Source organism: Hyla sarda, chromosome 7, assembly GCF_029499605.1.
Source record: "Hyla sarda isolate aHylSar1 chromosome 7, aHylSar1.hap1, whole genome shotgun sequence".
NCBI lineage: Eukaryota > Metazoa > Chordata > Amphibia > Anura > Hylidae > Hyla > Hyla sarda.
The window spans coordinates 25462850-25607028 of record NC_079195.1 but is presented as its reverse complement, the minus strand read 5'-3'; the positions used below and the strand labels follow the sequence as shown (position 1 = coordinate 25607028).

The following is a 144179-nucleotide window of genomic DNA, read 5'->3' as shown; positions in this document are numbered from 1 at the left end:
TTAAAAAATCTCTTTAATTGTGACGCTTTGCGGCAGTGATCCTAATAGCGATGCCTGTAATCTGCATGTCATACTGAATAACAGTATTATTTCATTAACAAAGCACACTCCCTATGCATGTTACGACAAGGCAAAGTGTTCTACACCCCTATAGAGGCTCTCTGTAGCCCATAAATAGCCAGCTAGCACCTGTTCAGCCAGCACCACCGTGTCACCCCAGTAGTGATATAATTACATGAGGAGGAGGTTTGTTACAGTGTGTCACCCCAGTAGTAAGATAATTACATGAGGACGAGGTTTGTTACAGTGTGTCATCCCAATAGTAAGGTGATTACATGAGGAGGATGTTTGTTACAGTGTGTCACCCCCAGTGGTAATATAATTACATGAGGAGGAGGATTGTTACAGTGTGTCACCCCAGTAGTAAGGAGATTACATGAGGAGGAGGTTTGTTACAGTGTGTCACCCCAGTAGTAAGGAGATTACATGAGGAGGAGATTTGTTACAGTGTGTCACCCCAGTAGTAAGGAGATTACATGAGGAGGAGTTTGTTACAGTGTGTCACCCCAGTAGTAAGGAGATTACATGAGGAGGAGGTTTGTTACAGTGTGTCACCCCATTAATAAAGTGATTACATGAGGAGGAGGTTTGTTACAGTGTGTCACCCCATTAATAAAGTGATTACATGAGGAGGAGGTTTGTTACAGTGTGTCACCCCAGCAGTAAGGTGATTACAGGAGGAGGAGGTTTGTTACAGTGTGTCACCCCAGTATTAAGATAATTACATGAGGAGGAGGTTTGTTACAGTGTGTCACCCCAATAATAAAGTGATTACATGAGGAGGAGGTTTGTTATAGTTTGTCACCCAAGTAGTAAGGTGATTACATGAGGAGGAGGTTTGTTACAGTGTGCACCCCCAGTAGTAAGATAATTACATGAGGAGGAGGTTTGTTACAGTGTGTCATTCCAGTAGTAAGGTGATTACATGATGAGGAGGTTTGTTACAGTGTGTCACCCCAGTAGTAAAGTGATAACATGAGGAGGAGGTTTGTTGCAGTGTGTCACCCCAGTAGTAAGGAGATTACATGAGGAGGAGGTTTGTTACAGTGTGTCATCCCAATAGTAAGATTACATGAGGAGGAGGTTTGTTACAGTGTGTCATCCCAGTAGTAAGATTACATGAGGAGGAGGTTTGTTAAAGTGTGTCACCCAATAGTAAGGAGATTACATGAGGAGGTTTGTTACAGTGTGTCACCCCAGTAGTAAGGTGATTACATGAGGAGGAGGTTTGTTACAGTGTGTCACCCAATAGTAAGGAGATTACATGAGGAGAAGGTTTTTTACAGTGTGTCACCCAATAGTAAGGAGATTACATGGGGAAGAGGTTTGTTACAGTGTGTCACCCCAGTAGTAAGGAGATTATATGAGGAGGAGGTTTGTTACAGTGCGTCACCCAATAGTAAGGAGATTACATGGGGAAGAGGTTTGTTACAGTGTGTCACCCCAGTAGTAAGGAGATTACATGAGGAGGAGGTTTGTTACAGTGTGTCACCCAATAGTAAGGAGATTACATGAAAAGGAGGTTTGTTACAGTGTGTCACCCAATAGTAAAAAAGATTACATGAGGAGGGGGTTTGTTACAGTGTGTCACCCCAGTAGTAAGGAGATTACACGAGGAGGAGGTTTGTTACAGTGTATCAAGGGGCGGACCAATAGGCAGGGTCAAGGGGCGGACCCCCGACAATTTAAAACTTAGATACGTTTTTTTGAATGGGACTACTCCTTTAACTCTCTGTAATAATCGTATCATATTCATTCATATACAGGACGCTCATACAGAAGGGGAATGGCCACCGGTGAAGGACAAGTCACAGGACTATGTACTGCTCGACCTCAGCCGCAATGATACTCACTCCATTATGAGGGTCTGGAGAAAATGGTTCACATGTGATCGTCGCGATCAGGAAATTGAGGTGAGTTTCTTATGAGATACTGTAGACCTGAAAGGGGATTGAATCAGCCTATAGTTTATTCTTATATTAAAATTTTGAACATAAACAGTACAGTCTGAGCCAGTGTTTTCCCAACCAGTGTGTCTCCAGCTGTTGAAAAACTACAACTCCCAGCATGCCCGGCCCTGATCCTGAGTTATATCCTGTATTATACTCCAGAGCTGTACTCACTATTCTGCTGGTGAGGTCACTGTGTACATACATTTAATTACTTATCCTGTACTGATCCTGAGTTATATCCTGTAAATCTTTTATTAGAAAAATATAAATCATAGCAAACATAGAACCAGCACAACTTTGCCATAATGGAAAACAACAAAATGAAATAACATAAACCCATACTTTTCAAGAACAAAAATCCTGCCTAAACAGCCAGCCCAGCTTTTCCTAAAAATACTAATACTACACCAAACATAACCAAACACACTCACATGCATGCATACCTAATGTGCAAAAACCAAAAATAAAATAGCATATTTAGCTTTAACTAAAAAAGACACCCAATCTTGGGAGAATCACACATTACAAAAACACAACAAGCTCTTCCATGGCACACAATTTTTCCTTTTTTTTTTTTCCTTTTTTTTTTTTCCTTTTTTTTTTTAATCCACACAGTACAAACATGCATACACATAACCATTCCTTTACAACATAAAAAAAGAAAAAAGAAATAAAAAATATACACATATTCATATAGACACACATATATATATATATATATATATATATATATATATATATACATATATATATATATATTGCAAACAGAAAACAACCCAAAAAAGTCCACAACAGATACAAAAAAAAAAATACAAAAAAAAAAAACAAATGGTTCGACTGCCATCTATCACTACTATAAACACTATATAATACACAAACCAAGATATAAAACAAACAAAATTATAATATTTACTATATATATTATATACATACTATATATATAACCTATATACACCTATAAATATACAGAAAACACACCTACAAATATAATAAAACAACCTACTCTAAACTGTCCCTTCACCCAAACCACCCGCCCTCCTGTACATGGGTCAGAGTCCATAGAGTTCATAGTCCTCAATGTTCAGTCCATATCTGACCCATGCCACCACCACCCACAAAAACATCCTCCCAACCTAGAACTCCTCCCAACCAACTTTACCATAACCAGCTTTATAATATACAAAAACAAACAATACAAACCACCTTAGGCCCAAGTTCGGTGCCTGTAAGCCCTTCATAACCTTAGCGTCTGAAAACAAAACAAAAAGCTATGATGCACATGCATTAGCCCACCACCAGGAAGAAGGATGGCAATCCTGATACATACAAAAATTTACATTCTTTCCCCAACTCCACCCTGCCTCTCTCCCTACCATTATCCCTAAAAATAAACTGACCCTACTATCACCCTAACCCTGTCCCTACATCACTGTCCCTAACCAAAACCAGGGTACTCTACCCAAAAGGTCTAGTACCTAGGGCACATCAAAACAAAACCCTCTCCATAGGAGAGAAGCCCTACTGGTACCAAGACTGCCATACTCCAAAGACCTGATCTTCCCAAGGTCACCGGTGATGTTCCTACAGACCTCCACCTCGGAGAGGACTTTCCGCTGTGTAGATACTAAACACCGTGCGTTCCACGTGTAGTACCTAACCACTAAACTGACTAAGAATAAAGTGCCCCGATCACAGCCACCCAGGGTCCTGAATGCCCCATAAGCCCATTCCGGATAGGTAAGGCCGGCAAGTTGACTCCAACCGATGGAAGCGCCCACCCGGTTGTAGACCCCAATATTAAAGGGACAATGAAGCAGGAAAAGGTCCATGCTTTCCAGCATGTCCCCGCAATCTTCTCGGGGACACCCCCGGTCATCAGATCTCCTACACTTCAAATTGTCCCTCACATATAGCTTCCCCTGAAAGCAGCGCCAGGCCAAGTCCCAAAACTTCTGGGGGATCCTTTTCATGTTTAAAAGATACAACCCCACCCTCAGATCCCGACCTGGGCAGTCCCTGAGCGCCAGAGGCTTCTGGAAGTGGGTCAACAGAACCCGTTTGTCAAGGAACTGCCTTGACTGGGTCCTGATCTCCCACACTCCCAGACCCCACCGACGTATTGCCTTCAGAGTCGGGGTAGCGTAAGCCGGAAGATATCCATGGGGCGTACGGAGGTCCTTCACTTGCCCTCCTGTCTCCCATTCCTGGAAGAAAGGCCGAAACCACTCCCTGCAGGAGAGTACCCACGGAGGAGCCCTCTCTGACCAGAGGTTTGAGATGTTGGCTTTCAAGAAGGTGTTCGTTAAGAACACCACGGGGTTTACCATAGATAAACCCCCTAGTCTCCTCGTGCGGTACGTAATCTCCCTCTTGACTAGGTTCATCCTGTTCCCCCATAACAGTTGGAAAAACAGGCTGTAGATCCTAGTATAGTAAGCCTCTGGCAAGATACATACACTGCCCAGATAGATAAACAAGGGGAGCAGGTACGATTTGATCAGGTGTACCCTTTCCCTGAGGGTCATAGACCAACCCTTCCACTGGTCCACCTTCTGAGTGGCACCCTGAAGCTTACCATCCCAGTTTTTGGTGGGATAATCATCCTGGCCGAATGTGATGCCCAGAAGTTTTGCTGACTCTTGGGGCCCTGGAAGGGTGTCCGGGAGATCAAACGTGGGATCTCCCCCTCCCAGCCAGAGACTTTCACACTTATCCTGGTTGATCTTAGACCCAGATGCCTCCGAGTAGCGGTCCACTTCCGACATCACCACATCGACCTCCTCTCTCTCGAGAGACACGAAAATGGTGACATCATCAGCGTACGCCACCACTCTCTGGGCGACATCCAGCTCCGCCAGACTCATCCCGACTCCCGCCAACGGCCCACAATCTACCCTCCGGACGAAGGGATCAATTGCGAACACGTATAAAAGCGGGCTCAAGGGACAACCCTGATGGACTCCGGACCCCACCACAAAAGAGCGGCCAGACCAACCGTTCACCAGTGGGAAACTCTTTGCCCCTGCATACAAGATCTTAAGCCAATTAACAAAAGTACTCGGTAAGCCATATCTCAGGAGGACGGACCAGAGGTACTCGTGGTTCACCCGATCAAATGCTTTGGCCTGATCCAGGGACAGCAAGTACCCCTTCCAGAGACCTGCACTACTCCGCTCCACTGCCTCCCTGACACTGAGGACAGCACTTAAGGTGCTGCGGCCTGGAACCGAGCAATGCTGGGCCCCCGAAAGGAGCCGGGGTGCAAACTTCACCAGCCGATTAAACAGTATCTTGGCGGGAAGCTTCCTGTCCGTATTGAGAAGAGCTATGGGTCTCCAATTCTCAATACGGCTGGGATCTTTACCCTTTGAGAGAAGAATCAGGGCTGACCTCCTCATTGACTTCGGCAGAGTGCCCGAGGAGAGACACTCATTGAATACCTCAGTCAAGAGGGGAGCTAAAGACTCCTTAAAGGTCCTGTACCACTCGGATGTTAAGCCATCCGGACCTGGCGACTTCTTGGGGGCGAGCCCCTCGATCGCCAGTCTCACTTCCTCTTCCCTGATTTCTTCTGCCAAAACATCAAGAGAGGGGTCTACCCCTGGCTCAGGAATGGTTTCAGCCAGGAAAGCCGACATCCTGTCTCGATCTAGATCCTTCCTTCCCAAGAGGTGTGAGTAGAAGGATCTGACGACCTCCAAGATCCCTGATCTGGACCGATTCAGAGATCCCGTACTATCAATCAGTCCTGAAATGATTTTACTACTCACTGACATCTTACAGTTTCTGTAAGGGTCGGGCGAGCGATACTTCCCGAAATCCCTCTCAAAAACCAAAGATGCGTGCCTATCGTACTGACACCTCATTAGCAAGGACTTCACTCTGGAGATATCCTCACGGCTACCTCCAGTCGAGACGAGAAGCTCGAGTTTCCTCCTCAGACCCTGATACAGGCGATACCTGTTTAGGGACCTGAGGCTCGAGAGCTGGCGGAAGAACCCCGCAACCCGCTTCTTGAATATCTCCCACCACTCTGACTTACTACTACATAGGTCCAGTAAAGGTACCTGACTCTGAAGAAAATCCTCAAAGGACTGTCTTACCTCCGCTTCCTCCAGGAGGGACGAATTCAGTTTCCAATAACCTTTTCCCATCCGGGGGGTCTCTGAAACATTCAAGGAAAAAGAAATCATACAGTGGTCGGAGAACTCCACCTCAACCACGGACACTGCGGAAGAGACGGCTTCCTCCTTTAAATAAAACCTGTCTATTCTAGACCTGCAGCTACCTCCATGATAGGTGAAACCCACATGGCCTGAGGGGCTCCGGATGTGGGCATCCTCTAGGCGAGCTTCCCTAACTATACTATTGAGAGCTATGCTATCATAAGCCAACCGATCATTGGAGCCTCTCCTATCTTGGGACCTCGTGACAGTATTGAAATCCCCTCCAAAGATCACCTGTCGGCTTGTAAAAAGAAAGGGCTTAATCCTCATAAAGAGATCTTTTCGTCCCCACTTTGTTTGTGGGGCGTAGATGTTAATAAGCCGAAGCTCTTGCCCCTTCATGAGGACATCTAAGATCAGGCACCTCCCCATTTCTAACTCAATAACCCGTCTGCATTCAACAGGAGCGGTAAAAAGGACCGCCACCCCACTATACGGCTCAGCCGCAAGAGACCAGTGGGAGGGGCCACGCCTCCACTCCCTCCTGGCTTTTACCAGGGAGGCTAGATCTAACAACCTGGTCTCCTGTAAAAAGAAAATGTCGGCATCAACACGGCCGAGAAAATCAAAGGCTGCGAATCTAGCCATATCAGACTTTATGCTGGCACAGTTAATAGATGCCAGCGTCAATGGGGTGAGTGCCGCCATCATGGGTGATTGAGTTAGACGGCCCTAACCCCCTCATTTCTGTTTTTTCTTCACCCCCTCATCCCCAGACGAGGAGGCTTCTTTCTCTTTGGACCGTTTTTGGATTCCGATTGGTCCATTTTTGAATCCCCATTTCCACCTGGCTCCGGTTTGGCCCCATCCCCTGAGGAAATTGCCCCATCAGGACAGGGACCAGTTCCCCCTGGAGGCTCCCCCACTTCAGGCACCCCATCCTCGACCCCCCCCTCCATGGAGGGGGAGGAGATGTCATCAAGGACAGAGTACCGGTTTGACAGATCAATCAGAGGGGGGGCAGGTAAGCTTCCGCTTGGGACCTGGTCCATAGCACGAGGACTAGAGGGCTCCGACCTCTTCTTTCTCCCTTTACTGCCCTTTCTTTTTTTGGTCTCTCTTCACCTTCCTCATCCACACTTTCACAGTGGGAGGAATCGGAAAGATCGGCCTTGCTGCCCTCTTCTTTACAGATTCTCCCCATTTCCTCATCCAGCACATTCTCCCCCAGGGCCTCAGCAGTTTCAGGACTAACCTCTGGAGCAGGGCCACAAGCTACCCCTGCCACATGGGAACTCTCCAGTTCCCTGCTTCTTCTCAGCTTGGCGGGACTTTTCCTCTTCACTGACCCTGTTGCACCTTCTCCCGCACTCGTGCCCTCCCCAGCTGAGGCAACATTACTGCTCTCCCCAGCCAAGGTGACTGGTCGCACGGGCAAAGGCGCTAGGACAACGGCTGAAAGGGTGTCCTAAGACACCACACAGATGACACCTGATCTGCCTACAGGATGCGGCAAGATGACCTACCCCACCACACAGAGCACAGACCTGCACGGTACAGGCTGCGCTAAAGTGAGTGGGGCTGCCACACCTGTGACAGACCTTGGGCTGCCCCTGGTAGAAAATTTGGATTCTGTCTCTCCCAAGAAAAGCAGCTGATGGGATGTGGGCAACAGTGCTCCCTGAACGCTTAAGTTTGACGGAAAACGTCCAGGCCCCAGACCAGATCCCATGTTCGTCATAGTTCTTTTTCGGCATGTCCGTCACATCACCATATCTGCTGAGCCACGTCATGATGTCATAGCAAGAGAGTGATTCGTTACGTGTCAAAACGGTCACTTTCTTCGCCAAATTCTGACGGGATATCGCCTTTACGGCGAAATCCCGCCAGCCGGGCTCGCTTTTCACCACCTCATAGTTTGACCAGAAAAGTTCCAAACCCTCCGGTCGAACGAAGCTGATGTCAAACTCGGAAGTACCGTAGGGGTGGATCAGGGCAAAGATGTCACTTGCCCTGAATTCCATCTGGAGGAGGAGCTCAACCACCCTTCCCCGAGGGGGACACACATCTTCGCCCCTCCACACCAAACGGACCACATTCCTACGGCCACTTTCCTGCACGGATGCTGGGAGGGACCAGACCACCTCCCCGTTTTGTTCTCAGAAGGCGCCTAAGCCATGTCTTTCTATCCAAAAAGACAGGTCAACCTCACCCCTCCCCTCTACATGGATTGACCTGTCTCCCCTACGTAGAGCCTCCAGGAGGCGCTGTTGCAAGTGACCCCCAGAGCCAGATGGAGATGGAGATCCCCCTGATCCCCCGGCAGTGACGCTGGCATAGCTTCTGGGAGAAGCAGCCACTACCGGGGGGGGCAGTCGAACCAGACCCCAAACCAGGACCCTTGTTCCTAATGTAAGCCTCAGCCATAACACCTCTCTTTTGCATACCACTACCACTCCTCACCTGTATTTCACAAGCACCCCTCTCTTGCACCCCACTTGCACCCATCTCTTGCACCCCGCTTGCACCCCTCTCTTGCACCCCGCTTGCACCCCTCTCTTGCACCCCGCTTGCACCCCTCTCTTGCATTTCGCTCCCTTCATCCATACTGCTACTACAACTCCTCCCATGCACACTACCATAACTCACATCCTGCACATTACCATTTTTATTCACATTTTTGCTCTCACTTTCACTCTTGCGTACACTCTCCCTTGATGTGTTACAGGCCGGGCTGGCTGGGTCTGTTACTCCAGGTATAAGGGTTGCTGGCTTAATGATTGGAGCTGCACGGCTCTTCTGTCCAGTGTCTTGGGGCACAGACACCGGCTCCGCCCCCATCATAGGTGGCCCCGCCCCCTCGCACGCCGCCACAGATTTTGATTGGAGCTGTCTCTCCGGATGCACTCCGGCCCCGCCTACTGCGGCTGACGCGCAGGGAACCTCCTCCTTCTCAGTGCCAGGATCGATACCGACTGCATCACCTAGGGGACCGCCCCCTGAACCAACAAGGTCCGGTGCCCGAACACTCCCCCCCCTCACAGGGGAGTGCCCTGCAGTGCCAGGACCTGTACCGCCCCCCGAACAAGGGAATCTGCCACCATTTTCTGGTGCCTGGGCACCCGCCCCCCTCACAGGAGGGTGCCCTTTTTTTCTATAGCACCCGCGGCCATTTTGGGTGCACTACTGTATCCCCCATGCTGGCCCCGCTCCACTACAGAAACGGGGTCTGGCAGGTTGGGGGACCCAGCACCCTGAATCGGCTTCTCAGCTGACTCAGACTGCTGGAAAGAAGAAAAGACAAACTTAACTTGTCCTTGCGCTTTCTTCCTCTTCCTGCCCTTCGCTTTTTTATTCTTCCTCTCCTCCTCTGGGCCTAAATCCTCTCCAAAAGAGAAGTTTTCCAGACTGGTGGGGGACTCTGCATTACAATCGCCCGCAGGAGACCCCCATCAGCCAAGCCGCTGCCTTGACTGCAGTCACTGCCATCATCATTATCATCATCATCCTCACTGGAGGTAGGTAAGGCCACCTGAGCCGGGTTCACACGGTCTTCACTCAGGGTAAGTGGGGGGTCAGGGGTAGCAGTGGTGGCACACACAGAATTAGTATCCATATCCCCCTCACTCACATTGCTCTCCTCACCTCCTTCACCTTCCTCCATCTCCTCCTCCTCACTCTGGCAATCATCATCATCATCTCTGGAGACCGGCATACCAGAGAAACGAGCACCATGGACAAATTTCTCACGGAAAATGCCGGCACCTTCCACAATGTCAGACCTCATCCGCACAATCTCCTCCAATTTTATCTTTAATGTTTTTACCTTAGCGGCAAATGCTGCCTTCTTGGCCCTGAATGACTGATCCACTTGGTAGCGGGCAAATTTTAAATCCGCTCTCATTCCTCTGAGCTGCTTCCCAAGCTCCTCATATTGAGCCATCTTGGCCTGCATTATGGATGCGAATATTGCCAGGGATTCCCTTGGCCCCTTTACCCCCCATTGCTGGGGTTCTGGGGAAACTGATGTAGATGCCTTTACTCCATTCCTCTGCCTGGATGAGCTTCTTGGCCTGGATGAACTTTTGCTAGAAGCTTTGCAGCTCCCAGCTGGGGATGGGGGAGGGGGCCCCACATTGCTGTGGGCCCTGGTCGATCTTCTGACCCCATCCTGGCTACTGGCCGTTGCATGTTCGCGCACACACCCCTCCGGCCTAGAACGGAGAGCGCTAAATGAAGTCCTGGATTCCCGGGGCTCCATAGCAGAGACCCCTACCCAGGAGTCTGCCACACACCTGGGGAGGGGCGGAAAAAAAGTCTGCTTCTCTGGAAGTTTGCTGGAAGTCACAGGAGCACAGACACACCCAACCTTACTCCAGAGCTGAACTCACTATTCTGCTGGTGGGGTCACTGTGTACATATATTACATTACTTATCCTGTACTGATCCTGAGTTATATCCTGTATTATACCCCAGAGCTGTACTCACTATTCTGCTGGTGAGGTCACTGTGTACATACATTACATTACTTATCCTGTACTGATCCTGAGTTATATCCTGTATTATACTCCAGAGCTGTACTCACTATTCTGCTGGTGGGGTCACTGTGTACATACATTACATTACAGAGCTGCACTAGTCATAGCAACTAATGTCGTCATTACCTAATAACTTACAATCTGGTCGTATTTTGTCTAGAATGATACGGTGAGGGTGATGGTTGTTATTGGAGACAGAGAACAATTGGAGCTGACAGATGAACACACGTTCCGAAAATCTATTTTTTTCCTGGAAGTTCTGGACCTCATGGTGCTTCCTGATAAAACGTTAACCCACGATTTCAAAATGAATGATGTAAGGACTGAAAACATTGGTATCCCATATTTACTGCCTGTATGAAGTCTACTTACTTTATTGATGACATCTTAAAGGGGTACTCCACTGCTCACCATTTAGAACAAACTGCTCCAAACGTTGAAGCTGGCGCCAAGAGCTCGTGATGTCATAGCCCTGCCTCCTCATGATGTCATGCCCCGCCCCTTCAATGTAAGTCTATGGGAGGGGGCGTAACAGTTAATTCATCGCCAGGAGCTAGGAACATAATAGCCCCCGCCCCCTCATGACTTCACGCCCTGCCCCCTCAATGCAAGTCTATAGGAGGGGGCATGACAGCTGTCACGCCCCCTCACATAGACTTGCATTGAGGGGGCGGGGGCGTGACGTCATAAGGGGGTGGGTGTATGACATATCAAGCTCTCAGCGCCAGCTCCAACTTTCGGAATAGTTTGTTCCAAATGCTGAGCAGCGGAGTACCCCTTTAAAATTTAAAGAAAAATAATCCATAGGTGCATGATGGCTACAGGTGAAGTAGGAGGTGGAGGGAGAAAACAAACGCGTTTTAAGCTGATCTAGCTGCAGAAGGATTGGACATTTTTGGTTTCCACTGCCCTATTCTATTGTTCTCAGGTAGTCCCCAGCGGTGAGACCCCTGGGATATGATGTATAAAGCCGGAATATCCCTTTAATTTTTTCAGTATAATCCCCTTAGATATGTATGGCCTTCTATGGGGATGGCACATGTCTGAGCGGTCCTAGTGCCGACTGATTCACCTGCCGCACACAGAATGTCCGCCCCCAATTTTTTTTCCGGCACATATCCTGCCATGTGAATGAGCCCTGAGGGTAGGATTTTCTGGTTTACCTGTGCGGGTCTAGGTGTGGTCGATTTTCGCAGTGCAAGTTCCTCTGCCTACAATGTACTACGGATTTAGTTGCTAACCATTGACTACAATAGGATCTGCTGCAAATTTTCTGCTGTGGAAAATCCACCACAAATTTTTCTTTTATTTTAAGAGCCGAGGAACGTGCTCTCGAATCACCCAAAGTGCAAGAAAAAGTGCAAACGTGTTACACTAAAAAAACGTGCACAGAGGATGCGGTCCATCACAAGCCCTTCTCCGATAGGAGAGAAGCCCACGAACAAACCCTACCCTTCGCCTCCGGACCAAAAGGTACCTGCAACGTTCCAGGTTCAATGTCCCTTTTTGCCAAGGCTACTAAGGGACCACAAATGCTCCCAGCATCCCCCTTGGCGTTAGCCAAGGTATCTGCCCGCAGAGCCGATAACGGTAGGTACCCTGCCAATGCAGGAGTACCCGGGGTGTTTGCAGGGAGGTGAGGAACCTAATGGCCACACACACCTCCCCTAGACCGCCAGGAGGGATACCCAGAAGGGCTACCGCATCCTGACAAATCCTGTGAACACACAACACGCAAAAAGTGACACAATGAGACAAAAAAAAGAAATAAATAAGTGAATGTGTGCAGATATACTGCCCGGACATCCGGCCGGAGCTATAAAAATGTCTGATCCTAGCCAGAAGGCCGGGAATCAAGAGGTGAGTGCCACAAGGTGAAGAGGTTATGGTGCCCGTGCTTCAACTCAGTGAGTCAGTACACCAAGTGAATTTCGGCATCTCGGGGTCACCACTCCCCGAGGCACTAAAGTATCTCAGCTCTAGACCCTCTCACCCTCATGGTGAGACCGGGAGGGAACAGGTCACATTGGGGCAGCCGTCGAGCTGATTCCTCAGAACCAGCCCCGGAATGCCCTGGTACACCCGTCCCCTCCATGCAGCCCCATACCGGCATTCCTGCCAACCGTCATGAAAAACTAAGAACAGATACTACACTTGATCTTAGCCAAAAGGCCGAGAAGTGATCCACCGCAAAATATCGGCCAGTATAAACGTACTTTAGGGGTTGGGTCACATGTGACACATTTTGCTGCACATTTGCTGCTACATGTTTTCTTACCTCTTTAAGTCAACAGGAAGAAAAATCAGCTGCAGAAAATATGCAGCAAATTACGGCACATGTGACCCTACCCTAAGGGTCTATGTACACATACAGTATCCGGTGCATATTTGTTGCTGCGGGCTTGAAACTGCTTACATTTAAAACTGCAGCAAATGTGAAGCTTCAAATCGGCAGCTTCAAATATGCGCAGGCTACTTTACATGTAAATAGACTTTATGGGGATGTTCACGTGGAAAAATTTCTGATTCTGTTGTTGTATCAGAGTCCCGTTGTTCTAGCATGGTTGAATTGATTTACTGAAGTAATGCTACTCAATGCAGCATAGCCACGCCCCCTGGAAACCATGTGACTTATGACATATTGTCTCTGGCCACATGGAATGCTGAGAAAGGTCAGAGACAACAGTAAAATAAAAATACTTGCACTATGGCACTTCCGGTTGTGGTTCCTGTGCATGACAAGTGGAAAAAGCTGTGTACAGAGATAATAGAAGCTACACAGAAGTTACACAGTATTATAACTTGGCATCATGGGCTAAAAGGAGAAAGAAAAAAAGTCTTGGAATAAACCTTTAATATTTGCAGATAAGCCAGGAAGACTTATTTCAGATCAGACAGTGGCTGAAAGTTAAACAGGTTTGGAAATTACTTGTATAAAAAAAATCTTAATCCTTCCAGTACTTATCAGCTGCTGTATGCTGCAGAGGAAGTTGTGTAGTTCTCTTCTGTCTGACCACAGTGCTCTCTGCTGACACCTCTGTCCATGTCAGGAACTGTCCAGAGCAGGAGAGGTTTGCTATGGGGATTTGCTACCGCTCTGGACAGTTCCTGACATGGACAGAGGTGTCAGCAGAGAGCACTGTGGGTAGACTGGAAATAAGTACACAGTTTCCCATGAAACAGCAGATAAGCAGCTGATAAGTACTGGAAGGATTAAGATTTTTTTTATAGAAGTAATTCACAAATCTGTTTGACTTTCTGGAGCCAGTTGATTTAATTCTGTTTTTCCACTCTAGTACCCCCTTAAAGGGGTACTCCGTCCCTAGACATCTTATCCCCTATCCAAAGGATAGGGGATGAGATGTCTGATTGCGGGGGTCCTTCCGCTGGGACCAGCACGATCTCTGTGCCGTACCCAACTTTCGTTTAGAATGCTTGGAGGGGCAGTGGGGGTCGTGAAGTCACTGTCACGCCCCTCGTAACATTACACCACGCCCCCTCAATGCAAGTCTATGGGGGGGCCACAATGCCCCCTCCCATAGACTTGCATTGAGGGGGCATGGTGTGATGTCATGAGGGGCGTGGCAGTGATGTCATGACCCCCGCCTCCTGCTACAAGCATTCCGAACAAAATGTTCTGAACGCTCGGGCAGTGGAGTACCCCTTTAAGGGAGAGTTATGTAAAAGTCTTCAGTGAAATAAATTAAAGTTTAAGTGGATTCCCAAATCTTACTGGAGACCCATGTGTATGATTTCAGTATGAATCTGTCTTTTTGCTAAATGCTTTGTTTTTTTTCTTCTTCCTACTAGTACGCTCTATCAGATCAGGAAACGTCTTATGCATGTACGTTCTTTCCAATGCCCAGACTGTCCAAGAAGCATCACATTATAAGGGTAAGTCCATGTTATGTCCTTTGCTTGAGAAGGTCTGAAAGACCTCTCTGTCCTACATAAGAAAGCCAGTAGTGTAAATGCTTGGTGCCATATTGCAGATTATTGGATCTTATGGTAATGCATTAACCATTAAAGCATACCTGTCACATCACAAATCCCTCTGTTCTGCTGCTCACTCATTCTGACATCTATTCCTCGAGAAGGGGCACGTCAGAAGCAATCACTATGCCCGCCCTCACTCACCATGCATTCACTTCCTCCCTGAGTCTGCTGTGCTGTGTCTTTTCATCTAATCACTGCAGGCTGCTCTGTAACCCCCTCCTCTCTGTTTTCATGCTGCAGTCTGCAGTATATTAGAAAGATAAATGTTTTGCCAAGATGTAAAGCATATACTGTCAGCACTACCGGTAGAGCAAGTCGACTAGAGGAATTGCGCAGGGTGCACAAAACAGCTGACCCGAGTACCTCTGTTGTCTTTGTGTCTCCCCGCTACTCATGCTGTCTAGCTGTCATGGCTGAATAAAGAAGTTTTCCTGCCACCGGTAGTGCCAAAAGTGCCGTGCCTATATTTCTAAACCTAAAGATTTGTGCCATCTACACCTACACTGAGCACCCCCATTATAGCTGGTAAGACAGGATTCCATACAGTGGTATTTATGGACTTCCCGCTGGCAGAGCCCTCCCCTGTTTGTAGTGCCGGATTACAGTTCTTCTTCAGTGCTGCAATTAAGAAAAAAATATTGACCTATTTTCCTAGAGTTCGCTTTATGGTGCACAGCTATTTCCAGGGCTAAGCTGCTTGCCTGTAGTACACACACAGACACTTCCTCTCTTAGTTGCCTAGCACAGCACAACATAGCACAAATCCTTACTGTTATGCCATGACATAATGCTGAAGTGGATGACTTAATTGTCACGATTCGGCAGGCTGGAGGTGGATCCTCTATGCCAGAGAGGGATTGGCGTGGACCGTGTCGGTGGACCGGTTCTAAGTTGCTACTGGTATTCACCAGAGCCCGCCGCAAAGCGGCGGTAGCAACCAGGTCGTATCCACTGGCAATGGCTCAACCTCTCTGACTGCTGAGATAAGCGCGGTACAAGGGAGTAGGCAAGAGCAAGGTCAGACGTAGCAGAAGGTCGAGACAGGCGGCAAGGTTCGTAGTCAAAGGTGGGATAGCAGGAGGTCTGGAACACAGTATGGGTAACACAGTAAAGCTTTCTCAAGGCACAAGGCAACAAGATCCGGCAAGGGAGTGCAGGGGAAGTGAGGTATAAGTAGGCAAGGAACAGGTGCAAGCTAATCAGGGTGATTGGGCCAGGCACCATCATTGGTGCACTGGCCCTTTAAATCTCAGAGAGCTGGCGCGCGCGCGCCCTAGAGAGCGGAGCCGCGCGCGCCAGAGCATGACAGTCGGGGACCGGGACAGGTAAGTGACTTGGGATGCGATTCGCGGGCGGGCGCGTCCCGCTATGCGAATCGCATCCCCGCCGGCAATGTCAGTGCAGCGCTCCCGGTCAGCGGGTCTGACCGGGGCGCTGCAGGGAGAGAAACATCGCGAGCGCTTCGGGGAGGAGCAGGGACCCGGAGCGCTCGGCGTAACATTAATGCTAGGTGATGGTTTACACAGTACAGTACTATAGAAAGAGAGAACATGTAGAGGGGGTTTCTGGTGCACTTGCACTTATGAAATAATTTTGTAAAAACATTTAATTAAAAAATATATTCTATTTCCTATGTTCTTTTCTATCACTACTCTATAGCACATGCTCTTTTTTTTCTACCTGATACAGTACGAGCCAATTGAAGACCCAGATACCATCGGCATAGTGCATCACATCCTGATATACCTTTGTGGGAACAACTCCATCCCCGTATCGGATATTGGAGATTGCTATGGCAGTGATTCCAGATTTTCCCAGTGCATGAGCGCTACGTTTGGTTGGGCTGTAGGTGGAGAGGTGAGAAGACACCAGGAATTGAATAAACCCTGTCTTATGGTCTGTAAAAAATGACAGACATTATGTGTTATGTATGTACTGAAAATAGCTTCTTATACACAATACTTGATGGAATCTGTATGGCAATACACAGAGGACCTATGACTCTATATTAAGGACCTAACTGACCCTTGTGTTCTGCCATATGGATTCTGCCCAGTGGAAGTGAATAAGGTACCTTAGCAATGTCCGTAATGTCCAAATGTAGTCTACTGAATGCTCCATAGCACTTGTATCCTTTCTCTTTCTTTGCAGCCCTTTGATTATCCCATAGATGCCGGCTTTTCTATAGGTGCACCTGATGATCCGTCATATGTCAGACTCGAAATCCATTACAGTAACTTTGAAAATAAAGAAGGTAACAAAGTTAAAGCGAACCTGTCAAAAAAACAAACAAAAAAAAAACAGTATGTTACTCAGTACCTAATCCTGATCATGTATATATAATTTATATGTGTCTAGGACCTATATATCCATATCAAATAGCATTTATATGTTGCTCACTTGCTCTTTGTTCTTGCCTTGTGGAGGGGGCGTGTCCATCTCTCTCCCTCACTGTGATGACTCATCTGCTCTAAGTCTGGGAGCAGCCTGGCAGTCTGCCGATCACTGCACATTAGTTTTTATGCATACATTTTCTATCTGTTCCTAGTAAAGCTGGATGCAAATCAACATAGCTGTCACTATATGTGTCATTCAGCTTTCACAGACTCCTGAATGTCTGATCAACTTCTTTGTCATTCAGGAGTCAGAGAAAGCTTTGGCTGTTCAAGCATCTGGAGCCTCCGTTTTTGTAAAGCACTGTGTTAGAGCCGTGTTGCCTTTAGCTGTTCCAAAACAACAACTCCCAGCATGCCCACACATCCTTTGTCTGTAGTTTTGCAAGAGCTGGAGGCACACAGTTGGAGAATACACAGATTGTACCCCCAGCTGTTGCAAAACTACTACTCCCATCATGTGAGTTGTAGTTTAGGAACAGCTGAAGGCTGTAATGATGCATTGGTGATCTCCTATACTGGATTCCAGCACAATTTATGGCCAGTATCCAGTATGCTGCAAAATACAGAGTAGTCTGTCTGCATAAAGACAGATGACCCCTAGTGGTGGCTATATTCATTTTTTAGTAAAAAAAAAAAATTGTAATAATAAATATTTATTTAAAAAAGTCATCTTATCAGAAGTACTAGAAAATATAAAACATTTTTCATAATGACAGTGCCTCTTTAAATTACTCTCAAGTATAGTCTCCTGTGACACTAGTGAGATGTCTGGTCATCCAAGGTGATAAAGTAATGTCGGCTAGAAGAATCATCCATCTCTCCATTCGCAAGTATATTTTGCTCAGAACAACATTCAAAGAAAGACTCAGTGCAAATAAGTGTATTCAGTGATGTCTCTGAGGGGCACAAAAGGTGCAAAGAACATCAAAAGAAAGAATCATTGTGTCAAGCCGTCATAAGAGGGGTTAGAACAGTCATACGAGGAGATAGAACAGTCATAAGAGGGATTAAATGGGGGGGGGGGGGGGGTTACATAGATTGGGACTTTGTCCTCAGTTATAAAAGCACACAAGCTAAATGGGACATTTTAAGAGCATCCTGAATACTGAATAGATCTTGTGAATGACATATACCCTGCCGGAAGTGATAAATGGTAAGCGTTCAGACTACTAAAACAAAAAGGTAATGAGGAAACATTAAAGTGGTATTCCGGGCAAAAACATCTTATCCCCTATCCAAAGGACCCCCCGCGATCTCCCTGCAGCACCCGCATTCTATGCGGGCTGCGTCTCCAGTTTCAGGAACATCCCTTTAAAGGAGAAGGAAAAGAATACATTCTGTAAAAAAGAAATAAAAGCAGCACAAATTGCAACAGAGAGAACAATGGCCATAGAAAGTAAAAAAATAAAAAAACAGTTTCTTCATCCTTTTTGATCGGGGTTATGATGTCTAAGGCTGGAATACCCCTTTAAGACACAAATCACCGGGCCCAGATGACATCCCAGGGTTTTGCAGAATTAAGTGCCATACTAGACAGACTCTGATTCCTTATATTTAAAGATTCTACAGTATAATGACAGGGATTGTCCCACAAGACTGGTGCTTAGCAAATGTGGTACCAATAATCAAAAATGGGACAAAAAGGGATCCTGGGAACTAAAGGCCTGTAAGTTTAACATCTGTTTTGGGTAAAATATTTGAAGGTTTTCTGAGAGATGCTATTCTGGAGTATATATTGATAATAACCTTCTGACTTAGCATCAACATAGGAGTATATGGGATCGGTCCTGTCAGACTAATCTGATCAGTGTTATGAGTAGCGCTGCAGCCAGATGCGCTGGCGCGGGCACACTTCTGCCCCGTCCTCTTGTGCTGGCTATGCTGCAGTCCACTCCGCGTCTGAATCCCCGGCAGGCCAAGTGGTCTCTTTTCTTCTCCAGATTCAACTTCCTAATCCATTTTTGGCCCACAGATAAGAATGTCAAGGCCGATGCTCTCTCCAGGGCTTCTGATGTGGTGTATCTGGACTCCTCCCCAAGGCACATAGTGCCTCCCGAATGTTTGGTCTCTGTCGCACCTCTTGACCTACAGCAAGTTCCACCTGGAAAGTCTTTTGTACCATCCCGCCTTAGAATTAAGGTATTAAATTGGGGGCATTCGAAAGTCTACTCAGCTCATCTCTCTTTATTATTGGTGGCCGAACTTGAAACGTGATATTTCTGATTTTTTCTGTTCCTGCACTACTTGTGCCAGAGACAAGACTCCACGTCTTAAGCCTGCAGGCCTTCTTCAACCTTTGCCCATTCCAGAGAGCCCTTGGACACAAATCGCGATGGACTTCATCACATTGTCTCAGACTGAGGAGTACATTGTCTCTGACCGAGGGGTACATTTTCTCTCCAAATTCTGGCAGGTGCTCTGTTCACTCCTCAAAGTCAAGTTGGACTTTTCTTCTGCTTATCACTCGCAGACCAATGGCCAGGTAGAGAGAGTGAACCAAATTCTGGGTGACTACCTCCGTCACTTTGTCTCCGCACATCAGGACAATTGAGCCAATTTGTTGCCGTGGGCTGAGTTTTCTTATAATCATCGGGACTCTGAGGCTACTAAAAGATCTCCATTCTTCTTTGTCTATGGCCGCCATCCTCTTCCTCTACCCGCTTCTTCTGGGGTACTTGCTGTGCATTACCAGATCCAGGATTTCATGACTATTTGGCAGGGAACTCGACGGTCCGTGGTACACGCCTTTACCCTTATGAAGTCTCATGCAGACAAGAGAAGAAGACCACCTCCAGTCTACTCTTCTGGAGATAAAGGTTGGCTGTCTGTCAAATACGTACAACTGAAGATTCCCAGGTACAAACTTGGTCCTTGGTTCCTTGGTCCTTTTAGGATCTTACGTCAAATCAATCCGGTCTCCTATAAGCTCTGCCTGCCTCCTTTCTTACGTATTCCAAATACCTTCCACGTCTCTCTCTTCAAGCCACTGGTCCTCAACCGTTTCTCCCACTTTTCTCCCCATGTCCGGCGCTGCCGATGTTTTTGAGGTTAAGGAGATCTTAGATCTGGATCTTGTGCTGAGGTTCCTGCAGCCCAAAAAGAGGGGGGAGGGGGGGCTAAAGGGGATGGGGTACTGTTATGAGTAGGGCTGCAGCCAGATGCGCTGGCTGCAAGTGCACTTCTGCCCCGTCATCCCCTGATGGCCGTCACTCGCCTTCCTGTGTCTCTGTCCCCTCCGCTGTCCCTGGCCTCTGAAGCATGTGTCCCCACATCCTAGGGCACGTGCGCTCTGGCTCCCTGTGATTTAAAGGGCCAGCGCACCATTGATTGGTGCTTGTCTGATCCTTACCTTATTTAACCCTGCACTTCCTTTTGACCCCTGCTGGATCTTTGTGCAATGACAGCCTAAGAGAAAGTGATCTGTTTGTGTCTTTCCTTGCCGCGTATCTGACCCCATTCCTGCGTATCCTGACCTTGCTCTGTGCCACCTGGCCTCTGACCTCTTGCTATGTGACCTGATCTTGCTACAGTGCCGCCAGTCCTGACCTCCTGCCAGTTCCTCACTACGACTCTGTCTCATTCCTTCTGTGCCACACATCTCCCCAGCAGCCTTTGTGGACAAGATGTTCCAGGGGTAGCGACCTGGGAGCCTCCTGCCACAGCCAGTCAATTCTGCTTTGCGGCGGGCTCTGGTGAAAACCAGCGGCTCCTTAGACTCCGCTCCCTGGTACGGCACGTGCCATCGTCCACAACAGGTATAGTGGATTCAAACCCCCTGTCGTTACAATCAGCTTCTATGAGGAGGTCGGTTATAGACTGGATCGGGGTGAAGCTGTGGATGTTATATATCTGGACCTTTCTAAGGCATTTGATACAGTGCCACATAAAAGATTAGTATATAAAAATGGGTTAGCAACTGGCTCAGAGATAAGAAGCAGAGGGTGGCTCGCGAGGGTCCTGCCGCTAGACATCTTATCCCCTATCCTTTGAATAAAGGATAAGATGTTTTCAGTGGTGTAATCCTTTAAGGCTTTTCAAGCCCAAACTAACCAACTTTCAAATTTTAAAGGCACAGACTTGCGAACTGGACTACAAACAGGCAGGGTTTATGTACACTGTACTCAAAAGTGGGAATTTGGAGAATTCCAGGGAATTTTGGTGTTCATTAAGGTAGAGTTTAAAGTGTCCCCTTTTGCTCAGGACAGGATACATTTAAACTTTCAAAATTTGCTCCGAGACTCACTTGATCAGATGTGTATGGGACCTCCAGCATTTGACTTTCGGAAAATCTGTCTAGGAGCAATACTCGGGCTGCCTGGGAAGAGTACATGTATCCTGCTGCCTGAGGGAAATGGAAGTAATACTTTAAACGGATACTCCGGTGGAAAACATTATTTTTTAAATCAACTGGTGCCAGAAAGTTAAACAGATTTGTAAATGACTTCTATTAAAAAATCTTTACCCTTCTTTTTGAAATTCTTTTTTGTCTTGCTCTCTGCTGACACCCGATGCCCGTTTAAGGAACTGTCAAGAGCAGGAGAAAATCCCCATTGCAACCTATGCTGCTCTGGACAGTTCCTGAAACAGACAGAGGTGTCAGCAGAGAGCACTGTGGACAAGACAGAAGAAATTCAAAAAGAAAAGAAATTCAAAAAGAAAATAATTTCCTCTGTAGCATACAGCTGCTAAAAAGTACTGGAAGGGTAAATATATTTTAAAAGAAATCATTTGCAAATCTGTTTAACTGTTTTTTTTATTAAAAAAAAAAAATGTTTCCATCGCAGTACCCCTTTAAATATATAGATTTTAGCTATTTACATTTTGGTAAGTATGCAAACCCAGGAACAGAGTAGACATTGGAACCTTTTTGACTAAGGATCAGCATATAACTGGAGCCAGCGCTTGTTCTTTTACACCAGGGCTCTCAAATTCCCGGCCCGCAGAATGACATTTTTCGGCCCGGGCGAAAAACTTTACACACGTCGGCACACACTGCTACTTTACCTATATCTCCCTGCTGCAGCCTATAACGAGCCTTCCTGGAGGAATGCGCGCGATTGGTGACTTCATCGCAACCGCATCACAGGACGCCGGGACGATGAAGTCCTGCGCGGTGCATGTGATGATGTCACATAACGCGTGCATCCCCGCAAAGATGGCTAAGTAAAACTTGACTTTTTTTTTCTTTTTAAATCAACTGGTGCCAGAAAGTTAAACAGATGTGTAAATTACTTCTATTAAAAAATCGTAAGACTTCTAGTACTTATCAGCTGGTTCTGATCCACAGAAAGTTCTTTTCTTTTTGAATTTTCTTTTCTGTCTGACCACAGTGCTCTCTGCTGACACCTCAGTCCATTTTAGGAACTGTCCGGAGCAGGATAGGTTTGCTATGGGGATTTGCTCCTGCTCTGGACAGTTCCTAAAATGGACAGAGGTGTCAGCAGAGAGCACTGTGGTCAGATAGAAAGGACATTCAAAAAGAAAAGAACTTCCTGTGGATCAAAACCAGCTGATAAGTACTGGAAAGATTAAGATTGCTTAATAGAAGTAATTTATAAATCTGTTTAACTTCTGGCACCAGTTGACTTAAAAAAAAAAAAAGGTTGTTCAGTGGAGTACCCCTTTAACTTGCCTAATTACTTGCCTAATAACAGGAGGACCTGCTGATCACCAGGGGCTAACCTATCTTCTTGGGGGGCATAATTGTTTAAATAGGAGCCCTACCTGCCGGGGGTAATATCTATCTGGGGGCCTGTCCACCTATTAGGAACCCCTACCTGATCATCACCAGTAGGTAGACAGGCCCCCAGATAGATATTACCCCATCAGTGATGGGGATCATATCTATCTGGGGCATACCTACTGGGGAGCCCTATCTGATGGGGTCATATCTATCTGGGGGCCTCACATTATATGTGAGGGGTACATGATGGGGGCATTATATGTGAGGGGTGCATGATGGGGGCATTATATGTGAGGGGCGCATGATGGGGGCCATTATATGTGAGGGGCGCATGATGGAGGCATTATATGTGAGGGGCGCATGATGGGGGCATTATATGTGAGGGGCACATGATGGGGGCATTATATGTGAGGGGCGCATGATGGGGGCCATTATATGTGAGGGGTGCATGATGGGGGCCATTATATGTGAGGGGCGCATGATGGAGGCATTATATGTGAGGGGCACATGATGGGGGCATTATATGTGAGGGGCGCATGATGGGGGCCATTATATGTGAGGGGTGAATGATGGGGGCATTATATGTGAGGGGCACATGATGGGGGCATTATATGTGAGGGGCGCATGATGGGGACATTATATGTGAGGGGCGCATAATGGGAGCATTATATGCGAGGGGCACATGATGGGGACATTATATGTGAGGGGCGCATGATGTGAGCCTCACCCAGCCACTAGTGGCCACCAGATAATTTTAGTTTGAGCCCCCTGTTTAACACGGATAAGTAATTTGTTTTTTAAAGCATTTTTTACTTTCAGGAATAAAAGACAGTTCTGGAATAAGGATTTATTACACCCCCGAGCTGCGTCCTTATGACTCTGGTACCTTGATGGCTGCAATATTTATATTTCCCATACATTTTATTCCTCCTGGAGCTAAAGAATTTAGAAGTTATGGATTGTGCGACACTCATTTGATGAAGGATGTAAGTGACCCAAGAGCAGAACTTCTTGATGTCATTGTTCTACCCGTAAAAGTCATCTTTCTTGTTCAACGTCATCTATTCTGTAAATAGAACTCAAACAGCAACTCACTAATTTTATCCAAGAAGAGATAAGAAAGAGGAACTCACCGATCCAGGGTCTTCACTGGTATTTTATTCCATAGCTATATTCATTCAAATAAAGCAGGTGTAGATGCTGGTGCAATTAACAGGTAACAGCAGTTTCACGCTCTCAGTGCATCATCAGACGGCTATTACCTGTTATCGCACCAGCTTCTACACCCCTGTTATTTGCCTTAATATAATAAAATACCAGTAAAGAATAGTGTTGAGCGCAAATATTCGAAATGCAAATTTTTTATGCAAATATCGTCACTCTGCAATTTCGCAAATATTTAGAATATAATGATATATATATACATAATGATGAATATTAATTTCTTTTATGTTTTTTTTATGCAACTATATGCGAATATATGTGAATATGCAAATATTTGCGAATATCGACACTTCCAGTCAGAGGATACTGATCCCTCCCTTCTTTTAGGTGAAAAATATAATAGCACTATGCAAATCTCATTATGAACTTTTGCTTGAAAAAAAAAAAGAGAACGAACATAGCGAATATGCGAATTTCACGTATATACAACGAATATTCGTCCATATATTTGCGAAATATTGTAAATTCAAATATTGCTTATGCCGCTCATCCCTAGTAAAGAACATGGATTGACGAGTGCAGCTTTTGTATCTCTTTTTGGATAACATTTTTAATTTGGGGACAGCGGCCCCCAGCCCAGTCCTTAAGGCCTTGTCTTTATTTACTCCATTGAAATAGAACAGGGACAAGTTTAAGAAGAAAGAAGATCCAGCTTACAAGGAAATAGTCCAAAAATGTGTAAACATTTATTGAATCAAACAAGTCTATAAATTTTTTTTTTTTTAAAGCAATACAATAGTCCTTAAAAAATGACTGACGTGTTTCGGACGATGTGTCCTTAGTCGTAGTCATAGTTAGGGAAAAATATCAATCCTGGACTGTTGGTAGCCTTTAGAACTAGGTTGTTTGCGATTTGAGCATCCAATTGCTTTTTTGCTTGTACAATAGACTTTAATATTTCTGTATTGCAGTTGTATGTGATTTTACTGATAACCTATAACCTTGGATCCATCAACAGTCTTGGGGGGGATGTGCAAAAAAAAAAATCAGATGGCACTCATTCTTTGTGCAAAAGATTCTTTATTGTTACATGATGGGTACAGATGCAGGTAAGGCCAATGGGCCATTTAACACTAATTGTGCTTCCTCATCACATCAAGAGTTCATGAGGAAGCACAATTAGCGTGAAACGGCCCGTGGACCTTACCTGCATCTGAACCTATCATGTTGAAATAAAGTAGGTCAACTGAGGAAGACCCTTTTTCTGTTCAACCACTCAGACACCATGGCTACTACTGACCAAGGCATATAAGGGGTGAAAAGGTCAAGATTAGAGTAATACACCTCAACAAACAAAAGAAAACGAAGAGCACCACTACGATAACATAAGAATCCCAGTCTGCGAGGACAAACTGCAACTGACCCGGTTCCCGGTGTGGGGGGCGGAAGGGAGACTGGATGAGACATCAACATGTAGAGAAGGAAAGATAACGCATTCACCGGTCCAGGAAACCAAATGGCAGCTTTATTCAGGAACTAGCACTGCAGCGTACACAATGCAGGTAACGTTCCAATACAGCCTAGGGTCAGGAAAATGGCCTCCGGCCGGATCACTGTGGATCACAAGTGTGGGGCATGTGCAGTAGGGCAACAAATTGTTTCACCTCATGGGTGAAGCTTCATCCAGCCTCCAGCCGGATCACTGTGGATCACAGGTGTGGGGCGTGTGCAGTAGGGCAACAAATCGTTGCACGTCATGGGTGACGCTTCATCCAGCCTCCGGCCGGATCACTGTGGATCACAGGTGTGGGGCATGTGCAGTAGGGCAACAAATTGTTTCTCGTCATGGGTGATGCTTCATCCGGCCTCCAGCAGGATCACTGTGCATCACAGGTGTGGGGCGTGTGTAGTAGGGCAAGGAATCGTTTCACGTCATGGGTGACGCTTCACCCGGCCTCCAGCCGGATCACTGTGGATCACAGGTGTGGGGCATGTCCAGTAGGGCAACGAATCATTTCGCATCATGGGTGACGCTTCATCCAGCCTCCGGCCGGATCACTGTGGATCACAGGTGTGGGGCATGTGCAGTAGGGCCACAAATCGTTTCACGTCTTGGTTGATACTTCAACCAGCCTCCAGCCGGATCACTGTGGATCACAGGTGTGGGGCGTGTGCAGTAGGGCAACGAATCGTTTCACGTCTTGGTTGACGCTTCATCCGGCCGGAGGCAGGATGAAGCGTCACCCATTATGTGAAGCGATTCATTGCCCTACTGCACACGCCCCACACCTGTGATCCACTCGCCCATTTTCCTGACCCTAGGCTGTATTGGAACGTTACCTGCATTGTATATGCTGCCATGCTAGTTCCTGAATAAAGCTGCCGTTTGGTTTCCTTGACCGGTGAGTGCCTTATCTTTCCTTCTCTACGTGTTGATGTAATGCAGCTGACACCTTCCACATGTGACATGGCTCAGCTAATGTTCCACATTTACCTCGTACAGTGGTTGTTGCTAGGGGTTAAACACAATCAAAATGTATCATAGATAGTAACAGAAGAATAGCTAGGAATGAGCATACGTCTAGGTGTTGGGTGGCAAGGAGGATGCCAACAAGTCATGGCCTTGCCCAGGGTACTTAGCTAAACAATAAGGGTTGGAAACTGAGTCTATGCCTTGGGTAAAGGGAATCCTGTCTGTGGCTCTGGTTAGCAGGTCCATTTGTCTAACATAGACCAGACTCAACAAGGTCTTCTCTCTTTTGAAGGAGTAACTGGATTAATTTATTGACTATGTCTCCTGTTCTTTTTTAGGTATTAGATGGGCCCATTCCTGACTTTACTGTCAAAGCTTATCTATTGCATGGACATCTCGCTGCTCATGGGGTGCGGTTAATGCATTACAGGTAGGAGAAGAGCAATGGACGCTCCCGCTTATCTTCACCATATATATTTTTTTTAATCCATTTCTCTGGGAAATAGAAGGCACAAGTAACTATAAATCCGACCTTAGTCGTTACATTGGGAAAACTAGGGGACAACCAATATGGCTGCCATTACATCTCCCATTAGGAGGCCCATCCTGTCCTTAAAGGGGTACTCTGCCCCTAGACATCTAATCCCCTATTTAAAGGATAGGGGATAAGATGTCTGATCGTGGGGGTCCCGCCACTGGGGACCTCTGCGATCTCCCTGCTGCACCCAACGTTAGAGTGTGGGGTGCAGAGCCGGAGGCTTGTGACGTCACAGTCACGCCCCACTCATCACGTCACGGCCACGTCCTCTCCATTCAAGTCTGTGGGAGGGGCGTCACACCCCCTCCCATAAACTTGCATTGAGGGGGGTGGCCGTGACATCATGAGCGAGGCGTGCCTGTGACGTCACAAGCCTCCGCCCCGCATTGCCAGTCATCTGGCACAGAGCAAAGTTCGCTCCGTGCACCGGATGTCTGTGGTGCCACAGCCGAGATAGCGGGGGTCCCCAGCGGTGGGATCCCCTCGGGATCAGACATGTTATCCCCTATCCTTTGGATAGGGGATAAGATGTCTAGAGGCAGAGTAGCCCCTTTAAGATTGCAGGAGTCCAGCAGCCAAAGACTTACAGATGGGTTCTGGAGGGGAAAAAACTATTGTTATCTGGTTTATCTAGTAAAAGAATTCTAATTGGAATGATCTAATCTCTCTATAGAAATGGCACTTTAATAGGAAGCCTTGGGGAAGACAAGAAATATGATTTCAACTTTCAGCAAGTCCGACATCTTCCAAAAGATATTACAATAAAAATGGTAAATATATATTAAATAATAAAATTATAAAATATTTAAAGAGTTCCGCTCATGATCTTGTTAAATTCTATAATCCTCCCAGTTCACTGCCCCCATCATTATAAACCACCCCCTGCCATTATTTTTTATTATTTTTTAGTTTTCCACCTTGATATTGCTCTGTATTTTCTGTTCAGTCAGATTCACAGACTTGGAAGGGGTGTTCCCCAGCAGGCGTGACATCATCTGAAGCCATACAGGGGAGTACTTCCTCCCTCACTCTGCTATACATAGCCCAGAGCAGTTCAGTGTGAGATGAGCTATGATTGGCTAAAACTGCACACACACCCTCAGCACTCCAGACTGCATTTCCTGATTTTTGCCAGCAGGAGTCCAAAGTCTGTGAAAAAGATTGGGGGGGGGGAAAGTGCTCTGGACAAGTAGGGAGACACCTAGTGGAAGATTTTATTAAACACAAACCATAGAAAACTTCTTTTGTTTTTTTAAACAAAGTACATTCAAAAGATTTTTATTCACCATAAGGAGTGCAATAGAAAACATTTGTTTTAATGATAGTTCCTATTTAAGTAATAGGTAATAGACTTGTCTCATATTACGTCTCGTGAGGAGAGGCATATACACTTTGCAGTCACACAATGAACAAGCTCCAGTCTCTTGTACCGACACACATATGTTCCATACAGAACACTGAGGGCTGCCAGAGGGCTTCACATCATAGACCCTCTGTGGGTATTCCCTGCCCTCGGGGCGAGGTGTTTTATCAGAGTGCGGCTGCAGGCTAGCCTTAGGCCAGGTTACTTATAGTTCACAGACTACAGTTCTGAGCCACCTTTTGCAGAGCTCAACACACAATCTGTACCCACTCAAGACAGATATCTTGGGTCTGACCAATTTTGTGTTGCCTGTGCCCAGAGGTCTCAGTTTATTCAGTGTTCTGAGTTTGGATGTTCAGGGATGGAGGAACCCCAACCTTACTATTGCTTAGATTCGGGTCAGTCGGACTCTCACAGTTGGTTCCTCTCTGCAGTCCTTCTAGTTTTTAAGATTCTGCCTCCACTTCTAATTTCTACTTAGATGGCATGAAAACTATTTGGGGCATATGTCCTGCTACAAACCTAGTAACACTTTAGTTGCCAACTCTCCCTCGGCACAGCGGCCTAGATCAAATCCTTCAGCAGGTCACCCACCTTGAGTGCCAGGGTATACACACACTTCACGTAACGCACTTCATGCTACTACGATCAGTGATGTCAATGATATTGCTAATACCTCAAAATGGCGCTAAAGCAAGGACCATGTTGACCACTATGACACAAGAACAAAGCAACCAGCACCTACCCCAAAAAGGAACAGTGAAAAGGACAAACAGGAGAACAACTCCCATCTTAACTGGAAAAGAGAGATATAGATAGATAGATAGATAGATAGATAGATAGATAATACAACCAAAGAATAAGTTGGCCAGCACTATTGATTCCAAACTATTGTGAAAACCTGGCTTACAGGTGCAGGCTGCTGGGCTAAATATACAGCAACAGGAGAATACAGCAGCACACTGCTAGCACAAAGAAAGAGATGAAACATGAGTATATAGATGAAACATGAGTATATAGATAGAACATGAAAAGCTATACAGCTGTAGTGCAATAAATGAAAATATGAAACTATGAAATTATGAGGTACTTAGCTTGCAAATTTGGCGCCAAATAGCGTGGACCGTCCCACCATGGTAAGGTGACCTCATTCTGGGACGGACCCTACACTGTGTATATGCCTCTGTGTGAACAGTACAGCAGGCATTGCAAGGTCTGAAACATCCAAAGCAACTTATATACACCTAATAGAGGTGAGTGGGGTGCAGGAGCCAACATGGAGGTAGCCAGTCCCCCATATGTATAATACAACCAAAGGATAAGTTATATTACACATATGGGGGACTGGCTACCTCCATGTTGGCTCCTGCACCCCACCCACCTCTATCAGGTGTATATAAGGTGCCTTGGATGTTTCAGACCTTGCATGCCTGCTGTACTGTCCACACAGAGGCTTATTCATAGTGTAGGGTCCGTCCCAGAATGAGGTCACCTTACCGTGGTGGGACGGTCCACGCTATTTGGCGGCAAATTTGCAAGCTAAGTACCTCATAATTTCATAGTTTCATATTTTCATTTATTGCACTACAGCTGTATAGCTTTTCATGTTCTATCTATATATTCATGTTTCATCTATATACTCATGTTTCATCTATATCTCTGTGCTAGCAGTGTGCTGCTGTATTCTCCTGTTGCTAGATAGATAGATAGATATGAGATAGATAGATATGAGATAGATAGATAGACAGATAGATATGAGATAGATAGATATGAGATAAATAGATATGAGATAGATAGATAGATAGATAGATATGAGATAGATAGAATATGTGATAGATAGATATGTGATAGATAGATAGATAGATAGATATGAGATAGATAGAGGCACGCTGGTTGGAATACACTGGGCTATAACATAACCTTGGATTTGTTTCCTCTCCTCAGGGGGACCAGATAGTGGTTGAATGTACATCCAGCACAATGGACAGAGAAGGTGTCACTTATGTAAGTTTATTTTTCTACTTAGTAATAGTGATGAGCGGCAGCGGCCACATTCAAATTCACAATATTTTGTGAATATATGGACGAATATTTGTCCTATGTTTGCAAAATTCTCATATTCACTATGTTTGTTTTTTTTTTTTTCCATGTCTAAGTCGTAACGAAATTCGTATAGTGCGCATGTCCGATTATATAGTGAAGGGGGGGGCAACTTTCCTATTGGTTATTAGGGATATTTCTAACCTCTGACAACTGGATTTGAATCCTTCTCATTGGCCCTCGAGCTAAAATAAAGGAGGGACCAGTGTCCTCTGGAAGTGCCGATATTCCTGAATATTTGCATATTGGCATATACAAAATATTCGCGCTCCACACCGACTCACACAGTAAATAATATTGGTGCCTTCTTTGTACCCCAAGCTGGGAGCAGGGAGGGATGATCACCTTATTTTACACTGTGTACATCATTGTTGTGATCTGTGCTGTGAAGGAAAAACAAACGAATATTGGTCATTACGTATATATAGCGCTATATTCTATATGACTATTTTGCTTACCAATACTTTATCGCTTTAATCTGCAATATTTGCATTGAAGAGGTTGTTGTATCTATGTAAACAATGAGGGGGATCGATAACTGTGCTGATTGGCTGAGGTCCCAGAGGCCACACCCCATGGATCAAACCGAGGGTCGGCCATTTTTTTCTATGGAAGGACACCTAAAGTTTACAAGGCTTAAAGGGGTATTCCAGGAAAAAACTTTTTTATTTATATCAACTGGCTCCAGAAAGTTAAACAGATTTGTAAATTACTTCTATTAAAAAAATCTTAATCCTTTCAGTACTTATGAGCTTCTGAAGTTAAGGTTGTTCTTTTCTGTCTAAGTTCTCTCTGATGACACCTGTCTCGGAAAACGCCCAGTTTAGAAGCAAATTCCCACAGCAAACCTCTTCTAAACTGGGTGCTTCCCGAGACAGGTGTCATCAGAGAGCACTTAGACAGAAAATTACAACCTTAACTTCAGAAGCTCATAAGTACTGAAAGGATTAAGATTTTTTAATAGAAGTAATTTACAAATCTGTTTAACTTTCTGGAGACAGTTGATATATATATATATATATATATATATATATATATATATAAATATATATATACATATATATATATATATATAGAAAACAATGGCGCAGCACTCCAAAATTGCAAAAAAGTGTAAAAATTTATTCCTTCATGTCAAAATTCAAAGCGACGTTTCAGCTCCCCACTGGAGCTTTTTTCAAGCATGCTTGAAAAAAGCTCCAGTGGGGAGCTGAAAAGTCGCTTTGAATTTTGACATGAAGGAATACATTTTTACACTTTTTTGCAATTTTGGAGTGCTGCGCCATTGTTTTCTATTACATGGACTTTGATCGAGTCAGGGCGCTGGCACCGGGAATCTAATGGTGAAGTAGTGCTGCATTGTTTTTGAATATATATATATATATGAGGTTTTTCTTGGATAACCCCTTTAACTGCAAGTCTAGATATAGTCTGTGGGCAAAAGTGATAATGTTTTTGGAAAGGATACATATTTTTCGTCTTACAAAATTCATATATATATATATATATATATATATATATATATATATATATATATATATATTTTTTTTTTTAATGAGTAGTTAAAAGGGTAAAAAAAAAATTCTAATCAACTTTTACTAGAAAGTTATACAAATTTGTAAATGACTTCTATGTAAAAATCTTAATCCTTTCAGTACTTATCAGCTGCTGTATGCTCCAGAGGACGTTGTGTAGTTATTTTCTGTCTGACCACAGTGCTCTCTGCTGACACCTCTGTCCATATCAGGAACTGTCCACAGCGGGATAGGTTTCCTATGATTTTCTCCTACTCTGGTCAGTTCCTAAAATGGACAGAGGTGTCAGCAGAGAGCCCAGTGGTCAGACTGGAAAGAACTACTCAACTTCTTATGGAGCATACAGCAGCTGATAAGTACTGGAAGGATTAAAATCTTTACATATAAGTAATTTAAAAATCTGTATAACTTTCTGGAACTAATTGATTTGAAATGTTTTTTTTTTTTTTTTTTGCCCACCGGAGTACCCCTTTATATGAAATCATGCCAGCAGAACAGTTACCAAACAACATAGCTGCATAATAATCTGATCACCATTTCTTGCAAATAAAAAACATTTCTCTACAGGGAGGTCCCGGTACTAAAAATGAAATGTGTGCTGGATTCATGTTCTACTATCCTGTTGTCCCAATTGCTACCTGCTGGAGTTACATGGATATTCACTACATCACCGATGCCTTGGGATTGGAAAGGGCAGACAGGTGAGTTCTACCTGATTTATACGCTTTTATTAATATATATATATATATATATATATATATATATATATATATGTATATATATCCAAAGAATAAGTTAGCCAGCACTATTGATTCCAAACTATTGTAAAGACCTGGCTTACAGGTGCAGGCTGATGGGCTAAATATACAACAACAGGAGAATACAGCAGCACACTGCTAGCACAAAGATATAGATGAAACATGAGTATATAGATAAAACATGAGTATATAGATAAAACATGAGTATATAGATAAAACACGAGTATATAGATAGAACATGAAAAGCTATACAGCTGTAGTGCAATAAATGAAAATATGAAACTATGAAATTATGAGGTACTTAGCTTGCAAATTTGGTGGCCAAATAGCATGGACCGCCCCACCGCGGTAAGGTGACCTCATTCTGGGACGGACCCTACACTATGAATATGCCTCTGTGTGAACAGTACAACAGGAATTGCAAGGTCTGAAACATCCAAGGCACCTTATATACACCTAATAGAGGTTGGTGGAGTGCAGGAGCCAACATGGAGGTAGCCAGTCCCCCGTATGTGTAATACAAGTTATTCTTTGGTTGTATTACACATACGGGGGACTGGCTACCTCCATGTTGGCTCCTGCACCCCACCCACCTCTATTAGGTGTATATAAGGTGCCTTGGATGTTTCAGACCTTGCAATGCCTGCTGTACTGTTCACACAGAGGCATATTCATAGTGTAGGGTCCGTCCCAGAATGAGGTCACCTTACCATGGTGGGACGGTCCATGCTATTTGGCGCCAAATTTGCAAGCTAAGTACCTCATAATTTCATAGTTTCATATTTTCATTTATTGCACTACAGCTGTATAGCTTTTCATGTTCTATCTATATACTCGTGTTTTATCTATATACTCATGTTTTATCTATATACTCATGTTTTATCTATATACTCATGTTTCATCTATATCTTTGTACTAGCAGTGTGCTGCTGTATTCTCCTGTTGCTGTATATATATATATATATATATATATATATATTTATATATATAGAGTGAGATTTCTGTCAGGGATCGTTCTTTACTGTAGTCAAAATTACACGTTTTCACTTCATTAAAGGGGTACTCCAGTGGAAAACTTTTTTTTTTTTATCAACTGGTGCCAGAAAGTTAAACAGATTTTTATATAACTTCTATTAAAAAATCTTAATCCTTCCAGCACTTATTAGCTGCTGAATACTACAGAGGAATTTTTTTTTCTTTTTGGAGCACAGAGCTCTCTGCTGACATCATTAGCATAGTGCTCTCTGCTGACACCTCTGCCCATTTTAAGAACTGTCTAGAGTAGGAGAAAATCCCCATAGCAAACATGTGCTGCTCTGGACAGTTCCTAAAATGGACAGATATGTCAGCAGAGAGCACTGTGGTCATGATGTCAGCAGAGAGCTCAGTGTTCATGATGTCAGCAGAGAGCTCTGTGTTCTATAAAGAACTGTATTATTCAGCAGCTAATAAGTACTGGAAGGATTAAGATTTTTCAATAGAAGTAATCTGAAAATCTGTTTAACTTTCTGGCACCAGTTGATAAAAAAAAAAAAGTTTTCCACCGGAGTACCCCTTTAAGGCAGGTCCACACCGATTCAGCATGCTGTCTGACCCTCGGTCAGGTTTATTGAACAGGTTGCAGGACAAAACAAAACATAATTCAGGGACCAAAATAAATAAAAAAAATGTTATCAACTGGTGCCAGAAAGTTGAGCAGATTTGTAAATTACTTCTATATAAAAATCTTAATCATTCCAGTACTTATCAGCTGCTGTATGCTCCAGAGGAAGTTCTCTTCAATCTGAATTTCTTTCCAGTCTGACCACAGTGCCCTCTGCTGACACCTCTGTCCATTTGAGGAACTGTCCAGAGCAGGAGCACATCCCCATAGCAAACCTCTCCTGCTCTGGACAGTTCCTGACTAGTGTTGAGCGTGAATATTCGAAATGCAAATTTTTACCGCGAATATCAGCACTTCGCAAATTCTTGAATATTTAGAATATAGTGACATATAGTCGTAATGATGAATATTTGTTTTTTTATGCAAAAGTATGCGAATATCGGCCCTTCCAGACTGGATACTGATCCCTCCCGTCTTTTAGGTGAAAGATATAATTGCTATGCAAATTTCATTACGAATTTTCGCATGAAAGAAAAAGAGAACGAACATGCGAATTTCGCGAACCTAGGATGAATATTCGTTCATATATTCACGAAATATCGCTAATTCGAATATGGCCCCTGCCGCTCATCACTATTCCTGACATGGACAGAGGTGTCAGCAGAGAGCACTGTGCTCAGACTGGAAAGTATTACACAACTTCCTCTGGAGTATACAGCAGCTGATAAGTATTGGAAGGATTAAGATTTTTTTAACAGAACTATTGTACAAATCTGTTTAACTTTCTGGCACCAGTTGATTTAAAATTAAAATAAAATGTTTGCCACCGGAGTACCCTTTTAAAACACATGGCAACATGGCAACATGGCAACCTTTACTCACTCTTCATACTTGTCTTAGTCCCAGCCACTTGCTGTGTGCTCCACAGCCGGCCATCTGTCTCCTAGACCAGACCCTTTAATCCGGCCCCAGGGTCAATATATATAAAAAATTTGAGTAGCCATATTAGTCCAGTGATGCAGATGCAAATCAAAAAATGTTGCAGTATCTTGTAATAACTTTTTTAATGGACTACGAGAAGATACAAGATGTGCAGCACCTGAAACTACAGATACTGGAAGCCTGTGCTAGCATTTCTCCTGCGGTGTATATAGTAGTATATAGCAGTGTATATGGATACTGGAATCCTGTGCTAGCATTTCTCCTGCGGTGTATATAGTAGTATAAAGCAGTGTATATGGATACTGGAATCCTGTGCTAGCATTTCTCCTGCGGTGTATATAGTAGTATATAGCAGTGTATACGGATACTGGAAGCCTGTGCTAGCATTTCTCCTGCAGTGTATATAGTAGTATATAGCAGTGCATACGGATACTGGAAGCCTGTGCTAGCATTTCTCCTGCGGTGTATATAGTAGTATATAGTAGTGTATACGGATACTGGAAGCCTGTGCTAGCATTTCTCCTGCGGTGTATATAGTAGTATATAGCAGTGTATACGAATACTGGAAGCCTGTGCTAGCATTTCTCCTGCGGTGTATATAGTAGTAAAAAGCAGTGTATACGGATACCGGAAGCCTGTGCTAGCATTTCTCCTGCGGTGCATATAGTAGTATATAGCAGTGTATACGGATACAGGAAGCCTGTGCTAGCATTTCCCCTGCGGTGTATATAGTAGTATATAGCAGTGTATACGGATACTGGAAGCCTGTGCTAGCATTTCTCCTGCGGTGTATATAGTAGTATATAGCAGTGTATACAGATACTGGAAGCCTGTGCTAGCATTTCTCCTGTGGTGTATATAATAGTATATAGTAGTGTATACGGATACTGGAAGTCTGTGCTAGCATTTCTCCTGCGGTGTATATAATAGTATATAGCAGTGTATACAGATACTGGAAGCCTGTGCTAGCATTTCTCCTGCGGTGTATATAGTAGTATATAGCAGTGTATACAGATACTGGAAGCCTGTGCTAGCATTTCTCCTGCAGTGAATATAGTAGTATATAGCAATGTATACGGATACTGGAAGCCTGTGCTAGCATTTCTCCTGCGGTGTATATAGTAGTATATAGCAGTGTATACGGATACTGGAAGCCTGTGCTAGCATTTCTCCTGCGGTGTATATAGTAGTATATAGCAGTGTATACAGATACTGGAAGCCTGTGCTAGCATTTCTCCTGCAGTGAATATAGTAATATATAGCAATGTATACGGATACTGGAAGCCTGTGCTAGCATTTCTCCTGCGGTGTTGCTATCAGTGTGTGAAGAGTGGGAGAAGAGGGTTGCAATCCAACACAATGGGCAGCACATTGAACACATTTTATAAGTGGTCAGAAACTTGTAAATAACTCATGAAAGAATAACGATACATTAAAACCAAGCACATCATTGTTTTTCTTGTGAAATTCCCAATAAGTTTGATGTGTCACATGACCCTCTTCCTATTGAAAAAACAAAAGTTGGATTCAAAATGGCCGACTTCAAAATGGCCGCCATGGTTACCACCCATCTTGAAAAGTTTCCCCCCTCACATATACTAATGTGCCACAAACAGTAAGTTAATATCACCAACCATTCCCATTTTATTAAAGGGGTTATCCAGGAAAAAATTGTAAATTACTTCTATTAAAAAAGAGTAATCCTTTCAGTACTTATGAGCTTCTGAAGTTAAGTTTGTTATTTTCTGTCTAAATCCTCTCTGACGACACCTGTCTCGGGAACCGCCCAGTTTAGAAGAGGATTGCTATGGGGATTTGCTTCTAAACTGGACGTTTCCCAAGACAGGTGTCATCAGAGAGGATTTAGACAGAAAAGAAGAACCTTAACTTCAGAAGCTCATAAGTACTGAAAGGATTAAGATTTTTTTAATAGAAGTAATTTACGAATTTGTTTAACTTTCTGGAGCCAGTTGATATATATAAAAAAGTTTTTTTCCTGGAATACCCCTTTAAGGTGTATCCATATAAATGGCCCACCCTGTATTTGAGTAGGTATTTTGTTTGGTTAATTTTGTGCAGTTCCGAGCAATGTTCAACGCTAAGGTTGGTTTTGCCAAAAGAATTACTTGAAGCTCCGGGGCCTTACTAAAAGTACTGAGCATTGGCCTCCCATTATGGAGCGGAGGACTTTTTCAGTCCTGATTATACGCTAGTGCCCAAAGCAACTGCAGTCTTTCCACCCGCTGTAGTTATGCTTACAGTTATATCCTGTATTACACTCCAGAGATGCACTCACTATTCTGCTGGTGAGGTCACTATGCACATACTTTACATTACTTATCCTGTACTGATCCTGAGTTATATCCTGTATTATACTCCAGAACTGTACTCACTATTCTGCTGGTGAGGTCACTGTGTACATACTTTACATTACTTATCCTGTACTGATCCTGAGTTACATCTAGTATTATACTCCAGAGCTGTACTCACTATTCTGCTGGTGGGGTCACTGTGTACATACATTACATTACTTATCCTGTCCTGATCCTGAGTTATATCCTGTATTATACTCCAGAGCTGTACTCACTATTCTGCTGGTGAGGTCACTGTGTATATACATTACATTACTTATCCTGCACTGATCCTGAGTTATACCCTGTAGATCTTTTATTAAAATTTCAAACATAACAATAAAAAAATTACAAAACATAAACATATCATATCCGACAGAACATATCAATATAACGAATCATAAAACCAACACCATAGCATAAAATACAACACCGGTCCACCACACACTCATTCCTGCACACAAACAAATATATACAATATTTACAAAAGACATATTCCTATAATACCCATAATACCCATACCATACTAATAAACTATATACACTAATACTAAATGTGAATTTCCTGGCCCAGTTGCAATACCAAAAACCCAATACCAGTAATATACCAAAAAGAATAACAACAACAACAATAATAATATATACAAAATAATAAAAACCAACACAAACAAAATAACACCACTTTTACCCTGTTATACCCTGTATTATACTCCAGAGCTGTACTCACTATTCTGCTGGTGGGGTCACTGTGTACATACATTACATTACTTATCCTGTACTGATCCTGAGTTATATCCTGTAGATCTTTTATTAAAAAATATAAAACATTACAAAAAGAATAAACATCACCATAACAATAATACAAACAACATACACCTGTATAATATATACAAAAATGAGTCCATATTAGTCCAAAAATGTCCAACCAAGTATCTTCTGGTCCAGCCTCATTCTCACCAAACACACCGCTATAATAACAACAACTACTAAACACTCTACAATAATAATAATACTTACAGTAATAATAATAACAATAATAACTAAAAACTGGTCCGGTTGCATTTCCCCACCCAAAATAATAAATATGTGTCAAACCACCAACAAACACCGCAAACAGAAAAACCGAATATACAATGTTTTTTTTATATTTTTTATATATTATTATTATTATTATTTTTTTTTATTTTTTTTTTTTATTTTTTATTTTTTTTTTATTTTTTTTTTATTTTTTTATTTTGTCCCTGAGCTGGTCCCGCATCCCATGCCCCAGTACATGATAACAGACGTCCATGAACCAGTCCAGGATTTTTTTTTTTTTTAAACAAAAAGTCCCACACAGAATCCCCCCTCCCCCCATCTACCCACCACCCAACCTAGCACTAAACCCCAACACAACACAACCCCTAGAAAAAAATACAATATATATACATATATACACATATACATAAATGTACAAACAAAACAAATATATACAAAATAATACAAACCAAACAACAAACATCAATAAGGCTTTTCAATCACACAAACCCCTAAAGCTCAAGTTCAGTGCCTGCAAGCCCTATATCACCATATATCTACAGCACAAAACAAAAGACTAATGTGCCAGCATCAGCCCACCACCAGGGGGAGACAACAGGCTAAGGCACTTTAAAGGCAGAGCCCCTCCACAGACGAGAGGCCCTGCCAGCACCCAGCCTCTCGTACTCCAGAGAACGCACCTTCACCAGGTCACCCAGTATGTTCCTAACCACCTCACCCACAGGGAGGATTTTACGCTGCGTCGACACTAAACACCGTGCGTTCCACGTGTAATACCTGACCACTGAGCTGACTAGGAATAAAGTGCACCGGTCCCAGCCTCCAAGGTTTCTGAATGCCCCATAGGCCCATTCCGCATAGGAGAGACTGGCCAGCCGAGGCCAACCAATGGAAGCGCCCACCCTGGTGTAAACCTCTGTGTTAAAGGGACAATGAAGCAGAAAATGCTCCATGCTTTCCAGCATGCCTCCACACTCTTCGCGGGGACATCCCCGGTCATCAGAGCTCCTGCACTTCAGATTGTCCCTCACACACAGTTTCCCATGGAAGCAGCGCCAAGTCAAGTCCCAAAACTTCAAGGGGATCCTGATAGAATTCAAAAGCTCTAAACCCACCTCCAGATCCCGACTTGGGCAGTCCTTGAGTGCCAATGGCCTCTGGAAATGAGAAGACAGGACCCTCTTGTCAAGGAATTTCCTCGACAGAGTCCTAATCTCCCACATCCCCAGACCCCACCTACGAATAACCTTCAGAACCGGGGTAGCATAAGCCGGGAGATGCCCGTGTGGTGTGCGAAGATCCTTCACTTGCCCTCCTGTCTCCCATTCCTGGAAGAAAGGCCGAAACCATCCCCTACAGGAGGATACCCACGGAGGAGCCCTCTCTGACCAGAGGTTTGCTATATTGGTCTTAAGAAAGGTATTCACTAGGAACACCACAGGGTTGACCATACACAACCCCCCTAGTCTCCTCGTACGGTAAGTAACCTCCCTCTTCACTAGGTTCAGTCTATTCCCCCATAACATTTGGAAGAACACACTGTAGACCCGGGTCCAAAGAGGTTCTGGCAACATGCATACACTGCCCAGATATATCAGCAAAGGGAGCAGGAAAGTTTTCATCAGGTTAACCCTTTCCCGGAGGGTCAAAGACCAACCCTTCCACTGATCTACCTTCTGAGCGGCGATCTTAAGCCTGCTGTCCCAGTTTTGTGTGGGGTAATCCCCTTGGCCAAATTCGATGCCGAGGACTTTTGCGGATTCCTGGGGCTCTGGAAGGGCGTCCGGGAGATCAAAATCAGGATCTCCCCCTCCCAGCCAGAGACTCTCACACTTATCCTGATTGATCTTGGACCCGGATGCCTCCGAGTAGCGGTCCACCTCTGACATCACCCATCTGCCCTCCTCTTGTGAGGAGACAAACACGGTGACATCATCAGCGTACGCTACCGCCCTCAGAGCCGAATCCGGCACCGCCAGGTCCATTCTCACCCCTGCCAACGGTCCACAATCAATCCCTCTAAGGAAAGGATCGACTGCAAACACGTACAGCAAAGGGCTCAAAGGACAACCCTGACGGACACCAGACCCAACCTCAAAAGAGCGGCCAATCCAACCATTCACAAGCGGGAAACTCTCTGCCCCTACATACAAGGTCTTAAGCCAATCAACAAACCCCCCTGGCAGGCCATATCTCAGAAGGACAGACCAGAGGTACTCATGGTTAACCCGATCAAACGCTTTTGCCTGATCCAAGGAAAGCAAGTACCCCTTCCAGTGGCCAGCCCTACCCTGCTCCACAGCCTCTCGGACACTGAGCACAGCACTGAATGTACTGCGGCCCGGAACAGAGCAATGCTGAGCCCCCGAAAGGAGCCGGGGTGCAAATTCCACCAGCCGGTTAAACAGCACTTTTGCCAGAATCTTTCTGTCCGCATTGAGAAGTGCTATGGGACGCCAATTCTCAATGTGGGACGGGTCTTTACCCTTTGACAGGATGATCAGCGCTGACCTCCTCATTGACTTTGGCAGAGTGCCCGAGGATAGACACTCATTAAAAACCGCAGTCAAGAGGGGAACCAAAGTGTCCTTAAAGGTCTTATAGAACTCAGATGTTAAGCCATCCGGACCGGGTGACTTCTTGAGGGCAAGCCCATCAATAGCCATCCTGACTTCCTCTTCCCGGATCATCTCTGTCAAAACATCAAGAGAGGGGTCTACTCCTGGTTCAGGGACGGTTTCAGCCAAGAAAGCTGATACCTTATCTCGATATAGATCCTTCCTTCCCAAGAGGTGCGAGTAGAAGGATCTGATGACCTCCAGGATCCCTGATCTGGACCTTTTCAAGGATCCCGTACTATCAATCAGTCCTGAGACTACTTTACTATTCACTGACATCTTGCAGTTTCTGTAAGGGTCGGGCGAGCGGTACTTCCCGTAATCCCTCTCAAAAACCAAAGATGCGTACCTATCGTACTGGCACTTCATCAGCAAGGACTTCACTCTGGAGACATCATCACGACTACCTCCAGTCGAGACAAGGTTCTCAAGTTTCTTCCTCAGGCCCTGGTACAAGCGGTACCTGTTTAGGCTTCTGAGGCCCGAGAGCTGGCGGAAGAATCTCGCAACCCTTTCCTTGAAGATCTCCCACCACTCTGACTTACTGCTACAAAGGCCCAGCAATGGTACCTGGCTCTGAAGAAAATCCTCAAAGGACTGTCTTATCTCCGCTTCTTCCAAGAGAGACGAATTCAGCTTCCAATAGCCTCTGCCCATCCGGGGGGTCTCTGTGACATTCAGAGAAAACAAAATTAAACAGTGATCGGAGAACTCCACCTCAACAACAGACACTGCTGAAGAGACGGCTTCCTCCTTTAAATAAAACCTGTCTATCCTAGACCTACAACTACCCCTATGATAGGTGAATCCCGCGTGGCCTGGGGTGTGCCGGATGTGGACATCCACCAGGCGAGCCTCACTCGCTATGCTATTAAGGGCGACGCTATCATAAGTCAGCTTGTCTCTGGCACCTCCCCTGTCTTGGGGCCTCGTGACAGCATTAAAGTCCCCTCCAAAGACCACCTGCCGACTTGTAAAAAGATAGGGCTTGATCCTCATAAAGAGGCACTTCCGGTCCCACTTAGACTGTGGGCCGTAGATGTTAATAAGGCGAAGTTCTTGTCCCCTCATGAGGACATCTAAGATCAGGCACCTCCCCATTTCTAACTCGATAACCCGTCGGCATTCTACCGCTGCGGTAAAAAGGACCGCCACTCCGCTATACGGCTCGGCCCCAAGAGACCAGTAGGAGGGCCCATTCCTCCACTCTCTTTTAGCCTTGTAGATAGATGACATGTCTGTTAGCCTGGTCTCCTGCAAAAATAAAATATCAGCATTAATATGGGCAAAAAAATCATAGGCAGCAAATCGAGCCGTATCTGACTTAATGCTGGCGACATTAATGGACGCCAGCGTCAACGGAGAGGGTGCCGCCATCAAGGGTGATTGAGTTAAACAGCTTTCTTTTTCCCACTCCCCTTCTCACCCTCCACATCAGAAGAACTCTTCACCCTCTTTAGAGAAATTGAAGTGTCCATCTCACCAGACGTCGTTTTACTTTCCTCGTCTCCGGATTCAAGGCCAGTCCCTTCCCCCGAGGACATAACCTCCCCAGGGGAAGAGGACTCGGCGCCCCCTGGAAGCCCCTCTGCCACCTCCCCCTCATCCTCCCCCTCCGAAGAAGAGGAGGAGACGTCCCTGAGGGGTCGGAATCGATTGGAAAGGCCAACCAGAGGGGAGTCAGTTTTGCCTTCCTGTGGCACCTGGACCAGGGTGGGAGAAGATCTCAAATCTCCCTTTTTTTTTTTACTTGTACCCCGCTTTCGTGTCTCCTTCTGCCATCCCACATCATCCTCCTCCACGCTATCTGAGGAGATGGCACCTTCCTCATTCTGGATCCTCCTGACCTCCTCATTCAGCTCGCCATCCCTCGGGGTCTCAGCAGCAAGGTTGGCCTCTGGGACAGAATGAGAGGTCGTCCCAGTAACCCGGGCTTTCCCCATCACCCTATCCCTTTGGCGTTTATCAAGATGTCTTAGTTGGGCTGGTGTCTTTCTCTTGCTGTTCCTCACTGACCCCTCAGTTCCTCCACCCCTGCTAGTCCCCTCCCCAGCAGATTCCGGCTCGTGATCTTCACCCGCTGGGGACAAGACTGCATTAGCGAAAGAACGAGGACAACGACTGAATGGGTGACCTAAGTCACCACACAGGTGACACCTAATCTCCGCACAAGATGCGGCAAGATGGCCTACACCCCCACACAAGGCACATTTCTGCACCGTACAGTTTGCACTGAAGTGTGTGGGGTCACCACATCTGTGACAGAGCTTCGGCTGACCCCGGTAGAAAATCTGGATACGATCCCTACCGAGAAAGGCAGAGGATGGAATATGGGTAACTGTATTTCCTGAACGTTTAAGTTTTACCAAAAACTTCCAGGCTCCTGACCAGATGCCAAACTCGTCCCTGTTCTTCTGCGGGACCCCCATTACCTCGCCATACCGTCCTAACCAGGTGATGATGTCAACACAAGAGAGTGATTCGTTACGGGTCAAAACGGTCACTCTCTTGATTTCGTTTTGGCGAGACAATGCCTGTATGGCAAAGTCTCGCCAGCCGGGCTCATTCTTTACCAATTCATAATTCGACCAGAAAAGCTCAAGCCCCTCTGGCCGAACAAAACTGATATCGAATTCAGGAGCACCGTAGGGATGTATCAAGGCAAAGATATCAACTGCCTTGAAGCCCATCTTTAGCAAGAGCTCAACCACTTTCGTCCTTGAAGGACACATATCTTCGCCCTGCCACCGAAGACGGACTACATTCCTACGGTTACTACCTGCCCCGGCTGTTGGGAGGGACCACACAGTATCGCCCCCTCTTTCCTCTCGGAAGGCAGAGAGACCGTGTCTCTCTATCCAGAAGGACAGATCAACTGCTCTACCCTCTACATTAATCGACCTTTCCCCCTTTTTCAGAGCCTCCAGGAGACGTCGCTGCAATAAACCGTCCCTAGAGTCAGGAGACGAGGAAAGTATTCTACTTCCCCCAGCAGTGACATTGGCATAACTCCTATGGTCTGTCACCACTGGGGGGGCAACCGGACCAGACCCTGCACCTACACCACTGCCGATGACAACATCCCCACCACCCCCAATGACAACATTAGCACCAACTCCAATAACATGGTCACCACCTCCCCCAAAAACACCTTCCCCAGTAACATCAATCTCCATCCTCTCCCCAGTCATACATCCCCCAACCCCATTTACCCCATCACTCACACTGGCTGGACCAGCAACAGGTAAACCGGCAAATGATGATGATGATGGTGATGTTGATGAAGATACATTTTCAGTCCGTTGTGCCTCGGCATCACGGGGCACTAGAGCTGGGACAACCTCCGCTGGCCCTTTAAGGGACCGGGCAGCATGCTTACCCAGTCTAGAGGAGGCCCCAGCCCTGTTCTTATTAGTGCCCTCCGCCTCATCAGCAATTTCTCCAGTCTTATCAGGGCGCCGCTGATCAATGGGATCAGCAGCGCCAATACAAAATAAGATTTGTTCTTTTCTTTTGGGAGCATCTGCTACATCTGTAGTCACCGCGACTACCTCCGGCACTGAGTCACCCCCCCCTCCCACAGGGGAGCGAACTACAGCACCGGAGTCTGCCTCTCTGCCCACCGCTGGGCCGCCCTCACTGTCCGGCCTTGCAGCCAGTGCCTTCTCTGCTCCATCCCTGCTACTGCAAACAGGCATGGAGCTCTGCGCCCTTTTAGTATCTGTACTCTCCCCGCACCTTTGCACCGAGTCCACCACAGAACACGGGCTGGGCTGGGTAATGGGGCTTGCACAATGAGCTGACCCTGCGGCCGACTCAGGGTTTACAGGGAGGGGGGTGTAGATGTAACTCACCACTTCTTGCCGCTTTGGCTTGGTCTTCTTTTTCTTCTTACCCCCAGGTGCCTCATTTGGGAACTCATCTCCGAACACCAGATTCTGAGGACACACTGGGGATTCCAGCATACGTATCTGGGCCATTAGCGCCCCTCCCTGGTAGCTGCTGTCACTGTCCTCCCCTGAGTCGGCAGGTGATACTGCTGGTTGCTGTGCAGGGGGCCCACTGTACGGGGCCTGCTGCTGTTGCCGCAGGCCACCAGGTGGATCTGGCTGTTGTTCTCCCTCTATCTCCTCCTCATCATCCACCTGGCTCTCAGGTTGCAGCCCCATCAACCTTCTCTGTTTCTTTTCATCCATATCTCTGAAACGCTCTTGATTTTTCAGCTTTTCTTTAAATGGACCACTCATCTCCAGCAATTCCTCCTTTCTTTCCTCCAAAGCATTTATTTCAGCCATCAGACCTTTTATCTGTGCCTGGACTTCAGGCTTCTTCTTCTTTGGGGTAACCTCCAGCCTAGAACGGACATGGCGAAGTTCCTCCTGAAGCCTCCTCACAGCTTTCCTGGCGTCTTCATACTCACGGAGGTGACTTACGACCCGGGTAGTATAGGTGGAAATAGACTCCCGGGTCCTCAGCACTCCCCAGCCTTCCTCACTGAGGTCGGCTTCACCTCCGTGAGTACTCTGCCTTCCTCCAGATGACCTTGGCTTTCTGCTGGCAGCACCCAGCTTTCCCAAATTGGGATCCTCGTTTCCAGAAACCTTTCGGCCTCTTGCCTCTGTGGGGGGTGTTGGAGTGACATTGCTGCGACTCCGGGTGGATCGCCTAACCCCCAGATCTTCTGATGTACAGGCCGCTTGCTGGCCTCTCCTGCCTCCCTGCGGCCTACTCCGGGAGGCAGAAGCCTGGGCCTCGCCTCCCTCACTCATCCCTGGAAACCCACTCCCTCCCTGGGGAGGAGAAAGCAGGTCCCAGGTGGAACAGGTGGTAATTCCCTGGAGCTCAGGAGGCACAGCAGACACCACCACACAGCTGAACTGAAGCAGAACCACACCCACAACTGATTGGCTCCCACTCCAGAGCTGAACTCACTATTCTGCTGGTGAGATCACTGTGTACATACATTACATTACTTATCCTGTACTGATCCTGAGTTTTATCCTGTATTATACTCCAGAGCTGCGCTCACTATTCTGCTGGTGGGGTCACTGTATACATACATTACATTACTTATCCTGTACTGATCCTGAGTTATATCCTGTATTATACTCCAGAGCTGTACTCACTATTCTGCTGGTGGGGTCACTCTGTACATACATTACATTACTTATCCTGTACTGATCCTGAGTTTTATCCTGTATTATACTCCAGAGCTGCGCTCACTATTCTGCTGGTGGGGTCACTGTATACATACATTACATTACTTATCCTGTACTGATCCTGAGTTATATCCTGTATTATACTCCAGAGCTGTACTCACTATTCTGCTGGTGGGGTCACTCTGTACATACATTACATTACTTATCCTGTACTGATCCTGAGTTTTATCCTGTATTATACTCCAGAGCTGCGCTCACTATTCTGCTGGTGGGGTCACTGTATACATACATTACATTACTTATCCTGTACTGATCCTGAGTTATATCCTGTATTATACTCCAGAGCTGTACTCACTATTCTGCTGGTGAGGTCACTGTGTACAGACATTACATTACTTATCCTGTACTGATCCTGAGTTATATCCTGTAAGAAGAATCCTGTAATGATTATTGTACACTGATGTCTCCCACCCATCCCCTGCTATTGTCTTTTCCAGTATAATGGACGCCATATTGAACATTGATACTGTAGAATGGGATGATGAAACTAGAGCGATTGCCCAGAAGGCCGTCATTGAGGCGCCTCACCTCGCAATGGTTGAGAACCGACAGGTTAGTAAAGTTGTAGACATGTCTTTGTTGTATATTACACTTTGTTGTATATGTTTCTACTAATCGTCAACAGATTTTTTTAAAATATTTTATTTTGAGTTTTAAATACATAATACATATTGCACATCCGCATAGTAATATAGCATTAAAGTAGTATATAAACAGTAGCACTCCCCATCCCTGCCCACCCATCGGAGTCTGCCTGCCAGAATAATTTTTTTTGTTATCCTGGAGTACTACATGGACTTTTTCAAATATTATACTGAATGTTAATTTCCATAACCCCAGGACTTTTCAAGAATTTTCAATAGTTTTTTTTGATCCTCTGCTTCCCCATTTCTCATATTCTTTCACCCTGGAAGTTAAATGTAGCCAGTTTTGAACATTAGGTATCTCTTTCGCAAATCACCTTCTCAAAATTAACAGATTGGCAAGGAAAAAAAGATTATAAAATAAATAATTAAATTTCCCAAAATCATCTCCAGCCCCAATGATCACATTAAGATGTTCCCTTCACTTTAATATCAAATTTCTTTTCTAGATATTCAAAAATTTCAGACCAAAATTTAGCAATTTTAGTACAGTCCCAAATCAAATGTATGTAAGTTGCTCCCTCATGTTCACATTTGGGACATTTGAATTCTTCACGGCCCCCCATCTTCCACAACTGCATCGGTGAATAATGCAACCTGTAAAACACCCTCCACCAGGGGTGGACACCGCAGAAAGCCCCTGTGCAAAGAATGTGCCTACCCCCCCTTCATATGCCACTTACTCAGGTGGACCCCCATATGTAACTTGCTTAGGAGGCCCCCTAATATCAGTTGTTAATTGTTATTGCCACCCATATGCCGCAGCTCATTCAGCCCCCGCCCCCCCTATTAGGCAGCATAGTTTCCCTACTTTAGGTAGCATAGTTTCCTTACATTGGGTAGCATAGTTTCCCCACATTAGGTAGCATAGTTTCCCCATATTAGGTAGCATAGTTTCCCCATATTAGGTAGGCAGCAGTTTCCCCACATTAGGTAGCATAGTTTCCCAACATTAGGTAGCGTAGTTTCCCCACATTAGGTAGCACAATTTCCCCACATTAGGTAGCATAGTTTCCCCACATTTGGTAACATCATTTCCCCACACTAGGTAGGAATTTACCAACATTAGGTAGGCAGCAGTTTCCCCACATTAGGTAGCATAGTTTCCTCACTTTAGGTAGCATTGTTTCCCCACATTAGGTAGCAAAGTTTCCTCCAATTAGGTAGCATAGTTTCCCCACATTAGGTAGGAGTTCCCCCATATTGGGCAGGCAGCAGTTTCCCCACATTAGGTAGGAGTTTCCCCACAATAGGTAGGAGTGTCCCCACAATAGGTAGGCAGCAGTTTCCCCACATTAGGTAGCGTAGTTTCCTCACATTTTGTAGCATAGTTTCCATACATTAGGTAGCACAGTTTCCTCACATTAGGTAGCATAGTTTCCCCACATTAGGTAACATAGTTTCCCCACATTAGGTAGCAGTTTCCCCACATTAGGTAGGCAGCAGTTCCCCACATTAGGTAGCATAGTTTCCCCACATTAGGTAGCATAGTTTCCCCACATTAGGTAACATAGTTTCCCCACACTAGGTAGGAGTTTCCAAACATTAGGTAGGCAGCAGATTCCCCACATTGGGTAGCAAAGTTTCCTCCCATTAGGTAGCATAGTTTCCCCACATTAGGTAAAATAGTTTCCCCACATTAGGTAGGAGTTCCCCCATATTAGTTAGGCAGCAGTTTCCCCACATTAGGTAACATAGTTTCCATACATTAGGTAGGAGTTCCCCCACATTAGGTAGGCAGCAGCTTCCGCACATTAGGTAGGAGTTTCCCCACATTAGGTAGGCAGCAGTTTCCCCACATTAGGTACCATAGTTTCCTCACATTAGGTAGCATAGCTTTCCCACATTAGGTAGCATAGTTTCCTCACATTAGGTAGCATAGTTTCCCCACATTAGGTAGCATATTTCCCCCACATTAGGTAGCATAGTTTCCCCACATTAGGTAGGCAGCAGTTTCCCCACATTAGGTAGGCAGCAGTTTCCCCACATTAGGTAACATAGTTTCCTCACATTAGGCAGGATAGTTTCCCCACATTAGGTAGCATAGGTTCCCCACATTAGGTAGCATAGTTTATCCACATTAGGTAGGAGTTTCCCCACATTAGGTAGGACTTCCCCCACATTAGATAGACAACAGTTTCCCCACATAAGGTAGTGTAGTTTCCTCACATTAGGTAGCGTAGTTTCCCCACATTAGGTAGCATAGTTTCCTCACATTAGGTAGCATAGTTTCCCCACATTAAGTAGTATAGTTTCCCCACATTAGGTAGCAGTTTCCCGACATTAGGTAACATAGTTTCCTCACATTAGGTAGCATAGTTTCCCCACATTGGATAGCATAGTTTCCCCACATTAGGTAGCACAGTTTTCCCCCATTAGGTAGCATAGTTTATTCACATTAGTTAGGAGTTTCCCCACATTAGGTAGCATAGTTTGCTCACATTAGGTAGCATAGTTTCCACACATTAGGTAGCATAGATTTCCTATATTTGGTAGCATAGATTGCCCAAATTAGGTAATATAGTTCCCCCACATTAGGTAGCAGAGATTCCCCATATTAGGTAGCATAGCCCCCCCCCCCCCCCCCCAACACACAGACAGACACACACACATAGATAGACACACATAGGCACACTTACCTGGCCTGTGCAGCGCTTCTCTTCTCCGGCGGTGGCCTGACGAGTGATGTCAATGACATCCTCCTGCACGGGGCTGCGGAGGGACATCACTTGTGTGACATTGCTCTCCAGACTCGGGTCAGCTGGCTGTACTATTTTGCACCACGGCCGCTTCAGGACAGTGAACAGCGGCAGCGCATCGCCGCTGCTCACTGTTTGTCATGTGAGGGGCCCACCGCCCTTTCAAAATCAAACAACTGATTTACATACTTGACCCCTTTCCTTATTCGAAAATCTTTATCCAACCCCTCATCCAGCCCCTCATTGAAGTGTTCAAATTTACTGTTGTCCCAGAGTCGTATGAATGTGTGAATTTTCTTAATTTTCTTAATCTCATTCCAAACTTTAATATATAGACTTAACATTTTACACTGCTCCTGTGATCGTGTGAGCACGTGCCCTAATTTCACCATCTCCAGCACATCTGCAAAATTTTCCATCTGTTGACCCAGTATATTCCAAAAAATCCAATTTCTCCATCCCTGTTTCAGCTTTTTTACTAAAATTTTTTTTTTTATCTGAAACCATCCTCCTTCCCCTTCAAGTGCAACTAACTTACTGTACTTCATAGAGTACGTATACCCTACTCTTCCCCCAAAGCAACCTATCCAACCTTGCTTCCAATCCAAAAAACAACTTCCCAGGTATCCAAACTGGTGAAGCAGCCAAAGCATAAAAAACTTGCGTGATTACAACCATTTTGATCAATGAGGCTTCATCAGCTAGGGACAATGGAAGTTTCTCCTACACCTCTGTTCTTTTTTTAATTTTACTAAATAATGGATTTAAAGGAGTACTCCCGTGGCCAAACTTTTTTATTTTTTTCTTTAAATCAACTGGTGCCAGAAAGTTAAACAGATTTGTAAATTACTTCTATTAAAAAAAAAATATTAATCCTTCCAGCACTTTTTAGGGGCTGTATACTACAGCTTGTTTTCCACGGGAGTACCCCTTTAAAATTGATTCACAACATTTTTGAATTTTCCCAGCCAATACGAATCCCAAGATATTCCATGGTTTCCCCTTTTTTCAATACCTTAATCTCTTGTACCTCCATATCATTACTGGGGTCTCCAGGTAGCAAAAATAAATTGGGAAAAATCTATTTTTTCCCCATTTAGAGTCAATAGATCAGTAGTTCCTTCGGGAGACCTTGTAGGACATGTCAAGAACCACGTCTCCCATGATTCATGGCTCCATCTACCACCTACTCACAGTGGTCTCCAAACGGTGGCCCTTCAGCTGTTGCAAAACTACAACTCCCAGCATGCCCGGACAGCCGTTGGCTGTCCGGGCATGCTGGGAATTGTAGTTTTGCTACGTTTGCAGGTCCACAGTATGGAGACCACTGTCCGAGAGGTCCACTTCAGTGGCAATGGGGTGGAATCAGAAGACTTAGGTATTGAAAGAGCTTTATTGAACATTCAGTTGTCCTTACAAGTCATAAAATAAATTACAGTCATACAAAACATGGCAGTAGAATATACAGCACAGGTTCACTAAGCTATACATTATGTGGTATGGGGTGTGATGCAGGGCAAATGGAATTACCCTAGGGGCAGATGGCATTAACCCCTTGTATTCGTGATGCCAGGGCATGGTTTATCCTCCTGACGGTATACCACTGGATCCTGGGCTAGTCACGGGGGCAGGGCCGGCGTTAGGGCGGGGCAACCTGGGCAGTTGCCCAGGGCCCACATTCAAAAGAGAGCCCCCTGAACACATTTACATCCATACTCACAATACTGTATTTGGCTAGATTTGCGCAAAATAATGGTAAAATCGACACAGTTTTACCATGATTTTGCGCAAATTGCAGCAAAATCCAGTCAGGGCCGGATTTGTCATTTTTCAGGCATTTTACAACCCTGACAGGCAGCATCTATGGGTTCCATGGCTGCACTTACATCCCTATGCTCTACGGCCACAGACTGGTTTAGACTAGTGATTCGCGGCATTGCCCATATTCGAATTTGCGATATTTCGCAAATATATAGATGCAAATTTCGTGTATTCGTTATATTCACATTTTTTGCATATTCGAGGAAGAAAACAGTGAGGGGGTGGGCAACTTTACTATTGGTTGCTAGGGATGTTGTTGATAACCTCTGACAAGTGTATTTGCATCATTCTAATTGGCCCACAAGTGAAAAGAAGGAATATGTGCATATGCGGAAAAAAAGTGAATATTCCGAATTTCGAATATATATCAAATATATAGCGAATATATTTGCGAATTTGCGATCTTCGCGATAAAAATTTGAATATTCACGCCCAACACTAGTTTAGACCTGCAGGAGCACGTTGATGACATCACAGGTCTCAGAGGCCACCAGCATGTTTCCCCTGTCTCATAGACTGCAGGTCTAAACCCGCCTGTGCAGTCTGTGGGGAGACACGAAGAAGGGAGGAGTGCTGAGGAGAGGGGGTGACAACTCTTCTCCCACTGCTCTTTACAAGTTACCCAGTGCTATCACCCTTGTGGGCACCGCTGAGGAGGAAGTAAGTCTGAGGACTGCCCCCCACACCGAGGAGCCAGACTGCAGGCACTGACAGTGATGGGTTGTCTTCATGGGGAGGGGAGAACACACTGACTGCCCTTCTAGTACTACTACTCCCAGCAGCCTGCTGCATGAGGCTGAATCTATTAGTCCAACAGGAGCTACAGTACAGCAGAGCCTTATGTTAATGTTTCTTGTCGGACTGTAAATGTACAATATAAACTGGCCTATGTAATTACTCACCACATCCCTTTAAAGGGGTACTCTGGTGGAAACAGAGGGGGTCTCAGCAGCGGGCCCCCCATGATCAGACATCTTATCCCCTATCCTTTGGATAGGGGATAAAATGTTTATGCCTGGAAAACCCCTTTAATCATAGTCACCATGACTAAGGACTTGTTGTCCGAAACACGTCAAGCATTTATTTATTTTTTAATCTGTATAATTTTTCATCTCTGTATGCCATAAATAAGTAAAGACTATTTCCTCTTGAGCTGGACCTTCTTTCTTTTGGATTTTGAATTCAGTGCGCTCCGGCTTTCTGACTTCCGAGTTGGGGTTACTCAGGATTATATGCCACAGGTTGTATAGGGAAATACCTGATCACTTTGTGATGCCAGGGCACCGTTATCCTATACACGGTCCGAGGTTGGAGACAGCTTCTCCTGGGCCAGACACGGGGAGTAAAGGAACACACCGACATCAGGTTATGGATAACTGTCTTTACTGAGCAGGGTGCAGATGGAATTACACAGACAGTCTGGTTCAGAGTGAGAGGATGCAAATTTACCCCTTGGGAGCCCTGTTGCCTTGCTGGTACTAGTGGTACTTCCACCAAATGAATTGATACTGACTTGTGAGAGTAGATGATTGATCCTGGTAGCTAGGGTTCTGTCAAGGTCTTGTAGCTTCCTCTGCCAGGGTATGAACTTCCACCGTCCGGGTGATTCTTGCAGAATGACTGGATAAAGTAGATTTGATCTGGGCCTTCCCTCAGAGCTTCTCCACACACCTTTACCCCACTGACGCTCAGCTTACACCACAGTGACTAGCACTGGACTCCGAACTGGGGCAACTCCTCCCCCACTACACTATAAAGCTAAGAATTTAGGGGTTCCCATTGGCAGGCAGGGTCACATGGGGTCCACACTGCTCTCTCTTAAGGGTACACTAACACATAAATAACATAATGTGAATTCAAATAGAGAAAACAGACATGGTCGCACATTCACAACATACACAATGATCTAAGGTTTCCCAGCAACATTTATTAAACTAAGAGGTCATTAGTGTACTTTATGATCATGAAGTGCAAGCCCGCTAGCTACGTCATGGCCACCTGTAAGTAACGGGTCTCCAAAATCACCACCGCCGCGACACCAGTGCCCACAGGGGGAATGACCCACTGGCAGAGCAGCCCCAATGCCACTCAAACCAGTCCCAGAGCCACGCCTCCCCACAGACACAGCGCCATGGCAGCAATGGACGCCGCACAGCATCACAACAGTGTGAACAAGGTGTAAAAGCTCACTCACCATGTGCTCCCAGTTAGAGACTGGGAGACTGCCAAAAATAATGGGGCCTTATGCAGCTCTCTGACAATTTATATAGGCCTGGGCATATATAAATTAGCATAAAGCTGCATAGGCCCCTTTCTTTCTGGCAGCCTTCCAGTCTCTAACTGGGAGGACATGGTTAGTGAGCTTCGCCATGGCGCCGTGTCTGTTGGGAGGCTCTGGAACTGGTTTGAGTGGCATTGGGGCTGCTCTGCCAGTGGGTCATTCCCCCTGTGGGCACTGGTGTTGCGGTGGTGGTGGTCGCCGCTCAGTGCTATGCCATTTTATGCTAGGGACATTAGGGACCCGCTACTTACAGGTGGCCATGACGTAGCTAGCGGGCTTGCACTTCATGATCATAAAGTACACTAATGACCTGTTAGTTTAATAAATGTTGCTGGGAATCATTAAATCATTGTGCGACCATGTCTGATTTCTCTGTTTGAATTCACATAAATAACATACATAGGCACAAGAGCAACAAAAGACTTATATGTTAATGTAGCAATAAATCCTTCAGTGGGCCCAATACTGGTGCTGCTGGTCTGTCTGAAGCAGTCTGGAGCCACAGGACATCCTATGGTGCTGGGACACCACAGCTTTGCTTTTCTTTTGTGTATTTTGGAGCTTGATGTACAAATATATTTGACTGTTCTTTGTGTTTTCTTGTTCTTCAGGGGAAGAAGGTGAATAAAACGACTTCATTACCCCCCATCTCTCTGCCTCCCCCATACAACTGTGAGGACGATTCTTTGGAGTAAAATAGATGGACATTCCAGTAGGATTCCAACTATCTCCTGTTTTCATAGAGATCTTACAGAGACTTTCAATTTTTGTAAACATTTCGGCTTTTTATGAGAAGAATTGAGATACAAGAGAAAACATGGATACATTAACTACAGTAATGTTCTTCTAGATGGACTTTTAGATGTTTCTAGACATCTCGAACAGCAATCGTGCAAAATGACAACTAACGGCTTACATGACATGTTGGGAGTTGTAGTTTACCAATGGAGAACTAAAAATGTAGTTACCATGGGAGAATACTGTCTATTGATGTACACACGCTTCTACTGACCAAAATGAAAACCAAAGCCATGAGGTTCTCAATGCTCTATCTTAGTGTTTCTCAACCAAGGTGCCTCCAGCTGATGCAAACCTACAACTCCCAGCATGCCCAGACTGACCAGGAACTTGACAAGGCACTTGAAAACACAAAGAGACTGCTGAAAACAACCGCACAAAGCATACACTATAATCCGCACCATACTGCAAAAGTCAACAATCTATAAAGCAGCATTTGCTAACCAGTGTATCTCCAGCTGATGCAAAACTACAACTTCCAGCATGCCCAGACTGACTAGAAATTTAACACAACACTGGGAGACACACAGAAAATTCTGAAAACAAAAAATTCTGAAAACAATTCTGCATGCTGGGAGTTGTATGTGCATCAGCTGGAGGCACCCTGGATGAGAAACACTAAGATAGAGCACAAAATCCTACTTCAACGTATTAAGCAAAATACACGTGTGACTTATTGGAATTTCTCTTAATCTGATTTATGGCTCCTGTGCAATCCTATCTGACATGGTGCATTAAATTTCTATACCGAAAAAATTGCTTTCCTTGGCTTTATTAAGAGTCTTTGTAACCTACAATGTCCCAAGGAGATATATTTTTTATTTTTGTTTGGCTTACCCCTTTAAAGTAAAACTGAACCCAACACTTCCGATTCATTTTGCGTTCTAAAATGAGAAAATGGTCCACAGATGCCTGATAACAGAGATACAGTGGGGCAAAACAGTATTTAGTCAGCCACCAATTGTGCAAGTTCTCCCACTTAAAAAGATGAGAGGCTGTAATTATCATCATAGGAATACCTCAACTATGAGAGACAGAATGAAAAAAGAAATCCATAAAATCATATTGTCTGATTTTTTTAAAATAATTTATTTGCAAATTACGGTGGAAAAGAAGTACAGTGGTCCCTCAACATACGATGGTAGTCCGTTCCAAATGGACCATCGTTTGTAGAAACCATCGTATGTTGAGGGATCCGTGCAAAGTAAAGTATAGGACAGTGGTCTACAACCTGCGAACCTTCAGATGTTGCAAAACTACAACACCCAGCATGCCCGGACAGCCAACGGCTGTCCGGGCATGCTAGGAGTTGTAGTTTTGCAACATCTGGAGGTCCGCAGGTTGAAGACCACTGGTAGAGGAAGTTGTACTCACGTGTCCCCGCCGCTCCGGACCGTCACCGCTGCCCTGGATGTCGCCCTCCATCGCTGTCGCCGCGACCCCGAGGTGTCCCCGACACTCTGGCAAGGCCTCTGCTTCCCTGGCATCTTCACTCTCCGTCGCCGCCATCACGTTGTTACGCACACCTCTCCTATTGGATGACCGGACGGCGTGCGCAGTGACATGATGACGACGATGGAGAGCGCCAAAGATGCAGGGGATCTCGAAGAGGACGCGCCAGAGCCCCGAGGACAGGTAAGTGATCGTCAGCGGACCACAAGGGGCACCGTAAACAGCTATCCGGTGGCAGATGAAGCAGTCTGCGCTGCCAGATAGCCGTTTATGCGATGGCCCCGACATACAAAAGCATCGTATGTTGATGCTGCCTTCAACATGCGATGGCCTCTGCGAGGCCATCGTATGTTGAAATGATCATATGTCGGGGCCATCGTAGGTCGGGGGGGGGTCACTGTATTTGGCCATCTACAAATAAGCAAGATTCCTGGCTCTCACAGACCTGTAACTTCTTCTTTAAGAGTCTCCTCTGTCCTCCACTTGTTACCTGTATTAATGGCTCCTGTTTGAAATTATCAGTATAAAAGACACCTGTCAACAACCTCAAACAGTCACACTCCAAACTCCACTATGGCCAAGACCAAAGAGCTGTCGAAGGACACCAGAAACAAAATTGTAGACCTGCACCAGGCTGGGAAGACTGAATCTGAAATAGACAAGCAGCTTGGTGTGAAGAAATCCACTGTGGGAGCAATTATTAGAATATGGAAGTCATACAAGACCACTGATAATCTCCCTCGATCTGGGGCAAGTTCTCTCCCTGTGGTGTCAAAATGATTACAAGGACGGGGAGCAAAAATCCTAGAACTACACAGGGGACCTAATGAATGACCCGCAGAGAGCTGGAGCCAAAGTATCAAAGGCTACCATCAGTAACACACTACGCCTCCAGGGACTTAAATCATGCAGTGCCAGACGTGTCCCCCTGCTTAAGCCAGTACATGTCTGAGCCTGTCTGAAGTTTGCTAGAGAGCATTTGGATGATCCAGAAGAGGATTTGGAGATTGTCATATGGTCAGATGAAACTAAAGTAGAATTTTTTGGTAAAAACTCAACTCGTCATGTTTGGAAGAGAAAGAATGCTGAGTTTCATCCAAAGAACACCATACTTACTGTGACGCATGGGGGTGGAAACATCATGCTTTGGGGCTGCTTTTCTGCTAAGGGACCAGGACGACTGATCCGTGTAAAGGAAAGAATGAATGGGGCCATGTATTTTGAGTGAAAACCTCCTTCCATCAGCAAGGGTATTGAAGATGAAAAGTGGGTCTTTCAGCATGACAATGATCCCAAACACACGGCCAGGGCAACGAAGGAGTGGCTTTGTAAGAAGCATTTCAAGGTCCTAGAGTGGCCTAGCCATTCCCCAGATCTCAACCCCATAGAAAACCTTTGGAGGGAGTTGAAAGTCTGTGTTGCCCAGTGACAGCCCCAAAACATCACTGCTCTAGAGGAGATCTGCATGGAGGAATGGGCCAAAATACCAGCAACAGTGTGTGAAAACCTTGTGAAGACTTACAGAATACGTGTGACCTCTGTCATTACCAACAAAGGGTATATAACAAAGTATTGAGATGAACTTTTGTTATTGACAAAATACTTATTTTCCACCATAATTTGTAAATAAATACTTTAAAAATCAGACAATGGGATTTTATGGATTTTTTTCTCATTCTGTCTCTCATAGTTGAGGTTATAACCTATGATGAAAATTACAGGCGCCTCTCATCTTTATAAGTGGGAGAACTAGCACAATTGGTGGCTGACTAAATACTTTTTTGCCCCACTGTATTACCCTGAGATGGCTACATGTGTCCTTACAAAGAGTGTTTGGTTTTCCTTGAAATTGAAAGAGCGGTGGCTATTTAACAAAGGTAAAGGTATTTTCAAATTTTGTAGGTAGGGTTCCCAACAGCAACAGTACTGCATGAAACACGCCGAACAAGGCGGGAGATGACAGACAGCACCAGAGATGTGCGCCTGCATAGGGCTAGAAGTAGAAGAGAATGTTCTCACATATTTATGAATCGTTCCTGGTGCCGGTTACACCTATAGGCAAATGTGGCAGCTGCTTAGAGTGCCCTCCTGATGGGGGAACAGCTCTGCCCGGCTCCCACCGCAAGTTACTGCTCACTGTCTCTCTGCCCACACTAAACCTGATCGCACATCCGAGTGTCAACCCAAGTAGTAAGGAGATTACATGAAAGGAGGTGTGTTACCGTGTGTCACCCTGTAGTAAGGTGGGGCATGCCAATAAGTGGGATAAAGGGGCAACAAAATTTGCTTTTGCCTAGGGTGGCAAAATCCTTGCACCAGCCCTGATTATTTCCACACTTTTTGTGAGCTTGGGTGTCACAATGCCAGTTTCCACCTGCTGCACTGATGGAGTGTGGACACAACAGTACACCTACGGCAAACTGGGTCAGTTCTGGCCATTGGTCCGGTGTGTTGACCCAGAAGTCCATGGGGGTGAGATCTCTGAGTATATGCCAAAAAAAAAAAAAATGTCACAGTCCAGGAATAACTGGACCTGGTTGTAAAGGTGCAGACGTGCGTTTGCTTGTTGCCGTGGTTGGAAAAACTCTTTCATCATGGCCATTAAGCTGTAACTGCTGCTTTTCCGACTTGTAGCAGCAGGGGCAGTAAAGCGTTGACTTATCTGAGCGCAGTGGACAAGACCTGTTCAGACATAGCTAACAGGAGTACACTTTACAAAAGCAGCTATGAGCTGGGTACACAACTGGCCTAAGTATGCTGGTGGTTCTTGCTGCAAAGGTTGGTTATGGCGTCATCATGTCCGTCATTATAATCATCATTGTCACACCATCATCATGTTGTCTGTCAAAAAGAGTGTCAGCCTACTCCCTAGCTGTGCTTGAGAAAAGTCCATGTCCTCCCCCATGCTCCTCATCCCCTTCCACATACTCTTGTTAAATGTGAAAGTCTGTTCCGGCATACTAAGTGGTATTGGGGACTCTAGCATCTCCACCATTTTTACCAGAGTCCCTATTATCAGATTTTCCCACACAGGGCTCCTAGTTTCATGCTTACTGCCAGGGTGAACGGACAGGAGTTGCTTCCTCTCACTTAAACCTTTGGTTGCTATGGGACCCAACGGCTCTTTGGCACTTTTCTCCAAAGCTGACTTGGACTTGACAGACGGAAGACCTGGTCGGCAGGATCCATGAGTGGGCGGATAAACACTCTTGAAAAGGTAGACTAAGGCTGGGTTCACATATGTTCAGAATCCGGCATAGGTGAACTCAGCCTATATCTCGACGCAACTGATGCCGCAACTGATGACGAGTTGTCATCAGTTGTATGGCATCTGGTGTCCATTGTTTCTGGACAGCAGACAGGGGAACACAGTAAGCTGCGTTTCCCTGTCCGGTGCCCTCCCGTGTTTCCAACCATCCAACATCAAAATTGAAATGCTGGATGATTGTGAACTGTCCCATTCAAATGAATGGGATCCGTTCTAGCATCAATTTCCCTCCCGTGCCCGCGGGAGGGAAACTGTGCCGGACAACTGATATATGTGAACCCAGCCTTAGAAGACAGACATGGAACCTGTCCCTATTAGAGTTATGGGGCAGGTAAATTACAGACTCTATCGATCCGATAATTCACTAACTAACTCACCAGACCTGGTTGAAGCAAGGCAGAAGGCCCTGGTTGGCCAAAGGGCACATTTGATTCCCCCTGCGTCCTCCGACAAAGATACTGTTATCCCTTGACAAGACAGATAAAATACAAGTGCATTAATCAATGGGAAATGCATTGGCATAAATCACAAAATAAATATAATTTGAACTTGGAGCTGTGGGACAGAACAGACACAGCAAAGTAATATCTACCTGACAGGGCAGGTGGACAAGTGTGTTGCGCATCAGGACACCACAAAAAGTGTCCTCCCCCATGCTCCTTATCTTCTTCCATATCCTCCTGTGGTGAGCTAAATATGGAAGCTTGTTCCATCCTATAGAGTGCTGGGGCTCTAGTATTCCCACCATGGCTCTCTCTCTTACCAATACCAGTACCTCTGGTGTCCAGGAATAGATAGGCATGGTGCCCCTTAACCAAAATGTCTGCCTTATGCTGTTTTTTGAACTACATGGTGCAGTACATACTGTACATCTTAAGCCATCTTTACTACCCTATTGTTGTTCTACATGATACATAACATATACAAGGTGATATAATCCTCCTGCCCTTTACTAAAGATGCCAGCACCGGGACAAGATGTCCTTGTGAGAATTTAGCTTTTGGCTACAAACTTTTTCCAGTGTTGACATTTAATTTGTCTTTGGATGATACTTCTGTCGTGTTCATAGATGTCACGGTTGTGCCCTATTCATAGTTAATTTCTCGATCATTTTCTGCTTTGTCAACACTGCTTAAATACTTAATGTTTAGTTTCTTCTATAGCAATGTTTGCATAACGCGCAGATCATCTCTGGAGGAACGGATTATGGGCACCGTGAGCGGCCAACGGCACCAACATAATAGTGTCTTTTTATGTGATGATAACAATGAGCAGTGTAAACTTTTTGGAGGAGATCATCACTACGGGTGGGCAGTTCCAGATTAAGGCTGCCAGGAAGACAGAGCACTTCATTATGTTGGGCCTGTCCCCCGACAGTTCCCCCATATTAGGTGCAGTATAGTTCCCCCACATTAGGTGCAGTATAGTCCCCCACATTAGGTGCAGTACAGTTCCCCCACATTAGGTGCAGTATTGTTCCCCCACATTAGGTGCAGCATAATTCCCCACATTAGGTGCAGTATAGTTCCCCACATTAGGTGCAGTATAGTCCCCCACTTTAGGTGCAGTATAGTTCCCCACATTAGGTACAGTATAGTTCCCCCACATTAGGTGCAGTATAGTTCCCCACATTAGGTGCAGTATAGTTCCCCCATATTAGGTGCAGTATAGTTCCCCACATTAGGTGCAGTATAGTTCCCCCACATTAGGTGCAGTATAGTTCCCCACATTAGGTGGAGCACAGTTCCCCCACATTAGGTGCAGTATTGTTCCCCCACATTAGGTGCAATATAGTTCCCCCACATTAGGTGCAGTATAGTTCCCTACATTAGGTGCAGTATAGTCCCCTACATTAGGTGCAGTATAGTTCCCCCACATTAGGTGCAGTATAGTTCCCCACATTAGGTGCAGTATAGTTCCCCCACATCAGGTGCAGTATAGTTCCCTACATTAGGTGCAGTATAGTCCCCCACATTAGGTGCAGTATAGTTCCCCCACATTAGGTGCAACATAGTTCCCCCACATTAGGTGCAGTATAGTTCCCCCACATTAGGTGCAGTATAGTTCCCCCACATTAGGTTGGCAGTATGTTCCCCTACATTAGGTGCAGTATAGTTCCCCCATATAAGGTGAAGTATAGTTCCCCACATTAGGTGCAGTACAGTTCCCCCACAGACATACAGCCTCCAGCCATATACAGTGTATGGCTGGAGGCTGTATGCCTGTTTACTGCCCCACTTCAGTGTTCCGACTACCGCTCCTCGGGTCCGGGGACCGGGGTTACGATCCACTGCTATGGCCTATGGGCCATAGCAGTAGGTCCTGGGAGCGGAGGTCAGAACACTGAAGATGACGTGCCACTGGAAACTTTCCATGTGCCCGCGTCCTCCTCGATGCTCTGCTCTGCTTTTCTTCTATGGGCGCACGCACGGGATGTCAGTGATGTCCCTGCATGCGCTACCTCCCGGCGGCCCCTACGTTTTTAAAGTTAACGCGGGGGCCATAGCATAGAGGTAACCACCGGGACATCCTTGTGTCCTGAAAAGATTTTTCGGGACACAGGGATGTCCCGAGTGTGACGGGGGCCCCCTGCAGGCACGGGGCCCGGAGCAGGTGCTCCCTAGCGCCAATGATGATCCGGCCCTTTAGGTGGGGGGAGCAAATCGGACGGTCAAAACTTTGCTTTTATTTATGAAAACAAATTACAAATATTTCCCATCCAAGGTATCCTCCATAATAGGCTACAATCTTATTTATTGTGTTCCGTCATGGCGTCTATCATTTTACTTTAGAAAATAGGGCTGAATGCTGTATTAGGGACTATTCACACAGAAAATGTCCACATACGGAATTCCGCCTCAAATGAAATCCTAATAGACTTCTATGAGATTCCGCACTCCCATTCACACTTCTGAATTTCCGCTTGCATCACGTCCCCTCCCTTAGATTTGCATTGAGGGGGCAGGGTGTGACATCATGAGGGGGCAGGGCTATGACATCACAAGCTCCCGGTGCCGGCTCCAGCGTTCGGAACAGTTGGTTCCAAACGCTGAGCAGCGGAGTACCCATTTAAACCTCTGGTAAGCCAGCTGAAGAAATTGATGGGGATTTGGGAGAGAATGCCCTTTTCAATGGCCGACCGTGTGGTGCTTATTAAAATGATTATGTCTTACCTCAGGTATTGTTTATCCTGAACACCCCCCGTATGGATTACAGAAGCCTGGTTTAACCATTTTCACGGAATGCTAAATAAATTTATATGGGGAAGGAAGTGTCCCCGATTGAAATATGAGTGCATTTCAGAGGTTTGCGGGACTGCAGGACCCGCTGTATGTTCTGTGACCGCCTGCAACAACTTCATTCCAGCCCGCAAGGATTTTTTTAGGTTCCGCAGGATCTGCGGGCTCCCAATCCCGATGCAGGGCTCTACGTTGGACATTAAAACCACTGGGCATCTGGTACTATCTGACTGGTACTATCTCAATAAACAAGCAATAAACTACTGGACATCAGGGACTATCTGGGACACTAAACTGCTGGAAATTTGGTGTCAATTTCACAATGATTCAGTGTGGAAAGGAGGAGAAAAAACAATGGGGCGCTCCCTGTGTGGTATTTTATGGAAAAGTGAAAAATGAAAATACCCGCCACCGACACCTATGGTGGCGTACTGACCTTGAGTCGATAGTACACAATGGTGGTGAGAAGGAATGGCGACAGTCTGCTGCTCTCCCCCCTTATTATTCCGTCTTCCCAAGGTGGACGTACAAAAATGCAAAGTAGGAGGAGTAAAAATGGGGGGTATGTTGAGAGCGCTACTGTCAGATGGCGATGGTTGAAGTCAAGAAACGGTATGAGCCAGCACTTATGCAGGACTAACTTTTATTGAAAAAAGAAGTCAAGAAAGTAAAAACAGGACAACACGTTTCGGCGCTCGCTGGCGCCTTCCTCAGGTCCACAATCATAAATTTGTGTAGTCCTAGCCGGAGTTCCTGCGGGCGAGCCCGCCCGCAGGAACTCCGGCTAGGACCACACAAATTTATGATTGTGGACCTGAGGAATGCGCCAGCGAGCACCGAAACGCGTTGTCCTGTTTTTACTTTCTTGACTTCTTTTTTTAATAAAAGTTAGTCCTGCATAAGTGCTGGCTCATACCGTTTCTTGACTTCAACCATCGCCATCTGACAGTAGCGCTCTCAACATACCCCCCATTTTTACTCCTCCTACTTTACAATGATTCAGTAGGTTCCATGGAATGGACATTAAATCGCTCTACATCAGGGCCAGAGACATGGAGCCACTTGATATCTGTGACTGAGGCAATAATCTAATGGCTATAAGGGACTCTCTAGGATACTAAACCATTGCCATAAAGGACGGTCCCTGACACAAAATCACTAGACAAATAGAGCTGTAAGCAACTGTTCAGCAGGGACTTTCTATGGCTCTAAGTCCGGTAGAAGATGTCTTCAGAGATCTACCGGAACATTATGCAAGACAATGAAGGTTAAGGAGCTTACAAGCGTCTTCTATTGAGATGTATTGTAGAAATACGGTATTAGAGATAAAAGCTATAAATCCTGAGCATTTCCTCCATATATTTATATATTTTTTTTTTATTTCCCATAGTTTCATTCTAAGATGATTCCCTTATCATAAACACAAAACATATTTCCTTATAAATTGAAATATTAACCTGATCTATAAGGATGTGGTCACATAATCTGAACATCTGTTACCAGAGAGAACTCGATCCTTTCTTATACAAAGACATCTTCTACAATGGAAAAGGATAAGAGCCAATAAAGAGGCAAGCACTGGTGTTGGTAAAATGTTGCTGCAGAGCATAGGCGTGCGCAGCCTATTGCATTAGTGTGTGCACCCTAAAGCACAAACTCACGCCGTGCGCGTGCATATATATTCGCACACATACACACAGTTAGTATAGTTCCCCCACATTAGGTGCAATATAAGTCCCCCACATTAGGTGCAGTATAAGTCCCCCTACATTAGGTGCAGTATAAGTCCCGCCACATTAGGTGCAGTAGAAGTCCCACCACATTAGGTTGGCAGTATAAGTCCCCGCACATTAGGTTGACAGTACAGTTCCCCCACATTAGGTGCAGTATAGTTCCCCCACATTAGGTGCAGTACAGTTCCCCCACATTAGGTGCAGTATAGTTCCCCCACATTAGGTGCAGTATAGTTCCCCACATTAGGTGCAGTATAGTTGCCCACATTAGGTGCAGTATAGTTTCCCCACATTAGGTGCAGTACAGTCCCCCCACATTAGGTGAAGTATAGTTCCCCCACATCAGGTGCAGTACAGTTCCCCACATTAGGTGCAGTATAGTTCCCCCACATTAGGTGCAGTATAGTTCCCCCACATTAGGTGCAGTATAGTCCCCCACATTAGGTGCAGTATAGTCCCCCACATTAGGTGCAGTATAGCTCCCCACATTAGGTGCAGTATAGTTTTCTCCACATTAGGTGCAGTATATCTTTCCACATTAGGTGCAGTACAGTTCCCCCACATTAGGTGCAGTATAGTTCCCCCACATTAGGTGCAGTATATTTCCCCCACAATAGGTGCAGTATAGCTCCCCACATTAGGTGCAGTATAGTTCCCCACATTAGGTGCAGTACAGTTTCCCCACAGACATACAGCCTTCAGCCATATACAGTGTATGGCTGGAGGCTGTATGTCTGTGTACTGCCCCACTTCAGTGTTCCGACCACCGGTCCTCCGGTCCGGGGTCACGATCTACAGCTATGGCATATAGACCATAGCAGTAGGTCCCGGGACTGGAGGACCGGTGGTCGGAAAACTGAAGACGACGATTCCTTGAATCTCCACTCCTTCGTTGCTATGGGCGCACGCACGGGACGTCAATGACGTCCCTGCGTGCGCTACTTCCCGGCGGCCCCTGTGTTTTTAAAGTTAACACGGGGGCCGCTGTAGAAAGGTAACCGGGACATCCTTGTGTCCCGAAAAGATCTTTCGGGACACAGGGATGTCCCGAATGTGACGGGGGGGGGGGGCTTGATTAGGGTGTGCCTGTGCGCTTATGCTGCAGAGCTTTTACAGTATATATCTACTATGCAGCAATGTCACTCTCCAGCTCTATCTGTATACTGCTGCTGCTATCTCTATGAGATCAGGATATATAGTAGTTATATACCTACCCCCCAGCTCTATCTGTATACTACTGCTGCTATCTCTATGAGATCAGGATATATAGTAGTTATACACCTACCCCCAGCTATATCTGTATACTGCTTCTACTTTCTCTATGGGATCAGGATATTTAGTAGTTATACACATCCTTCCAGATCTATCTGTATACTGCTGCTGCTATCTCTATGGGATCAGGATATATAGTAGTTATACACATCCCTTCAGCTCTATCTGTATACTGCTGCTATCTCTATGGGATCAGGATATATAGAAGTTATACACCTACCCTCCAGCTCTATCTGTATACTGCTGCTGCTATCTCTATGGGATCGGGATACGTAGTAGTTATACACATCCCTCCAGCTCTATCTGTATACTGCTGCTATCTCTATGGGATCAGGATATATAGTAGTTATACACATCCCTCCAGCTCTATCTGTATACTGCTGCTACTATCTCTATGGGATAGAAACATAGAATGTGTCGGCAGATAAGAACCATTTGGCCCATCTAGTCTGCCCAATAATCTGAATCCTATCAATAGTCCCTGGCCCTATCTTATATGAAGGATAGCCTTATGCTTATACCATGCATGTTTAAAGGGGTACTCCGGTGGTCAACATGTTTTTCCGTTTTTGACTTACCCTATTTGTTTTGTATAATATCTATTCTTGTTGTTTAGGCTACTCTCTTTCAGTTCTTTGTTGTCTTCTTATCCCCCACTTGTTTTCCTATCTTTGCTTCTATTTCCTGTTTCTTGTTGTGCTGAAAACTACAAATCCCAGCATGCCACATGCCTTGCTGGTTTGGGGCGGCTCCTTTTTTTTGTTTGTTCCGCCTTTTACCCACCCTACTATTTTCCAGGGTCGGCCCCCTTATACACAGCACACTAATATAATCAGCCCTGGTTGGGATATACTGTCATACACACACAAAAGGGACTACAACTCCCAGCATGTGTCATTCAGGAGTCTTCAGTCTGTGGTATAACACCAGCATGCTGCCTCTGTAGTCTCCTGGGGGTTGTAGTTCATCACACCTCTATAGGGCATACACCAGTGTTTCCCAACCAGTGTGGCTGCAGGTGTTGTAAAACTACTACTACCAGCATGCCCGGACAGCCAAAAGCTGACCGGGCATGCTGGGAGTTGTAGTTTTGATACAGCTGAAGACACCGTGGTTGTGAAACAATGCACTTTGTTTGTAATATACTGAATAGGCTAGAACAGTGTTTCCCAACCAGTGTGCCTCCAGCTGTTGCAAAACTACAACTCCCAGCATGCCCAAAGGCATACACACACACATAACAGGGACTACAACTCCCAGCATGTGTCATTCAGGAGCCCCCCCCCCCTTCACACATAGAAATCATCCCTAGTCCGAGATTTATACCCCTGCCCGTGCACCTTGTTACCCTCCCCTTCAAATAACACTCTTCTCTTCTCTGTCTTCTTTCAGTGCAGACCTGTGTCCTCAGAAGACAGAGCAGGGGGAGGGGAGATGAGGAGCTGTGTACGTCCTCTCTCTCCACCTGCTCTGGCTTCTTTCTCTCATGCAGACCTGGGTCCTCCAGGAGGGGGAGATGAGGGGTGTGGTTTCTTTCTCTCATGCAGACCCGGGTCCTCCGGGAGGGGGAGATGAGGGGGCATGGCTTCTTTCTCTTATGCAGACCTGGGTCCTCCGGGAGGGGGAGATGAGGGGTGTGGTTTCTTTCTCTCATGCAGACCTGGGTCCTCCGGGAGGGAGAGATGAGGGGGAATGGCTTATTTCTCTCATGCAGACCTGGGTCCTCCGGGAGGGGGAGATGAGGGGTGAGGTTTCTTTCTCTCATGCAGACCTGGGTCCTCCGGGAGGGGGAGATGAGGGGTGTGGTTTCTTTCTCTCATGCAGACCTGCGTCCTCCGGGCTCTGAAATAACAGAAAGAAAAAAAAGCCCTGACGCGTTGTCCACAGCCTAATCCTAACATGGCCGACAGTAAGAGATCCAACACAGAACTACAGAACTTCCTGGCCCACAAACAGGTAAGAAAAAAAGACACATGCTACACAAATATATAATACATGTCAATTGCAAAAAACATGAACATTAAAAGAAGATGCAATATAGCCAAAAATCGTAACCACCGGAGTACCCCTTTAAACTCCTTCACTGTATTTGCAACTACCACTTCTGCAGGAAGGCCATTCCATGCATCCACTACTCTTCACAGTAAAGTAATACTTCCTCATATTACATTTAATCAGGATATATAGTATTTATACACATCCCTTCAGCTCTAGCTGTATACTGTTGGTATCTCTATGGAATCAGGATATATAGGAGTTATTCACCTACCCTTCAGCTCTATCTGAATACTGCTGCTGCTATCTCTATGGGATCAGGATATTTAGTAGTTATACACCTCTAGCTCTATCTGTATACTGCTGCTATATCTATGGGATCAGGATATATAGTAGTTATACACCTCTCCTGAGGCTGTATTAACACATTTGCTACATTTTTGGTACGTTTAAAAATTATTTTTACATGATTTTCCATAATTTGTATGAAAAAAAAGTGCTGTTTTTTTCCCCACAATTGTGCAAATCATGGTACAAAATGTGTAATTTTTACAGTGATTCTCGAAAACCAGTTAAGCCAAAATGCTGTAAAAATGGGTAAAAATGCAATAAAGATTTAATGTGTGAACTCAGCCTACAGACTTCAAATCTTCTTAAAACACCTATATTGTGAACTGACCTTAACCCACTTAAGCCTCCTTCAACATTAGGAGCCTTATTAGATGACTAGGTGCGGTAATCAAACACTATACCCTCAACCAGAGGATTCATGAAAAATAGAGGCTGCATTACAGAACTGCATCAGTAAGGGATTTACAACAAAAATTGAGACTATTTCATGCCTGCTACATCAGCTCAAACAGGTAAGCACAAGGCATACATTGAAAATATTGTAGAGGTTCCTAATAACAGCCTATGTTTTACTATATATACAAATAAACCCCTAAATGCTTCTTTGAAGAAACAAATTGTTGTTATTTAGGTCTCTCTGACCAAAATGCAAGGAGAAACCAGAGGTCAACCCAAAGTTGATAACTTCAAGTAAGACATAGGAAAAAAAACATTGTACCGTGTTTCTCTGAAAATAAGATCGGGTCTTATATAAATTTTAGTCACAAAAAACACACTAGGGCTTATTTTCAGGGTAGGGCTTATTTATTTACGGTATGTACCTTGAACAACATTGGGGGCTGTAGCAGTGTGGAGTATGGGGGGCTGTAGCAGTGTGGAGGATGCAGCACCCCCCCCCCCATCTTCCACACTGCTACAGCCCCCCATCCTCCACACTCCTGCAGCCCCCCCATCCTCCACACTCCTGCAGCCCCCCCATCCTCCGCACTCCTACAGCTCCCATCCTCCACACTGCTACAGCCCCCCATCCTCCCCTTCCCCCGTCGTCCTCCACACTCCTACAGTGACCCCCACCCCTCTGCCATAATAAACTATGGTACACATTTCATCCCCAGCGGAGACCAGCACTTCCCTACCTTCATACGGTAGCGTCCACAACTTGTACTGTACGGAAGCTGCAGTTGTCGGCGGTGGCGGGATCTCCTTCTGTTGCTTAGCAGCCGGGGGTAGGGACACGTCCGTGACGTTTTAAAGCGACAGAGTCCCTGCCCCGGCTCAATTACGGTAACTTGCAGTGGGACCAGCCAAGGGGAGGGGGGGATGGGTTTGGGAAGTCAGCGGGCATTACTGGCGGCCGCGGTCCAGATCTGGACCGTTGTCTGCCAGTTGATTACCCCTGGCCTAGGTCTTATTTTCGGGGTAGGGCTTATATTGCAGCCCACCCTGATAATCCTGCTAGGGCTTACTTTCGGGGTAGGGTTTATTTTAGGGGAAACAGGGTAGGAAGAAGAAAGACGGCATTGTTTATTGAAGAATACAAAACAAATATAATTCACTTCCAATATTACTGATATTACAGTAGTGTGACTGCTTATACTGGGTAAAAACTCTTAGGGTAGAGAACCACAATAAAGGCTACTGTAACCATAGCCAAATTTCAATGTAAAAGTTTTTGTCCCAGTTTACTGAAAAGGCTAAGAAAAAGTGAACATCTTTCAAGCGCAGACTTCCATGAAAATTCCACAGTGTAGAACCTGGTTAGGTCTGAACTTTGCTAAAAGTTTGGTTTGGTTTATTTTTGCCAGGCCTGCCAAATCAGTGTTAGTCCCATGGCAAAAAAAGGAGGAAGGAGCACTTGACCTTAGGGTAGCCCATAAGGCCTTTGAAATAGCTCTCTCAGTAAATTAGGAGGCAGTATAAGAGAAAATTTCAAAAAAAAAAAGCCTATACACATAGCTTCAGCAGTCATTTTAGAGATAACAGGTGTTAGATGAAGATCTCTGTGATGGACAGTGAGCAGCGACCAACACAGATAGAAGTAGGAGGCACATATATAATAAATTCAGAGAATGTTCTGCATTTTTACTGTCACCGTAAAATCAGTCACACAGTAAATTAAGTGTGACAATTATTTGTTTTTGTCTCAATAATAGTTGTAAAAAAGCCACATAGAGGGTGTTGTGCCACATTTGTGCATTTTATAGAATGCCAATCCTGTTGCTATTCCCCAAGAGCCAATAATTTTATAACACTTAAAAGTTAAAAGTCACTACCTTTTCACTTTCCAGGTGCAAAACCTGTTGTTACACCAGAAAAGGAACATTTACTTCAAAACAGCTTAAAAGTCCATAGATAAACTCCTCTGTGACTAAATAGTGTTATATGTGGCTTTTGGGGCGCTTAGACAGTGTTATATTTGAATTTTGGTGAAGTTCGGGTTTAGGTTGAACCAGTTACAGTATATACTCGAGTATAAGCCGAGTTTTTTATCACAATTTTTCATGCTGGAAATGCCCCCCTCGGCTTAAACTCGAGTGAACTCTCCACCTGTTAATCACTTCTCAGTGGTCTTCAACCTACGGACCTCCAGATGTTGCAAAACTACAACTCCAAGGATGCCTGGACAGCCATGCCGGGAGTTTTGAAACATCTGGAGGTCCAGAGATTGAAGACCACTGCGGCCTTCGTCATCATCCATACCCCCCTTTTGTTTTCTACTCACCTCCCCTCGGTGGGAAGGAAGGGTGAGCTGGTCCGGGCCATCTATGCTGCAGGGACCGTCCGGTGGGGAGGGTTAGTCGTTACGGGCTGTCCATCTTCACCGGGAGGCCCTCTTTTCCGCTCCAGGCCGGCCCCGGACTAGTGACGTTGCCTTGACGACACGCAGGGACGTCCATGCACGGCAGACGTCCGTGAAGTCAATGCAGCATCATAGTTTGGGGCAGGCCCGGAGTGGAGAAGAGGGCCTCCCGGTGAAGATGGACAGCCCGGAACGACTTACCCTCCCCACCGGACGGTCCCTGCAGCATAGAGGTACATAACAGGTACATAACCAAATAGAAATGTATATATTTTGTTATGTACCTATTGGCAGCGTAGCAGGACCAGGTCATGTGATCAGGTGGAAAACTCTATGGTTTTGCTTTAGGACCTTTGGAGGTTCCCGTGATGTATGCACCCACCATGCATTGTAACGGTGAGTGACAGCTGACACGGACCAATCCAAAACGGCCCTGCCCCTGCCCATATAAGGGAGCGGTGGCCATTAATCGCTCTCTTGTTCCTGTACTGCCAAGCAAGCAGCATCGCTTTTTCCTCGTGGGCTGCTGATGAAGGAGGATCTGCGTAGCTACCTTCCGCAGTGACTAGGCCTAAGCCTTGTGCCATCATTCCAAAGCTGTGAGTTATCTAAATCCCTGTTGACTCTGCAAGATCACTGGACCTAAACAGACCCCTAAATCCGGACGGATCTCTGCACAAATCCTAATTCTATTAATCCTTGGATAAGTCGATGGTCCGCAGCATCTGTCAATCATTGCTGAGCTGTATAGAGACTGTATTACTAAGACTGTTGCTGTTAATTGGATGTACCCCAAGTACTTCAGTAAAGTTTATTCAAGTTCAAGTTCATCCCTATTGTGGACCTTCATTCATTTAAGTACGCACCTATTGTTTCTGGGAAGGGTGGCGATAGGCCGAAGATTTACCTCAGCGTATGAACCCTCACCCTGGCCTCATGAGCGACAGGGGTTAAATTAACCCCTCATATACTGAAGCAACACCCCCACGGTATTATATCCCCCCAAGGGCTACCACATAATGTCCTGATGAGCCACCAATAACGGGTGTGAGGACATTGGTAGCATCTCATCGTACCTACACACAGCACAACCCGACCTCATGACCATTTTAGTATTTCTCCCTTGTTACGCCGAGCGCTCCGGGTCCCTGCTCCTCCCCGGAGCGCTCGCAGCGTTTCTCTCTCTGCAGCGCCCCGGTCAGACCCGCTGACCGGGAGCGCTGCACTGACACTGTCGGCGGGGATGCGATTCGCATAGCGGGACGCGCCCGCTCGCGAATCGCATCCCAAGTCACTTACCTGTCCCGGCCCCCGGCTGTCATGTCCTGGCGCGCGCGGCTCCGCTTCTTAGGGTGCGCGCGCGCCAGCTCTCTAAGATTTAAAGGGCCAGTGCACCAATGATTGGTGCCTGGCCCAATCAGCCTAATTAGCTTCCACCTGCTCCCTGGCTATATTACCTCACTTCCCCTGCACTCCCCTGCCGGATCTTGTTGCCTTGTGCCAGTGAAAGCGTTTTAGTGTTGTCCAAAGCCTGTGTTCCAGATCTCCTGCTATCCTCCTTGACTACGAACCTTGCCGCCTGCCCCGACCTTCTGCTATGTCTGACCTTGCCTCTGCCTAGTCCTTCTGTCCCACGCCTTTTCAGCAGTCAGCGAGATTGAGCCGTTGCCGGTGGATAAGACCTGGTTGCTACCGCCGCAGAAAGACCATCCCGCTTTGCGGCGGGCTCTGGTGAAAACCAGTAGCAACCCTAGAACCGGTCCACCAACACGGTCCACGCCAATCCCTCGCTGACACAGAGGATCCACATCCAGCCAGCCGAATCGTGACATCCCTTCTTATGTCTCAGCGAATTTTAACTATATTTTCTATAAAGCGCGTCTCTCCTTGTGTTTTGTCTCTTTTTAGTTGGTTTCATGTCAGAATTTTTCCCAGCCTTAACCATGACCACCTTTTAAGGTGATACAGAGGTCTACTATGTTATAAACAATTAACAGTAAACAATTTATTTCTTAAGTAATTCTTGGCAAGGATTGATCAATCATATCAAAACCTGTAAGACAATACTTCAGCCTTGATAAGATTACACCAAACAGGAAAGATTAATGAAATATAAACCTCTAAAGAAATCCTACAAAACGTCACTGCCCCTTATTAATGAATGGACTCCTTTAGGTGTGGTCACCATGACCGGCATCAATCCATCCAGACCTCCCCACCATGAAGATGAGGAAAGGTTCCATGTGGAGGGACGTTCTTCTGCTCCTGGCCGGGGTTCTTCCTGTCCTAGGCTCACGGGGACCTCTTGATTTACCAAATTCCAGGGAGATAACATCTAAGGAGCGGGACGACTTTGTTCTTATGGAATGGGGATACGACAGAGAAGTCCAGGAGATTGTCATCGAGTTACAGACACCGATCGCCTCCTCTATAGCTCTGGGTTTAGGCTCCGATGTATCTCTGAATAAGACGGACTTTGTGGTGGCCGGATGGAACAAACACAATGAGACATATTTCTATGTAAGTCTAATAATAAGATGTGCTATAGGGTTATACACCAGGAAAAATACAAAAAGAATTTCCAGCTCCCAAGCTGGAAATTCGTTTTGTATTTTTCCTTATGCACCGGGGTAACGGCTCGGCTTCATCCTGGCATCCGATTCAACATCCAAGAGTGTAAAACAACTATAAACGGTGAACTGGCTACATTTTTCTTTGACTACATTCAGTGTTATACACCAGTATGATACAAATTGCTGTCATTTATCTGTATAAGGTGCAGTATTAAAATAATTATAGTCTTGTACATAGAGGGCAGTATTATAGTAGTTATATTCTTGTATATAGGAGCAGTATTATAGTAGTTATATTCTTGTACAAGGAAGGCAGTATTATAGTAGTTATATTCTTGTATATAGGAGGCAGTATTATAGTAGTTGTATTCTTGTATGTAGGAGCAGTATTATAGTAGTTATATTCTTATATATAGGAGGCAGTATTATAGTAGTTATATTCTTGTATATAGGAGTAGTGTTATAGTAGTTATATTCTTGTATATAGGAGTAGTGTTATAGTAGTTATATTCTTGTATATAGGAGCAGTATTATAGTAGTTATGTTCTTGTATATAGGAGCAGTATTATAGTAGTTATATTCTTGTATATAGGAGTAGTATTATAGTAGTTATATTCTTGTATATAGGAGCAGTATTATAGTAGTTATATTCTTGTATATAGGAGCAGTATCCTAGCAGTTATATTCTTGTATATAGGAGCAGTATTATAGTAGTTGTATTCTTGTATGTAGGAGCAGTATTATAGTAGTTATATTCTTGTATATAGGAGCAGTATTATAGTAGTTATATCCTTGTATATAGGAGCAGTATTATAGTGGTTATATTCTTGTATATAGGAGCAGTATTATAGTAGTTATATTCTTGTATATAGGATGCAGTGGTATAGTAGTTATATTCTTGTATATAGGAGCAGTATTATAGTAGTTATATTCTTGTATATAGGAGGCAGTATTATACTAGTTATATTCTTGTATATAGGAGCAGTATTATAGTAGTTATACTCTTGTACAGAGGGATGGTATTGCAGAAGTTATATTCTTGTATATAGGAGCAGTATTATAGTAGTTATATTCTTGTATATAGGAGTAGTATTATAGTAGTTATATTCTTGTATATGGGAGCAGTATTATAGTAGTTATATTCTTGTATATAGGAGGCAGTATTATACTAGTTATATTCTTGTATATAGGAGCAGTATTATAGTAGTTATACTCTTGTACATAGGGATGGTAGTATTATACTAGTTATATTCTTGTATATAGGAGCAGTATTATAGTAGTTATATTCTTGTATTTAGGAGTAGTATTATAGTAGTTATATTCTTGTATATAGGAGCAGTATTATAGTAGTTATATTCTTGTATATAGGAGCATTATTATAGTAGTTATATTCTTGTATATAGGAGCAGTATTATAGTAGTTATATTCTTGTATATAGGAGCAGTATTATAGTAGTTGTATTCTTGTATATAGGAGGCAGTATTATACTAGTTATATTCTTGTATATAGGAGCAGTATTATAGTAGTTATACTCTTGTACATAGGGATGGTATTGTAGTAGTTATATTCTTGTATATAGGAGCAGTATTATAGTAGATATATTCTTGTATATAGGAGCAGTATTATAGTAGTTATATTCTTGTATATAGGAGCAGTATTATAGTAGTTAGATTCTTGTACATAGGAGCAGTTTTATATTAGTTATATTCTGACATATTGTAGGTAGTATTATAGTAGTTATTCTCTTGTGCACAGTAGTGACACACTTAGTGGCCCTGATTTACTAAGAGTGTTGTGTAATTTTCTTTGTGGTTTTTAATTCCCTACAATTTTTTCCACTGTATTTACTAATGTTTCCCTACATTTTGCTTTTTTTTTTACACATGCTCTGATCTGTAGGGTTTTCCTCAGCTCAAATCTATATTTCCTGGGGAAACCTTAGTAAATATGTTGGGCTTTTGTGAAAATGTCAGGGACACGCCCCCTTTTCAGTTTTCCGGGCTCTCAGTAAAATGGGGAGTTGGCTGGGTTCTTTCAATTCGGTGCAAATTGTAGCGCAGACAGAATTTCTTGCGCAATGCGCCAGAATCTAGCACACAACCTGACAAAACATGTCAGGTTTACAATAGTAAATCTGGGCCAGTGTGTTTTATCCCCTTAAGGATGCCAGGCATACCCATACGCCTCCGTTTTAAAGTCCTTAAGGACTGAAGGTGTATGAATACGCCCGTGGGAATTCCAGTCCTCGCCACTCTCCGGGCAGGGACCGGACCGGGGTGACTGCTGATATCTATTAGCAGGCACCCCTGCAAACCCCTGGGGGGGGGGGTCCCCAGACCCCCCATGTCGCAAATCATCGGTTAATTCAGACCAACGATTTGCGGCTTTTCGGGGTCAATCGGGTCTTTGGTGACCTGGAAAAAAAGGGTAAATGGGGCTGTCCAAGACAGCCCCATTCATCCTTACCCAGCAGGAGTGAGGTGGCAAATGTGCCGCATCACGATCACGTGATTGATCGGTCGGAAAAACCGACCAATCACGACCCTGCTGGGCGTCGATTGGGACGGCGAAGATGGCGGAGATCGGCGCCGGCGGGGGTCTCCCACCTTGCCCTCGTCCGGCAGGGGTCCCCTCGGGATCGGTGGTGGAGACAGGAGCAGCAGAATCGGCGGCGGTCCCGGCGGCAGGATACAGCAGGAGGTGAGACCTGTTCACCTCCTGCTGTTGCTTAGCAACAACTCGCAGCATGCACAACCAAAGGACATGCTGGGAATTGTAGTTTTGCAACAGCTGGAGTTCCAACTACAACTCCCAGCATGCCCTTTGGTAGTCTGTGCATGCTGGGGGTTGTATTTTTGCAACAGCTGGAGACACAGCTGTTGCAAAACTACAACTCCCAATATGCCCTTCGACTGTCAATTCATGCTGATTGTTGCAGTTTTGCAACAGCTGGAGACACATGGGTTGTGAAACCGAGTTTGTTACCTAACCAGTGTGCCTCCAGCTGTTGCAAAAATGCAACTCCCAGCATGCACTGAGAGACTGTACGTGCTGGGAGTTCTAGTTTTGAAACAGCTGGAGGCACACTGGTTTTGAAACACTGAGTTAAGTAGCAAACTCTCTGTTTTGCAACCAATGTGCCTCCAGCTGTTGCATAACTACAACTCCCAGGATGTATGGTCTGTCAGTGCATGCTGGGTGTTGTAGTTTTGCAACAGCTGGAGGTTTGCCCCCCCCATGTGAATGGGCAGGGTACATTCACATGGGCGGGTTTACAGCGAGTTCTGCTACAAGTTTGAGCTCAGACTCCCAGCGAGAAACTCATTGTAAACCTCCGCCCGTGTGGATGTACCCTAAAAACATTACACTAAACCTACACCAAATAAAAAGTAAAACACTACATATACACATACCAATACACAGTCCCCCCCCCCCCAATAAATACATTTAAAAAAACGTATGGTACGGCAGTGTTTCCAAAAGGGAGCCTCCAGCTGTTGAAAAACTACAACTCACAGTATTGCCAGACAGCCACTGACTGTCAAGGCATGCAACAGCTGAAGACACTCTGTTTGGGAAACACTGCCATAGGGTATTTTTGTGGCGGATTCAAATCCCCAATTTAGTCCTCAAATGTGCATGGTGCTCTCTCACTTCGGAGCCCTGTTGTATTTCAAGGAAACAGTTTAGGGCCACATATGGGGTATCTCCGTGCTCGTAAGATTACAAATTTTGGGGGGCTTTTTCTCCTTTTACCCCTTATGAAAAGGTAAAGTTGGGGTCTACAACAGCATGTTAGTGTAAAAAAAAAATATTTTTACACTAACATGTTGGTGTTGCCCTTTACTTTTAGTTTTCACAGGCAGTAAAAGGAAAAAAAGACCACCAAAATTTTTAACGCAATTGCTCCTGAGTACAGAGCTACCCCATAAGTGGGTGTAAAGTGCTCTGCGGGCGCACAACATGGCTCAGAATGGAGAGCGTGCCATGTACATTTGAGGTCTAAATTGCTGATTTGCACAGGGGTGGCTGATTTTACAGCGGTTCTGAAATAAACTCAAAACAATAAATACCCAGATGTGACCCCATTTTAGAAACGACATACCTTCACGGAATGTAACAAGGGGTAAAGTGAGCCTTAACACCCCACAAGTGTTTGACAAATTTCCGTTAAATTTGGATGTGAAAATGAAAAAATATTTTTTTCACTTAAATGCTGGTGTTACCCTAAATTTTTCAATTTCACAAGGGAGAATAGGAAAAAAGCCCCCCAAAATTTGTAACCCCATTTCTTCTGAGTAAGAACATACCCCATATTTGGATGTAAAGTGTTCTGCGGGCAAACTACATTGCTCAGAAGAGAAGGAGCACCATTGGGCTTCTGGAGAGAGAATGTGTCCGAAATTGAAGGCCATGTGTGATTTTAAAGCCCCCATAGTGCCAGGACAGTGGACCCCCCCACATGTGACATTTTGGAAACTACACCCCTCACATATTGTAATAAGGGGTACAGTGAGCATTTACACCCCACAGGTGTCTGACAGATTTATGGAACAGTGGTCCGTGAAAATGACAAATTTTATTTTTCATTTGCACAGCCCACCGCTCCAAAGCTCTGTCAAACGCCAGTGGGGTGTAAATGTTCACTGCACCCCTTATTAAATTCTGTGAGGGGTGTAGTTTCCAAAATAGGGTCACATGTGTGTGTGGGGGGGGGGGGGGTTCACTGTTTTGGCACCACGGGGGGCTTTGTAAATGCACATGGCCTCCCACTTCTATTCCAACCAAATTTGCTCATCAAAAGCTCAATGGCGCTCCTTCTCTTCTGAGCATTGTAGTTCGAACGCAGAACACTTTACATCCATATATGGGGTATTTCCATACTCAGAAGAAATGGGGTTACACATTTTGGGAGGCTTTTTCTTAATTACCCCTTGTGAAAATGAAAAAATCTGGGGTATAACCAGCCTTTTAGTGAAAAAAAATAAAAATGTTCATGTCCAACTTTAGCGGAAATTTGTCTAACACCTGTGGGGTGTTAAGGCTCACTGTACCCCTTGTTACGTTCCTTGAGGGGTGTAGTTTCCAAAATAGTATGCCATGTATTTTTTTTTTTATTTTTTTTGCTGTTTTGGCACCATAGGGGCTTCTTAAATGCGACATGCCCCCCAAAAACCATTTCAGCAAAATTTTGCTTTCCAAAAGCCAAATGTGACTCCTTCTCTTCTGAGCATTGTAATGCACCAACAGAGCACTTGACGTCCACACATGGGGTATTTCCTCAAATTTTGGGGGTCTTTTTCTCCTTTTACCTCTTGTAAAATTTCAAAAACTGGGTCTACAAGAAAATGCGAGTGTAAAAAATGAAGATTTTGAATTTTCTCCTTTTACGTTGCTGCTATTCCTTTGAAACAACTAAGGGGTTAACACACTTTCTTTCTGAATATCATTTAGAATACTTGGGGGGGGTGCAGTTTTTATAATGGGGTCATTTATGGGGTATTTCTAATATAAAGGCCCCTCAAATCCACTTCAAGACTGAACTGGTCACTGAAAAATACTGATTTTGAAAATTTTGTGAAAAATTGGGAAATGTCTGCTGAACTTTGAAGCCCTCTGATGTTTTCCAAAAGTAAAAACATGTCAACTTTATGATACAAATATAAAGTAGACATATTGGATATGTGAATCAATATATAATTTATTTGGGATGCCCCTTTTCCTTACAAGCAGAGAGTTTCAAAGTTAGAAAAATGCTAAACGTTCAAAATTTTCATGAAATTTGGGGATTTTTCACCAAGAAAGGATGCAAGTAACGACGAAAATTTACCACTGTGTTAAAGTAGAATATGTCACGAAAATAACTATCTCGGAATCAGAATAATCGGTAAAAGCATCCCAGAGTTATTAATGCATAAAGGGACAGTGGTCAGATGTGCAAAAAAGAGCTCAGTCCTTAAGGTGAAAAAGGGCTCAGTCCTTAAGGGGTTAAATGATGCATTTAAAGTAATATCATTTGCTTTCTATGACTTTTATTACCATTTTCTAGTACTTTTAATATTTATGATCTGTGGGTTTTTGCACTTTTACATCTGCCAGCTTTAGAGTTTCTTACTAGTTTCTTTTTATTTATTTTTTTGTTGCATGTGTTGTTCTTGGAGTTAACATGCCCCAATGTTTTATATGGCTTAAAGGGGTACTCTGGTGGAAAACTTTTTTTTTTTTTTTTAATCAACTGGTGCCAGAAAGTTAAACAGATTTGTAAATTACTTCTATTAAAATCTTAATCCTTCCAGTACTTATTAGCTGCTGAATACTACAGAGGATTTTTTTTTCTTTTTGGAACACAGAGCTCTCTGCTGACATCATGACCACAGTGCTCTCTGCTGACATCTCTGTCCATTTTAGGAACTGTCCAGAGCAGCATATTTTTTCTATGGGAATTTTCTCCCACTCTGGACAGTTCGTAAAATGGACAGAGGTGTCACCAGAGAGCACTGTGGTCATGATGTCAGCAGAGAGCTCTGTTTTCCAAAATGAAAATAATTTCCTCTGTAGTATTCAGAAGCTAATAAGTACTGGAAGGATTAAGATTTTTTAATAGAAGTCATTAACAAACCGGTTTAACTTTCTGGCACCAAAAAGTTTTCCACCGGAGTACCCCTTTAAAGGGGGTGCTGGGAGCTGTAGTTTTGCAACAGCTGGAGGCACACTAGTTGGAAAACACTGCACTAAAGAGTTTACACATAGCAGTGACTGTTCACACATGAAGGAATAAAATTTGCATGTTGCCTGAGTAAGGATAACATGACCCACTTACATCAGTCAGTTTGAATTGATACACCTGAGCTAGAATTCAACACATTTTACAGCAGAAATATTGCTGTTTTCTTCCAAAAACACCACCACACCTGTCCTCAGGTTGTGTGTGGTATTACAATTTGGCTCCATTCAATTAAAATGGACTGAGCTGCAATACCACACACAACCTGAGGACAAGAGTGGGGCTGTTTCTGGAAGAAATCAGCAATTTTTTGGGGAGGTTTTCTATGGTAGAGTTTAAAGTGAATGCAGAAAAAATATTATGGATATTCTAAAGAAAAACCTGCTGCAGTCCACATGAGAGATGTGAAAGGAATTGTCTCCTAAGTTACAAAGTCTGGGGGCGATTTCTCAAAACCTGCGCCGAGGAAGAGTGGTGCAGTTGCCCATAGCAACCAATCAGATCCCACAGCACCCGGCTTTCCAAACAGACGCCAGGTTCCCGCGGCAGTGGCCGTGACATCACACCACTCCCTCATTAAGACACGCCCCCTCTATTCATGTCTATGGGAGGGGGCGTGGCCGAGATGTCACGACTATGGCCTCCAGCTCTAAGTGTTCTGAACAAAATGTTCAGAACCCTGCAGCATTGGAGTACCCCTTTAAATGTTTATATTAAGTTAACAAGGAATGTTTAATGTAGATAATAACATTCAGGGACATTTATCATTGTTCCTTTGGTAAGCAAGTTCTGTAGTCATTTTTTTCTTGCTATTTTTTTGCTTATGTATGACATATTTATCATACTATCACAGGGGGTTGATAAATTTGGCTTACATGAGCAAAAGCCAAGAAATCACTTTTAAATACAAATTTTTTTTAGCACACATAAGCAAAAACCAAATAATGATTACAGAACACCACTTTGCAGCTTTGAAAAAAAATGTGCATGTATATATATAATGTGTGTGTGTTTATTACATTTTTTTAACACGGTTTTTTCTCCCTAAATGTACTTACTCATTTTTTATATTTTTTTTGTTACTTCTTCTACAGATCTGTGTATCCTGTGAACTCCTTCGGATTCGGTGGACTACTTCGACGACCAGCGTTTTTCTTTGCTTGATGTTAATAAAATGGTTAACGAGGGCTTGTGGGGGAGTGTTTTTTTTGTAATAATTTTTTTTACACCGGTTGTGTTTTTTTTTTAACTTACTGGACAGGCTTAGTAGTGGAAGCTGTCTTACAGACGGAGTCCATTACTAAGCTGGGCTTAGCGTTAGCCACAAAAACAGCTAGCACTAACCCCCTATTATTACCCCGGTACCCAACGCCACAGGGTTGCTGGGAAGAGCCAATACCAACAGGCCCGGAGCATCAAAAATGGCGCTCCTGGGCCTAGGCGGTAACAGGCTGAAGTTATTTAGGCTGGGGAGGGCCAGTAACAATGGTCCTCGCCCATCCTGGTAATGTCAGGCTGTTACTGTTCGGTTGGTATTTGGCTGAGAATAAAAATAGGGGGACCCTATGTGTTTTTTTTTTTAAATATTTAATTATTATTTTTTTTTTAAAAACACATAGGGTCCGCCCTATTTTTATTCTCAGCCAAATACCAACCAAACAGCAACAGCCTGACGTTACCAGGGTGGGTGAGGACCATTGTTACTTGCCCTCCCCAGCCTAAATAACGCCAGCCTGTTACCGCCTAGGCCCAGGAGTGCCATTTTTGACGCTCCGGGCCTGTTGGTATTGGCTCTTCCCAGCAACCCTGTGGCGTTGGATACCGGGGTAATAATAGGGGATTAGCGCTAGCTGTTTTTGTGGCTAACGCTAAGCCCAGCTCAGTAGTGGATTCTGTCTATAAGACAGCTTCCACTACTAAGCCTATCAAGTAAAGTAAGGAAAAAACACAACAGGTTTTAAAAAAAAAAATATTACAAAAAAAACACTCCCCCACAAGCCCTTGTTAAACATTTTATTAAAATCAAACAAAGAAAAACGCTGGTCATCGAAGTAGTCCACCGAATCCGAAGGAGTCCACAGGATACACGGATCAGAAATGAGAAAAAGAAAATGGGTTAGTATATTTATTATCACCTGCTCGCACATCTCCCGCCCCGCACGACTACAACTCCCAGCATGCCCTTACAGTAAGGACATGCTGGGAGTTGTAGTTGTGTGATGAGGGAGATGTGTCGGCAAGTGACAAGCTTTTCCCCTGCCCCCAGCTGCAGGACTACAACTCCCAGCATGCCCTTACAGTAAGGACATGCTGGGAGTTGTAGTCCTGCAGCTGGGGGCAGGGGGCAAGCTTGTCATTCGCCTGCACTGCACAACTACAACTCCGAGCATGTCCTTACAGTAAGGGCATGCTGGAAGTTGTAGTCCTGCAAAGGGAGCCCAGGCACACACACACAGAGAGTCACACACAGTCACACACACACAGACAGTCACACACAGACAGTCACACACAGACAGTCACACACAGACAGAGACACACAGACAGAGACACACAGACAGAGATAGAGACAGACACACACACTCACCCATCCAGCACAGCGATCCTTCTCTTCGGGCGCCCTGCGAATGACGTCACTGACGGAGGGATGTCAGGCCGGCGCAACCGAAGACATGGGAGTGGAGGCCGGGAACAGTGCAGGTGAAGGCCAGTGGGGGGGGGGGGGGGTGATTGGGGGTGAGGGGGGTGAGAGGGGTGCTGGTGGGGGCGGAGGCCGGGAACAGTGCAGGTGAAGGCCGGGGGGGGGGGGTGAGAGGGGTGCTGGTGGGGGCGGCGGCCGGAGGCCGGGAACAGTGCAGGGTGGGGGGTAACGGACGGGCATAGCGCAGGTGAAGGCCGGTGGGGGGGGGGGGTGGGTGCTGGGGCGGGTGCGGGGGGGGGTGCTGACGGACCCCCCCTGACAGACTCCTATATCCCCTAATCATGTCACTGTTCCAGTCGGGTCCTGTGATTGGCTGCTGGTCCTGGCCAATCACCGGACCCAGCGGGAAATGTGAAATGACAGCAGGGGATTTAGGAGTCTGCGGCGCCGGAATATGTTATAAGGAGCCCGGGCTGACATTACAGTGCAGCCGCCCGGGCTCCTCATACTGCCTCCCCGCTACCCTCACTTAATAATGATGGGGACACTGATATCCCCCCCCCTTATCTCCCGCCCGCGCCGCTCAGCTCCCGCTGCTACAAGACTACAACTCCCAGCGTGTCCTCACTGTAAGGGCATGCTGGGACTTGTAGTCTTGCAACAGTTAGCAGACAGATGGGAGTTGTGTGGCGCTGGCAGGTGAGAGGGGGGGATGTAAATCACTGCAGTGTCAGGGTAGCGCAGTGAGGGTAGCGGGGAGAAAGTATGTCGGAGCCTGGGCGGCAGTAGCTTTTCCTGCTCCATGTTGGAGCTGGAGTAAATTTAGTAAATTTGTACGGCCGTTGCAACATTTTATTGTGCAGCTGCGACTGTCACATTTAATAAATACCTGACTAAAGCAAATCCATTTTGAAAAATTAACTACGTAAGCAAGTTTGAATTTTCTTGCTTTTCTTGTTCTTCACGCAAATTGTCGCACGAAAACACACGTAGTTGCAGTTGCGACAATTTTGCGACAATTATAGTAAAGAAAACCTGACTAAACCCCTTGATAAATATCTGTCATTATGTGTAAAATTGTAATATACATTGGTTAAAAAAAAAAATGTGTATATTTTTGGGGTATTAAAAGGCTGCATTGTACGTGCAGCTATTGTCTGTTTGTATTTTCGATCTTACTGATACACACTACAAAATAGTCGGCAGTAACCGAACTTTAGGGCAGTGTTTAAAGAGTACCTGTCATTATCTTGTAAAATGTTATAATCCTCCCAGGTCACTGCCCCCATCATGATAAACGACCCCCTGCCTTTATTTTTTTTATATTTTTTCGTTTTCTACCTTGATATTGCTCTGTATATTCTGCTCTGTCTCAGTCAGATTCATAGACTGGAAAAGGGCGTTCCCCTGTAGGCGTGACATCATCTGAAGCCATACAGGGGGAGAACTTCCTCCCTCACTCTGCTACACACAGCCTAGCGCAGATTAGTGAGAGATGAGCTATGATTGGCTATGGCTGCACATACCACCTCAGCATTTCCTGATTTTGGACTTCTGCCAGGCCGGCAGGAGAGATTGATAAAATGTGCTCTGGACAAGTAGGGAGACACCTAGTGGCAGCTTTTTTAAACACAAATAAAACATAGAAAACTTAATTTTTTGAAAACAAAGTACATTAGAGAGGTTTTTTTATTTACCATAAGGAGTGCAAAAGCAAAAATTTGTTTTCATGACAGTGCCCATTTAACCCAATTTCTCTAAATCTGTTCCCCAGTATTAACCCTCTGAAATAATATTATGCTATATATCATTCATACACAGGACGCTCATACAGAAGGGGAATGGCCACCGGTGAAGGACAAGTCACAGGACTATGTACTGCTCGACCTCAGCCGCAATGATACTCACTCCATTATGAGGGTCTGGAGAAAATGGTTCACATGTGATCGTCGCGATCAGGAAATTGAGGTCAGTACACGGTCCAGAATCCTTACCGCATTAATGCAGTATATTAAGGTTATAAAAGCACATAGGATCCTTTATGTATATTTTGAGACAAATTAAGTTGAGCTTCTGTGTCAAAAATTATATCACTTGTCCTGTACTGATCCTAACTTACATCCTGTACTGTACTCCAGAGCTGTACTCACTATTCTGCTGGTGGGGTCACTGTGGGCTGGGGTCACATTACATTACTTATCCTGTATTGATCCTGAGTTATATCCTGTAAATCTTTTATACTGTAAATATATATATATATATATATATATATATATATATATATATATATATTAATACACACATATACATACACATATATATATATATATATATATATATATATATATATAGTAAGGATTCCTCCTTGGGGATTAGCTCCGGGATCGTCCTGGACACTGCCACGGGACACGTTTCCACTCAATAAACCCACAGACAAAGGTAATTCATGCAAGCCTGGCACCTTGCCAGCTTTATTTAGACAGGTTGCAGGTAAAACAAAACATAACTCAGGAACAAACCAAAGTCCTAGACCGTCTGGTCACTGACTACACATATCAGCATGCCCTGACTACTGTCTGGTGAGCTACCCTCAGCCAGCATAAAACATGTGCCCCTGCAACCTGTTACTCACAGTTCACACCACTTCTTCACTTCTTGGACCGCTCACAGTTCGCTGTGTGTTTCCTCAACAGGGTCCGTGTGTCTCCCCCTACAGCGACATGCTGTTACCCAGGGAGAGCCCCTACTATTCTGTTTCTTTTACTTTTAAACACACTTTCCCTTCCTGATACCTCATTAATCAGGCCACAGGTGCAACATTCTGCAGAGATAGCAAGGGAAATACACCCTTTCCTTGCCACACTGCCACAATATATATATATATATATATATATATATATATATATATATATATACTCTCGCCAAAGGAAACAGCAACAATCGCCAGGTCCAGTATAGTAGCAAACTGATATTTATTGCATCAATAACAGCAACGTTTCGGCTAAAAGTGAGCCTTTCTCAAGCATGCTTGAGAAAGGCTCACTTTTAGCCGAAACGTTGCTGTTATTGATGCAATAAATATCAGTTTGCTACTATACTGGACCTGGCGATTGTTGCTGTTTCCTTTGGAGAGAGTGTGAAGTGTACCCGCCTTTGGCGTTCGGGTGGATTACGGGCACATCCCCAGTGGTCATCCAGTGCTGGCTCCCTTTGTGTTATTATATATATGTGTGTATATATATATAATATAGCATATATTATACATACTATATACATAACTAGCTATATACACTACTATATGCAATACTATACACAAATCATATACACTAAATACACACCTATAAATATACAGAAATCACACCTACAAATATAATAGAACATTCTACACTAAACTGTCCCTTCACCCACACCACCTGTCCTCCTGTACATTGGTCAGAGTCCATATAGTTCATAGTCCTCAATGTCCAGTCCACAACTGACCCATGCCAGGTCCACCAAAAGAAACAACCACCACCACCCACAAATATACCCTCCCAACCTAGAACTCCTCCCAACCAACTTAACCATTACCAGCTTTAACATACATAAACAAACAATACAACCCACTTTAGGCCCAAGTTCGGTGCCTGTAAGCCCTTCATAACCTTAACATCTGAAAACAAAACAAAAAGCTATGGTGCACATGCATTAGCCCACCACCAGGAAGAAGGATGGCAATCCTGATACATACAAAATTTACATTCTTTTCCTAACTGCACCCTACCTCTCACCCTACCATTATCCCTAAAAATAAACTGACCCTACTATCACCCTAACCCTGTCCCTACATCACTGTCCCTAACAAAAACAAGGTACTCTACCCAAAAGGTCTAGTACCTAGGGCACATCAAAAGAAAACCCTCTCCATAGGAGAGAAGCCCTACTGGTACCAAGACTGCCATACTCCAAAGACCTGATCTTCCCGAGGTCACCAGTGATGTTCCTACAGACCTCCACCTCGGAGAGGACTTTCCACTGTGTAGACACTAAACACCGTGCATTCCACGTGTAGTACCTAACCACTAAGTTGACTAAAAGGCCCGGGTCTCGGCCACCCAGGTTCCTGAATGCACCATAAGCCCACTCCGGATAGGTAAGGCCGGCAAGTTGACTCCAGCCGATGGAAGCGCCCACCCGGTTGTAAACCCCTATATTAAAGGGACAATGAAGCAGAAAGTGGTCCATGCTTTCCAGCATGTCCATGCACTCTTCTCGGGGACATCCCCGGTCATCAGATCTCCTACACTTCAAATTGTCCCTCACATATAGCTTCCCCTGAAAGCAGCGCCCGGCCAAGTCCCAAAACTTCTGGGGGATCCTTTTCATGTTTAAAAGATACAACCCCACCCTCAGTCCCTGAGCGCCAGAGGCTTCTGGAAGTGGGTCAACAGAACCCGTTTGTCAAGGAACTGCCTTGACTGGGTCCTAATCTCCCACACTCCCAGACCCCACCGACGTATCGCCTTCAGAGTCGGGGTAGCATAAGCCGGAAGATGCCCATGGGTCATACGGAGGTCCTTCACTTGCCCTCCTGTCTCCCATTCCTGGAAGAAAGGACGAAACCATTCCCTGCAGGAGAGTACCCAGGGAGGAGCCCTCTCTGACCAGAGGTTTGAGATGTTGGCTTTCAAGAGGTGTTCGTTAAGAACACCACAGGGTTTACCATAGATAAACCCCCTAGTCTCCTCGTGCGGTACGTAACCTCCCTCTTGACTAGGTTCATCCTGTTCCCCCATAACCGTTGGAAAAACAGGCTGTAGACCCTAGTGTAGTAAGCCTCTGGCAAGATACAGACGCTGCCCAGATAGATAAACAAGGGGAGCAGGTACGATTTGATCAGGTGTACCCTTTCCCTGAGGGTCATAGACCAATCCTTCCACTGATCCACCTTCTGAGCGGCATCCTGTAGCTTACCGTCCCAGTTTTTGGTGGGATAATCATCCTGGCCGAATGTGATGCCCAGAATTTTTGCTGAGTCTTGGGGCCCTGGGAGGGTGTCCGGGAGATCAAACGTGGGATCTCCTCCTCCCAGCCAGAGACTTTCACACTTATCCCAGTTGATCTTAGACCCGGATGCCTCTGAGTAGCGGTCCACCTCCGACATCACCACATCGACCTCCTCTCTCGAGGACACAAAAATGGTGACATCATCAGCGTACGCCACCACTCTCTGGGCAACATCCAGCTCCGCCAGACTCATCCCGACTCCCGCCAACGGCCCACAATCTACCCTCCGGACGAAGGGATCGATTGCGAACACGTATAAAAGCGGGCTCAAAGGAAAACCCTGACGGACTCCGGACCCCACCTCAAAAGAGCGACCAGACCACCCGTTCACCAGAGGGAAACTCTCTGACCCTGCATACAAGATCTTAAGCCAATTAACAAAAGTACTCGGTAGGGCATATCTCAGCTTCACAGGATCAAATGCTTTTGCCTGATCCAGGGACAGCAAGTGCCCCTTCCAGAGACCAGCACTACCCTGCTCCACTGCCTCCCTGACATTAAGGACAGCACTTAAGGTGCTTCGGCATGGAACAGAGCAGTGCTGGGCCCCCGAAGGAGCCGGGGTGCAAACTTCACCAGCCGATTAAATAGTATCTTGGCCAGAAGCTTCCTGTCCGTATTGAGAAGAGCTATGGGCCTCCAATTCTCAATACAGCTGGGATCTTTACCCTTTGAGAGAAGAATCAGGGCTGACCTCCTCATTGACTTCGGCAGAGTGCCCAAGGAGAGACACTCATTGAATACCACAGTCAAGAGGGGAGTCCTTAAAGGTCCTGTACCACTCGGATGTTAAGCCATCCGGACCTGGCGACTCCTTAGGGGCAAGCCCCTCGATTGTCAGTCTCACTTCCTCTTTCCTGATTTCTTCTTCCAAAACATCAAGAGAGGGGTCTACCCCTGGCTCAGGAATGGTTTCAGCCAGGAAAGCCGACATCCCATCTCGGTCTAGATCCTTCCTTCCCAAGAGATGCGAGTAGAAGGATCTGATGACCTCCAAGATCCCTGATCTAGACCGATTCAGAGATCCCGTTCTATCAATCAGCCCTGAAATGACTTTACTACTCACTGACATCTTGCAGTTTCTGTAAGGGTCGGGCGAGCGGTACTTCCCGAAATCCCTCTCAAAAACCAAAGATGCGTGCCTATCATACTGACACCTCATCAGCAAGGATTTCACTCTGGAGATATCCTCTCGGCTACCGCCAGTCGAGACGAGAAGCTTGAGTTTCCTCCTCAGTCCCTGATACAGGCGATACCTGTTCAGGGACCTGAGGCTCGAGAGCTGGCGGAAGAACCCTGCAACCCGCTTCTCGAACATCTCCCACCACTCTGACTTACTACTACATAGGCCCAGTAAAGGTACCTGACTATGAAGAAAATCCTCAAAGGACTGTCTTACCTCCGCTTCCTCCAGGAGGGACGAATTCAGCTTCCAATAACCTTTACCCATCCGAGGAGTCTCTGAAACATTCAGGGAAAACAAAATCATACAGTGATCGGAGAACTCCACCTCAACCACGGACACTGCGGAAGAGATGGCTTCCTCCTTTAAATAAAACCTGTCTATTCTAGACCTGCAGCTACCTCGATGATAGGTGAAACCTGCATGGCCTGAGGGGCTCCGGATGTGGGCATCCTCTAGGCGAGCTTCCCTAACATTTAGAGCTATGCTATCATAAGCCAACCGATCATTGGAGCCTCTCCTATCTTGGGATCTTGAGACAGTATTGAAATCCCCTCCAAAGATCACCTGTCGGCTTGTAAAAAGAAAGGACTTAATCCTCATAAAGAGATCTTTATGTCCCCACTTGGTTTGTGGGGCGTAGATGTTAATAAGCCGGAGCTCTTGCCCCTTCATGAGGACATCTAAGATCAGGCACCTCCCCATTTCTAACTTAATAACCCGTCTGCATTCAACAGGAGCGGTAAAAAGGACCGCCACCCCACTATACGGCTCAGCCGCAAGAGACCAGTGGGAGGGCCCGTACCTCCACTCCCTCCTGGCTTTTACCAGGGAGGCTAGATCTGACAACCTGGTCTCTTGTAAAAAGAAAATGTCAGTTTCAACACGGCCAAGAAAATCAAAGGCTGCGAATCTAGCCATATCAGACTTTATGCTGGCACAGTTAATAGATGCCAGAGTCAATTTGGTGAGTGCCGCCATCATGGGTTATTGAGATAGACCGCCCTAACCCCCTCATTTTTGTTTCTTCTTTATCCCCTCATCCCCAGATGAGGAGGCTTCTTTTTCTTTGGAACGTTTTTTTGATTCTGACTGGTCCATTTTAGAATCCCCATCTCCGCCTGGCTCCGGTTTGGCCCCATCCCCTGAGGAAATTGCCCCATCAGGACAGGGCCCAGTTCCCCCTGGAGGCTCCCCCACTTCAGGGACCCCATCCCTGACCCCCCCCCTCCAAGGAGGGGGAGGAGATGTCTTCAAGGACAGAGTACCGGTTAGACAGATCAGTCAAAGGGGGGGCAGGTAAGCTTCCGCTTGGGACCTGGTCCGCAGCACGGGGACTAGAGGGCTCCGACCTCTTCTTTCTCCCTTTAATGCCCTTCTTTTTTGGCCTCTCTTCACCCTCCTCACCCACACTTTCACAGTGGGAGGAATTGGAAAGATCGGCCTTGCTGCCTTCTTCTCTACAGATTCTCCCCATTTCCTCTTCCAGCACATTCTCCCCCAGGGCCTCAGCAGTTTCAGGACTAACCTCAGGAGCCGGGCCAGAAGCTACCCCTGCCACATGGGAACTCTCCAGTTCCCTGCTCCTTCTCCGATTAGCCTCCCGCCTCAGCTTGGCACCACTTTTCCTCTTCACTGACCCTGTTGTACCTTCACCCGCACTTGTGCCCTCCCCAGCTGAGGCAACATTACTGCTCTCTTCAGCCAAGGTGACCGTCACACAGGCAAAGGCGCTATGACAACGCCTGAAAGGGTGTCCTAAGACACCACACAGATGACACCGGGTCTGCCTACAGGATGCGACAAGATGACCTACCCCACCACACAGAGCACAGACCTGCACCGTACAGGCTGCGCTAAAGTGAGTGGGGCTGCCACACCTGTGACAGACCTTGGGCTGCCCCTGGTAGATAACTTGAATTCTGTCTCTCCCAAGAAAAGCAGCTGATGGGATGTGGGCAACAGTGCTCCCCGAACGCTCCAGTTTGACGGAAAACGTCCAGGCCCCAGACCAGATCCCATGTTCGTCATAGTTCTTTTTTGGCATGTCCGTCACATCCCCATATCGGCTAAGCCAGGTCATAATGTCATAGCAAGATAGTGACTCGTTACGCGTCAAAACGGTCACTTTCTTGGGCAAATTCTGACGGGATCTTGCCTTTACGGCGAAATCCCGCCAGCCGGGCTCGCTTTTCACCACCTCATAATTTGACCAGAAAAGTTCCAAACCCTCTGGCCGAACGAAGCTGATGTCAAACTCTGAAGTGCCGTAGGGGTGGATCAGGGCAAAGATGTCACTTGCCCTGAATTCCATCCGGAGGAGGAGCTCAACCACCTTACCCTGAGGCGGACACGCATCTTCGCCCCTCCACACTAAACGGACCACATTCCTACGGCCACTTTCCTGCCCTGATGTCGGGAGGGACCAGACCACCTCCCCGTTTTGTTCTCGGAAGGCGCCTAAGCCATGTCTTTCTATCCAAAAAGACAGGTCAACCTCCCCCCTCCCCTCTACATGGATTGACCTGTCTCCCCTACGTAGAGCCTCCAGGAGGCGCTGTTGCAAGTGACCTCCAGAGCCAGACGGAGATGGGAATCCCCCTGATCCCCCGGCAGTGACGCTGGCATAGCTCCTGGGAGAAGCAGCCACTACCGGGGGGGGCAGTCGAACCAGGAACTGACCCAGAGGCCAAACCTGGACCCTTATTCTTAACAGAATCATCAGCCATAACACCTCTCCCTGCCATTCCACTACCACTCCTCACCTGTATTTCACTAGCACCCCTCTCTTGAACTCCACTTGCACCCCTCTCTTGCACACCACTTGCACCCCTCTCTTGCGCTCCCCTTGCACCCCTTTCTTGTACTCCACTTGCACCCCTCTCTTGCACTCCGCTTGCACCCCCCTCATCCACACTGCTACCACAACTCCTCCCATGCACACTACCATAACTCACATTCTGCCCATTACCATTTTTATTCACATTTTTTCTTTCACTTTCACTTTCACTTTGCATACACTCTCCCTTGGTGTGTTACAGACTGGGCTGGCTGGGTCTTTTGCTTCATGTTTAAGGGTTGCCGGTTTCAGGATTAGTGCTGCATAGTTCTTTCTTCCTGTGTCTTGGGGTGCAGACACAGGCTCCACCTCTGACACGGCTGGCCATGCCCCCTCGCAAAAAGACTGTCCCTCCGGACTAACTCCGGCTACGCCTGCTACAGCTGATGCGCAGGAAAGCACCCGCGGCCATTTTAGGTGCACTACTGTATCCCCCATGCTGGCCCTGCTCCACTACAGAAACGTGGTCTGGCAGATTGGGGGACCCAGCACCCAGAACCGACTTCTCAGTCGACCCAGACTGCTGGAAGGGAGAAAAGACAAACTTAACTCCTTGTGTCTACTTCCTCTTCTTGCCCTTTCCTTTCTTCTTCTTTCCCTTCTCCTCTGGGCCCAAGTCATACCCGAAGGAAAAGTTTTCTAGACAAGTGGGGGACTCCTGCATAACAATTGCCCGCAGGAGACCCCCATCTGCCAAGCTGCTGCCATCACTGCAGTCACTGCCATCATCATCCTCATCCTCACTGGAGGGAGGTAAGGCCACCTGAGCCGGGTTTACATAGTCCTCACTGAGGGTAAGGGGGGGGGGGGGGGTATCGGGTAAGAGTGGTGGTGGTACACACAGGTCCAGTATCCATATCCCCCTCACTCACATCCCCCCCCCCCTCACCTCCCTCCATCTCCTCCTCCTCACTCTGGCAGTCATCTTGGTTACTCACTTGTCCTGAGACCTTCATGCTGGAGAAACGGTCCTTGTTCACAAGTTTCTCGCTGAGTATACCACCTCCCTCCACAATGTCCGATCTCAGCCTCACAATCTCATCCACCTGTTTCTTCAGAGCTCTCACCTTGGAGGAAAATGCTGCCCTCTTGGTCTTTGCTGCATTGTTTGCTTGATAGCTTGCAAACTTCAGCTCCTCTCTGAGGCCTCTTAGTTGTTTGCCGAGCTGTTCATCTTGACCTGGATTCTGGATCCAAAGCTGTCCAGGGATTCTCTGGGCCCCTTTACCCCCCATTGCTGGGGTTCTGAGGAAACAGATGCAGATGCCTTTCCACTCCGCTGACTGGATGAGCTTCTGCTGGAAGCTTTGCAGCTCCCAGCTGAGGTCGGGGGAGGGGGCCCCACATGGTTGTGGACCCTGGTGGATCTCCTCACCCCATCCTGACTACTGGCTGTTGCATGTTCCTTTGCACACCCCGCCAGCTGAGAACGGGGGGTGCAAGATGAAGCCCCAGCTTCCCGGGGCTCCATAGCAGGAAAACCTACCCAGGTGTCTGCCACACACCTGGGGAGGGGCGGATAAAAATCTCTGAGCCTGAGTTATATCCTGTATTATACTCCAGAGCTGTACTCACTATTCTGCTGGTGAGGTCACTGTGTACATACATTACATTACTTATCCCGTACTGATCCTGAGTTATATCCTGTATTATACTCCAGAGCTGTACTCACTATTCTGCTGGTGGGGTCACTGTGTGCATTACATTATGTTACTTATCCTGTACTGATCCTGAGTTATACCCTGTATTATACTCCAGAGCTGCACTCACTTTTCTGCTGGTGAGGTTACTGTGTACATACATTACTTATCCTGTACTGATCCTAAGTTATATCCTGTATTATACTTCAGAGCTGTACTCACTATTCTGCTGGTGGGGTCACTGTGTGCATTACATTATGTTACTTATCCTGTACTGATCCTGAGTTATATCCTGTATTATACTCCAGAGCTGTACTCACTACTCTGCTGGTGAGGTCACTGTGTACATTACATTACGTTACTCAGCACCTTTGGACTGCTGATCGGCGGGGGTGCCAGGAGTCATGTCCCTACCTATCAAATATTGATGACCTATCTTGAGTATAAACTATAAATTCTAAGAGATCAGATAATGATATATTATCTTGTTGTTGTATCTTTCTAGAATGACACGATAAGAGTGATGGTTGTCATTGGCGATACAGAAGAGTTGGAGCTGTCAGATGACCACACGTTCCGCAAGTCTATTTTTTTCCTAGAAGTCCTGGAGCACATAATGTATCCTGACAACGTATTAATCCACGAGTTCAAACTGACCGATGTAAGGAAGGACCAGAAACATTCTTATTAGATTAACTTAAAGGAGTACTCCGCTGCTCAGCATTTGGAACAAACTGTTCCCAAAGCTGGAGCCACTGCCGGGAGCTTGTGGCGTCATAACCCTGCCCCCTCATGACGTCAGGCCCCGCCCCTCAATGCATGTCTATGGGAGGTCACGTCCCCTCCCATAGACTTGCATTGAGGGGGCATAACATGACGTCATGAGGGGGCGTGGTTATGACGCCACAAGCTCCCGGTGGCGGCTTCAGTGTTCGGAACAGTTTGTTCCAAATGCTGAGCAGTGGAGTACCCCTTTAACGATGTTTATATAGCACCAACATATTCAGTAGCGTAGTACAGAGACACTCGTCACTCACTGGGGCTCTTAAAGGGGTACTACCGTGGAAAACTTTTTTTTAAAATCAACTGGTGCCAGAAAGTTAAACAGATTTGTAAATCACTTCTATTAAAAAATCTTAATCCTTCCAGTACTTTTCAGGGGCTGTATACTAAAGAGAAATCCAAAAAATAAATGCATTTCCTGTGATGTCCTGACCACAGTGTTCTCTGCTGACCTCTGCTGTCCATTTTAGGAACTGGAGAAAATCCCCATAGCAAACATATGCTTCTCTGGACAGTTCCTAAAATGGACAGCAGAGGTCAGCAGACAGCACTGTGGTCAGGACATCACAGGAAATGCATTTCTTGTTGGATTTCTCTTTAGTATACAGCCCCTAAAAAGTACTGGAAGGATTAAGATTTTTTAATAGAAGGGATTTACAAATCTGTTTAACTTTCTGGCATCAGTTGATTTAAAAAAAAAAGTTTTCCACGGTAGTACCCCTTTAATCTAAATGCTCCTTCATGTACACCAATTTATCAATCAGTATTAGAGGAAATCTAAAGCTAGTAAGACATATACAAAGCGAGTGTTGGCCGAGCCCACCAATTTCAGCAGGACCCGCTGATCCTCTCATCTGAATAGTGGCCTCTGGAGTCTCACCCTGATGGCAGATGTTGGGAGAGATAAGGATTAGATTGGGAGATGAAGGATTTTAATTGACCAATCATTTTATTCTCTGGGAGACAAGATGTGTCCAGAGGAGTCTATGGCCGTGTTCACACTTCAGAGATTCTGCTTGGAATTTTTTATGGGGAAATTCAGAGCAGAATTCACTTGTCCAGCCTCATTGGTTCCAATGAGATTTAGTTTAGAAACTGAAAATGTAGCAGAACTTCCATAGAATAATTGGATCCAACGGCAAAAGGATGAACATGGTTATTCTTTTGTCAGAATCCATGTGGGTCTTTTGAATTTCAGTGCAAATTTGGCACAAAAAAAGCACCGATTCCGAATGGCACGCGTCCACTGACAAAACTTCTTGCAGGATTTCCTTAGTGTGAACAGGGGCTTACCTCCCTCCTCATTAAAGGGGTACTCCACCCCTCGCCATTTTTTCCCCTATCCAAAGGATAGGGGATAAGATGTCTGATTGCGGGGGTCCTGCCACTGGGACCCCCGCAATCTCTGTGGAGCACCCTCACGACCCCGCCACTCCGCTCCAAACAATATGTTCCGAACGCTGGGGCAGTGGCGTGCCCCTTTAAGAGCACATGCATGCTCAGTTAAGCCAGACATGCAACTGTTCGAGGGGTTGAGAAAGATAGGCGTTGGGCTAATGGCTGATAACTAGTGTTGAGCGGCATAGGCCATATTCGAATTCGCGAATATTCGCGAATATATGGACGAATATTCATCATATTTGCGAATATTCGCATATTCGTAATATTCTCGTTTTATTTTCACATATGCGAATATTCGCGTGTGCGAAAATTAACATATGTGAAAATATACATATACATAAATTTACATATGCGAAAATTTGCATATGCGAAGATTTGCATATGCAGATTTTCGCATATGCAAAAATTCGCACACCAGTCTCACACAGTAGTATTAGAGCCTTCTTACACCACATAAGCTGGAAGCAGAGAGGGATGATCACTGTGATGTGTACTGTGAAAAAAAAAAAAAAAAACGAATATTCGTAATTACGAATATATAGCCCTATATTCGCGAATATTCGCGAATTCGCGAATATGCGATATTCGCGAATAAAATTCGAATTGCGAATATTCGCGAGCAACACTACTGATAACTACTCCCTCTTACTGTATCTGTAACGCTATACTTACCATTCCCTGGTCCCCCACAGATCCTGTTTTCTCTGCTTCCCATTCTCTGATGCTTCTGTCTGCTTCCCAGATGAGAGCTCAGATCAGGACCTGCATGTCCAACTAAGTATGGCCGATTATTGGTTGAGCGGGCAGGTATCTGCTTCCGGTCCTCTGATGTTCCTGTCTTCTTACTGCTTCTGAGTTGAGAGCTCAGACCAGGACCTGCCCACTCAGCCAATTACTGAAAAAGAGGAGATACAAGTATGGTGATTTATTGGTTGAGCGGGCAGGTATCTGCTTCCAGTCATCTGAGCTCTTTTCTTCTCTGCCTCTGAGTTGAGAGCTCAGTTGGGACACCACTACGGTCAGTCATTGGCTCTCGTCTCAGAAGCAGGAAGAAGACAGGAGCATCAGAGGACCAGGAGCAGATGAAACAGGAGTAGGTAAGTATAGTTTTTTTTTTTTTCTTGGGCCCCAGCAATATAAGATTTTGTTTCTACGCACCAGAATGCTCATTTTCACACCCAGGGAAAACCTATTTAAAGGGGTTATCCACCATAGTAAAAAAAAAAAAAAAAATCCCAGAATACCCCTTGCAAGAAGAGCATCTCCTCTCTGCAGCGCCCCGGTCAGACCCGCTGACCGGGAGCACTGCACTGACACTGCCGGCGGGGATGCGATCCGCATAGCGGGACTCGCCCAATCGCAGATCGCATCCCAATCTACTTACCTGTCCCGGTCCCCATCTGTCACGTCCTGGCGCGCGCGGCTCCGCTCTCTAGGGCGCACGTGCCAGCTCTCTAAGATTTAAAGGGCCAGTGCACCGCTAATTGGTGCCTGGCCCAATCAGTGTAATTAGCTCACCTGCTCCAGGCCTATATTACCTCACTTCCCCTTCACGGCATTGCTGGATCTTGTTGCCTTGTGCCTAGTGAAAGTGTTTCTGTGGTTGCCTTACCAGTGTTACCAGACCTTCTGCCGTTACCCTTGACTACGAACCTTGCCGCCTGCCTTGAAATTCTGCTACGTCTGACCTCGCCTCTGTCTAGTCCTCCTGTCCCACGCCACTCTCAGCAGTCAGCAAGGTTGAGCCATTACCGGTAGATACGACCTGGTTGCTACCGCCGCAGCAAGACCATCCCGCTTTGCGGCGGGCTCTGGTGAATACCAGTAGCAACTTAGAACCGGTCCACCGGTACGGTCCATGCCAATCCCTCGCTGACACAGAGGATCCACCTCCAGCCTGCCGAATCCTTACACATACAAGCTCTATGTAGGTGCTATACTTGGTCAGATCAAATCCAGGAGGGCAACAAGGCAACAGAGCTAAGCACTGAGCCACCATTGGATTGGATCGTCATATGATAAGCGTTACTGGAACTTGAGCAAAAAAATGTATATGTTTTATATCAACAGTGTCGTGTATATAATGTGGCACTGTGGCACTGAAGGAGAAGAAATTCTAAATGGATCCAGCAATTCCAATAAAACATCGATTTTATTCGTTATTCAACAGCATAAAATGTCTAATGAGTAGCTCTCACAGCACACCACCTAGCCAGTGATACACAGCAACATGGACGCATTTCGAGAGCATGCGCTCGAAACGCGTCCAGGTTGCTATGTATCACTGGCTAGGTGGTGTGCTGTGAGAGCTACTCATGAAACATTTTATGCTGTTGAATAACGAATAAAATCGATGTTTTATTGGAATTGCTGGATCCATTTAGAATTTCTTCTCATACTGCGTATCAAGCTGGGCCAGGCTTAGGATCCGTGCAAGACCAGTGGGAGGTGCGCTGAGGATAACTTTTTTCTTTCACTGTGGCACTGACCATGCACTTGATAAGCAGTCACAAATAGAACATTATGCATGGTCTAAATAGAAAACATACTGTTCACAATGTGTAAAGATCTAACCCTAAAAACTACTTCACAGCCAATCATAGATAGAGGAGTCCCATTGTATTGACTATACATATTGGATCATAAGGGTCTATTCACACGGCAAAATTTCTGCTTGCCGAATTCCACCTCAAATGAAAGCCTATAGACTTCTATGGGATTTCGCACTCCCATTCACACTTCTAAATTCCCGCTTGAAATTTTTGAATTTCTTTTTAGTCTGAACACAGTGCTCTCTGCTGACACCTCTGTCCATGTCTGGAACTGTACAGAGCAAGAGAGGTTTGCTATGGGGATTTGCTCCTACTCTGGACAGTTCCTGACATGGACAGAGGTGTCAGCAGAAAGCACTGTGGTCAGACAGAAAGTAAATTCAAAAAGTAAAGAACTTCCTGTGGAGCATACAGCAGCTGATAAGTACTGGAAGGGTTAAAAATTTGTTTTATAGAAGTATTTTACAAATCTGTTTAACTTTCTGGTGGCAGTTGATTTAAAAAAAAAAAAAAACATTTCCACCAGAGTACCCCTTTAAGGTGAGCACCACGGAATGGGCACTTTATGATGTTTGTCCCGAGGAACGCTTCATCTGTGGTTTTTGTCCCATATATTTCTGGACTTTGGTGCCAAGAACCCTCTTCTAGAGGCATTAGAAATCATGGTTTAGGTGAATCTGTCGTCCTGGAGACCTCTGAGAAATATGTACGATTCTTGACATGAAGCCATCACTTAGCCATGTTTTTTCTTTTCTTATTTTTACTAGCATATTGTGGCAGATCAAGATACGTCCTATGCATGTACGTTCCTTCCGATGCCCAGAGTGTCCAAGAAACATCACATTATAAAGGTAAACCTGGCTTATGTTCAGAAATTTGAGCAGACCAAAAAGGCCCCTTCGCCCCATGTAAGTGAACCAGCACTATAAATAATATGTGATAGTTTGGGGTCCTGATGCAAATTTTGAATTGGGAACCATGAGCTTCAAGTTCTGATCCTACAGTTTTGCATTATTTAGCTCATCTCTGACTGAGAAGACGACTATAAGGAGATAAACTGGGGTGAAGTATAAATCAACCTCATCCAAAGTCAATGATCTAAGCCAATAGACATAAATCAAACTCGTACCCAGTAATGTATCAGATTTGCCTGAAGTAGAAATTCGTATAAAGACAGCCACCTTTTGTGAATGATGCCGTCCTGGTGATCAGCTGATCATGATAATTCCAGCCTCAAAACCACCCCCATTTCCCCGCCAGCGTTATACGTAATGTTAGACTAGGTTCACACTACGGAATTTCTGGGCAGAATTTCTGCCGGAGATTTAGCCGGTGGCACTAAGACTGCATGGACTGCATTGCCGTCCCCATAGATGGCAATGCATTTCTGGGTGGAGCTTTTGGGAGATCTGCTCAGAAATGCATTGACATCTATGTGGATGGCAATGCAGTCCGCGCGGTCCTAGTGTCGCCGGCTTGATCTCCGGCAGAAATTCCAAAGTGTGAACCCAGCCTCAGGGTCTATTCATATGGCAGAATTTCCACCTTAAATTAAAGCCCATAATTCTATGGGATTCCACACTCCCATTCACACTTCTGAATTTCCGCTTGTGGAATTCCGCCTCAAATTAACCTCTTAAGGACGCAGGGTGTACCTGTACATCCTGCGCCCGGTCCCGCTCTATAACGCGGGGTCACGGCGTGACCCCGCATCATAGCGGGTCGGTCCCGGCGGCTAATGAAAGCAGGGACCCTGGGCTAATAGTGTGAGGCACCGGTCGTTGTGCCACGTGCTATTAACCCTTTAGACGCTGCGATCAAAGTTGATCACCGTGTCTAAAGTTGAAGAAATTGCATCCCGACAGCTTAGTTGGGCTCATCGGGAACACCGCGGAGAAACCGCTGTGTCTCGATTATCTAGGATGCTGAAGAAAGGTCCCCTACCTGCTTTCTCGGCGTCCGATCAGCGATTGACTTCTCTATGCCTGAGATCCAGACAGGAGAAGTCAAGCCCTGATAACACTGATCATCCGCATGTAGTTCTATGCCGATGATCAGTGTTAGGAATCAATGTAATGCAAGTTATAGCCCCTAGAGTAAAAAAAAAAAGAAACTAATGATGAATTAACCCCTTCCCTAATAAAAGTAAGAATCACCCCCCCTTTTCCCATTTAAAAAAAAAACCTGTGAAAATTAAAATAAACATATGTGGTATCGCCGAGTGCAAAAACTTCCAAATTATAGAAATATATAATTAATCAAACCGCACGGTCAATGGTGTACACGCAAAAAAAATCCAAAGTCCAAAATAGCGTATATTTGGTCACTTTTTATAGCACAAAAAAAATGAATAAAAAGCGATTAAAAAGTCCAATCAGAATAATCAGAATAAAGATAAGATGTTATTTTTACTGAAAAAATGCAATGTGTAGAAACAGAAGCCCACAAAATTTACAAAATGGCATTTTGTCTTCAATTTTGTGGCACAATGATGTCACTGCAAAGTAGAATTGGTGGCGCAAAATATTAGCCATAATATGGAATTTTTAGGAAGAATCATTAGATTCCTCATACAGATAAATGTGGTTTCATAGAACCATATTGATCTGTGTGCTCTGCTCTCGATTGATATAGCCTGGTCCTGCCGGCAGCAGCCAGCATAGGACGTGAGGTAAGCCCTCTGGCTACCCAATGGACCACCAGGGATGGTTTAAATGTCCCTTTAATCTAAAGGGTTAATAGCTGGCCACGGCAATCGCCGCATGTCGGCCATTAACACCGCCCCCCAGCTACAGGAATCGGCCAGCATGACGCGGGCTCAAGTCGGGAGCCATCCCTCGATTGAAAGAACTAAATGAGCGGAGTGCACAATTGAGTGCTGTTTCTCCTCACTGTCTGAAAAGTCCGTCTAGGTCATGTGGCACAAGGTTGGGAGAAAAATAAACTTCAACTTTGTACAAAAAGAAAAAAAGGGGGACATGTACTGACACACCCTGTGCCGTTACCTCTTGTTGGCAGTAATAAGTGGGTACACAATATAACTGCTCACCTTGGTGTGTTACACTCCGAGCACAACACTGTGAATAGCTTAAGTGTAGAGAAGTCAGCAGCAGCCCGTGTCTGTCCGTACCCAGGCATCCTGGTGTGGTCGGCAGCAATGTAGATATCCACACAATTTGTGAGGTTGAAGGGAAAAGAGACACTTGCCTGGCGCTCGCTGAATCAGGAAACAAAGATGAAAGTATGTGAATTCAAGTAGAAGAAACAGGCATGGTCGCACATTTACCTATTGTATTTTGATCTACTTGCTTCTCAGCATAAATTCAAAAACTAACAGATTGTTTGTATACATTTTGATCAAAAGGTAGAAGCCCACTCGCCACATCAAGGCCACCTAATTAGAGTGGGTTCCTAATGTCCCTAGCATAAAATGGCGTAGCACTGGGCGGCGACCACCACTGCCGCGACACCAGTGCCCACAGGGGGAACAACCCACTGGCAGAATGGCCCCAATGCCACTCAAACCCGTCCCTGGGCCGCACCTCCCCACAGACACAGTGCCAAGGCAGCAACGGACGCCGCACAGCACCACACCAGTGTGAACAGGGTGTAAAAGCTCACTTATCATGTGCTCCGAGTCAGACTAGTAAAGAAAAGGCCCTTGTGTAGCTACCTGCTACTTATATAGGGTTGGGCTGAGGGGATTGGGCCGAGTGCAGACACAAGTTAAAAAAAAAAAAAAAAGGAGGGGATAGAAGACACAATGTTAATTCAAGTAGAAGAAACAGACATGGACACACATCTACATATTGTATTTTGATCTAATTGCTTCTCAGCATAATATCCAAAAACTAACAGATTGAAGCTGAAAGAATTCCAAACTTCTGGATAGTTTTAAACAGTGTTTATTATTTATGCGAAATAGATGACAATGTGTTTCGATGGAATCTGCACCCCTCTTCCTCAGGTCAGGAAGCATAAATAAAAAACGCTGTTGAAAACTATCCAGAAATTTGGCATCCTTTCATCTTCGTTTCCTGATTCAGCGAGTGCCAGACAAGTGTCTCTTTTCCCTTCAACCTCACCAAGTGTGTGGATATCTACATTGAAAAAATAAACATAGCACACTCTTCCCCCGACTCATTCTAGTGATTGTCCTGGATCTGAACACTCAGTCCCTGACCCATTAAAACTTTTGACATATCTTTCCAATCATTTTTGACAGTGCCCATTTAAAAACCATTCCCCCCACTTAAAGGGGTACTCCACACCTAGACATCTTATCCCCCATCCAAAGGATAGGGGATAAGATGTCTGATCGTTGGGGTCCTGCCGCTGGGAACCCCTGCAATCTGCTGCACTCCATCCTGGCATTCTGAACTTTTCGTTCCGAACGCTGGGTTCGGGGCCGTAGTGGTAATGTCATGCCATGCCTCCTTGTGATGTCATACCACGCCCCCTCCATTAATGTTAATGCTAGAGGGCTTGACAGCCTTTACGTCCCCTCTTGTAGACATGAATGGAGGGGGCGTGGTGTGACGTCACAAAGGAGTGCGGTGTGACATCACGACCCCCGCCGCAGGAACCCAGTGCTCTAAACATACTGTTTAAAATGCCGGGAGCTGCATGGAGATCGTGGGGGTCCCAGCGGATAGGGGGATAAGATGTCTAGGGGCGGAGCCCTGTTCAGAAACTTTACTATACTTGGAGGACCTGTCATGTCCTATATTACACAGACAACCCATTGATGTGAATGGAAATTGAGTGCTGCTTTAAGGAGCAGTCCAGGATAGGGAGGTTTTTAAGCACATTTACCATTCTGTCAGGCATGGAAAAATAAACACTTACTTACCCCCTGCTGTCCCCCTGATGATTCCGTTGTCCTGCTACAGTCAATGGTGCACTCCTCTTCTGGGTTCCCTGTGGTCAACTCCTCCCGCCTCAGCCAGTGATTGCTGGGCTGCAATCTGACGTATTAAGCCCTGGCACTGGTCTTTTTCCTCGTGTCAGGTCTTAATATGTCAGATTGCAGCCCAGCAATCTCTGGCGTTGAACACAGGGAACCAGGAAGAGAAGTGCACGTGGGACCGCAGCGGGACAACAGAGGCACCGGGGATTTTTTTTTATTTTTTTGCCTGACAGAATGGGAAATTGTCACGATGCCGGCTGGCAGGAGGTAGATCCTCTGTGCCAGAGAGGGATTGGCGTGGACCGTGCTAGTGGACCGGTTCTAAGTCACTACTGGTATTCACCAGAGCCCGCCGCAAAGCGGGATGGTCTTGCTGCGGCGGTAGTGACCAGGTCGTATCCACTAGCAACGGCTCAACCTCTCTGACTGCTGAAGATAGGCGCGGTACAAGGGAGTAGACAGAAGCAAGGTCGGACGTAGCAGAAGGTCGGGGCAGGCAGCAAGGATCGTAGTCAGGGGCAACGGCAGGAGGTCTGGAACACAGGCTAGGAACACACAAGGGAACGCTTTCACTGGCACAATGGCAACAAGATCCGGCGAGGGAGTGCAGGGGAAGTGAGGTATACATAGGGAGTGCACAGGTGAACACACTGATTAGAACCACTGCGCCAATCAGCGGCGCAGTGGCCCTTTAAATCGCAGAGACCCGGCGCGCGCGCGCCCTAGGGAGCGGGGCCGCGCGCGCCGGGACAGGACCGACGGAGAGCGAGTCAGGTACGGGAGCCGGGGTGCGCATCGCGAGCGGGCGCCACCCGCATCGCGAATCGCATCCCGGCTGGAGGCGGTATCGCAGCGCACCCGGTCAGTGGATCTGACCGGGGCGCTGCGGGAGCGAGAGTGTAGCGAGCGCTCCGGGGAGGAGCGGGAACCCGGAGCGCTCGGCGTAACAGTACCCCCCCCTTGGGTCTCCCCCTCTTCTTGGAGCCTGAGAACCTGAGGACCAGATTTTTATCTAGGATATTGTCCTCAGGTTCCCAGGATCTCTCTTCAGGACCACAGCCCTCCCAGTCAACCAAAAAGAAGGTTTTTCCTCTGACCTTTTTGGAGGCCAGTATCTCCTTTACGGGAAAGATGTCTGAAGAACCGGAGACAGGAGTGGGAGAGATAAGTTTAGGAGAGAAACGGTTGATGATGAGTGGTTTAAGAAGAGAAACGTGAAAGGCATTAGGAATACGAAGAGAAGGAGGGAGAAGAAGTTTATAAGAGACAGGATTAATCTGGCACAAAATTTTGAAAGGACCAAGATAGCGTGGTCCCAATTTGTAGCTGGGAACACGGAAGCGGACATATTTAGCGGAGAGCCATAACTTGTCTCCGGGAGAAAAAATGGGGGGAGCTCTTCTTTTCTTATCAGCAAACTTCTTCATGCGTGATGAAGCCTGTAAGAGAGAATTTTGGGTCTCTTTCCATATGGTGGAAAGATCACGAGATATTTCATCCACAGCGGGTACACCAGAGGGCAAGGGAGTAGGGAGGGGGGGAAGAGGGTGACGGCCGTACACCACGAAAAATGGGGATTTGGAAGAAGATTCAGAAACTCTGAAGTTATACGAGAATTCGGCCCATGGTAGAAGATCTGCCCAGTCATCCTGGCGGGAGGAAACAAAATGCCGTAAATAATCACCCAGGACCTGGTTAATTCTTTCTACTTGCCCATTGGATTGAGGATGATAAGCAGAAGAAAAGTTTAATTTAATCTTGAGTTGTTTACAGAGAGCCTTCCAGAATTTAGACACGAATTGGACGCCTCTATCCGAGACGATCTGCGTGGGCAACCCGTGAAGACGAAAAATGTGTACAAAAAATTGTTTTGCCAACTGAGGCGCAGAAGGAAGACCAGGAAGAGGGATGAAATGTGCCATCTTGGAGAATCGATCAACGACCACCCAAACAACAGTGTTGCCATGGGATGAGAGTAAGTCTGTAATAAAGTCCATACCAATCAGAGACCAAGGCCGTTCGGGAACAGGCAGATGATGAAGAAGACCAGCGGGCTTCTGGCGAGGAGTCTTATCCCGGGCACAGACAGTGCAGGCTCGCACAAAATCCACAACATCCGTCTCCAGAGTCGGCCACCAATAGAAACGAGAGTTGAGTTGCACGGATTTCTTGATGCCCGCATGACCTGCGAGATGGGAGGAGTGACCCCATTTGAGGATTCCGAGGCGTTGGCGTGGAGAGACGAAGGTCTTCCCCGGAGGAGTTTGCCTGATGGAGGCTGGAGAAGTGGAGATCAGGCAGTCAGGAGGAATTATGTGTTGCGGAGAGAGCTCTACTTCCGAGGCATCCGAGGAACGAGAGAGAGCATCGGCCCTAATGTTCTTATCGGCAGGCCGAAAGTGAATTTCAAAATTAAATCGGGCAAAGAACAGAGACCACCTGGCCTGGCGAGGATTCAGCCGTTGGGCAGACTGGAGATAGGAGAGGTTCTTGTGATCGGTGTAAATAATAACTGGAAATCTTGATCCCTCCAGCAGATGCCTCCATTCCTCAAGTGCTAATTTAATGGCTAGTAGCTCTCGATCCCCGATGGAGTAGTTCCTCTCCGCCGGAGAGAAGGTCTTAGAAAAAAAACCACAAGTAACAGCATGCCCGGAAGAATTTTTTTGTAGAAGGACCGCTCCAGCTCCTACTGAGGAGGCATCAACCTCCAATAGGAAGGGTTTAGATGGGTCAGGTCTGGAGAGCACGGGAGCTGAAGAAAAGGCAGACTTGAGCTGTTTAAAGGCGTCTTCCGCTTGAGGAGGCCATGACTTAGGATTGACATTCTTTTTGGTTAAAGCCACGATAGGAGCCACAATGGTGGAAAAATGTGGAATAAATTGTCTGTAATAATTGGCGAACCCCAAAAAACGTTGGATAGCACGGAGTCCGGAGGGGCGTGGCCAATCTAAGACGGCAGAGAGTTTGTCTGGATCCATTTGTAGTCCCTGGCCAGAGACCAAGTATCCTAGGAAAGGAAGAGATTGACATTCAAACAGACATTTCTCCATTTTGGCATAAAGTTGATTATCACGAAGTCTCTGAAGAACCATGCGGACATGCTGGCGGTGTTCTTCTAGGTTGGCAGAAAAAATCAGGATATCGTCCAGATACACAACAACACAGGAATATAAGAGATCACGAAAAATTTCATTAACAAAGTCTTGGAAGACGGCAGGGGCGTTGCACAGGCCAAAGGGCATGACCAGATACTCAAAGTGTCCATCTCTAGTGTTAAATGCCGTTTTCCATTCATCCCCCTCTCTGATGCGGATGAGATTATAAGCACCTCTTAAGTCCAGTTTGGTAAAGATGTGGGCACCTTGGAGGCGATCAAAGAGTTCAGAGATGAGAGGTAGAGGGTAGCGGTTCTTTACCGTGATTTTATTAAGACCGCGGTAGTCAATGCATGGACGTAGGGAGCCATCTTTTTTGGACACAAAGAAAAATCCGGCTCCGGCAGGAGAGGAGGATTTGCGGATAAAGCCCTTTTTTAATTTTCCTGGATGTACTCAGACATAGCAAGAGTCTCTGGGGCAGAGAGAGGATAAATTCTGCCCCGGGGTGGAGTAGTGCCCGGGAGGAGGTCAATAGGACAGTCATAAGGCCTGTGAGGAGGTAGAGTCTCAGCTTGTTTTTTGCAAAAAACATCCGCAAAGTCCATATAGGCCTTAGGGAGACCGGTTACAGGGGGAACCACAGGGTCACGGCAAGGAGTACTGGTAACCGGTTTAAGGCAGTCCTTGAAACAAGAGGGACCCCAACTCTTGATCTCCCCTGTGGACCAATCCAGGGTTGGGGAATGGTGTTGAAGCCAGGGTAGTCCAAGGAGAATTTCGGAAGTGCAATTAGAGAGGACCAAAAATTCAATTTTTTCGTGGTGAGGTCCGATGCACATTAGGAGGGGTTCCGTGCGGTAACGCACGGCACAGTCCAATCTTTCATTGTTAACGCAATTGATGTAGAGAGGTCTGGCGAGACTGGTCACTGGGATGTTGAACCTGTTGATGAGAGAGGCCAAAATAAAGTTTCCTGCAGATCCGGAGTCCAAGAAGGCCTTAGTGGAGAAGGAGAAGGTAGAGGCAGATATCCGCACAGGCACAGTAAGACGTGGAGAAGCAGAGTTGACATCAAGGACTGTTTCACCTTTGTGCGGAGTCAGCGTACGTCTTTCCAGGCGGGGAGGACGGATAGGACAATCCTTCAGGAAGTGTTCGGTACCGGCACAGTACAGGCAGAGATTCTCCATGCGGCGTCGTGTCCTCTCTTGAGGTGTCAGGCGAGACCGGTCAACTTGCATAGCCTCCACGGCGGGAGGCACAGGAACGGATTGCAGAGGACCAGAGGAGAGAGGAGCCGGGGAGAAAAAACGCCTCGTGCGAACAAAGTCCATATCCTGGTGGAGCTCCTGACGCCTTTCGGAAAAACGCATGTCAATGCGAGTGGCTAGATGAATGAGTTCATGTAGGTTAGCAGGAATTTCTCGTGCGGCCAGAACATCTTTAATGTTGCTGGATAGGCCTTTTTTAAAGGTCGCGCAGAGGGCCTCATTATTCCAGGAAAGTTCTGAAGCAAGAGTACGGAATTGCACGGCGTACTCGCCAACGGAAGAATTACCCTGGACCAGGTTCAGCAGGGCAGTCTCAGCAGAAGAGGCTCGGGCAGGTTCCTCAAAGACACTTCGAATTTCCGAGAAGAAGGAGTGTACAGAGGCAGTGACGGGGTCATTGCGGTCCCAGAGCGGTGTGGCCCATGACAGAGCTTTTCCAGACAGAAGGCTGACTACGAAAGCCACCTTAGACCTTTCAGTAGGAAACTGGTCCGACATCATCTCCAAGTGCAGGGAACATTGTGAAAGAAAGCCACGGCAAAACTTAGAGTCCCCATCAAATTTATCCGGCAAGGATAGTCGTAGGCCTGAGGCGGCCACTCGCTGCGGAGGAGGTGCAGGAGCTGGCGGAGGAGATGATTGCTGAAGCTGTGGTAGTAGCTGCTGTAGCATCACGGTCAGTTGAGACAGCTGGTGGCCTTGTTGCGCTATCTGTTGTGACTGCTGGGCGACCACCGTGGTGAGGTCGGCGACAACTGGCAGAGGAACTTCAGCGGGATCCATGGCCAGATCTACTGTCACGATGCCGGCTGGCAGGAGGTGGATCCTCTGTGCCAGAGAGGGATTGGTGTGGACCGTGCTAGTGGACCGGTTCTAAGTCACTACTGGTATTCACCAGAGCCCGCCGCAAAGCGGGATGGTCTTGCTGCGGCGGTAGTGACCAGGTCGTATCCACTAGCAACGGCTCAACCTCTCTGACTGCTGAAGATAGGCGCGGTACAAGGGAGTAGACAGAAGCAAGGTCGGACGTAGCAGAAGGTCGGGGCAGGCAGCAAGGATCGTAGTCAGGGGCAACGGCAGGAGGTCTGGAACACAGGCTAGGAACACACAAGGGAACGCTTTCACTGGCACAATGGCAACAAGATCCGGCGAGGGAGTGCAGGGGAAGTGAGGTATACATAGGGAGTGCACAGGTGAACACACTGATTAGAACCACTGCGCCAATCAGCGGCGCAGTGGCCCTTTAAATCGCAGAGACCCGGCGCGCGCGCGCCCTAGGGAGCGGGGCCGCGCGCGCCGGGACAGGACCGACGGAGAGCGAGTCAGGTACGGGAGCCGGGGTGCGCATCGCGAGCGGGCGCCACCCGCATCGCGAATCGCATCCCGGCTGGAGGCGGTATCGCAGCGCACCCGGTCAGTGGATCTGACCGGGGCGCTGCGGGAGCGAGAGTGTAGCGAGCGCTCCGGGGAGGAGCGGGAACCCGGAGCGCTCGGCGTAACAGAAATTAGTTTAAAAAATTCCCTATCCCAGAGTACTCCTTTAATTTCTTCTGTGATGGTGCTGTAGGGAAACTAAGCAGCTTTCCACACAGGTAATTGACGGAGGTCCAACAGGTTTATCTGTGTTTCTGGAATAGACTGTCAGAAAGCAACCATTTTTTTCTTAACCATATAGTCATTATTTTTTTTTTTTTAGAGATTTTGTAATTTATGTTCTTTTCTATAATGTCTCTATAGCAAATGCTTTGTTTTTTTCTCTACCTGATACAGTATGAGCCAGTCGAAGACCCGGATACCATTGGCATAGTGCATCACATCCTGATATACGTTTGTGGGAACAACACTATCCTCATGTCAGATGTTGGAGATTGCTATGGCAGTGATTCTAGATATGCCCAGTGCATGAGCGCTACGTTCGGTTGGGCTGTAGGTGGAGAGGTGAGAAGACACCAGGTCTTTATTTAACACAGTTGTCTCAAAACGCACAACCTTGAATGAAAATTACGGATGTAGCCGATCATTGTCCCAATCTGGACAAAGCTTGGGGCGTGCCGGTCTTGCATTGAGAGGGTGTGGCCATGAAATCATGAGCGTGGCTGTGGCTGTGACGTCATGAGCCTCCAACGCTGCGCCCAGAGTGTCGGGTGCAGTGCCGGAGGCTCATGACATCACGGCCATACCCCGCTCGTGCCATCACGCCATCTCCCATAGACTTGCATTGAGGGGGCATGGCAATGAATTCACGAGCCTCCGCCCCGCAGTGCAAGTCATCCAGCATGGAGTGAAGTTCGCTTCGTACACCAGATGTCTGTGGTGCCACAGCCAAGATCGCTGGGGACCCCCGTGATCAGACACCTTATCCCCTATCCTTTGGATAGGGGATAAGATATTTAGGGGCGGAGTACACCTTTAAAGCAATGTTTATTCCAGTCCACCTGGTTCATAAAGAGGAGTAATGAAGTAATGTTTGTAGGCAGGGGTCAAGTCCTGGGGAAAAAAGTGTGGGAACTCACCAAAGATTTCCACTCAAGAACTGGTCCTGCAGGATTCCTGCTGATGGGAACAGTGTTCTTGCCGGACTTGAGCCCTGTTTGTAGGGTAGATCAGCTCTTTATTCACAATACCTAATGAACCCTGTAAAACGGGACATATGACCCAAAACTAGTTAGGTGAACTTAGAATGGAGATCAAAAGTTTGGGCACCCCAGGTAAAATTTTGTATCAATGTGCATAAAGAAGCTAAGGAAAGATGGAAAAATCTCCAAAAGGCATCAAATTACAGATTAGACATTCTTATAATATGTCAACAAAAGTTAGATTTTATTTCCCTCATTTACACTTTCAAAATAACAGAAAACAAAAAATGACGTCTGCAAAATTTTGGGCACCCTGCAGAGTTAATATCTTTTACTGCCCCTTTTAGCAAGTATCACAGCTTGTAAACACTTTTTGGAGCCAGCCAAGAGTCTTTCAATTATTGTTTAAGGTGTCTTTGCCCATCCTTCCTTACAAAAGTCTTCCAGTTCTTTGAGATTTCTGGGCTGTCTGTCACGCACTACTCTTTTAAGGTCTATCCATAGATTTTCAATTATGTTGAGGTCAGGAGATTGTGAAGGCCATGGCAAAACCTTCAGTTTACACCTCTTGATGTAATCCCCCGTGGATCTCGAGGTGTGTTTAGGATCATTATCCATTTGTAGAAGCCATCCTCTCTTTAACTTCAGCTTTTTCACAGATGGCATCAAGTTAGCATCCAAAATTTGCTGAAATTTTATTGAATCCATTTTTCCTTCTACTTGTGACATGTTCCCTGTGCCACTGGCTGCAATACAACCCCAAAGCATGATTGATCCACCCCCATGCTTAACAGTTGGACAGAGGTTCTTTTCATTAAATTCTGTTCCCCTTCTTCTCCAAATGTAACTTTGCTCATCCCGGACAAAAAGTTCAATTTTAACCTCATCGGTCCACAGAACTTGTTTCCAAAATGCATCTGGCTTGTCTATATGTTCATTTGCAAAGTTCAAATGCTGATTTTTGGGGTGAGGACATTGAAGAGGTTTTCTTCTGATGACTCTTCCATGAAGACCATATTTGTACAAGCATCTCTTTATAGTGGAATAGTGTACCACAACTCCAGTGTCTGCCAGATCTTTCTGGAGGGATTGTGCAGTCAAACATGGGTTTTGAATTGTTTTTCTCACAATCCTACGAGCTGTTCTGTCTGATATTTTTCTTGGTCTTCCAGATCTTGCTTTATCTTCCACTGTTTCTGATTACTGCCATTTCTTAATTACATTCCGAACAGAGGATATTGACATCTGAAAACTTTTGCTATCTTCTTATAGCCTTCTCCAGCTTTGTGAGAATCAACTATTTTCAGTTTCAGATTTCTAGACAACTGCTTAGAAGAACCCCTGTTGCTGATTGTTGGGGCAAGGTCAGAGGAGTCTGGGCATTTAAAACCTTTGAGATTGACATCACCTGGTCTTCCCAGATGATGATTGAGAACAATCCATGACACTGGCAGGTCTCAGCTTTGCAAAGGGGGCAGTGCATGTTATAAATTCTGCAGGGTGCCCAAACTTTAGCAGATGCCATTTTTTTGTTTTCTGTTATTTTGAAAGTGTAAATGATGGAAATAAAATATAACTTTTATTGGCATATTATGAGAATGTCTAATCTGTAATTTGATGCCTTTTGTAGATTTTTCCATCGTTCCTTGGCTTCTTTATACACATTAATACAACATTTTACCTAGGGTGCCCAAACTTTTGATCCCCACTGTACAGGAAATAGGCCAAACCTAAACCTGACAGCAGGGCTGTTGATTGCTTTAGTCTGTATAAGTCAGCACCAACATCAAAGTGCTCCAGGTGACTGTAACAACCAGGATGATAGTCTCTGGTCTGCTGTATCCCTCTTTTCCAGGCACTTTGAAAGAGGCGCTAATTTATGCAGACTTAAAGGGGTACTCCACCCCTAGACATCTTATCCCCTATCCAAAAGTATAGGGGATAAGATGTCGGATCGCGGGGGTCCCATCGGTGGGACCCCCCCCCCCTGATCTCCCTGCAGGCATTCCTTTAGTGCGTTGGGTGCAGCGCTGGAGGCTCGTGACATCATGGTCGCGCCCACTCAATGCAAGTCTATGGCATGGCCGTGAAGTCACGAGCGGGGCGAGACCGTGACATCACGAGCCTCTGCCCCGCATCGCCAGTCATCCGGCACAGAGTCAAGTTCACTCCGTGCACTGGATTTCTGGGGTGCCGCAGCTGAGATCGCGGGGGATAACATGTCTAGGGGCAGAGTAACCCTTTAAGTAATCAAAGCTGAGCCATCAGGTTTTGGTTTGCCCATATTTACTCTAGGGACCCAACTGGCCTCAGTGTTCTCCCATATAGGCTATGTATAGTACAGAGGACTAAGGTCACTTAGTGTCCAAAATGTCCAAATTTAGTCTGCAGAATTGTGTTTTACCAATTTTCTTCTGTTGCAGTCATTCGATTATCCCTCAAATTGTGGCGTTTCTGTAGGTACACCCGATGATCCACTGTACGTCAGAATCGAAATCCATTACAGTAACTTTGAAAATAAGGAAGGTAACAAGATTAAATTGACAGCAATGTTCATAACCATACATCCATTGAGGCCCTCCTGCTTCCCCGAAATAATATGCACCACACCATTTGTTACAGGCTGGATGCAGTTCGGTCACAGCTTTAAAGGGGTTATTAAGTTTTAAATGGGCACTGTCAGGTCCAAAATATTTTTATATGTTGTTACTGATAAAACTTAAAGACCTTTTGTAATAGGGTTATCTAAAAAATTTTGAATATTTAATAAAGATTGGCTTTTTAAAGTACCACCACTAGGGGTCCCCATACCTACTGGGACACTAACCAGTCCTGCAGCAACATCAGGCTTGTCCATGAGTAATGGACAAGAGATAGCTTGTGGACAAGGCTGCATGAGCGGACACACCAATCACTTTCCACCACCACAAGGGAGGGACACGCCCCATACCACCACACACCAATCACCTCCCATCACCACAAGGATGGACACGCCCCTCCTACAACACACCAGTCACCTCCCACCACCACAAGGGAGGGACACGCCCCTTCCCCTGAGAGTTTTTCTAACACTGTGAACTAATGAAATATAGATGATAGAGGCAGAAAAATTAGATGTACATGGTCAGGATTAGGTACTGATTAACATATTATTATTACTATTTGTGGGATCTGACAGGTACGCTTTTAGGTAATTGCTTTAATATAATGGACCAGAAGTTAGCCACCTTTATATCCCGCACTGATCCTCTGTTCTGTCTACAGTCAGCAACCCGGTCTTCCTTTTGGAGCAGTTGTCACATGACCTCTACATCCAATCAGTGGCCTTGGCAGTCACAGGCTGTATTCTGAGCATCAGGGCTCTTGGAGTTTGACCCGTGACTGCCGAGGCCTCTGATCGGCTGGGCCGGTCATGTGACAATGGCTCCAAGACCGTTGTTCTCTTTAAAGAAATAAATAAAAACCTCAAAACTTAAAAACCCCTATAATGTTCCCATAAAAGTGAAGGGGGTATTGCAGCTTTTGAGCCCATTTTGTGAAGTTGTAATATTGAGTAATTCGCTTCTATCACCTCCGTGCGCCGCTGTGTCCCATTTTCATGCACAGGACCCATACCTGGAAGTGCAGTAATGCTAGTTTTTACTGTTGCCTTTCCCAGCATTCCATGTGGCCAGCATGTCATAAGTTTCATGGTCTATGGGGGACGTTGCTGTGCTGCAGTGAGTGGGGGGATAGCATAATGGAAGGGATTTACTGAAGTTATGTTATCTATCCACTCACTGCAGCATAGCCACCCCAGCTGAACCTACTCCCCAGTAGTGGGTTCTTTTATGATAAAATCCAATACAGACACACTAATAAGACAATACCTCACTAATAACTAATAAGACAATACAGCGGTATACAGATATAATATTCACAGGACATTACGCGTATAAGTTTTTCAACAGACTACAACTATATATATGTGTGTGTATACAGTAACAGTCAAGAGTTCCTTGATGTTTCTAGTCGTTCTTGGAGCAGAGCTTAAAGGAGTACTCTGCCCCTAGACATCTTATCCCCTATCCAAAAGATAGGGGATTAGATGTCTGATCGCGGGGTCCCACCCCTGGGGACCCCCGCAATTTCGGTTGTGGCACCCTAGACATCCAGTGCATGCAGCAAACTTCGCTTTGTGTCTGATAACTGGTGATGCGGGGCAGAGGCTCATGATGTCACGGTCACATCCCTCTTGTGAGGTCACGGCCATACCACCTCAATGCAAGTCTATGGGAGGGGGGGTGATGGCCATCATGCCCCCTCCCATAGACTTGCATTGAGGGGGAGCGGCTGTGACGTCACAAGCGGGGTGCAGCCATGATGTCACGAGCCTCTGCTGCTGAACCCGACGCTCTAAACTAACGCTGGGTGCAGTAAGAAGATTGCGGGGGTCCCCAGAAGTGGGACCACCACGACCAGACATCTTATCCCCTATCCTTTGGATAGGGGATAAGATGTCTAGGGGCGGAGTACCCCTTTAAATGGTCATTGTCATTTAAAACACTTTTCTTCCATGGGACAGCCTATGTGATTCCTAATACATTTCTATTGTGTCATTTACAAAAAATAAATCCTTACCCCGCAGAAAAACAGCTCTAAATTTGTGGCCTCTAGGTGTCTCCCCTCTTTGTAGTCTTTGTTCCACTGCATGTTGTCAGGGGATTTCTGTCTCTAGTAGCAGAGAACAGGACAAAACACAGGTGAGAATGGGGCTTAGCATGTGCTCTATGCAGGTGTAAGAGCCTGAAAAAGCCTTGTCTGTGGGATTAAGAAGGTTAATCAAGGCTTCCCTCTCATCTCTCACCACATACTGTATAAAGCTCAGGCAGCTGTCAAAATATTAAACTTGAGGATATACAATTCACAGTGGAATAACGATCTATATATTGTCCAATTATGGGCACATTATGAAGAAATACTCAGAATACACTCAAAGAACCTCCAAAACGCAGGCCAGATATTACAAGTAATGTAAACACTAACAGAAAATAACCACATAGATACATATCAATGTAAGACAATGCTATGTATGGAATAAAATAAACTGCCAGTAAGTAAGAATGAGATTGTGATGAGAATTTAAACCATAAAGGTGTCTAGTTGCAAGCACAAATATCCCAAAAACTCTTTCTGTTAAAGGACATATGCAGCAAAAAACAACTTATTCCCTATCCACAGGATAGGGGATGAGTGTTTGATCGCAGGGGGTCCAAATGCTGGGACCCACTAGCGATCTCCTGCATGGGGCCACGGCTATGCCGCAGCTTTCCTGTACAGGAGGTGTGCCGGCCATAGCGTGACGTCGCGGCCGACATGCCTCCTTCATGTAGTTGCTGCAGATGTCTTTAAGAAATTTACGGTGTACATTACCTCCTCTTTTGCTTGAAATCATTTGGCTAAATACCTTGTATTACTAAATGGGACGTATCATTATTGTAACATTCCCTGAAGTGGATATCTGTGCACCCAGTTTCTCCTCCTGATCAAAGGGTGAGTTGGTTTTCCATGTTTACATTTCCAGCGCAGAGTCAGCCTGTTCAGTGCACTTTCACCAGCTGTATATCAGGACATAGCAGTGAGGACTAAATGTTGTGCTGTTATTGGCCAGGCAACTAAGGAAGTATGTGTCTGTGTGTGTACTGCTGGTAAACAGCCCAACTCTGATCCCACCCTCTGAAATGTAGAGAATGGAAGAAAGCTATGCACCAAAGTAGGGACTCTTGGGGGCTCATTAACAGCTGTGAAAACATAATAATCTCCTTGTCACCCCTTTGAAGGATTATTCTAACAAAACCAAGGAAGTTTTATTAAAAAAATCCATAGAAACAACAGGTACTTTTTTAATGTTCCACTTTTGGCATTTAAAAATTTGGTAAGTATCAAGAATATGACAAAAAAGGAAGTGAATAGAAAGCACAGTAATAGAATGAGAGTACCAAGCATAAGAAGGCACTTGTCAGGGCACTGAGCCTAGGGGAGCCATGGGGATCTGGATATTCATGCTCAATGATTGTCAAGCCTATGGTGGGGTAGACTTGGGAACCACTGGAATCAGAGCTTGGCTGTTTTCCAGCAGTACACACACAGGCACTTCCTCCCTTAATTGCTTGGCCCAGCATCAGCTTGTAGCTGGAGCCAATGTAACTTCTTCACATAGATACGTGTTTTTACAATTCTTTATTGCATCTTTGACTTTCAGGATTGAAAGATAGTTCCGGAATGAGGATTTATTACACCCCCGATCTGCGTCCTCATGACTGTTCTACCTTGATGACCGGAATATTCACATTCCCAATAGAGTTTATTCCTCCCGGATCTACAGCATTCAGGAATTATGGATTGTGCAACACTAATTTGCTAGAGACCGTAAGTGACATCAAGGTCCCTTGTTTAACATCATCTATTCCATAACAAGGGCAATAATAGCCTAATAGCCGTCCATCAATCTAAATCAGTGGTCTCCAAATTGTGGACCCCCAGATGATGCAAAACTACAACTTCCGGGCATGCTAATTTTGCGACATCTGGAGGGCCAGTTTGCAAATCACTTCTCTAAATTTTCCTACAATACTTCCCAATATTTGGCACTGACCACTAGATGTCCTCAAAGGCTTCTGTGAGCCCTAACTTTTTTTTTTTTTTTATATTTTCAATTTTTCTGTGGATAAAGAAAATATTTTTTTAAAGGTTGCATTCAAAGTGCCGTATCAAATATTCTGAATTTATTTGGATTTTTATTTATTTACTGCAAGATGTTGGGATGATAAATAGCACGTATCTCTATTCTGCCGAGCAATAATGGCAAAACCAAAGTTGTGAGTTTTTTTGTTTAATTAATTAATGAATACAATTATTAATTAATTAATTTATTATTTATTTATTATTATAATTTTTTTTAAACTAAAATATTTATTTGCTTTGTGTAACCCTATTCTGACACCCATAGCTTTAGCACTTTTCCTTCCATGGACCTATGGGAGAGTTTAGCTTTTGTGCAGGGTGAGCAATTTCTATACAGTTTATATTTATTATTTGATTTATTTATTTATTTTCTGAGCGACAATAATTAAAGAAACAAGCACGTTTTTTTTTTGCCTATAAAGTGCAGCATAAGCTATTATTGTAGAATAATGCAGAGGTTTTTGTGTGTCTTATGCTTACCTGTTTTAGTTCATGTGGCAGGCATGTTGCAAATGCACAATAAAACGGTTCTGTAATGCAGCTTGAGGCTGAGGGTCAGGTGTTTGATCACTCTACCTGGTCATTTAATAAAACTGCTAGTTCCGGAGGACACCCAGGTAAACTCATCAAACTTATAATTAGGTTGGGGCCTATTCACACCACATGCAGTTAAGATGGGTTTTCTTATTCACGTGCCATGAGGAGAAAGTGATTTGACCTATAATCACTATCGAGCTGTTTATGGAAATTTGAGGTCTTTAGACTGTGTTCACACATTGAAATTTTGCATTTTTTCACAAATTTCTTCCGAATTTTAGCCATTTTTGCTGTGATTTTCCAAAATCGTGGCATAAATGTCACCTTTTTACAGTGATTTGCTTAATTGCGGTACAATATCATCATTTTGCCATGATGTTGGGAAAATCATAGCAAAAACAGATAAACCATAGCAAGAAATGAGATGTGTGAACACAGCCTCAGGGGAAGTGTATAGCAGAAGTAGTGTACAGATAGAGCTGGGAGGGGAGGTGTATAACAACTTCATATCCTGATCAAATAGAGATAACAGCAGTATACAGATAGAGCTGGATGGGAGGTGTACAACTACAATATATTCCGATTCCATAGAGATAGCAACAGTAGTATACAGATAGAGCTTGGAAGGAGGTGTATAACTAATATATATTCTGATCCAAGACGTGTAGTGGATACAGCACCAAAAAGCCAGAGACTCAATACTTGATGGAGTGTGACTTTATTCGCTCCCCAAAGTGCACTTGCACAGATGTAGAGTCCAGTGCTGTCTCTTCAACACATCTCTATATATTCTGAGCCAATAGAGAAACAGCAGCAGTATAGAGATAGAGCTGGAGGGGAGGCCTTTGATATATCCTGATCCCATAGAGATAGATAAAACCCAGGACTGACATCTTATGACTCACAATAAGCACAGTAAGTTTATTTTTTTCACATGACCTAGTCACAGTAATAAAACACATGGGTGCAGCTGTGCTGGAATAAAACAGATAGCACTGTAGGGTCGGCGATGGTGAGTGTGCATGATATGGGGAAAAAAAAAAGTTTTTCTTTAAAATATTTCCCAAATTATTATTTTTTATTTTTTACTTTGGACATTTCCGGACACAGTAATATCAATTATGTTTCTTTTTTTTATTGTTCAGATTTTTTTTTTTAATGTTTTTTATGTATTTATTTATTTATTTTCTTTAAATATTTTCTGTGATTGCTTGACCACTTGTACAATAAAAAGCAATGTTTCTCTATTGCAGTATAATGTCATTTTACTGCTTTTTTTCGGGTGTAGAAGAAGAGCTAGTATGGCAGCCTGGGGCAGCACTCAACAATTGTGTCACAGGGGACCAAATGAGGGAGACCCCTTTTTATGTCTAACCACTCAGATACCACAGTCCTAGATGGAGCTAAAGGGTCAAATGGAAGGGATCAGTGTTATATCTGAACCCAACTACGGAAGATGGGTGTTAGCTGTGTAACATGGTTGTCTGGGGGAGGTGGTGGTTAGTAAAAGAGTAACAGCAACATACAGGGTGGCCCATTTATATGGATACACCTTAAGAAAGTGGGAATGGTTGGTGATATTAACTTCCTATTTGTGGCACATTAGCATATGTGAGGGGGGAAACTTTTCAAGATGGGTGGTGACCATGGTGGCCATTGTGAAGTCGACCATTTTGAATCCAACTTTTGTTTTTTCAATAGGAAGAGGAACATGTGAAACATCAAACTTATTGGGAATTCCACAAGAAAAACAATGATGTGACTGGTTTTAACGTTACTTTATTCTTTCATGAGTTATTTACAAGTTTCTGACCACTTATAAAATGTGTTCAATGTGCTGCCCATTGTGTTGGATTGTCAATGCAACCCTCTTCTCTATATACTGCTATATACTACTATATACACCACAGGAGAAATGCTAGCACAGGCTTCCAGTATCCGTATACACTGCTATATACTACTATATACACCGCAGGAGAAATGCTAGCACAGGCTTCCAGTATCCGTATACACTGCTATATACTAATATATACACCGCAGGAGAAATGCTAGCACAGGATTCCAGTATTCGTATACACTGCTATATACTACTATATACACCGCAGGAGAAATGCTAGCACAGGATTCCAGTATCCGTATACACTGCTATATATTACTATATACACCTCAGGAGAAATGCTAGCACAGGCTTCCAGTATCCGTAGTTTCAGGTGCTGCACATCTCGTATCTTCACAGCATAGACAATTGCCTTCAGACGACCCCAAAGATAAAAGTCTAAGGTGGTCAGATCGGGAGGACTTGGGGGCAATTCATCTGGCCCACGACGACCAATCCACTTTCTAGGAAACTGTTCATCTAGGAATGCTCGGACCTGGCACGTTCCCTGAGTTTTCCAGCAAGATGGTGACCACCACATTATGGGTGTCAGGTCCGAGCATTCCTAGATGAACAGTTTCCTGGAAAGTGGATTGGTCTTTCTGGACCAGTTGAATGGCCCCAAGGTCTCCTGATCTGACCCCCTTAGCCTTTTATCTTTGGGGTCATCTGAAGACAATTGTCTACGCTGTGAAGATATGAGATGTGCAGAACCTGCAACTACAGATACTGGAAGCCTGTGCTAGCATTTCTCCTGCGGTGTATATAGTAGTATATAGCAGTGTATACGGATACTGGAAGCCTGTGCTAGCATTTCTCCTGCGGTGTATATAGTAGTATATAGCAGTGTATAGGGATACTGGAAGCCTGTGCTAGCATTTCTCCTGCGGTGTATATAGTGTATATAACAGTGTATATGGATACTGGAAGCCTGTGCTAGCATTACTCCTGCGGTGTATATAGTAGTATATAGCAGTGTATACGGATACTGGAAGCCTGTGCTAGCATTTCTCCTGCGGTGTATATAGTAGTATATAGCAGTGTATACGGATACTGGAAGCCTGTGCTAGCATTTCTCCTGCGGTGTATATAGTAGTATATAGCAGTATATAGAGAAGAGGGTTGCATTGACAATCCAACACAATGGGCAGCACATTGAACACATTTTATAAGTGGTCAGAAACTTGTAAATAACTCATGAAAGAATAAAGTTACATTAAAACCAAACACATCATTGTTTTTCTTGTGAAATTCCCAATAAGTTTGATGCGTCACATGACCCTCTTCCTATTGAAAAAACAAAAGTTGGATTCAAAATGGCCAACTTCCAAATAGCCGCCATGGTCACCACCCTTCTTGAAAAGTTTCCCTGCTCACATATACTAATGTGCCACAAACAGGAAGTTAATATCACCAACCATTCCCATTTTATTAAGGTGTATCCATATAAATGGCCTACCCAGTAGATAAAGGTCTTGTCACTCTTGCTGGAGTTCCTGGAGTCACTTCTGAAGATGTCTCCTGTTCTTCTTTAGATGTTAGGTAGACCTATTCCTGATCTTACTGTCACCACCTTTCTATTGCATGGACATCTCACTGCTCGCGGGCTGCGGATAATGCATTACAGGTAAGAGAAGAGCAAGAGACCCTCCCTTTTATTGTCACAATTTACTTTTGAAATCCATTTCCTTCTAAAATAGAAAGCACCAATATCTATAAACCCTATCCTAAAAATCCTTAAAGGGGGTACTCCTCCCCAGACTTCTTATTCTGGGGTCCCGCCGCTGGGGACCCCCGTGATCTCGGCTGCAGCACCAGCTGCACCCCAGACATTCGGTGCATGGAGCGAACTTCGCTCCGTGCCGAATGACTGGTGATACGGGGCGGAGGCTCGTGACATCACAGCCGAGCCCTGCTTGTGATGTCAAGGCCATGCCCCCTCAATGCAAGTCTACGGGAGGGGGCGTGACGGAGGTCACGCCCCCTCCCATAGACTTGCATTGAGGGGGCATGGCCTTGACATCACAAGCGGGGCGCGGCCGTGATGTCACGAGCCTCCGTCACTGCGCCCGATGCTCTAAACGAATGCCGGGTGAAGCAGGGAGATTACGGGGGACCCATGCGGCAGGACCCCCACGATCAGACATCTTATCCTCTTTTCTTTGGATAGGGGATAAGATGTCTAGGGGTGGAGCACCCCTTTAACCACCACATTGGGAAACCTAGGGGAGAACCAACATGGCTGCCATTACATCTACCATTAGGAGGCCCATCCCGTCCTTTAAGATTATGGTGACCAAGCAGCCAAAAACTTGCAGATGGGGTTTGGAGATAAAGGCTTGCATCTATTATTATCTAGTCCAGTGGTCCCAAACCCAGTACCCAAGGGCCACCAACATTCTGGGTTGAATTCAGTTACTCCATTGGAATAGAAAATGAAAAATTCAAAACCTGGACTCTTGGTGGGCCTTGAGGACTGGGTTGGGGACCTCTGATCTGGTTTATCCAGTATAAGCTCTAATCGAAATGATCTCATCTCTCCATAGAAATGGCACTTTAATAGGAAGCCTTGGGGAAGACAAGAAATATGATTTCAGTTTTCAGCAAGTCCGAAATTTACCTAGAGAGGTTACAGTAAAAATGGTAAGTGTCATAAAGATATATATATATATATAATTTTTTTTTTTATTAAAAAAATGGACAGACTTGTCTCATATTACGTCTCGTGAGGAGAGGCATATACACTTGGCAGTCACACAATGAACAAGCTCCAGTCTCTTGTACCGACACACATATGTTCCATACAGAACACTGAGGGCTGCCAGAGGGCTTCCAGCCATAGACCCCCTGTGGGTATTCCCTGCCCCCGGGGTGAGGTGTTTTATCAGAGCGCGGCTGCAGGCTAGGTTACTTATAGTTCACAGACTCCAGTTCTTGAGTAAACCGCCTTTTTGCAGAGCTCAACACACAGGCCCTGATTTACTATTGTAAACCCGACATATTTTGTCGGGTTGAGCGCCAGAAATTCTGTCTGCGCCAGAATCCGCGCCAGAATTCTGTCTCGTTGCGCCAGAATTCTGTCTGCTACATTTTCCTGCATGTGGTTATGATTTTTTTTACAGAAGTACGACAAAATCAAACCTATATAAGTAGGGTATCATTTTAATCGTATGGGCCTACAGAATAAAGGTAAGGTGTCATTTTTACCGAAAAAAGTACTACGTAGAAACGGAAGCCCCCAAAAGTTACAAAATGGCGTTTTTTCTTCAATTTCGTCGCACAATGATCTCGTTTTTCATTTCGCCCTAGATTTTTGGGTCAAATGACTGATGTCACTACAAAGTAGAATTGGTGGCGCAAAAAATAAGCCATCATATGGAATTTTAGGTGCAAAATTGAAAGGGTTATGATTTTTAAAAGGTAAGGAGGAAAAAATGAAAGTGCAAAAACAGAAAAACCCTTGGTCCTTAAGCGGTTAAGGGTCTTGCAGACCTGAAACGTGTCGCTGTTAGGTGTCTTATGATGTCTGTCATTTGTTGGATGAAGTAAAAAAGTACCGTATTTTTCGCCGTATAAGACGCACTTTTTCTTCCCCAAAACTGGGGGGAAAAAGTCGGTGCGTCTTACACGGCGAATACACCCCTATCGCGGCGGTCCCTGCGGCCATCAACGGCCGGGACCCGCGGCTAATACAGGACATCACCGATCGCGGTGATGCCCTGTATTAACCCTTCAGACGCGGCGATCAAAGCTGACCGCCGCGTCTGAAGGGAAAGTGACACTCACCGTGGCGGTCCCGAGCAGCCCGACTGAATAGCCGGGTTAGTGCTTACAGGACACCGGGAGGGACCTTACCTGCCTCCTCGGTGTCTTCTCCGTTCAGGGATCCCCTGTATGGCCGGCGCTCTCCTTCCTCGTCATCACGTCGTCGCGTACGTGCGTCGACGTGCGTAACGACGTGATGGCGGCGACGGAGAGCGAGGATACCCGGCCGGCAGCAGAGACGTTCCGGAGCGACGGGGGCACGGCGACAGTGATGGAGCGACATTCAGGGCAGCGGTGACGGGTCCGGAGCGGCGGGGACACGCGAGTATTACCTCCTATGCAGTGGTCTTCAATCTGCGGACCTCCAGATGTTGCAAAACTACAACTCCCAGCATGCCCGGACAGCCAACGGCTGTCCGGGCATGCTGGGAGTTGTAGTTTTGCAACATCTGGAGGTCCGCAGGTTGAAGACCACTATTGGGTTCAAAATCTTAAATTTTTTAGATTTTGCACCTAAAAATAGGGTGCGTCTTATACGCCTGTGCGTCCTATAGGACGAAAAATACGGTATTCCTTTTAACCAAACCGAGGAGCTGGACTTCCCTTCTTGTATGTCCACTTGATGTGTGTTGGAGACCCTGCGGCCCTTTCTGAGCTCAGGTGCCCGTTTGCCTCTTGACAACGCTACTTCGGTAGTGAAACATGTTGAGGGGGGCCGTTTAGATTTTATTACAATGCCATTGTCCTAGTTCAATAGACATATGGGTGTTTCTGCAGGCACCTTACATTGTCTTATAACCACATACATCGAATAGTGATCCTCATAATAAGGACATTTATGGCAAAGGTGAATTTTAAACAAGCATAATGTGCAGGAATATCAAATAAAGATTGCACTTTTAAAATAATTTTGATAATTGGGAAATCGTTTTTTTTTGGGGGTTACCTAAAGGTGACCTATTAGTTAGTGGTTTAAGTTTCCACCCTCCAATTATCTGTCTCCAATTATACTTTAGAATTCTGTCTGCGCCAGAAATGAAAAACCCGACCAACTCTCAATTTTACTGAGAAAACCCAAAAAAGGGGGCGTAACTATCAATAAAAGGGGGCGTGGTCACATAAAAGGGTTGTGTTCCCGACACTTTCACTAAAACCCAACACATATGCTAAGGTTTCCACATAAAATGTGATGGATTTGAGCTGAGGAAAACCCTACAGATCAGAACGTGTGTAAAAAAAAAAGCAAAATGTAGGGAAAATGGAAAATGTAGGGAAACCTTAGTATATATTAGTGTTGAGCGGCATAGGCCATATTCGAATTCGCAAAATTTCGCGAAGATATGGACGAATATTCGTCATGTATTCGTAAAATTCGCATGTTCGCAATATTTGCTGCCTTTTTTTTTTACTATGCGCCATAAAATTTCCATGCGCATGCGCATATGCAAATATTCGCATATGCAAATTTTTGGGCACCCGCCAGTCTGACACAGTAACTTGTATTGGAGGCTTATTTACACCACAAGCTAGAAGCAGGGAGGGAGGGATGATCACTGTGATGTGTACTGTGAAAAAAAAAAAAAAATATTCGTAATTGCGAATATTTAGCGATATATTTGCAATATTCGCGAATATGCGATATTTGCAATAAATTATTGCGAACATTCGCGCCCAACACTAGTGAATATCGTGAAAAAAACATTGTAGGGAATTTAAACCCACAAAGAAACCTACACAACACTCTTAGTAAATCAGGGCCACAGTCTGTACCCGCTCATGACAGATATCTTGGGTCCAACTATTTTTTTGTTGCCTGCGCCCAGAGGTCTCAGTGTATTTAGTGTTCTCAGAGGGGACAAAACATTATTTTTTTTAAATCAACTGGTGCCAGAAAGTTAAACAGATTTGTAAATTACTTCTATTTAAAAAATCTTAATCCTTCCAGTACTTGCCAGCTGTTATATGTTGCACAGGAAGTTCTTTCCTTTTTGAATTTCCTTTCTGTCTGACCACAGTGCTCTCTGCTGACACCTCTGTCCATTTTAGGAACTGTCCGGAGCAGGAGAGGTTTGCTATGGGGATTTGTTCCTACTCTGGACAGTTCCTAAAATGGACAGAGGTGTCAGCGGAGAGCAGTGTGGTCAGAGAGAAAGGAAATCCAAAAAGAAAAGAACTTCCTGTGCAATATACAGAAGCTGATAAGTACTGGAAGGATTAAGATTTTTAAATAGAAGTAATTTACAAATCTGTTTAACTTTCTGGCACCAGTTGATTTAAAAAAAATAAAAAATAAAATAAAATAAAAATAAATAAAAAAGAAATAAATATATATATATATATATATATATATATATATATATTTGATAAAGCCGGTGTGAGACCGGTGAAACGTAGTCCTCTGCACGCTATGGAATAAATCTATTTGGTTTGACTGCAACAGTGGTGTGCTGCATTCTATTTCACATATATATATATATATATATATATATATATATATATATATATATAGATATATATATATATATATAGATATATATATATATATATATATATAGATATATATATATATATATATATATATATATATATATATATATATATATATATAGATATATATATATATATGTTTTTAACAGGACCATTTTTATTTTGATGTGACTTTTTGATCACTTTTTTTATTAAATTCAGGAGTTGCAGTTAGTTACTAACTACAACTCCCAGCATGCCCTGATACAGCCTGTGGCTCAGCTGCCCCAAACAAAAACTACAACTCCCAGCATGTTGGACTATATAGTAGTATATAGTATAGGTCAGTGTTTTCCAACCCAGGGTGCCTCCAGCTGTTGCAAAACTACAACTTCCAGCATGCTAGAAGTTGTAGTTTTGCAACAGCTGGAGGCGCTCTGGTTGGGAAACACTGATATGGGTTATGGTGCAACATTTCGGGAGTTGGAGGATTGGTTAGATAAATAGCATTGCATTACCGGTATTTTTAATATAAAAATACCGGCTGTGCCTGTAAAATACCGGCCAGGTGGCAACCCTACTTAGCAGGCATGAGAGATTTTTGAGGCATCTGTTCTGCCACAAGCTCAGCTGGAAATGTTACCTTGGCACTGCTATGGTCAAATCCAGGGCTCAAGTCCTGCAGGAACTCATGGGAACGGAGTTCCTGCACTTTTTCCTCAGCAGGAACGCAGTTCCCATTAGCAGGAGTCCTGCAGGACCAGCCCTTAAAGGGGTACTCTGCCCCTAGACATCTTATCCCCTATCCTAAGATGTCAGATTATGGGAGTCCTGCTGCTGGGGCCCCCCGCGATCTCGGCTGTGGCACCCCAGACATCCGGTGCACGGAGTTAACGCAGCTCCGTGCCGAATGACTGGTGATGCGGGGCAGAGGCTCATGACATCACAGTAATGCCCCCTCACTGCAAATCTATGGAAGGGTGGTGACAGCCATCACGCCCCCTCCCATAGACTTGCATTGAAGGGCCGTGAGCGTGACGTCATGAGCCTCCGGTGTTGCACCCAATGCTCTAAATGAATGCCGGGTGCAGCAGGGAGAATGCGGGGGTCCCCAGTGGCAGATGTCTAGTACCCCTTTAAGTGGAAATCTTGGGTGAGTTCCCACACTTTTTTTCCCAGGACTTGACCCCTGGTCAAATCCCTCAGCAGGTTTCTCACCTCGATTGCCAGGGCAGACGCATTTCCCTATGCACTCAACACACAATAAGCTACCAGGGCAACTACCACCACTTAGTTACTTAGTTACATACAGCAGGTGAAAAAAGTGTTGCACACGCACCATATTTCCAAAGGTGCTACTAACATGTCATTTTTATACAAAGAAATATATACAAGTACTGTATATACAAAGGAACCAAGACAAATAAGCTCAGACATTAAAGGGGTACTCCGGTGGAAAACTTTTTTTTTTTTTTTGTTAATCAACTGGTGCCAGAAAGTTAAACAGATTTGTAAATTACTTCTATTAAAAAAATCTTAATCCTTCCAGTACTTATTAGCTGCTGAATACTACAGAGGAAATGGTTTTCTTTTTTGGAACACAGAGCTTTCTGCTGACATTACGAGCACGGTGCTCTCTGCTGACGTCCATTTTAGGAACTGTCCAGAGCAGCATATGTTTGCTATGGGGATTTTCTCCTACTCTGGACAGTTCTTAAAATGGACAGAGATGTCAGCAGAGAGCACTGTAGTCATGATGTCAGCGGAGAGCTCTGTGTTCCAAAAAGAAAATAATTTTCCTCTGCAGTATTCAGCAGCTGATAAGTACTGGAAGGATTAAGATTTTTAATAGAAGTAATTTACAAATCTGTTTAACTTTCTGGCACCAGTTGATTAAAAAATTAAAGTTTTCCACCGGAGCACCCCTTTAACTCACGTGTAATAATGTGAAATGACACAGGGAAAAAAGTATTGAACACGGGAAGAAAAGGAAGTGCAAAAAGGCATGGAAAGCCAAAACAACAGCTGAAATCTATCAATAATTAAAAAGCAATTCAGCCCCTTGTTAGTGCAAATGAAAATCACTTCATTTTTAATTCACCATAAATTTACCTCGACCAAGTGAGAAGAATAATCTGGAGAGCTGTCCAAGAGCAAAGGACCACTTGTGGAGAGCTTCTATAGCACCTTTAGAAATATATTTAGTAACAAAAATTGTCATGTGTTAAAAACTTATTTCATCCAATTATCCCGCTGTAATCAATAACCTTAAAGGGGTATTCCAGGAAAAAACTTTTTTTTTTTTTTAATCAACTGGCTTCAGAAAGTTAAACAGCTTTGTAAATTACTTCTATTAAAAAATCTTAATCCTTCCAATAATTATCAGCTGCTGAAGTGGAGTTGTTCTTTTCTGTCTGGCAACAGTGTTCTCTGCTGACATCTCTGCTTGTTTCGGGAACTGCACAGAGTAGAAGAAGTTTGCTATGGGGATTTGTTTCTACTCTGGACAGTTCCCGAGACACGTGTCATCAGAGAGCACTTAGACAGAAAAGAACAACTCAACCTCAGCAGCTCATAAGTACTGAAAGGATTAAGATTTTTTTAATAGAAGTAATTTACAAATCGGACTTTCTGGAGTCCTTAAGAATCAGGCCATTTTTCATTTTTGCATTTTTGTTTTTATCTCCTCTCCTTTTAAAATCCATAGCTCTTTGATTTTTTCACCTGTAATGACATCTTTTATTTTACCATAAAGTGTATGGTGCAATCAAAAAAATATTAATTGCGGGCGGAAATTTATAAGAAAACTGCAAATTTGCAACTTTTGGGAGTTTGGTTTTTACACAGTGCACTTTATGGTAAAAATGATCCATTATCTTTATTCTGTAGATTGATCACGGCATCTAAAGGGTTTATAGCCGGGCATTGAGTGTGAGGCTACTGATAGTAGCTGACACTCAATGCTCTGAAGCAAGCGCAGCTCCTGTGCTCGCTTCAAAGCGGCTTAAGGATCCAGGGTGTACAGGTACGCCCTTGGTCCTTAAGTACCAGAACGCAAGGGCGTACCTGTACACCCTTGGTCCTCAACAGGTTAAACAGAAGGAAAAAAATTCCTTTCTGACTTCAATATGGCATCAGAACAAATCCCTGAATCACTGTTCTAACCTAGTTACATTTAGCATAGTTATACATAACTTAAGCATTCATAACATGTCAAATATTTTTCTAGAAAACATCCAGGCCTTGCTTAAACTTGTACAGGTAAAAAGAGAGTAGTGTAGCTCACTATAGCTAAGCACGTGCCCAAGGTTACTGGTGTTGCCTAAAACCCCAGTTAGGCCAAGGAATAATTCAGATAATAGTGTATAATAGAATTATACAGAAAACCAGTCCTCAAAGGAACATAGAAATTGTAGTGGAAACAAGGTGATATGTCCAATAGCGTTTAAAACTATTTATTATAAAGAAATGCAGAAATGTATATAGTTGAGGTCTAACGCGGGGCCCTTGCGCAGACTCGACGGCAACAGTAATAAAATAAATAAATTATAGAATAAATGAATAGAATATTTATTCTATTCATTCATTTATTTATTTTATTACTGTTGAAGTTGAGTCTGCGCAAGGGCCCTGCGTTAGGCCTCAACTATATACATTTCTGCATTTATCTACAATAAATTGTTTTAGACGCTATTGGACATATCACCTTCTCCCTTGAACTTGTTTGTGGAGTCAGACATCACAACATCATGAGGCAGAGAGTCCCATAGTCTTACTGCTCTTACAGTAAAGAATCCCCATCTGTGATGATGGTGGAACCTTCTTTCCTGTAGATGTAGAGGATGCCCCCTTGTCATGGTTATCGGCCTAGGTATAAAAAGATCACTAGAAAGATCTCTGTACTGTCCATTCATATATTAGTACATTGTGATCAGATCGTCCCTAAGATGCTTTTTCTCCAAACTAAATAACCCATAGTGATAACCTATCTTGGTCCTGTAATCCTCCCATACCATTATTATCTTTGTCACCCTCCTCTGCCCCATCTCCAGTTCGGCCATGTCCTTCTTATATACAGGTGATCAGAATTATACACAATACTCCATATGTGGTCTGACCAATGATTTATACATAGACCAAAGCATGTCCTAGTCACGAGCCTCTCTGCCTCTCCTAATACATCCCATGACTTTATTAGCCTTGGCAGCCGCTGCCTGGCACTGATCACTAAAGTAGAGTTTACTGTCCACCAGTACCCCACGTCCTTTTCAGTAGGATAGCAGAATAGCATCAGTATTCCAGAACAGCATCTCTCAGAAAACTTCTAAAAATCTTACCAACAGCAGATGTTAAACTTGCAGGCTTGTTGTTCCCAAGATATCATTTTGACAACTGTTTGAATATCGGTACCACATGAGCTTATGTGAAAAAAATCTTGTTATTATAGAATCATTAAATATAAGGAATAAGGGTCTATCTAGCATGGTACTTAATTCCTGCAAAACTCCGGTATGAATGCCATCTGCACACATTGGCCCACGTTTATCATTGTCTTTAGACTGTTTTTTGTGACTAAAAAAGGGGCAAAAAAGGTTTACACATTTCTGCTGATTTTGAGTTGCAATCCACTGATTTTGGCAATAGACATGATATGGAAGGGATTTATCATTGCGCCTTTTTGTAAAAAGGAGCAAAAAAAGGCGCAAAGCCACTGAAAAGTCTCTAAAACTACACTAGCCCAGACATGGTGTAGCTTTTTGGTGTATGTGTGGACAGAAATTTCAGAAAATGTGATCTGCACAAAATTTATCAAATGCTCTTCGACCATTTAATAAATTTGGTGCTCCTATACATTATCAGCACACAAAAAAAAAAGGTGTAAAAAAATGCTTCACTTACACTGCAATGATAAATGTGGGCCATTGATTTGTATGTTTTAGTGTTAATAAGGCAGCACCATACTTCTTGTTGGATTAAACAGGGAGAATTTACACTTTTCCTACTCATGTCATCTGACATTGGATTTCCTGTGTAAATACAGCACAGAAGAAGACATTTAGTAGATTGGCTTTTTCCTAATCCTCCTCCTCCTCCTCCATTACACCCAGTCTATTTCTTATAATTTTTTAACACCTCTCCACTACCTTTTTTTCAGTAGTCTGAATGGTTGTCATTTATAGTGATAAGAGCGAATATTCGAAATGCTAATTTTTACCGTGAATATCGGCACTTCATGATTTCGAATATAGCGCTATATATTCGTAATGACAAATATTCTTTTTTTCCTTCACAGTACAGATTACAACAATTATGTGTACTTTGTAAAAAAAAAAAAAAAAAGTGATCATCTCTCCCTTCTTCCAGCTTGTGGTCCAAAGAAGGCACCAATATTATTTACTGTGTAAGTCGGTGTGGAGTGCAAATATTTTTTATATGCGAATATGCAAATATTTGTCAATGTCGGCACTTCCAGAGGACACAAATCAGTTGTCAGAGGTTAGCAACATTCCTAGAAACCAATAGGAAAGTTGCCCCCCCCCCCTTCACTATATAAGATTTCTCCCAGCAGCACTTTTTTTTTTTTTTTTTGCAGTTTCATGTGGTTGTAAGATAATAAAATAATATACTGAATTGATAGTTAGTGTTAGATAGGGTAGGTTAGTTTAGCAGATAGGTTCTAGTGTAGGGTATAGTGTTAGTTAGTTGAAAGTTATAATTAAGATTAAGCACTATAGGAATTTCATTATGATTTTCGCATAGGGGAAAAAAAGTGAATGAACATAGCGAATATGCGAACATAGGATGAATATTCGTCTAAATATTAGTGAAATATCGCAAATTCCAATATGGCCCCTGCCGCTCATCACTAATCATTTATCCCATTCCTAAATGTTTATGTTAACCACATTGGCTTCCTTTCATTTCTAGCCCGTTTATTCCCGTAGGGCAGTGTTTCTCCAGTTCAGTCCTCAGGACCCCCTAACAGGTCATGTTTTCAGGATTTCCTAAGTCTTTCACAGGTGATATAATTCTGGTCAGTGAATCAGTCATCGCCACAATTATATCACCTGTGAAAGACTAAGGAAATCCTGAAAACACGACCTGTTAGGGGGTCCTGAGGACCGCGCTTGAGAAACACTGCCGTAGGGTATATGTTGTTCACAAAATCTATTCAGGATGGATTTAAAACGTCCCATTGAGCTTTTGTACTTTGATTACTGAAAATTGGCCTTCCAGAAGTTTTATGTTTTTGTAGCCCCACTATCTTCTTATGGGATAAATGAAAAGCTATTATGTTGTAGTCACTAATGCCAACATGCCCCCCTACATATTGGTCTTGGTCTATGTGTATGTGTATATATATATATATATATATATATATATATATACATATATATATATATATATATATATATATATTCCAAAAGCACACTCCACCCCCCCAACCCAATGTTTTGCAAGTGCCTTCTGATGATTTGTGAAGTTGCTGTGCAATGCACTATGCCCAATTGTCCAATTTTCCCTTGCAATAGAGAAGGGATCACGAAGCTCCACTCTTTTAACGTGCTAGACCATCCATGCAGAGGTTTGCCCCTGTGCCTCTCTTGCTGTCATTCCAGATCATTGTTGGTCTACCAACCACTGGCACACACAACATTGAACAATGCCGACATCCCGACGTATGCTCATAGTGATCTGCTGGAGTCATAAACTTTGGTCTATTATTTCAAGGATTCTCTCACTCTAAGTTTGAAACTAGTGGTGATAACTGATGTTTAGCATGTCTGGCAATATGTCTGGTCTGGTTTAACTTTAGGACAGTAATAACAAATATCCCAATCACATCCGAGGTAGGGATTAGTGCAGACTACTTGACTGCATTGATCTGCCCTAAATGGAAGCCCCAACTGGGTGACAGTCCCTACACTGCACAGGGCATGTGGGAAGTCAAATAGGACGAATAAGCAACACACAGGCAGAGAAAGTACGGAATCTGGAGACATGGAATAAATCAGGGACAAGTCAGAAGTCATAAACCAAGAGGGTGGCGTAGTACAAAAACAGAAAGCAGAGTGAGCACAAGCAAGAGTCAAACCCAGGGAGTACCAGATGTGGCACAGGAGCAAAGGCCGATGTACATTTATCTCCTCTTGTATTATCTGTCTATCTACAACATAACCTTGGATTTGTTTTCTCTCCTCAGGGGGATCAGATAGTGGTTGAATGTACATCCAGCACAATGGACAGAGAAGGCAACACCTATGTAAGTTCTTATTTAGTACTAGCTATTTGCTTACCAATACTTTATTTCTTTATCCCCCCCCTCCCCTTAGACTGCTCATACACGCTGTGTTAACAGTCTGCATTTGCGGTAGCTTAATTGTGTTAGTCCAGAATTGTATTTTATTTCAGAAGTTTTTGGCTTTGGTATTTTTTGCACTTACAACATTGACCATACGGGATCAGGAACATGCTTATTTTTATAGTGCAAACAATTCTGCACTGGGGGGGGGGGGGGTGACATATATATATATATATATATATATATATATATATATTATATTTTTAATTTAATTTTAATTTTTTGCACACTTTTTAAGTCCTTATAAGGGGTTCATCATTGGATTGCTTATACTGATCAATACCTTACTATTGCATAGCACTGATCATTTAGATCAGCACTCTATTGCTACAGCCTGTCCCACAGGACAAAAAGCATTGTTATGTTCATATTATGTTCATATTAAACTCATCTGCTAATAATAATTAAAAAATATATATGTATATTTTTACAGGGTGGCCCTAGTACTCTAAATGAAATGTGTATTGGATTTGTTTTCTACTATCCTGCCATACCAGTTGCTTCTTGCTGGAGTTTAATGGATATTCATTATGTCACTAATGCTTTGGGGTTGGATAAAGCAGATAGGTGAGTTTTACTGGATATAACAACTTTTAATGTATACAGTATACTAGCTGAGTACCTAAACCTTGTAGGAGAGGAAAAGCAACAATGACGCTCTCATCCGCTCTCAATGACGCTCATATCCTGTCCTCATATCCTGTCCTCATATCCTGTCCTCATATCCTGTCCTCATATCCTGTCCTCATATCCTTACTGCATATCCTGTCCTCATATCCTGTCCTCATATCCTGTCCTCATATCCTTACTGCATATCCTGTCCTCAAATCCCATCCTCATATCCTGTCCGCATATCCTGTCTTCATATCCTGTCCACATATCCCGACCTTACATCCTGTCCTCATATCCAGACCTCATATCCCGACCTAATATCCTGTCCTCATATGCTGACCTCATATACTGGCCTCATATCCTAACCACATATCCTGTCCTCATATCCAGACCTCATATTCCGTCGTCATATACCGACTGCATATCCCCTCGTCATATCCGGTCCACATATCCCGACCTCATATCCAGCCCTCATATCCATACCTCAATTCCCGACCTAATATTCTGTCCTCATATGCCGACCTCATGTCCTGATCGCATATCCTGTCCTCATATCCAGACCTCATATCCTGTCCTCATATCCCGACCTAATATCCCGTCCTCATATCCCGTCCCCATATCCGATCTTCATATCCCGTCCTCATATCCTGTCCTCATATCCAGTCCCCATATCCCGTCCTCATATCCCATCCTACTATCCCAAACTCATATACAGTCCTCATATTTCGTCTCTTGCACTAACTATTCTCTGCACCCGCCTGCTGAACAGTTGCCAGGATGTGTAAAAGTTCCGGCCAATATCTGCAGCCCAAGAGTATTGTGACCAAGACATATATCAGAAGTCTTATTGGCTTGCATGAGGCTCAAAAGCAGTGGGTCAGGATTAATTGAACTCTACTATATTTTTAGTTGTCAGATAAGCAATATATGTACCAAGTTTAATGAAAATATCTTTAACCATTTAGCAGAAAGGACACTCTGCTCCAATGTAAAGTAATGATTGCATGGCCTGTGTAACAGTGTTTAATGTTCTGTCCCCTCAAAATAACTCAACACTCAGCCAATAATGTCTAAACCTTGGCAATTAGTGAGTACACCCCTAAGTGGAAATGTCCCAATTGGGCACAATTAGCCATTTTGCCTCCCCATTGTCAAGTGATTCATTAGTGTTACAAGGTCTAAGTTGTGAATTGGGAGCAGGGGGGTCTTAAATTTGGTGTTATCGCTCTCACACTCTCTAATACTGGTCATTGAGAGTTCAACATGGCACCTAATGCAAAGAACTCCCTAAGGATATGAAAACATTTTTTTGCCCTACATAAAGATGGCCTAGGCCAGTGATGGCGAACCTTTTTGAGCCCGAGTGCCCAATCAGTAATGCACGCCAACTTTTTTTTCCCCTCAAAGTGCCAGCACAGCAATTAGATCAGAAAACAAGGTAGGCAGTGTGTTCCCCCACATTAGGTTAGAGCTGTACCCACTATTCTGCTGGTGGGGTCACTGTGTACATACATTACATTACTTATCCTGTACTGATCCTGAGTTATATCCTGTATTACACTCCAGAGCTGTATTTACTATTCTGCTGGTGGAGTCAAACAGTACATTACCAGCTTGTCTAGTGTCAGTACATAGCTTACTCCAGGAGATGTACTATTCACACCAGTCAGTCTACAGTATAGTAATGTTTGAAAAACCCTTTCTTGTAGGAGGTCACCTAAGATTTTAGGGATTTGTCTAACCACAAATTTACTGACTGGTTCCAAGTAACAATTTTGAATGCAGCTTAGCCCTATAATACAGGCTGTAACCCGGGATCAATGCCATATACATACAGATAATTAAAGATTGTGAGGGCGCTGATCATGTGACCTGTGGTTGTGATTATCTTATGGACCATGAGAAGGAGAAGAATCCTGTTATTATTATTGTACAATGATGTCTCCCACCCATCCCCTGGTATTGTCTTTTCCAGTATAATGGACGCTATTTTGAATATTGATGCTGTTGAATGGGATGATGAAAAAAAAAAAATTGCCCAGAAGGCCGTCATGGAGGCACCCCACCTTGCAGTGGTTGAGAATCGAGAGGTTAGTAAAGTTTATGACCTGCCTGTTGGTCTAGGTGTAGGTTCACCTCTTCTGTGATCTCCACCAGTCACTCAGTGGACAGATCTGTAGTTCCTCCAAGGCTCCTTGTAGGACATGAGAAGACATACCATATCTCGCATTAACCATGGCTCCATCCATCACCTATTGTAACATTATCCCAGTCCTTCACTCTCTTGCCTCATAGAAAGATTACGAGAATTGTTGGTTGTTACCATAACACTAAGTACGCTCAATGTTGACGCCAAGCTGGAAAGCCAAGCAATAAGTTCACATTTGACTTTGCCGACTCAAAGCCAATGCATATATAGATATGTAGACCTGAATGATCATCCTCTGACTACAGATCACCCCAGGGGGTCTCCCATGGATAAAAAAAAAAAGACGCTTTTCAAGCCATCTCTAGAGAGATGGTTAGGAAGGCAAAAATAAAAATAAAAAAAAAGCCAAGTTGGCTGTCTTACCTATTTTATGTAACTCACATTAACATAAAATGGAATGCGCAAATGGCATAGCTCCGGGAGCTACCATGGTTTTTTAACAGCTTAGCCAACAGGTCTACATGGTTTACAGAACCCCCATGAAAGGGGTACTCCATCCCTAGACATCTTATCCCCTAACCTTTAGATAGGGGATAAGATGTCTGATCATGGGGGTCCGGCCACTTGGACCACATGATCTCCAGCCTGGCACCCCAGCAATCCGCATGCACACCGCATGCATCTCTGCTCCATGCCGGATTACGAGCGACCACAGCCATCAGGTCCCCTCTATATATCTCCCATAGATATTAATAGAGGGGGCATGATGATGTAAATGTTCAGAAGGCTGAAGTGCCGGGTTGGAGATTGCGGAGGGGGGGGGGTGGGGTTGTTGGCAGAGGCTGGACCCCCTGCTTCAGACATCTTATCCTCCAGTCTTTGGTTTTTCTGCCCATCTCCGGTGGCTGCAAACAGGCTGGAGATGACTGGGAATCCATCTTTTTTTGTTAAAGGGAAAACCCTTTTAATTGGAGCCTGATGCAGCATTTGACTGGGTAATTTAAAAAATAGGCACAGTGTAAGAGTTATGTCCACACCCCTGTCAGGAGTCTCACTGTGCTGCAATATGGCCCCCTTGTGATGACCATTGGAGGCATGATATTGCGATAAAACATTCCAGGATAACTTGTTATTAAATCAATGTAAATATCTGCTTATTCTGGGAAGTGGTCAAGTGGGTGGTGCTTATCGGTGATTGACAGCTAATTTGTATATAGAGGAATAAAGAAAGGTGTCAGGCACTGAGTAGGACCACCCACTTGACGACTTAGCCCAGAATAAGTAGAGATTTAAATGACAAGTTATCTTGGACACTTTCCCACAAAACTACAGTACCTTGCATAAGTATTCCCCCCTTGGACTTTTTGCCTATTTTGCTACAGTTACTAATTGGACGTTTAAAGCGTACCTGTCAGATCCCACAAAAAACACCATGTACCATGTTCATTTAATGTTTATGCCTTTGTCACCTATATTTATTATAAAATACCTCTTTTCATTAGCTCAAAATGTTAGAAATCCTCTCTGGGGAAGGGGGCGTGTTCGTAGCTTGTGGTGGTGGGAGGTTATTGGTCTGTTCATGCAATCTTGCCCATGAGTCATCTCTAGTCCATGACTCATGGACAAGCCTGATGATGCTGAATGATTGGTTAGTGTCCCAGTAGGTATGGGGACCCCTAGCGATGGGATTTTCAGGAGCTGTTTTCTTTATTAAATATTAACATTTTTATTAAACAACCATACTGCAAAAGGTAACAACATATAAAAAGTTTTTAGATCTATCAGTGCCCATTTAAATAGACTTTTACCATTTGATCACAACATGCATAGTACTCTGTGCAAAATACCTTTTGTTGTGACACCAACAATGATGAGAACAAAAAAATATAGATAGATACATTTTGGGGGAAAATACCTCTTAAATGTGGCTCACCCACTAGACATTCAATTTTAATAATCTTTGCCTTGCAGTAATAATACTTCTTAACAGAGGATAATACTTTGCTTAAAGGGGTACTCCCCCCCTGGCATCTCATCCCCTATCCAAAGGATAGGGGATAAGATGTCAGATCGCCAGGGTCCCGCTGCTGGGGACCCCGGGGATCGCCGCTGCGTCACCCCGCCATCATTACTGCACGGAGCGAGTTCGCTCTGTGCGTAATGACGGGCGATACAGGGGCTGGAGCAGCGTGACGTCATGGCTCCGCCCCTCATGACATCATGGCCCGTCCCCTTAATGCAAGTCTATGGCAGGGGGCGTGACGACCGCCACGCCCCCTTCCCATAGACTTGTATTGACGGGGGCGTGCCATGACGTCACGAGGGGCGGAGCCGTGACATAACGATGCTCCGGCCCCTGTATTGCCGTCATTACGTGCAGAGCGATCTCGCTCTGCACAGTAATGATGGCGGGGTGCTGCAGCAGCGATCCCCGGGGTCCCCAGCAGCGGGACCCCGGCGATCTGACATCTTATGTCTAGGGGTGGAGTACCCCTTTAATAAAGATCCTTATAGTATCTTGTAAGGACAATACCAAGATATTAGGTGTTATTCTTTCCCCAGTTGAAGTCATTCAGCTCATGCCAGCCACCACCCCCTGACGAATATTAATAGGGAGGGCTATGTGTTTTTGATTATCTAAATGATAATAAGATAGACTCCACAATGTATTAATAAAATACATTACTAACTGGATTCATCAAGCCTAATACTGCATCATCAGAATATTGTGATATAACATGTGACCTATCTCCTACTTTAACCCTCAAAATTCTTGGGTCTGACCAAACAGAAAACAAAAATAAAGGGAGTTAAGTAACACTCCTGTCTCGTCCCATTTGTAAATGTAAGCTCTTTAGATAAAGACCCAATCGAAAAGACCCTTGCAGCCATCAAAGAGTACAGAAATTAAATAGCCGATAAGATGAACGGCCTTGTCTTGGAAGGTTTGCAGATGTGCCATATTCTTTCCATTTTCTGATGATGGATACTGAGGTGCTCCGTGAGATGTTCAAAGATTGGGATATATATATATTTTTATAACCTAACCCTGCTTTGTACTTCTCCACAACGTTATCCCTGACCTGTTTGGTGAGCTACTTGGTCTTCATTCTACTGTTCGTTCAGTTGTGCTCTCTAACAAACTCTGAGGCCTTCACAGAACAGGTGTATTTGTAGTGAGATTATATTGCTGTTAAGTGAACACTATTTACTAAATATGTAACTTTTGAAGGTAATTGGTGGCACCAGATCTTTGATAGAGGTTTCCCAGTAAAGGGGGTGAATACATATGCACTCAACACTTTTCAGATTTTTATTTGCAAATCAGTTTGAAATCCATGTAATATTTCCCCCACAAATGATGGACTAGTTTGCGTTGGTCCATTGTATAAAATTGAAGTAAATATTATTGAATGTTCTTTGTGTTTTTTTCTTCTCCAGGGAAGGAGGGTGAATGAGACGAGTCCATTACCCCCCATCTCTCTACCTCCCCCGTTCCACTGTGAGGACGATACCTTGGATTAAAATACATGGACATTCCAGTAGGATTCCAACTATCTCACGTCTACATGGAGAGCCTTTAAGATTTTATATAGATTTTTTTTTTTGATTTTTTTTTTTTTGTTAAAATCTAAGTCACAAGTGTAGAGAATTAATGGATACAGGGCTTTGGATGGACTTCTAGAAGCTTCTGAACAAATAGTGGTCTCCAACTTGTGGCTCTAGTCTCCAACCATTTCAGAAAGACAACTACTGGCCTTCAGGGCATGCTTGGAGTTGTGGTTCAGCAATGGTGTGAGAAGTAGACATGACAGTGGGAAAACATTGTTTTGTGATGTAACCCAAAACCAGCAATGTCCATTGATGTGCAGAAGTTTTTATTGATTAGAAGGAAAACCAAAGCCATGATGTTCTCAATGTTCTGGCTTGTAGGCCACACTGGTCCATGTATGTGTATGGAAGGTTCATCTATATGTCTGTGAATAATTGAAATCCTACTTATAAAATATAATTCAAAGTCTTGAGCAAAATCTATGTGTGGCTGACTGGAATTTCCCATTATCGGAAATGTGGATCCAATACAATACAATATGACATGGTGCATTAAATTTCCATACGAGCAACTGCTTTCCTTGGCTTTATTAAGAGTCTTTGTATCCTAGAATTTTCTCTATTTGCTTCATCCGGAAGCCTGTACCTGAAAAGTAAAATCACCCTTCCTCTACTCAAAAATAAAAGAGTGCAAGCTGGGGCAGGATGGGGTGACAATGGGAACCCCTTCCACTATTGGTGGTGGCATCATTGTCTTGGGCCAGTGCTGTAAATACATGATGGATAATGCCAAGGGGTACTCTGGGAAACTAAACCCATAGCCCATCCTTTCCCTTTCATCAACCTATTTAATTGTCTAAATAGCATTCATTAGCTATATAGAGCAGTTTTCCCTCTTTGGTTGTCACTTACATATATGAGTTGAGGAAATGAAACATTATCACTGTGTCTCTGTCCAAATCCCTCCCTGAAAGCTGCCCCACCCTCCTAAGAGACACAGACTATATGGTTTCTGCACTGCACTGATGAGTGATGCTCTCTTTAAAGCTGAGAAATGGGAGATGTGTGCAGCCTCAGCCAATAAGACACTGAACCTCTCTCTGCTGCTCACAGCAGGAGGGTGGGGGCTGGCAGAGCAGAGCTGCAATGATTGCTGGGAGATGTAGGCAAGATGAGAGAAAAATGACAAAGAATATAAAGATATATATATATATATATATATATATATATATATATATATATATATTCCTAGAGTACACCTTTAAGGAGCTAAAGACTCAAGCGTGAACAAATCCCTTAAAACTTTCTGAATGATAAAGCCTAATGGTCAGTGGTATCATATATAGGCAGGGTCTCACTCGATCACCTCTTTATTTCTGGGCCCAGAAAGTTTTCACATTTTTGGCAACTTAATTACTTCATGAAGGACTTTTTGCTGTATCTGCATTAACGCTTTAATAATTGAACACGGATCGGGTTAAACGCTCCCACTTGATGTTCATCCAGCTCAGCATACCAAATTGTTGTGTCTTGGGTAAAAAGCAGTGAGGTGGTTGTGCCGTCTACTCACCTGTGTCCAGCCGCTACCTTTCCTAAACCCACTTCCGAATCAAGCCCGATCGCATGACAAGGGGGTGTGCCCCTGAAATGTAGCGTGGTAGGTTGGTACTCGTGTCTCTCTCCACCTGACCGAGGTATGCTGTTTTACATCTTACACAGTGAATATTGGCATTTACGTGTCTGAATACATGCATATATGAAAATACCGTGAAGATTGTTTAAATAAATATATGGAACATTAGTCCGGAGAATATGCTTTATTAACCTGTCTGCAGTAAGAACGCCATGATCTACTAAGTACATACATGTGTGATTTGGGTCCGTTGGTCTAAGGCGTTCGCCCGGAGACGCATATGTTGAACAATGCAATGTTGGTAACTATGTTGTCTTAAAGGGGTACTCCGGTGAAAACCTTTTTTATTTTAAATCAACTGGTGGCAAAAAGATAAACATATTTGTAAATGACTTCTATTAAAAAATGTTAATCCTTCCAGTACTTATTAGCTGCTGAATGCTACAGAGGAAATTCCTTTCTTTTTGGAACACTGATGACATCACGAGCACAGTGCTCTCTGCTGACATCTCTGACCTTTTTAGCAACCATGCATAGCAGATGTATGCTAAGGGCAGCATGGTGGCTAGTGGTTAGCACTGCTGCCTTGCAGTGCTGGGGACTTGGGTTCAAATCCCACTAAGGACAACAATAAATAAAGCATTATTACTATTATAATAACATCAGCAGAGAGAACTGTGGTCGTGATGTCATCAGAGAGCATTCCAAAAAGAAAATAATTTCCTCTGTAGCATTCAGGAGCTAATAAGTACTGGAAGGACTAATATTTTTTATTAGAAGTAATTTACAAATATGTTTAACTTTCTGCCACCAGTTGATTTAAAAGAAAAAAAAAAGGTTTTCACCGGAGTTCCCCTTTAACCCCTTCAGGACCAAGCCCATTTTGGCCTTAAGGACCAGAGCGTTTTTGCACATCTGACCACTGTCACTTTAAACATTAATAACTCTGAGATGCTTTTAGTTATCATTCTGATTCCGAGAATGTTTTTTCGTGACATATTCTACTTTAACATAGTGGTAAAATTTTGTGGTAACTTGCATCCTTTCTTGGTGAAAAATCCGTAAATTTGATGAAAAATTTGAAAATTTTGCATTTTTCTAACTTTGAAGCTTTCTACTTGTAAGGAAAATGGATATTACGAATACATTTTTTTTTATTCACATATACAATATGTCTACTTTATGTTTGAATCATAACATTTATGAGTTTTTACTTTTGGAAGACACCAGAGGGCTTCAAAGTTCAGCAGCAATTTTCCAATTTTTCACAACATTTTCAAACTCGATATTTTTCAGGGACCAGTTCAGTTTTGAAGTGGATTTGAAGGGTCTTCATATTAGAAATACCCCATAAATGACCCCATTATAAAAACTGCACCCCCCAAAGTATTCAAAATGACATTCAGTCAGTGTTTTAACCCTTTAGGTGTTTCACAGGAATAGCAGCAAAGTGAAGGAGAAAATTCGAAATCTTCATTTTTTACACTCGCATGTTCTTGTAGACCCAATTTTTGAATTTTTGTAAGTGGTAAATGGAGAACATTTTTACTTGTATTTGTAGCCCAATTTCTCTCGAGTAAGCACATACCTCATATGTCTATGTAAATTGTTCGGCGGGCGCAGTAGAGGGCTCAGAAGCGAAGGAGCAACAAGGGGATTTTGGAGAGTACATTTTTCTGAAATGGTTTTTGGGGGGCATGTTGCATTTAGGAAGCCCCTATGGTGCCAGAACAGCAAAAAAAAAAAAAAAAAAACACATGGCATACCATTTTGGAAACTAGACCCCTCGGGGAATGTAACATGGGATAAAGTGAGCCTTAATACCCCACAGGTGTTTCATGACTTTTGCAAATGTAAAAAAAAATTATAATAATTTTTACCTAAAATGCTTGTTTTCCCAAAAAATTTACATTTTTAAAAAAGGGTAATAGCAGAAAATACCCCTCAAAATTTTAAGCCCAATTTCTCCCGATTCAGAAAACACCCCATATGGGGGGGGAAAGTGCTCTGCTGGCGCACTACAGGTCTCAGAAGAGGAGTAGTCACATTTGGCTTTTTGGAAGCAAATTTTGCTCTGGGGGCATGCCGCATTTAGGAAGCCCCTATGGTGCCAGGACAGCAAAAAAAAAACCACATGGCATACCATTTTGGAAACTAGACCCCTCGGGGAACGTAACAAGGGGTTAAGTGAACCTTTATACCCCACAGGTGTTTCACGACTTTTGCATATGGAAAAAAAAAATTATAATTTTCTTACCTAAAATGCTTGTTTTCCCAAAAATTTTACATTTTTAAAAAGGGTAAAAGCAGAAAATACCCCCCAAAATTTGTAACATAATTTCTCCCGAGTGCGGCGATACCCCATATGTGCCCTAAACTGTTGCCTTGAAATACGACAGGGCTCCAAAGTGAGAGCGCCATGCGCATTTGAGGCCTCAATTAGGGATTGCATAGGGGTGGACATAGGGGAATTCTACGCCAGTGATTCCCAAACAGGGTGCCTCCAGCTGTTGCAAAACTCCCAGCATGCCTGGACAGTCAACGGCTGTCCGACAATACTGGGAGTTGTTGTTTTGCAACAGCTGGAGGCTCCGTTTTGGAAACAGTGGCGTACCAGACGTTTGTCATTTTTATTGGGGAGGGGGGCTGTGTAGGGGTATGTGTATATGTAGTGTTTTTTACTTTTTATTTTATTTTTTGTTAGTGTAGTGTAGTGTTTTTAGGGTACAGTCGCACAGGCAGGGGTTCACAGTAATTTCACGCTGGCAGTTTGAGCTGCGGCAGAAAATTTGCCGCAGCTCAAACTTGCAGCCGGATACTTACTGTAAACCTCCGCCCATGTGAGTGTACCCTGTACGTTCTCATTGGGGGGGGGGGGGGGGGGACATCCAGCTGTTGCAAAACTACAACTCCCAGCATGCGCTGACAGACTGTACATGCTGAGAGTTTTAGTTTTGCAACAGCTGTAGGCACACTGGTTATGTATCACTGAGTTTGTGACCTAACTCAGTGTTTCACAACCAGTGTGCCTCCAGCCGTTGCAAAACTACAACTCCCAGCATGTACGGTGCATGGTGTACGGTGACTGCTGAGAGTTGTAGTTTGCAACAGCTGGAGGCACACCGGTTGTGAAACACTGAGTTAGGTAAAAAAAAAGCTCTGAGTTTCACAACCATTGTGCCTTCAGCTGTTGCAAAACTATGCAACCAGCAGATGCACCACTACAACTCCCAGCATGCACTTTAGCTGGGAGTTGTAGTTATACAACAGCTGAAGGTACACTTTTCCTCCAGCTGTTGCAAAACCATAAGTCCCAGCATGCCCATAAGGGAATGCTGGGAGTTGTGGTTGTCTGCCTCCTGCTGTTGCATAACTACAGCTCCCAGCATGCCCTTTTTGCATGCTGGGAGCTGTTGCTAAGC

At 44.8% G+C, this 144179-nt stretch overlaps 2 protein-coding genes and 1 pseudogene across 4 annotated transcripts; 2 read left to right on the top strand and 1 right to left on the bottom strand.

Annotated features, from left to right (window-relative positions):
- Positions 1 to 12761: 12761 nt before the first annotated feature.
- Positions 12762 to 12900, bottom strand: LOC130283575 (U2 spliceosomal RNA; annotated as a pseudogene).
- Positions 12901 to 26666: 13766 nt separating this feature from the next.
- On the top strand, positions 26667 to 55480 carry LOC130281825 (DBH-like monooxygenase protein 2). The gene is made up of 6 exons (XM_056529491.1): positions 26667 to 26858; positions 27640 to 27736; positions 30274 to 30333; positions 32532 to 32665; positions 46930 to 47044; positions 54549 to 55480. Exons 1-6 carry the CDS (start codon positions 26848 to 26850, stop codon positions 54630 to 54632), a joined length of 501 nt encoding a protein of 166 aa, XP_056385466.1. The 5' UTR covers positions 26667 to 26847; the 3' UTR covers positions 54633 to 55480.
- Positions 55481 to 58887: 3407 nt separating this feature from the next.
- Positions 58888 to 139687, top strand: LOC130281983 (DBH-like monooxygenase protein 2). Of its 3 annotated transcripts, none has more exons than XM_056529788.1 (13): positions 58888 to 58965; positions 84602 to 84748; positions 93994 to 94149; positions 98992 to 99075; positions 109276 to 109443; positions 112505 to 112607; positions 116323 to 116489; positions 120753 to 120844; positions 121764 to 121860; positions 132653 to 132712; positions 133245 to 133378; positions 135399 to 135513; positions 139014 to 139687. In XM_056529788.1, exons 1-13 carry the CDS (start codon positions 58942 to 58944, stop codon positions 139095 to 139097), a joined length of 1431 nt encoding a protein of 476 aa, XP_056385763.1. In that variant the 5' UTR covers positions 58888 to 58941; the 3' UTR covers positions 139098 to 139687. The 3 variants fall into 3 exon arrangements, with proteins under 3 accessions (XP_056385763.1, XP_056385762.1, XP_056385761.1); XM_056529787.1 differs by lacking the exon at positions 58888 to 58965 and adding an exon at positions 59303 to 59404; XM_056529786.1 differs by lacking the exon at positions 58888 to 58965 and adding an exon at positions 73076 to 73365.
- Positions 139688 to 144179: the final 4492 nt, after the last annotated feature.

Bases quoted from the DNA above. Each gene is read 5' to 3' on its own strand.
- LOC130281825 (XM_056529491.1), top strand. The intron at 27,737-30,273 runs GTAAATATATAT...TCCTCTCCTCAG, and splicing joins AAGATATTACAATAAAAATG to GGGGACCAGATAGTGGTTGA. The intron at 47,045-54,548 runs GTTAGTAAAGTT...CTTGTTCTTCAG, and splicing joins CAATGGTTGAGAACCGACAG to GGGAAGAAGGTGAATAAAAC.
- LOC130281983 (XM_056529786.1), top strand. From the start codon at position 73,087: ATGTGGAGGGACGTTCTTCTGCTCCTGGCCGGGGTTCTTCCTGTCCTA. The intron at 99,076-109,275 runs GTAAACCTGGCT...TACCTGATACAG, and splicing joins AGAAACATCACATTATAAAG to TATGAGCCAGTCGAAGACCC. The intron at 120,845-121,763 runs GTAAGAGAAGAG...ATCTCTCCATAG, and splicing joins CTGCGGATAATGCATTACAG to AAATGGCACTTTAATAGGAA.